The sequence below is a fragment of the Pongo pygmaeus genome, chromosome 14 (genome assembly GCF_028885625.2).
Source record: "Pongo pygmaeus isolate AG05252 chromosome 14, NHGRI_mPonPyg2-v2.0_pri, whole genome shotgun sequence".
Classification (NCBI taxonomy): domain Eukaryota; kingdom Metazoa; phylum Chordata; class Mammalia; order Primates; family Hominidae; genus Pongo; species Pongo pygmaeus.
The window spans coordinates 29,794,723-29,916,618 of NC_072387.2; the positions used below are offsets into that span (position 1 = coordinate 29,794,723).

General features: G+C 40.5%; 1 protein-coding gene across 3 annotated transcripts; it reads left to right on the forward strand.

Moving 5' to 3' along the window:
• The first annotated feature begins 11,690 nt into the window (after window positions 1-11,690).
• TNFRSF19 (TNF receptor superfamily member 19) lies at window positions 11,691-117,531 on the forward strand. 3 transcript variants are annotated; one of them, XM_054446837.2, is made up of 11 exons: window positions 11,691-12,129; window positions 31,615-31,717; window positions 34,819-34,929; window positions 57,464-57,642; window positions 67,817-67,902; window positions 100,486-100,650; window positions 101,825-101,950; window positions 109,400-109,502; window positions 110,113-110,518; window positions 113,431-113,507; window positions 114,852-117,531. In XM_054446837.2, exons 2-11 carry the CDS (start codon window positions 31,649-31,651, stop codon window positions 114,895-114,897), a joined length of 1,368 nt encoding a protein of 455 aa, XP_054302812.2. In that variant the 5' UTR covers window positions 11,691-12,129; window positions 31,615-31,648; the 3' UTR covers window positions 114,898-117,531. The 3 variants fall into 3 exon arrangements, with proteins under 3 accessions (XP_054302812.2, XP_063506686.1, XP_054302814.2); XM_063650616.1 differs by lacking the exon at window positions 11,691-12,129 and adding an exon at window positions 20,866-21,035; XM_054446839.2 differs by lacking the exons at window positions 11,691-12,129; window positions 113,431-113,507 and adding an exon at window positions 20,866-21,035.
• Window positions 117,532-121,896: the final 4,365 nt, after the last annotated feature.

The following is a 121,896-nucleotide window of genomic DNA, read 5'->3' on the forward strand; positions in this document are numbered from 1 at the left end:
GTATATGGTGTATTTGTATGTGTATGTGTGTGAGTAGTGTGTGGTGTGCATTATGTGTGAGGTGTATGTGAGGTGTGCTATGTGTGTGAAATGTGTATATGGTATATTTGTATGTGTATGTGTGCGAGTGGTGTGTGTGGTGTGTGTGAGGTGTGTGTGAGGTGTATGTGAGGTGTGTATGTGTGTGAAATGTGTATATGGTGTGTTTGCATGTGTGGTGTGTGTGAGGTGCGTGTGAGGTGTGGTGTGTGTGGTGTGTGTGAGGTGCGTGTGAGGTGTGGTGTGTGTGGTGTGTGTGAGGTGCGTGTGAGGGGTGTGCACACACCGGCACAGATACACTGAGGAGATGTGCCTCTTGGGTCAGTGGCGTGGACTTGTGCTATGGGATTGGTACAGGCGGGAGGAGGAAGGCACTCGCCTTCTCTGTGCGCATGTCCTTTGACTTTTTATTACAGACTCCTGCTCTGATGTGCTGATGTCTGAGTCATGTTTCTCTTTTCATGCTAGACCTTTAAAGAGGAAATGGTGCAATTTCTATTCTAGTTCCAACACAAGAGACCTTTTTTCTTAGGAACCTCATTTGAGGACAGCGTCTTGTTTTGTAATTTCTCCCCCAGTGTTAGAGACATTCCCAACAAAGGGGGTGATTGTCAGAGGTATTTGTTTCATAAAGCTTTGCACATAGATACAATTGTGAGATAAAGCAGCAGAAACACATTTCGTGTATTAAATATCACACTGAAGTAGCACTTAAGATACCAACGAGAAGGTTAAATAAACAAGAGAGGAAGAACACCCTTGGCAGAAAGCACAGCACGTCGGCTACCTCCCTCTCTCCAGTATTTGCCAGTAAGGAAGAACTGCTGTGGGCAGGAGTTGCTGAGCTATGCTCGTGTTCTCAAATCCAAAGAATATGTGTCTGGAAGTGTGTTCAACAGCTGTTGACAGGGGTTACCTCTGGGCGCAAAATAAGGCTTTTGCTTCTTGCTTTAACTATTTAAATTTACATAATTTTTTTTAAAGAAGAAAATTAGAATTCTGGGTGAGATTGGTAATTTTTTTACTTTGTTTTTCTGTAATCGTTCAATTTTCTATAATAAAATATGCTGTTTTGTAATCACAAAAAAAGAAAAAAATGCTTGAAATTAAACCTTAAACCGTGTTTTTTTTGGTTTGTTTTTTGTTGTTGTTGTTGTTGTTGTTGTTTTTTATATGTCTTGCTCTGTTGCCTGGGCTGGAGTGCAGTGGCACAATCTCAGCTCACTGCAACCTCAACCTCAACCTCTTGGACTCAAGAGATCCTCCTGCCTCAACCTCCCAAGTAGCTGGGACTGCAAACACTCACCACGCACTACAGGCACTCACCACTTTTTTTGGGTAGAGTTCGGGGTCTCAAACTCCTGGCCTCAAGCAATCTTCCTGCCTCAGCCTTCGAAATTAAACATCTTTAAGAGGGAGATTCCATAAGCCTCCTGTAGCAGATTTCTGTGGCCCAAGAAGCCCAGGGCAATTTACAGAGTCCATCAACGCTTCAGTGGCAGAGCTCTGTGCTTGTGAAAACTAAAACACCCTTTTAGAAATATATTTGATTTAATTAACAGAAGATAATAGTGAAATAGTATGATCTAGAGTCATACAGGCCTGAGGTCAATTTCAGCCACATGACCTTGGAAAGTGACATAGCCTGTCTGACCCCTGGTTTCCCGGCCTGTGAACTCCGGGGAGTTAAGAGCCTGTGGAGCACCCGGCGAAGGGCAGCTAGTCAAGCAGAATACCATGTGGAAACTGAGAGTTCCCCAGTATCCTCAGCCTCTTAGAGACCCCAAACGAGCTGTCATATCACCAAGACATTCAAGGGAGAGCTGGACACCTTCCTGCTTCTGCCCACACAGCCTCTCCTGCCGGAGTCCCCTGTATAATCGGCCTTGTGGCTCTTCCCCTTCAATCACTCTCCTAACTTCACCAGCTAGACTTCCGCCATCTTTTGCGGGTTGATATTTACCATTCACCTGTTTCACATCCGGCCCTTCAAGATGACCCCCCTTACACATAGCGCAAGAAGTCCTGTGTCTCCCCAGCTCCTCAGGTCTCTGCCCTGTCTTTAGGAAGGCCGCACCACTCCAGGAGAGCAGAATCACAAAGTGTTGCCCTGCCCAACACTGTCCCGGCCCCACCACACACAGATCACCTCTCCTGTGTTCCCAGGTGCTCCTCCTGTCTCCATGGAGATGCCTGCCTCTGCTACACTCCTGGCTCATGTACTCTTGAAGGACCAAGCACCAAACATCCTCCTGTCTTTTGGGGCTCCCTGCCCCTCCGATAGTGGAAGACTCGCTTACTCTCTAGCTGTACCTGTGTAAGAAGATCCCTGTCAACCACTGAACTTTGTACTCTATATTGAGAGAATCTCATTTGTAATTTCATACCTTCATCTAAAGAATGGTGTATATGTAACAATGAATTTTAACATGAACAACATATTCCCTCCGAAAAACGTCCTAATACACTTTGGATTTCTCATATGTATAGAGAATAAGACTTTTGCTTCTTGCTTTAACTATTTAATTTTACATAATTTTTTTAAAAGTCAAACTTGTGATTTGAAAGTGAAATTCCACTTTCAAATGCTGTGAAACATGTTGTTTGCCAAAATGCAAAATATCTTTTTTGTTTCAACACGAGAAATGCTTAGAAAAAAACAGAATTACAGAGACTTTCTCTTCCAAAGGGAAACAATTTTTTCTCACCTGCTACAATCAAAGATGACAAGGCTATTTTTTTAGAAACACTTTAAATAGCTGAGAGTTAAAGTATGTTCCATCCTTACTGCGTGTCAGTACTATTCTGATGTTCACAAGAACCCTCGGTGTAGGTACTCTTATCATCCCTATTTTAGAAACAAGAAAGCTGAAGTTTCAAGTAACTTACTCATACTCAGAAGTTCACGCGTAAGTACTGGAATTCAAGCCAAGGCCACCCCATGTGAGAGGCCATCTGCCTACCTAACTAGGACACTGGAAGGTAAAAAGTTGACTAAAACAGTCTCCTCTCATAAAATTTCTTATATTTACATCCAATAATATATGTATCTCTTACTTGCTTTTCAATTATCTATAAAGCTGGAAAATAAATACAAACTAAACTCTGAGACTCATACAGCAGATAGGAAGTAACCTTGATAAACTTAAGAATGTTCTATAAGTAGTCAATTTCTGCTGATAAGAATTAGCAACTGTGCCATAGTATATGCTTTATAACAATATGATACCTGAGGAAGAAAGAATACCACATATAACTGGAAGGAATGCAAAATGGTGCAGCTACTTTGGAAAACAGCTCAGAAGATTCGCATAAAACAACCTATATCTTTCACATATATGACTTAGCAATCTGACACAGGGAGACCAAAACAAGAGGCAGAGAAAACAGAGCAGTGGTTGCCAGAGGTTAGAAAGGCAGGGAGGAGGCCAGGCGCGGTGGCTCACGCTTGTAATTCCAGCACTTTGGGAGGCCAAGGTGGGTGGATCACCTGAGGTCAGGAGCTCAAGACCAGCTTGGCCAATACGGTGAGACCCCATCTCTACTAAAAATACAAAAATTAGCCGGGCATTGTGGCAGGCATTTGTAATCCCAGCTACTCAGGAGGCTAAGGCAGGAGAATTGCTTGAACCCGGGAGGCAGAGGTTGCAGTGAGCCAAGATTGTGCCAGTGCACTCCAGCCTGGGCAACAGAGTGAAACTGCATCTCAAAACAAACAAACAAACAAAGGTGGGGAGGAGTTGAATATAAAGAGACAGAATCAGAGATTTGGGGGTGATGGAACCATGGTGATGGACACGTGACTGTGCATTTGTCAAAACCCACAGAATGGTTCACTGTAGAGTAAATCTTCTGAATAAATTCTGTAGTTTAATTGACAGTATTGTACCAAGATTAATATTTTAATTTTGACAATTGTTCTATGATTATGTAAGCTGTTCACATACAAAGAAGTTGGGTGGAGGATATGAGAACTTCCTCTACTACTTTTGCGATTCCTCTTTAATCTAAAATTATCTCAAAACGAGAAGTTTTTACAAAGCAATTTTATGATAAGCTGAGTATGTGGTGCCAAATAGGATTTCTCACACAGTTAAAACTGCCTTTATTTTCTATCATGTGTATTAGAGGAGAAAAAAATCTAATTTGGCCTTAGGAATTTTGTTTTCAAAATATACTATAAGCTGTATTTGTAAACATTCTCTTATTTCTCGTTCTCTGAAATTGAAGAATTCTCCATCTATATTACCTCCTGACACTACAGTTCAATTTTATTTAGCAGGACCACTTTATTTTCCCTTTTTCCTCCAAAATAGATTTTATATGTTCCTGATTTTCACCAGTTATTCTAACTATTCTGTGTATTTGATGTCCCAACTATGTGCTGGGTGCTCCTTCCATTGGATGGGTCATTGCATTATTAAATGTTTTGACTTTATTTAGATAGGCATTTCTTGAATCAATTTTTAAGAGCGTGCCTGTCTTTAACATACTTCCTGATGAACCGCAGATCTTTTTTTGGAAGTGGTAGTATTGTTCTGAAGATGTTTCTTAGTGCCTCCTTTTGCATTTTCCTGCTGTTTCTCCGACAGTTTTTGTTAGCATTGTCAAACTCTACTGAGAACCAAGATTCGTAATTAGCCTGGTATATTAATCAGGATAAATGCTGAGGAGGCAGAAAAGGAAATGGAAAACATTTGATTAATTATAAGACATGAGTTGGATAGCTTCTCTGATAACTAGCCTGGGCTCAGCAAAGTATTTAGAGGGCAATATGGCAGGTAAGAGTGACTTGGAGTCTCTTATGCAAAGTTGGAGAGCAGAAGGCAGCTGGGTGCAGTGGGATGGTCTGCGACAGTTTCCAGCATAAAGCACCCTTTCCATCACTGAGGCAGGGTGTGCATTTGTGTATCTGCTGAATTAACTTGTCCTTGTTGTGGTAGTTGCTGTTGTTGACAGTATCAGAACAGATAATTTTGCCTGATTCACAGACAGTTTGCTTCTTTGGCACCTTCTGGATTTGACAGATTATTTAAATCACGAGCTGCTCTATTGGCTAGTAATTTGGATAAGTATTTCTAATTTCCAATTTTGCCTGAGGGACCTTTAAGAATTGAAGCTAACAGTGCTGAGGGACTAGAAAGACAAGCCACAGACTGGGAGAAAGTATTTATAGAACACATATCTGATATGGAACTTGTATCCAAAATGTACAAAGAACTCTTAAAACTCAATAATAAGAAAACATACTACCCAGTTTTAAAATGTGCAAAAGATACGAATAGGCACCTCACCAAAGGAGATATACGGTGATAAATAAGCATACGAAAATATGCCCAACACCATACATCATTAGGGAATTACAAATTAAAACAGATACCACTGCACACCTATTAGTGTGGCTAAAATTAAAAACAACATCAACAACAACGGATAACCCAAAATGCTGACAAGGCTGCAGGGCAACAGGAACTGCCATTCATTGCTGGTGGAAATACAAAATACTGCTGTCACTCTGGAAGACAGTTGGCAGTTTCTTTAAAAGTTAACTGCAGTCTTACCACATGATCCAGCAATCATGCTCCTAGGGAAAACATAGTCTCACAAAAACCTACACATGAATGTTTATAGAAGCTTTATTCATAATCACAAAAACTGGAAGCAACCAAGATGTCCTTCAATAGGTGAATGATAAACTATATCCAGACAATGGAATATTTAACAATAAAAAGAAATGAGCTATCAAGTCACAGCAAGTCATAGAAGAAAGTTAAATGCATATTGCTAAGAAAGAAGCCAATCAGAAAAGACTGCATACCATATAATTCTACCTATATAACATTAGGGAAAAGGCAAAACTATAGAGACTTTAGAAACATCAGTGGTTGCCAGGGGCTTTAGGGGAAGGAGGGATGAATAGGTAGAGCATAGGGGATTTTTAGAGCAGCGAAACTACTCTGTACAAAACTGTAATGGTGAGCAAATGTTATTATATATTAGGCAAAATCCACAGAAGTCTGGCTAGGTGCGGTGGCTCATATCAGCACTTTGGGAGGCCAAGGCAGGCAAATCACTTGAGGTCAGGAGTTGGGAGGCCAAGGCAGGCAGATCACTTGAGGTCAGGAGTTCAAGACCAGCCTGGCCAACATGGCAAAACCTCATCTCTACTAAAAGTACAAAAATTAGCTGAGAGTGGTGGCTCACACCTGTAATCCCAGCTACTCGGGAGGCTGAGGCAGGAGAATCGCTTGAACCTGAGAGGCAGAGGTTGCAGTGAGCCGAGATCACACCACTGCACTCCAGCCTGGGTGACAGAGCAAGCCTCTGTCTCAAAAAAAAAAAAAAAAAAAAATCCATAGAAGCCTATGCACAAAGAATGAATTTTAGTGTAAACTATGAACTTTAGTTAATAATGGACCTATATTGATTCATTAATTATTACAAATATATCACGGTGATGCAAGATGCAAATAATAGGGGAAGCTGAGTGGGGCACAGGGAATGTATGGGAAATCGCTGTAGTAGCTGCTAAATCTTTCTGTCAATCTAAAACTGTTCTAAAAAGTAAAGTCTCTCTCTATATATAAATTGAGTGCTAGCATCAACAAAATGCAAAGTTAAACTATCATAAGCTACTACTAGACTGCATTTAAATAGCTGAAATGAGAAAAACTGACAATATCAAGTGTTGCTAAGGAAGTAGAGCAAATGGAAATCTCCTATATTGCCAACAGGAATGTAAATTGGAACAAACACTCGAGACAACAATTTGGCAGTTTCTTTTTTCTTTTTTTTTCTGAGACGGAGTCTCGCTCTGTCGCCCAGGCTGGAGTGCAGTGGTGCAATCTCGGCTCACTGCAACCTTTGCCTCGCGGGTTCACGCCATTCTCCTGCCTCAGCCTCCTGAGTAGCTGGGACTACAGGTGCCCGCCACCACCTCCGGCTAATTTTTTGTATTTTTATTAGAGACGGGGTTTCACCGTGCCAGCCAGGAAGGTCTTGATCTCCTGACCTCGTGATCCGCCCACCTCAGCCTCCCAAAGTGCTGGGATTACAGGCATGAGCCACCGCGCCCGGCTGGCAGTTTCTTTTGAAGTTAAACATACACCATATAATCCAGAAATTCTATTCCTACGTATTTACTTAACAAAAATGAAAACATATATCCACACTAAGACTTGTACACAAGTATTATCAACAAGTCCACTGAAAAGGATCTTCCTTAAAAAAGAGAATGATTTCATTCCTGTAAGCAGTTTGCAAACCAGGGAGACCCAGCCTTCAGTACAAAACAAAGATGCTCTCCCTGAGAACAGACAGACAGGTTATCCTTTATAGAAAAAGCCCCCACCCAGATTCCCACTCTGGTCTGATCTGCAAGTGAGGGATGCAAGTGTGTTTGGTTTTGATTGGTCAATGCAGGTCACAAGTCTATTTGTTAGATCCAGGAGTCAAGATGAGACTTCCCAGCACCCATCAAATCAGGGGGCATAAACAGGAGCAGACAGCCACGAAATCCCCAAATCATGCGAGCCTGTGGTTTCTCAGAGAATGCAGAAGACATTCATTACCTAGCTCCATTCTGAATTTAGACCCTGTTAGCCACTCAGGATCCATTTGGAAGGATTGGCTTTTTCATGTTCATGAAGTGTTCATGGCAGCTTTATTTACAGTAGCCAGAAACTGGGTTCTATCCCAGTTACCTTTAGTGATTTTCAGTCATACTCAGCTTCACTGAACAGTACCCCTGAACTGGCCCTTTAGGAAAAGGAAGGAGCCTTCTGCCCATGAGGTAGGACGGAGTCCAGCAGGGCAAGGGGTGTCCACTGGAGCTGGGGGCTCTTTGTAGGAGGCAGATGCTAATGAGGAGAATGTAAGGCTTCAGAACATGTAGGAAAATGGGAGTTGTACCTCTTTGTAGTTTGTTGGATAGTGGCTTTGTATTAGTTTCTTGAGGCTGTGGCAACAAAGTACCATAGACTTCAACAGCAGCAGTGTGTCTTCTCACACTAAATCTCCCTTTTTATAGGGACATCAGTCATTCTCGGTTGGGGCCCACCCTGATGACCACATTTGAACTTGATTACCCCTGTAAAGACCTATCTCCAGATAAGCTCATGTTTTGAGGTGCTGGGAGTGAGGACATCAACATGGGAATTTAGGGAGATACAATCCAACCCAATAACAGGCTTGAGCCTTTTTGTTTCTGTGATTATGTGGACCACAGTCCCAGATAGCAGCTACTGGTCCCAGATCATGTACAAATGGTCCCAGCATCGTGAAGGACCTGAGGATGTCTGGGCTACCTTGGCTTTGAATAACCAGCCCAGGAGCTGTGTGAGAGCCTGTCCTGTCCCTTTAGAATACTGAAGTTTGAGTTGGATCCCCTAGCTAAAATGTTGGCATTTTAATAGTTACAGAGAAAAGAAAGGAACCTTAGCTCTTCTGTTGAGGGTTTATTCTGCCTGATACTCTCTAAATAAGTTTGCTATTTTGGCAACACTAATGAGGTAGGTGGTATCCCCTTTCTGCAGCTTAGGAAAAAAAAAGCTCAGTGGGACTAGGTAGCCTTCATCCACACTGCCTAAGCTGTTATTCAAGTACAGGTAGTAAGAGGGATTTGAACAGAGGCCTTTCTGACTCTAGCATCCATGTTCTTTTCATAACCATGAGCTATTTCATTTTCTAAAAAGTGTTCAGTTGAAACAAATGCAGAAATCATTCCTCTCAATGTATGTAATAGGGCTGTGCTTATCTGATATAATCCAGGATGTATCCTCTGAACAGAAAAGTTAGAAAAGATAGCATTAGAAAAGACATGCAGGCAACTCTAAAAACTATGAAACTTGATGGGGAAAATGTGTTATCACCTGACCTATATCTTAAAATGGTGAGAATTTATGGCATCCACCTGTCAAGATAAAGGAGCAAAGGAACCACACTCCAAGTGTTGGGAAGAAAATAGCACGTGGTGGCAACTGGGGGTGACATGAGACCCCACCCCCCATCAAGAATCTCGGGCAGCCCCTCCCTTCTTGGATATGAACAATTGAAGTTTTCTCAATCATTTATTTTATTTTTAACTGATTAATAATAATTATACATATTCCTGGCCACCTAGTGACATTTCTATACCTATAAGGTATAGTGATCAGATCAGGGTAACTGGCATGCCTGTCATCTCAAACACTGACCACTTCTTTTGAAGTGCAGACTGGAGCTCCCCACTGTGGATCCAATGGCTGCCACAACCACCTTGCAGAACCAGGTCGCTGAAAGGCAGCTTGGCAAAAAGACTAAGATGAGCCAAGTGTACTGCAACATGGCACAGGAATCATTGATCAAATGCTGTAACTTGGTGTCATTACAACGGACAATGATGTCAAGTGGAGTGTTGGATCTCTTATCACCACAGTATCACGCTGATTTAATCACAGTAATCTAAGCTTCTTGGAGGGGAAAGAGAAAAGCTTTGCAGTAGCTCCCCTTTCTGGTGCTGTTCAGAAACAACAATGGTCCAGGCCACACCTCACAACGAAGGGGGCTCTGCTGGCTGGGCACAGTGCTAAATGAGCCGCAGGTCAAGAGGTCACTCCTGCTGCCAGGCCAACCTTTAGCCACACTCTGGTCCAGGCAACAGATGGGGCCCTAGCCTCAGCCCCCTTTCATCTCACACGTGGGGAGTTCTTGGCCACAAGAGGACCAATTCAAAATAATGTCCAGTGACTTGGTGAATAAACTCTTTCACTGGAGATGGTATTGCATTGCTAGATGTATCTTGAACTACAAATCTTGCTTGGGGAGATTTGTATAAATTGAAGGTCATTTGGTTTTCATTCAAGTCCCTGCTTTCAAGTGCCTCCTGTATGTTTTTCAGTGGAACACAAGAATCCGAATTCAGTCCTTCACCTATTTCTACTGGTGTTGAAATCTATAAAGACATAGAATCTACTTGCTTAGCCAATGAGCCTTACAGAGTGTCTAGTTGCTCTGATTTAATATATCAGTGTATCGGGAAACTTTAATCCTGAGTGCAGGCTGTTGGCATATGGATTCCATGCTGGTGGTAGGTTTGGACTACCTCAGAAAAGAAATGGGCACATGCCTTCTTGTAAATATTTTGTCTTTGTAAATATTTTCTTTGTATTCATGGGTTCAAGGTGCCCAGGAAACGTATGTGAAGCCCAGATGTCACAGGAATTTTCCTGGTCTGCTTTAAGGAAGTCCTTAAGCATCACACCTGCCAGTTCAAATACTATTTGAGCCCTGTGCATTTTTGAGAAATGATGTATAAGTAGAAAAATTATACAAGAAACATGGAAAAATCAACAGGACTATTTAAATGTTATACGGAACTTATGAACTGTTCAAACTAAATATTTTGCTATTAAAATTATTCAAGAATCATAGAAATCTGGAAATAAACACTTCATAGACAACATTTTCAAATATCACATCAGGAAAAATTAGACAAAACCAGTTAAGGAGGGAAGTTACATTTAAAAAGACTGAGTTCTACTATCCCCTAAGTTTTGCAAACATATTTTTAACTTAACTTCTAAAAGTTGGTGAGTTTCTATTATAAAATAGAAAAATTGTCCTCATTCCATGAAAGAACTGTCTGAAAATCAGAAAAGCACCATATCCTGGATTTCAAGGAAGATGAAATTTCTTCTTATCTTCTATTTTACTAAATACTCAAAATAAAATAATCATATTGTATTGAATCTGGCATTGTTAAGGAAAATAGCTTAAAAATTTTAAATAATGAGCAATATATTTAATTTTAAAATATGAAGAATTAGGCTAAGGTGGTAATTTTTTAGTGAGTTGTAAGTCCAAACTATGAGTTTGGAAGAAACAGCCCTAAAAGGCAAATAACATGGCTTTGCAATAATCACAGGGCAAATGCTTTGTTCTACATAATTCTTCTTTTGTGAATTTTAAAATGCTCAACAAGTATTAATGAAATATGTCTAAGAAGTAGATATTGCTTTAAAATCTAATTTCCAGAGTCCCAAACTAAGGCAAAGATTGAGATTAAGTCTCTGCCCAAAGTCTTAAGTGAGCCAGTGGAAGATAGCAGTTTATTCATGAATTGTTGGTTATCTGCTGCTTAACTACTTAACACACCCCGGTTTGATTGGTGATCAGATCCTAATAATGTATGTTTCAAAGAAAGGGCAGTTTCCTTAAAATCCTTAAAGACTTGTCACTTTGAAAACTGGAAACAAAATGTGAAAATGTTATCAGTCCATCTGGCAGTGTCCTTGGGTGTTTTTCAGAGTGGTCTCATAGTGCTATTTAACTATGCTGAATATTCCACACCCAGTCTCTGTAGGAAATTGTGATTTTTATCAGCGAAGAGGCAATTAAATGCTGTCATTTGGCACGTCCATCCATCAGGGATCTTATCACCCAAGAAGCATCCAGCAGCAGTTGCTGTCCTTTCCAGCTGGCAGACAGATAACAGAAACTGTCCTGTGTGAGGCACGATAGTCTAACGTGATTAGAAATCAGCCAAACTCTGGCTTCTCTTGAGCTATACTCCCCCACAGGCTGAATTACAGCTCTCCTACCAGTCCCACGGCGCTGAATGATGTCATGGGATCTGCAGTTCAGCGAGATGAAAGGGATAAAGCAGAACCCGCTGGCACTAGGAAAAGCTTCCAACACACAGTCCACAACACAGCTTGGGAACCAAAAAAGCTACAGATCCAGCCACTCAGCCCAAGCATGGGAGAACTACCAGCATTGCCTCATTGCAAAAAAGAGGAGGAAAACAACGTGATCCATGTTTAACAAAAGAATCTGTGGACTAGGAGGCGGGAGGGTAACTACCTGCTGAAAGTGAACTTTCTTGATATCCATGCATATATATAAACTCAGCCCTGCCTTTGATGTTCAGCAACTGATCACTGATCAGATTACAGGCATTTCATCTCCCTGCTCGTCTGCCTTTGATCTGCATGGTTAATTTTATTTTCCTGGATTTGAAGTTTCGTCTGGGCTTGTGCTGACATACATTTTTGGGAAGGTAGAAGCATTTGGCACAGAAGTGCTGCCAGGAGAAACTAAGTTGCCGAACGGGTAAGTACTGCAAAGAGCTCAGCATGTTGCAGGTACTCTGTTTTAAGTTTTGTTATAGCTTTCACTGCATTTTTCGCATGTGTTCTGAGAAAAGAATGGTTTTAATTAATTTTTTAGAAAGCATTTATACAGCTGAATACTACATGATGCTGAATGTGTGTATCAGAGTAACTATGGAACTTGATGCAATTTTTAGTAGTTTGTACAAGAGGGTTTGCAGTCTGTCATGCAAATTTTACTTGGAAATGAGTTGTACAAACAGGACAAAACAGAACAGTGCTAACTTTAGCATGCAACCGGTACTTCAGCCCCTGAGATCTGTGAGCTATAATTGCTCTAAGTATTTACAGGTTACCTTATTTAGTAAACAGTCAGTGCAACTTTGCTTGTTAAAAATGCTTTCTTTGTTTTCTTATATAAAAAAGTAAAATGTATCTCTGGCAATACTGTTTCTTTAGTTTATTTATTCTCTCACTTCCAAGATGTAAATCTATCAAATACATTTCCTTATGTGTTTGTACACTCAAGGGAATCACTGAAAAACCATTCAAGTATGATTAAAGACTTTAATGTGTAAAACTGAAGAATTTAAAAACAGTGAGGATAAAGTTGCACTAAGTTTGGCTAAAAATACTCTAGTGATTTTCTATAACCTTTGGAAATAGCATAAGCCTTATTTACAGAAACATTCACAAGGTTAATATTCCTAAATTAACATTTACTTTACATTTATAGTGACAGCTGTTGTAAGTCAAAATTTGCCAACTGTTTATGAAAACTATCTGAGTAATCAACAGTTATTATGTTACATAAAGTATCTCAGTCACATTTTCACTTTAGCTAATGCCCAACATGACAAAACCAAATTATATTGCTGTACCGAATTTGAAAGTTAACTGTTATTTTTTTGTCAGTTCATGATACACACACACTCACGCTCACACACACAGAGTAAAATCTTTACAGTGAAATATAAAAACTAAATACAATGGAAAAGTAACACTGATACTTTGTTCGCGATGATTTTTTTTTTTTTTAATGTTCTAGTCCTAAATTTATCTGGGCAAAATATTTAATTATTATCACAAGTCTATTTGATGCTAGCTGAACCACAAAGAAACCATAAGTGATAAGACCAGTTATCCTTTAGTCTGAAATTCTGATGAAACAGGAAAGGTCTAATGAGTCTCATTTCATATGTAATTAATTTTTCAGAGCCATTTAATTAAATTACTTTCTACACTTTCCTCTTGATACTAGAAGGGTAATTAGCATTGTTTATTTAATTTTAAAACTTAGCTAGTTGTTAAGTGGAGGTTATTTAAAGCCATGCTAAACTGATTATATTTTTAAAGTGTGTCAGTAATAATTTAATCTTAAAGATTTAACTGCTGTTTTTAGTCATGTCAGGAGAGGCATTTGCTTTTTTTTTTCTAAGAGTACAACAAATCATGTTCACAATATCCTGCAATATCGGTTTAGTTTGTTTTTTTTAAATTTGTTTGCTTAAAATCTTCCTTTTAATCACAAAAGTGGTATTAATGTTCACATTCAGATAAAGAAAATTAACCTTTTAAAACAATGACTGGAGACGGTGCCTAAAGAAATAGTGTGTTTGAAACTTGCTCATTTAGTTCAGATTTGGATTTTAAAATTTTTAAAATGACTATTTATTCTGCTACTAGGATCATTTTAACAAATACAGGCTCTCCTCAGCACAAAACAAAGGGAGAATTAGTAATTATCTGATTAATTTAGGCTTTGTAGAAAACTAGCTTGGGCAAGTCAAGTCCTTGAAAATCCACTTCAGTGTCTGAATTAATTCAGTTAATTGTTTACTTCTAGTGTCATTGCTGAGAAATGAAATAGAGTGTATTTGATTTTAAAAGAAAGATGGTTATATCTGAAGGTACAGGTACAGTCTCAAAAGGCATTTCCTAATTAACTGCCGCAAAATGACTTTGGCAGATACAGTCCCATTACTTCTACTGAACAAAACCCTTATGTGACATTTTTCAAAGCACTTTCCTATCTGTTGCTTCAATGGCAGCTTTGTTACTACAGAAAGTCCAAGTCTTCAAAAGACTTTTATTTTGAGTCCTGATACTGTCACCAATTAGCTATATGACCTCAAGAGAGTTTTCTCATGTGTGAAGCGAGGGAGTTGATCACATCATCTTTATGAAATAAGCAGGATTGGAATTTTTATGGCCATTTTACTGATGAGGGAACTGAGGCTATAGAAAATGAATGTCCCTATCTTAACAAGGTCACATGGCTGATTTTCCCAGTTCTAGTCCAATGTTCTTTCCAGTCTACCATGAGGGGTCTGCTTTCCAACAACTGCTGAAACAAATGCACCCTGAAGCTCATCAAAGAACAATATTAGTTTGAAAAATAAAGAGAGCCACTTCCTATTGTAGTGCTTTTTTTTTTTTGCTTCCGTGATAGATATGTCAGTCAGCTGGATTCGTCTGATTATTTCCCAACTGTTCCTTCTACTTCTGGACTTCTAAGCTGTCTAAATACAGTAGCTGCTAACCATAATTTAACATGTAAAATAATTTTCACAAAAAGTTTAGTGCATCAATGTGATGTGGAATTATATATGTATTTGTGTGTTTGTCTCTGTGTGTATGTGTATATAGGAGTTTGGCATTATATCAACACATATTTGTGAGCTTTGAAGGAATTGATATTTTCTTAGATGATGCCAGTGGCATCCACAAAAAGTTTAATAATTAAAGGTTAATTTTCCTCCAGGGAAATTCCCAGTGGGATTTTGTGAAACTTCAGTTGACAAACTCAATGTGCATTTCAAACATGATATGATATGTGTTTCATATCATGTTTGATTATGTTAAGAATCTTGAGCATGTTTTCATTAGCTCTTTGCTTTTCTTCCTTGAAAAAACATATCTTGGGGCCAGGCGCGGTGGTTCACACCTGTAATCCCAGCACTTTGGGAGGCCAAGGCAGGCGGATCACGAGGTCAGGAGATCGAGACCATCCTGGCTAACATGGTGAAACCCCATCTCTACTAAAAATACAAAAAATTAGCCGGGCAAGGTGGCAGGTGCCTGTAGTCCCAGCTACTCGGGAGGCTGAGGCAGAAGAATGGTGTGAACCCGGGAGGCAGAGCTTTCAGTGAGCCGAGATCACGCCACTGCACTCCAGCCTGGGTGACAGAGTGAGACTCTATCTCAAAAAAAAAATATATATATATATACACATATATATGTATATATTATACATATATTATACAAATAATTAAAATTTTTCACACAAGGTATATTATATATACACATATATATGTGTACTATATATACATATGTGTATATATTATATACCTTGTGTATACGTATATATGTATATATGTACATATATACACACACATATATGTGTGTGTGTATATATATATATATATATACCTTGTGTGAAAAACTTTAATTTAGTTATTGATAAAATTTTAAACAAATACAGGACTCTCATGGCCAAACAGCTGCCCTCATAATAGGGCTTATCACCCTCCTTAGGATTCCTATATATACAAGATTATTACTAACGTGACCTATATTTATTAATTCACTCATTATTAATTAATTCAATATCTATTAAGTACTTGTGCAAGGATAAATAACATGTACAAGATTATAGGAATAATTCAGTGGCAGCATTGTGTTCTACATTTTTTTTGTTCTGGGGCTAGGTGGTTCATTCTTTCTCTTATAAGAATTACACAAAGCTGAACTTGACTGTCAGCAAATATTACAGCCAAAACTTTGGCCAAAAATGTGGGCTCCAGTTTTTTTTTTCCTTTCATATATTTTGTAAGAACTATTAGACATTTTTAATAGTGTTTTCTGTCAAGATGGCCACAAAGGACCTCCCTAAGCCGTGAAGGTATAATGTGTTCTCCCTCTGCTTCAGGAGTGAACTGAACTCAACCGTCTGGCATTGGTTTAGTCGGATTGTCTTTCTGTGTCGGCAAGGCCAGTCCAAGCCACCCTGGAAGAATGAGTGATTTGATCCCTTTAAAGGCTGGTTGTTTAAAACGTTGTCTGCCTGGGTGAGCTCTATGATGGGAGGGCAGAGGGAGGCTCCCTGGTGGCTGTGTTGGTTGTGCTTTAATTTCTCCTCTACTGTCACTAGTCATTCAGCTTTGGCTCCAAAGTTGTTACCTCAAACCCACCCACTTGGCAAAATCAATACTCACTTCTTTAGATTAAGTAGGTAGTTTAACACCCTCCTTTGTGACTTAAATTTTCTCTTTGATGACAAGGGGAAGGAGAAGTCATGTGGGGGTTTCAATTGACTTCATAAACCATTCCTTCCAACATAACCCACTGTCTTTGAGGGGAATTCTGATAAGGATAGTTTTCTCCATCCTGCTAAATGCCCCCCATTCTTTGGTTGCTCTATAGCTTAGCACCATGGACTGCTGCTCAGCCAGCCTGGCCTCAAGCCAGTCCTAGGTCAGGGAGTCCACCATGTTCATCAGGAAGCAGAGAAGGAGAGTCAATGGACTGTCTCTTCTCTCATCAAACTCATGAAAAGGGTCTAGCCAATGAGGTACTCAGGGCCAGACTCACAAAGATCAGTGCAAGTGCTGCAACTTGCAACAACTTTGCTCTGTAAGTGTCTTGAGCTCCACATTATATAAATTATATTAAAAAAGCCTCCTTGGGTTTTTTATATATATTGGTTTATGCACCCATGGTATGGTGAAGATTATGTTGAGATACAGAAAGCCCAGATTCTGATTCCAGCTTTGTTAATTAACTTGATGTGTGACATTCAGGAAGTCACTGGGCATTGGCCTCACAGTGCTCCCTCAGCCCCATGCTGATAGTCTATAATTGGCAGTAGTAGGTACTGGGAATTACTTAAATAGCTAGGTCTTGGGGGTTCCTCCTCCACTTATTTTCTTAACTGTATTTGGAAAACTTTATTACCCTTTGAGATTCTCACTCTCAATTACTAATTCATCCAACAAATTTTTAATGAGAACTTACTATGTGCCAAAAACTGTAAACCAAAGAGACAAAATTTCATATTCTCCTGTAGCTTGCATTCTATTCCATTTTTTTTCCCCAAGGAATAGTGATTTACAAGAGAAATGACTAGAAGTCAGGCAATTTTTCATTAGCTTTGCTACCAGTGAGCTAGTTTATCACTGAAACTATTTTTTCAGGGGTTTTTCAAGTTTTCCTTAGTTCAACTTTTGGGGAAAAATATTTTAAAAAAATGCACTTTGTATCAGCTCTCAGATATTGCTAAAACTATCTTCAGAAAACTAACTTTTAACATAAATCTTAAAAACAAACACCTCTATCAAGATTGTCATAGCAATTTTGCTTTTCCAGTAAAAATTGTAACCCATTAACTATATGCAGTGTTTTAAAGGAAGTAAAATGCTCCCCGTCCTAATTACAAGCATCCATTTTCATTTTGCATGAGCCTAAGGATCACAGAATTCTTTTTTTTTTGAGACGGAGTCTTGCTCTGTCCCCCAGGCTGGAGTGCAGTGGTGTGATCTTGGCTCACTGCAACCTCTGCCTCCCAGGTTCAAGTGATTCTCCTGCCTCAGCCTCCCTAGTATCTGGGATTACAGGCACCTGGCACCATGCCCGGCTAATTTTTGTATTTTTACAGAGACGGGGTTTCGCCATGTTGGCCAGGCTGGTCTCAAACTCCGGACCTCAGGTGATCCGCCTGCCTCGGCCTCCCAAAGTGCCAGGATTACAAGCGTGAGCCACCGCTCCCGGCCCACAGAATTCTTTTTATACTACTATGGTGCTCAATTGTGTGCCTGAGTTTTTGTTCAGACACTGTCTCCAAATCATATAACACTCAAATGAGGGAAAGTGGGAACTATAGAGTTTGTTCCCTCAGCATCTGAGGGGGACTGCTTTCAGGACACCCTCTTGGATACCAAAATCTGCAAATGCTCAAGTCCCTTACAAAACATGGTATAAATTTGCATATGCTTTGAATCATCACTCTATTACTTATAATATCTAATACAACGTCAATGCTGTGTACATAGTTGTTATACCATATTGTTTAGGGAATAATGACAAAATAAAGTGTACATGTTCAGTACAGACACAACTATTCTTTTTTTTTCCAAATATTTTCAATCTGCAGTTGGTTGAATCCATGATGTGAAATCCATGGATGTGGAGGGCCAACTGTGTTTAGCTTAATGAGCCTCTTTAAAGAATTAGATGAATCTAACAGCTGGAGTGCAGAGGTTCAATGTCCTTTTTCTCACCATCAATGATCATTTATTGATTGATGCTAGGCATTGTAAGAGGCTATATTGCTACTAAGAATGGCTATTTAGTGAGTGCCAGGCATTGGCCTAAGCACTTTAAATACCTTATCTATTAATACTTAACAACCATCAATGAAGCAACTCATTTTACATATGGAGAACCAGAAACTTAGAGAGGTTAAGTAACTTTTCCAAAGTCATGCAACTACTGAATGACAGGTTGGCATTGGGACCAGATTGTCAGATGCCCAAGCCCATTCAGGCTAACAATAGGTTCTCTCTCTATTGTAAGCTAACAGGCTAACTGGGAAGACCAGTCAAAACACATAAAATGATTCAAGAACTAATGAACTCAGTAATGTGTTACTGTCTCTAAGGACAAAAGGAGGTCAGAGAGAAGAAGAACATTTGGTTGAAGTCAGAGAAGGTAGTTCCTGAGCTGGCAGATTCAATTCCACTCAGAAAGCTTTGGTTGAACATTTATTTGAATGAGTGATACTGTCAGAGATACAAATCAGAACAAAATATGCCCCTTCTCTGAAAGTGTTTTTAACTCCTTGAAGAAGAAAGTTAGTACACAGAATCTTATGATACAGGACACAATGGGCAAGTGCTAAATTGCTACAAACCTTGGAGCAAGGAAATATATAGGCTCAGAATTGAGAGGGAAAACTCGTGAGAGCCGTGGCTTTTGAGCGAAGTGCTGAAACTGGAGTAAGGCAAGTAGGTAAAGCTCAGAGGTAGGATGGGAGAGCACGAAGAGGAAGTAGAGAGCAAAGGAAGGGCCACGCGGTGCAGTTTATAAAGCCTGCTCCAGAGGCGAGGCAAGGCTGGTAATAGGTGTAGGGCTGCACCTGCACATCTTGGAATGCTAATCTAAGGAGCGCAGAATCCATTCTTTTCAGTGAAGAACTTCCTGTGACTCTTCAGCCTGACAGTAGCAGTGATGAAAGGCGGGAAGCAGGGTTGATGACCGAGGCAGTGCTGTGGTGAGGGGTGGGGAGGGTCTGCATGGTGGTGGAGGAGGTGGTGGGCACCAAGACAAAGAGAGGACGATGCAGGACTGCGTGAGACCTTGCAAAAGAAGATGCAGTAACTCAGCTTAGAAGTGCTGAGTATCCATCGTATGCTAGGCCCCGTGATATCGGGATATCAAGGAATTAGGAGATGCCCTCGGGAGATCCAGGTGTAGTTGGGGAAGGAAACACAGATAAAGAAGTGACTTTTCAGGTTCAGCGGGATGTGGGAATGAATATGGTAGTGATGTGCACTGAGGGCTGGAGTGTGATCAGGTAGCCGCTGGGAGATGTGACAGGGAACCACACACTTGCCTTGAGGTTCAAATTAGATAATGTACATCATTTGGAAATCGTTTACCGATAAGTCGTTATTGTGATCTATATTCTGGATGTGTTAGATTTGAAATATACAACCTCTATCAAGGTGTGACATCGGGAATGATAATATTTTTAACATTGTTCACAAGTACCTAGTATAGTGCTACGCTGTTGGAAGCTTGGGATCACAAGCTGTGCTTTTGGGCAATGAAATACAGCAACCTATTCACTCATTCATTCAACAAATACTGATGGAGGGGCTCCAGTGGGCCTTGGGGTATAGAAAAGAAACAGGGACTTGGATCCATTCAAACAGTGCACTTGAGTCGGGAAGTCAAAACCAACACGTGAGAAACGGTGGATGCCTTGGTACCAAAGTCATGCACCGTATCTTGGGTGAACGAATAGAACAATACTGCTTGCACTTTTACAGCATTCTACTGCTGTAAAAGTATTTTGTTACAGACGCGATTCTCTTAACCCTTTCAGCAAAACTGCCCAGTGAGCCCCTGGCCCTGGCCCCGCCTCGCACGCGCTGGTGCTACAGCTGTGGTGCAGACGTCCTTCCGCCGCGAGGGTGCGGCGGTCTCGGGGCGAGTGCTTCCCGGCCTGCAGGAGGCGAACTCGGGCTTCCCCGGGCTTCCCCGGGAGGCGTCCGTGGGAACGCGCACCGGCGAGTCCCTGCTGGCTGGGGAGCCGAGGTCTGCGACCTCCGCCGACCTGAGCTCAGGCGCAGCAGCGCAGACCTGGCCGCCGTATCCCCTCTGGGTGGGATGGGGGCCCACGCGGGAAAGGCTGAAAGGTGGGGAACACCACGGCGGAAAGGAAGCCTCCCTCTCTGCTCTGAAGGAAAGTTTCCCAACACAGCCATGTTCTTGGTGGTCTCCGGTTCCCCATCTCCAAGCCCCCAGTCAGCCTCACATTCATCCGCTTCAGCAGCCCCGGAGTGGGGGCCTCCAAAGAACCCAACTGCAGAGCAAGTCAGGCTGACGCAGTGTGGGCTGGGGGCGGGGCTCTGGACGGGGGCGGAGCCACGGAGAGGGCGGTGATGAGGGCGGGGCTCGGGTGGGCGGTGCCTTGGGCGGGGCTCCTGGTGGGCGGGGCTCCGGGGTGGCTGCCGTTGCCGGGCTACGGGAGAGAGCGGAGCCCTGCGCTGGGAGGTGCACGGCGTGCACGCTGGACTGGACCCCCATGCAACCCCGCGCCCTGCGCTTTAACCAGGACGGCTCCGGGCGCCCCTGAGCCTCGGGCTCCGGCCTGGACCTGCAGCCTCCCAGGTGGCTGGGAAGGTAGGTGTGTCGCTGTCCCGGGCGCGCGGCGTCCCGCGAGGTCTTCAGCCCTCGCCCTGGTGGATCCCCGCTGGGTGGGAGCCGGGAGAGGAGGCGGCCGCCCGAGGGAGGGAGGAGCGCAGGCGGGGGCTGCTCGCGGGCGGAGTACTGCGAGGCGAAGGGAACCCCCGGAGGGGCTGACCGGGTCCCGGGGCCGTGACAGGCGGCGAGGCGGTGGGAGGGGAGCGTGTGAATTCACGCCGGGTCCCCGCGGGCGGTGCGAGCGACGCGACCTGGACTCCTATCCGGGATATTGTAAATAGATCTGCTTGTGAGGCTCACGACTGGGAGCCTGTCACTCTGCCCAAGCCCGATCCGGCCCCGGCGCCCGCCTGCGTCCTGCGGAGGTCCCCTGAGCCAGCGCGCGGCTGCAGGCGTCTCGGGGCCGCATCCCGGGCCAGCGCCGGCGGCGGGAGAGCGTTGTCTGTGAGCGGCCCAGGGTATATTCCTTCTGTGGGAAAGAGTTCCTTAGAGTTCAGCAGGAATTATTAGTATATTGATGAGTAGAGCCTGTGATAGATTTAGAGCGTGAGAAAGCCAGCTCTTACAATGCGTGTAATGCCATCTCATGGAACAGAAATTTGGCTAATATACTCCTGGAGATCAAGTTTGGCGGATCAAAATTCTGTGATCTGTTTTGATGGTAGTGCAGTAGTCATCCAGTCTCCGTTCACTATTGTAAGAAATCCATGTCATTTTTTTTGCATTTTAATAAAGGACTCAATTTGCATACCACATCACCATTGTTCAGTGTTTCTTTTAACTGAAACAGTTTAACCCAAGATATGTATGAAGACGTATTTTTTACTCCGATGACAGTTTCTTTGACTACAAAACAAAACAATTTCTTTATGTAAACAGGAAACAGTTATTGTTAAACATACCCCATGCAAACGATATTTCTTAGGGTTGTCATTTCATGATCAGATATTAGATGCAAAAGGGAGGATTACATTGCGTTACTTCAGGATTTACTCAGTACCTTTTCTGTGGTGCAGTTTCACCTTAGGCGTTTTTGCCAACACTGCTTTCATGTAGTCTTAAAAATTCCAGGCAGTGCTTATTATCTAATTGGAAGGTATAGAACTGGAGGAGTGAGAATTGAGTCCTAGTGTGGAAGACAATTTTTGACATTCACAGAAATGTGAGTACTTAAAAAGAAAGCTTCTTTGCATAACATTTATCAAATTGTTCTGAAAGTAAAACAAAACATAGAAATGCATTTTCATTTGGAAAATATAGCCTTGGCATCAATGCATGAAGCGTTATCATGAGCTCTGTTCTTTACTTTTTAATCTATGAAAATGTCTTACCATACCTACTTTATTACCAAAGCCACATGGCTTTATTGACTTTAGGAAACTTTTTTCCATAGTAAGTGCTAACTCTGAGAGGTGGTGTTAGTATTTTCAGAACAATCATAAAAGTTATTTGTTTCTTTGGCGGGAGTGTGTCTTGCAACTCTGAGTCCAGGCTGGATCTTGAATATGCAGTTATGGACACATGAAGAGCATTATGCACTGGAAATTGCAATGTCGATGTGCCTTTTCTTTTTTTTCTTTTTTTTTTTTTTTTGAGATGGAGTCTCGCTCTGTCACCCAGGCTGGAGTGCAGTGGCGCTCTGCGCACTGCAAGCTCCACTTCCCGGGTTCACGCCATTCTCCTGCCTCAGCCTCCCGAGTAGCTGGGACTACAGGCGCCCGCCACCACACCCGGCTAATTTTTTGTATTTTTAGTAGAGACGGGGTTTCACCGTGTTAGCCAGGATGGTCTGCATCTCCTGACCGCGTGATCCGCCTGCCTCGACCTCCCAAAGTGCTGGGATTACAGGCGTGAGCCACCGTGCCCAGCCGTCGATGTGCCTTTTCTATCCAGAAGACTGAATAAGGAACATTGCTCACATGTAAAAGTAGCTGTAAAAGAGATTTTTTAAAGGGACAGAACTTTTTTTTTTTAACTTCAGATGATAATAGGCTTTTTACATATATTTTATAATGGAAAATAGATTGCGATATGTAATGTCACATGCTGTCCTTAATATATTAATTTCCTAGTTATAGCTCTGTTACATGAATTTAGGGCATGTTGGGGACTTTTTAAACATAAGTAAGGAATTCTGCTAACATTCATAAAAAGAATTTGAGTCTCTTTTTTCACCTATTGCAATCTCTGAACCTATGCTTAACTCAATCCCCTGTGGCCAGTTCTACCCCTCAAAAATCAACACGATTCAAACAAAAACTCCAGGCATCTTTAGTACGTGAAAAAAGCCAAAGCCCTTTTAAAACTGATGTATCAATATTTAAAGTCAAGCATTAAAAAGTCTGGAAAAGGCCAACATGTTCTGTTTGTGTTGACTACAGATTGAGTATGAATGCCCACTTGAATAAAACACACACCCAATAAATACACTGACAGCTGCCTATGTGATAAGAGAGCCAGGGAATAGTTAAACCGTTAAATATATTTGTCTTGTGGCAGCTGATTATTAAATATTCACAGGCTTGGCCGGGCGCGGTAGCTAACGCCTATAATCCCAGCACTTTGGGAGGCCGAGGTGGGTGGATCAGGAGGTCAGGAGATCAAGACCATCCTGGCTAACATGGTGAAACCCCGTCCCTACTACAAATACAAAAAAAAAAAATTAGCCGGGCGTGGTGGCGGGCGCCTGTAGTCCCAGCTACTCGGGAGGCTGAGGCAGGAGAATGGCGTGAACCCGGGAGGCGGAGCTTGCAGTGAGCCGAGATTGTGCCACTGCACTCCAGCCTGGGCGACAGTGCGAGACTCCATCTCAAAAAAAATAAATAAATAAATGTAAAGATTTAGAGTGATGCATATGTGAATTACCCCGATTTGATCATTACACATTGTATACATATATTAAAACATCACTGTCTCCGATAAATATTACAATTATTACATGTCAACTGAAATTCAACAAAACTAACACCCTTAGTGAGATTGATTCGCATATAGTAAGTGGCATATATTTAAATTTATAATTAGGTAAGTTTTGATTTACTGTGAAACTGCCAACACAATCCTGATGGTGAACACATAAAACACACCCAAAAGTTTCCTTGCAACTTGTTGTAATCCCTTTCTTCCATATTTCTTTGCCCTCTTCAGGCCCCTGACAACCTCTGATCTGCTTTGTCATTATGTATTAGTTCGCAGTTTCTAGAATTTCATATAAATGTAATCGTATAGTATGTCATTCTGGGAGGAGAGGTCTGGCTTTTCACTCACAATAATTATTTTGAGTTTCATTCACATTATTACAGGTATCAAAAGTTAAATCATTTTTATTGCTGACTAGTATTCCATTGCATGCATCTTGACTTGTTTATGGACACATGGTTGCTTTCAGTTTTTAGCTATTATATATAAAACTGCTATGAACATTCATGTGCAACTTTTTGTACGAAAGTTTACTTTCCAAAATATTGGGAGAAGAATATCTAGGTGTTATTAAAGGTGTGTGCTTAACATTTTGAGAAATGTCCAAATTGTTTTCCAAAGTGGTTGTTACACTTTCATTTCTAGTAACAGTGTATGGGAGTTCAAATTCTCCAAATCTTCACCAACAATGGTGTGACCAGATGTTGTATTTTAGACATTCAAATAAGTAGGCCGTAATAGTTCATTGTGGATTTAATTTTCATCACTCCAGTGGCTAAAAATGTTGGGCCAAAAAAAATGATAAAGTAACCCTCTAGGTGAAGAAAAAGAAAATTAAAGTGGGTATGAACATAATTTTTTTTTCATGATTTAGTGATTGAGTTCTTGGTATTTTATGTGTCTAAAATGTTTACATTTAAAAGTAAGATGTTTCAACAGTATTGGGTTATCTTCTAGTCCACATGTCACATAATATGTACCTTTATTTACCTTTTAAACTGAAGTTTTAAAACCTGGGTTTTAAAAAGAGAACAACTACCCATCAGCAATTACAGAAGACAAAGGAACTTGTGTATCTGAAGACTGAATGTTATTTATCAGCTCTTTGGTCAGCTTGGATTGGTCACATGTGTGGAAACTGGGAAATAATAGGGGCTACTTACACTGGAGAAGAACACTACAAATGGGGTAAAGAGTGGTTTTGGAATCTATCCAGACTTCCTTCTAAAATAAAAATTTAAACAGCTGTGTTTGAGAGATGGGCATGCACAATTCTTGTAAGAAAGACTGTGTAGATGTTTGAGGTCCCCTTAGTCCCTGATGCTACCATTGTTCCATTTGCATTTCAGGGTAGAGAAACATTCATGAATTTTGGGAAAAGTGCAAAATTCATGAATTTTGGGAAAAGCACATTAGTTACAATATGCTTGTTGACTGAACATTTTGAGAATTCTGACAGTGATTTTCCTAATGCAAAGATGATAAAATGTACAACTTAGAGAAATAAAAAGAATTAGTCTCAGAAAACCCTGCACGAGGTTATTTTTTGTTGTTGTTGTTTTTATTTATTTTTATTTTATTTTTCTTTATATCCATAGGGTTTTGGGGAACAGGTGGTATTTGGTTGCATGAGTAAGTTCTTTAGTGGTGATTTGTGAGATTTTGGTGCACCCATCCCCTGAGCAGTATACACTGAACCCAATTTGTAGCCTTTTATCCCTCACCCCCTTCCACCATTTCCCCCCAAGTCGCCAAAGTCCATTGTATCATTTTTATGCCTTTGAATCCTCATAGCTTAGCTCCCAGTTATGAGTAAGAACATACGATGTTTGGTTTTCCATTTCTGAGTTACTTCACTTTGAATAATAGTCTCCAATCCCATCCAGGTTGCTGTGAATGCCATTGATTCATTCCTTTTTATGGATGAATAGTATTCCATCATATATATATATACCATAGTTTTTTTAGCCACTCGTTGATTTATGGTCATTTGGGCTAGTTACATATTTTTGCAACTATGAATTGTGCTGCTATAAACATGCGTGTGCAAGTATCTCTTTTGTATAATGACTTCTTTTCTCCTGGGTAGATACCCAGTAGTGGGATTGCTGGATCTAGGTTAAGTTTTATTTAAAAAAAAAAAAAATAGGAGCCTAATAGAGGCCCTTACTGTTTTGAACTTTGGGAGAATTGGAGATACTGTATTTGGCAGCAGAAAATTTTTAAGCTTTTAGGGTTTTTAGTAGAAAATACCTTGTAATTTGAAAAAGGGAAACCATTCTCATTTTCCAGCCAATAACAATACGTATATTCTTATCACAGCACACCTCTGTGAGTTCCTAGTCTACAAAGGGGTCTGCCAACTCTACTATGTAAGAAGAATGATTTTCAGAATATAGTGAGATTGAAGGCTAAGATACAGAATAGCTAGAAGCTGGGGGTTATTGTTTTGTTTGGAAATAGCATTACTCTAAATTTCTAATTAATGTTTTATTCTCTTTGCATGTGGGACTGGCAGTTTTTCTAAGTCATTCATGATTATGTTGTGCCATTAAAATGTCAAAGGCTGTATTTATAGCATTGGCTTTATTTCAGTGCTGATTTATAAATTGTAAAACTGCCAGTTTAATATCAACATTTTAAAAATGTTTCATCTTATTACATATTAGAAAAATGTATGGGTTGAGTATAGTTTCATTACATAGTGTGAATACAGTTTTTTAGATGAAAACTGTTACCAATTGCATGCACTGCATCTGTTGGATAATAAATAGCTTTCAAGAGATAGGAAAAAAAGAAAATTAAATAATTTATTCTGAAAAAAAGAGTATCCAGATTATTAGAATTATTACAAAGCACATATGTTTTCGTCATTTACGCCATCAAAAATATAGATGATTCTCAGAAAGGTTACTGATTATAATATAATTTTCTTTCTAATTATCACCATTCTTCCTCCTTAGTGATTCTTGTCTATATTAGAGCACTACCTTCAAGAAATGGGGTTCTGACCTGGATTTGTTTTACCACAGTGACTTGCATTTCAACTTCAGGTTATATTTGCTCATATTTTTCACATATACTGTTTTATCCCTTAGAACTCTGAGAAGTAAACTGTTACCCCTAGTTAATGAATTTCTCTCTTCATTTAGCATGCTTTGGGCACATATTGTGAGTTGCAGTTCTATAGTGAAATCACAGCTCTTGTCATTAAGCCCTCAAACCTTATTTGATTGGTGGTCAACTCCAGTGGCTGGGTTGGTGATAAAATGAGGGAAGAGAGCCCAGTGTGACAGTGGGGAGTGGTGGAGACTAGTGCACTAAAGATATGTCCTTCCGTGTAAGGGACAACTGATCATTAGCTCTAGCTCATATTGCCTTGATGTGGGGCTCAGGGCTGTCAGATTGTCTTAATTTTTCAAGAACATTTCTCATTTTTAATATTGAAAGCAAATTTTAAAGATTAAGTGCTGCAGTGACTAAAGAAAATAAATGTAGCCGGGCGCGGTGGCTCACGCCTGTAATCCCAGCACTTTGAGAGGCCGAAGCGGGCGGATCACGAGGTCAGGAGATCGAGACCACGGCGAAACCCCATCTCTACTAAAAATACAAAAAATTAGCCGGGCGCAGTCGCGGGCACCTGTAGTCCCAGCTACTCAGGAGGCTGAGGTAGGAGAATGGCGTGAACCCGGGAGGCAGAGCTTGCAGTGAGCCGAGATCGCGCCACTGCACTCCAGCCTGGGTGACAGAGCGAGACTCCATCTCAAAAAGAAAAGAAAAGAAAAGAAATGCTGACCAGACGCAACAAAAAGGCTAGAAAGAGAGAGGAGTAACCAGGTAATTATGCAGTGAGTGGAAGTCCAGGGTGTTGTGGAAGCAGAAAGAAGAGATGCTGATGCAGATTTAAGGGACCTGTGACAGGCTGGGAGCAGGCATTGTAGAGGAAGGGACAATTAAGGGACCTGCTGGTGGAAGCAGTCACTGTGGTTTGAGATCCAGGGGTCCGCCCAGCCAATCAGACATGAAGCCCAGAGCTGCCCTTCCCTGGCAGTGCTCCCCTGTCTCGGCGTGGTGACCCGCTAGCACCGGTGTTCATGATTTTGGGCAAGAAGGCACAAGGGGTGTGCATTATAACACCTATTGGATTTATCTTAGTTAGAGGGAGGCCAATTAGGACACATCCGTGTTAGTTACCATTCACTCAAATGAGCAGGCTGAGCAGCTTTGAGAAGCAGCCACTCTGTGTGCAGCTGAACAGCATGTTCCCTGCTCTGCACTTGGGGTTTGTGTCCCTTCTTCTTTGCATGCTCCTGATACTGCCAAGCTGCGTATTGTTGTTGAATAGCAGATAGTGAGGCTGACATTTCATGCTTGTGGAATACAGTAAACCAGGCATCATTAGTCTTCTCCCTAGTGCTTATGTGGAGGACATGTACAGAGAAACAGTTTCTGTGTACATGTCCTCCAAGAAATGCATACTAGACTGTTACAGATGCTGTGGAGACTGGAGGTTTTGGCAAACTGTAAAAACCCCAGCAGCCAGACCCAGGGTACATAATCTCAGTTATTTGTATGGCTTGTGCTTGCTAAATCATCCCCAAATAAATAGAACACTGAAGCATATAAAAGCATTTTTCTATCTTTGGGCCAGACCTTGAATGTCCAGAATTTAAAAATAATTTTAATAAATAACCTTTTGATTGCCTTATTTTTATTTTAAATATTATTACTTAAACGCTTAAGCTATTTCATTAAATTTTCCTTCTTTTTATGAATGCCAAAGAATTTCATAAGGAATTTCATTCCACTCCAGGAAATTCAAGGTCGCACTTATAGCCCTCCACCAGCTAAATTGTTTATTTCTAAAATACTCCTAGGCCAGGCTATGTCAAAAGGTGTTTTGGAGATCACTGCCTTGGCCAACCTGTGAGCTCCCTTGAAGGAACAAGTTGTAGTGTCTTCTAGCCTAGTCCTGCCTCCTTTCAGGCACCTAATGACCGTTTAACCAACGTTTGTTGAATAAATAAATACATGATTAAATGTATTACTGCATTATGTGTCTCTCATCGTTTTGTTGAGGTAGCCCTGCTGTCCCGAATGGCAGGAGTCATTGGATGCTGGTGATGGGTTAGGACACAACCCTAGGTCAGCATGGCAGGATGCTGAGAAGCCCTGTTGTGGAGTTACCAGGCATGAATTGGATTTGATTTCCACTGGTTCTAGTATTTGTTTCCTTTGACCTTCAGTTTTCTCTTCCATCATATGAGGATAAATGTCTACTTTAGAGTGTGGTAGAAAGGAGAAAAAGCTATCCTTTTTTAAAGCATTAGCACAGTACTCAACATTATAAATGCTTGGTTCAAACTCTTAGTGGATTCTTAGTCTTCAGATGCCTTCTGCAGGCTCCCAGGTCCCGAGCTGCTGCCACTTGACTGCGGCTGCCTAGATGCCTCCTATTTGTCCGATGGATTACAGTCTTCAAGGACTGTCACATCCTAATGGATGATTTGATCCTCAATAATAATGTCATTAACATGAAGGACAATAGTAGTTGCTAACACTTCCATAACACTTACCATGTGCCAGAAACGGTTTACATCAGCTAATTCTCCTGAAAGTGCTTTACAGCTGTTAAACTCATTCCTCACAGCAATTTCAGGAGGTAGGTACTATCATTCTGCCCCATTTAGAGATGAGGAAACTGAGACTCAGGGTTAAGTAACTTATCCCAGGTTGCACAGCTTGTAAGTGGTGGTCTCAATAACAACAGCAGCAGTAACAGCATCAGCAACTGCTCCGGGCGCTGGGCTCAGCACTTTGTGTTAGCCCAGTTAGTCCTCACAATGCACCTGTGAGATGGGTTCTATTTTTGTCTCTTTATGGATGTGTAGCATCAAAGTGACAATGTTAAGAAATGCGTCACAATTTGTCTGCCTTTTTCAGTAGTTAGTGTAGCATCCCACTAGACGATTCTATCCAGACTAATTGCTCGAATATGGTATGTGCTGATTGACTTGTCAATTTCTTTGTCTCATATTTTGTGTAAATGCTTTGGCATTATCCCTGTTTTTTCTTATTAGTTTTAATTCCACCTAAATTACACATTTTTTACTTTTAGAACTTAATACATTTTTTAAAATGTAAGATCGTATCATGAAAGAAATAACCTGAAGCATGTGCTTCAAAGAATGTGATTTTTATCTTCTCACCCTAACCCTGTGTCTACACAAGCAGTAAGTTGCATGGTTGGGTAATTGCTGGATGATTTTGAGATATGCCAGCAGGAAAAAAAGTTATGACCAAGTAGCTGGAAAAGTGAAAAAAGCTGTTTGAATTCACTTCAAATGGGTCATTCACTCAACAAAGGTAAATGATTTTTCATTGCCCTGGCAATGTGACCTGCCCAGGCAGTGGATGTGGTTCATCTGGGTTCAGCCACTTCTGGGGTACTCGTCAGCTCACCCCTGATAGCTGCTCAGCCTGCAGCGGAGGCAGCTCTGCCCCCTCTGCCTCCTTTGTTGTTGTCGTTGTTGTTTTTCTTGAGCTCTTTGCCCATGGTTCTGGTTCTGTGCTCTGGTTTCTTTCTAAGTCAGATGATCCACTTGAGATCTGTTAGTTTTGGAAACTTCAACTTTAAAGGAAACAGAACCGCTGTTTCTCTACCTGATGGAGCAGCCAGATGAGGCTTTGCTTTTTCTTTTTGATCTCTTCTCCGGACATGTGTGGATCTGTACAAAACAGCCAGATTTGGTTCTACATTTTAGATCATTCCTGGTAAAGATAAAGAGGCTTGGTTTATCTTTTATGGAAATGTTAGGTTAGTGCCTGTGATTTCATCACTCGTCAATGACTTCTAGATGTTTTAAGATGAATATATATTTTTCTGCCATACATACTTTGCACTATTCTGGTTTGGGAAAGAATTCATAAATGCAAAATGTTATCTGTCTGCTTCTTAGTGAAGATGTCAAGATACAAGCCTGGTGTCTTCATTTAATAGCACATTGTCTGTCAGGGCATATGTGACACAGTAGCTGTAGAAAGGGATGCTCCACCTGGATTTGCATCCAGCTGTGCCTCTTACTAGCAGTGTGACCTTGGACAGGTTACTTAGCCCTCTCTGAGTCCGTTTCCCCATCGCTAAAATGGGAATAATGATAGAATCTACCTTCTAGAGTAGTTGTGAGGATTAAGTGAGTTAGCATGCTGAAAATAGTACCTGGCACATAGTTATTATTTTATCACTATCATTACCCTGTTGGCATTGTCTAAATCCATATAAATGGGAGGTTTATATAGTCACTATTTGAATAGAATTTCATGCTGAGTGAAGTAGATTGGCTGCTGTAGAGATATGGGTAGAAAATATCAATAAAGGCGGATATAGCCTGGGAACTCAGAGCCTGTAAGAGTTTTGCATATAATATGTAGGTAAACAGAGCTTCAATTCTCATAATATGAGTTATAAAAAATTACATATTATTTGTCTTTTTTCTTTTTTAAAGATGGTTTCTTTTAAAACACAAATAATATTTATTACCTAGTCTATATAGTAAGTGGTAAATATTATATAGTAAACAAAGCACAGTCACTGATGTTTTTAATATTAACTGCATCTTCCTTTCTATCTTTTATTTAGAACTCTCCAACAATAAATACATTTGATAAGAAAGATGGCTTTAAAAGTGCTACTAGAACAAGAGAAAAGGTTTTTCACTCTTTTAGTATTACTAGGCTATTTGGTAAGTAAACTCCTTTTTTCTTTCATAAGAATGTGGTGAAAGAATTCATGTACTAATAAGTAGTAGGAGTACCAAAATCATTTTATTTTTTATTTTTTTTGAGACAGAGTCTTGCTCTTTTGCCTAGGCTGGAGTGCAGTGGTGCAATCTTGGCTCACTGTAACCTCTGCCTCCCAGGTTCAAGCAATTCTCCTGCCTCAGCCTCCCGAGTCACTGGGATTACAGGCACCCACCACCACTCCCAGCTAATTTTTGTATTTTTAGTAGAGATGGGGTTTCACCATGTTGTCCAGGCTGGTCTCGAATACCTGTCCTCAGGTGATCCACCTGCTTCGGCCTCCCAAAGTGCTGGGATTACAGGCAGATTACAGGCGTGAGCCACCATGCCCGGCCCAAAATTATTTTCTATTTCTGATCCAATATTATCTTTTTATCTCTTTCAAATGGCATTTTATTATTTTTGCATGTAATTAATAAGTGAAAGATTGCTGCTCATTCATGATATTTGTAACAATTGTTGAAAGTATCTTATTTAAATGTAGGTGAAGTCATAAAATTGCAGTGTTACTTGTGGCACTATGACGATGATATTATTTTGCCTTTATAGGCATATATCTCTTGTAACATATTCTAGAAGCTAAAAGACCACAAATTCTAATTTGGAGCCCATGACCTACACAGTTTATGAATAATTTAGAATAGATTTTTAAAAGTTTTTATTTTATATAGTTGTTTATATTCTTCTTGGTTCCAAAAAGCATGAAACACGGATGGAAAATTTTAATATTTGAAAGTTTGACAAAAGATTTATGAATGTGTTCAAAAGAACAAAATTTATTTAATCTAGAGATAAAATAATGATCTACAGATACATAAAGAAAGATTTACACTGAAGACAGTATGCCAAGTTTTCTTGAAAGACAAAGTTAGGCTAGATGCTGTGGCTCGTGCTTGTAATCCCAGCACTTTGGGAGGCCGAGGCAGGTGGATCATTTGAGGAGTTCAATACCAGCTTGGCCAACATGGTGAGATTTCATCATTACTAAAAATACACAAATTACCTGGGCATGGTGGTGCGTACCTGTAATCCTAGCTACTCAGGAGGCTGAGGTAGGAGAATCGCTTGAACATGGGAGGCGGAGGTTGCAGTGAGCTGGGATCGCACCACTGCACTCTAGCTTGGGCAACAGAGCGAGACTTTGTCTCAGAAATAAATAAATAGATAAATAAAAATAAAAATAAATAAATAAATAAAGACAAAGTGGGATTCAGGTGAATGTAGGAGAGCTTCCCTGCTGTAATTGGAGGCTGTTAAACATTGAATAATGGTCTAAGAGGAAGGTTGTGTAATTTCTTTGTCTTTACAGTCTCTCTGTGGTGGAAGGGAAGCTCCTATCCCTTATAAATAAGTAAACTCCTCCAAGATTGGGAGTTGAGGAGGAGTTGAGGCAAGAATCTTTATAGCCTTAAAAATTTTCTTTCTTTTTTTTTTTTTTTTTTTTTTGAAACGAAGTCTCGCTTTGTCACCAGGCTGGAGTGCAGTGGTGCGATCTTGGCTCACTGCAACTCCTGTTCCCAGGTTCAAGTGATTCTCCTGCCTCAGCCCTTGCAAGTAGCTGGGACTACAGGTGTGCACCACCACACCTAGCTAATTTTTGTATTTTTAGTAGAGACAAAGTTTCACCATGTTGGCCAGGATGGTCTCAATCTCTTGACCTCGTGATCTGCCCACCTTGGCCTCCCAGGGTGCTAGGATTACAGGCGTGAGCCACCGTGCCTGTCTGCCTCAAACAATTTTCTAGTCTCAAACCTCACCTTGAATTCTTCCTCCTGCTTGCCCTAGATGTTAAACCTTTGACCTTAAAGAGGTTGTTACATAGCTTCACAGATATTCCTGCTTCAAGGTGGAGGAGGTTTGTACAGAATTACATGCATCAAAAACAGTGTCCTGTGCTCAACTGTGTGGTAAGCATTAGACAGAACAGCAGTGTCTATTCCCCCAGTTCCTCCTAAGATTTTCAGCTTCCATTAAGGAAAACAGAACCTCGTCAGTAGCACTATTCAGGGCATTCTTGCTTAGGATAAGAGGTTGGACCAAACGTCTTCACCAATTCTCTGATGCTGCTAATACCAGCATTACTCATGAAATACTGTCCATTAACCAGATAAACATACTTTTCTAGGATGATATCATACAAGGAGAACTTGTTGTTTTCAGAAAAAATAAGAGAGAAAAGCTATATTTTGGAAAATGACAAATAACCTTTGTTTTTGCCTAAGTATAAATTTTCCATTTAAGTCCTCTGCTGTGAACCAAAGCATACTGTTAGGTCCCAGGCAGTGGCTCAGTGGTAATCAGTAAAGGCATAAGCTCAGATTTTGATGGCACTTCTACTTTGAAGAGTCCCGAGAGTTGGGCCACTACTGCCATCTTTATCATCATCACCAAGAATTTTACTGGTGTCCTGATTGTTAGAAATTATTATTTGAAAGACAGCCTCTAAGGAAATATAGTTCAGTTGAAAAGGGTTGAAACTTCCTCATCAAAACCGCATGGCAGATAAGTCTAAACGATAATTGCAAAGTTCTTGTGGCTATACTCTTGTGGCTATACTAATCTATTCAGTTTATTTAATTCATTATACTTGAATATGTTTATATTCCTTAGATTAAAAAATTTTTTAATTCAGATTTTTTTTTGGTAGCAAAAGGACCTTGGGTCATATATCAAAGAAAGTCATAACTGTTTTTTTTTAAATATCTTACTTAGAGAAGAGACCAGGTCCTAAGTCATGTCGTATCTTGAGTCCCAGAAGGGTATCTGAGGAAGATAGCAGTTAATTCCAAGAAAATGGGATACCCTGTTTAGAGAATCAATGAGTATTCTCTGGAATACAGAGAAGAATTTGGCTTATTGATTTAGTTGTTCCACTGACTTATTCAGAAAGTGTGTTTTCTTCCTAAAGTGAACATTGAATTGACTTGAACTGATATTTACATTCAGTGATTGTGTGACTAATATTGAAAATATTGTTCCTTTCTTGCAAAAAAATATGTTTAACATACTTTAAGATAACATTTTGTTAAATTTTTTTTTTCAGTCATGTAAAGTGACTTGTGAAACAGGAGACTGTAGACAACAAGAATTCAGGGATCGGTCTGGAAATTGTGTCCCCTGCAACCAGTGTGGGCCAGGCATGGAGTTGTCTAAGGTATATTGGATACATGGCAAAATTGTATATCGGTGTTTGTAAAATGCATTCTTCTTAACTAAACTCTTTGAGTTAATTATTAATGAAGCTTTGGATACCATGACAGAATTATTGGATCATTATGTCACTTTAGCCAAATATCATACAATTCCCTTTTTAATACTTTTGATTCATGTGTCTTACTGAGATAAATAGGTTCTCAAACCCAGAATTCAACAGACGTCATTGTTTTATATAATTTAAGATTTGTAGTGTTTCACTAAAATAATAAAATCTTTAAGGTTAATTTGCATTAATCAATAACAACTGAAATTCCATTGAAGATTTAAAACTAAAGCATTGTGGGGTGGCTAGCAAGATGGCCGAATAGGAACAACTCTGATCTGCAGCTCCCAGCGAGATCAATGCAGAAGGCAGGTGTTTTCTGCATTTCCAACTGAGGTACCCAGCTCATCTCATTGGGACTGGTTGGACAGTGGGTGCAGCCCATGGAGGGTGAGCCAAAACAGGATGGGGTGTCGCTTCACCTGGGAAGTGCAAGGGGTCCAGGTACTCCTTCACTTCTCCAAGGGAAGCCTTGAGGGACTGTGCCATGAGTAATGGTGCACTTCAACCCGGATACTATGCTTTTCCCATCGTCTGTGCAACCCACAGACCAGGAGATTCCATTAGGTGCCTACACCACTGGGGCCCTGAGTTTTAAGCACAAAGCTGGGCGGCCATTTGGGCAGACACTGAGCTAGCTGCAGGAGTTTTTTTCCATACCCTAGTGGCGTCTGGAATGCCAGCGAGACAGAACCATTCACTCCCCTGGAAAGGGGGATGAAGCCAGGGAGACAAATGGTCTAGCTCAGCAGATCCCACCCACACAGAGCCCAGCAAGCTAAGATCCACTGGCTTGAAATTCTCACTGCCAGCACAGCAGTCTGAAGTCCACCTGGGACACTCAAGCTTGGTAAGGGGAGGGGCATCTGCCATTACTGAGGATTGAGTAGGTGGTTTTCCCCTCACAGTGTAAACAAAGCCACCTGGAAGTTCAAACTGGGTGGAGCCCACCACAGCTCGGCAAAGCCACTGTAGCCAGACTGCCTTTCTAGATTCCTCCTCTCTGGGGAGGGCATCTCTGAAAGAAAGGCAGCAGCCCCAGTGAGGGGCTTATAGATAAAACTCCCATCTCCCTGGAACAGAGCACCTCAGGGAAGGGGTGGCTGTGGGTGCAGCTTCAGCAGAGTTAAACGTTCCTGCCTGCCAGCTCTGAAGAAAGCAGCAGATCTCCCAGCAAGGGGACGAAGCTTCCAGAGGAAGGAACAGACAGCAATCTTTGCTGTTCTGCAGCCTCCACCAATGATACCCAGGCAAACAGGGTCTGGAGTGGACCTCCAACAAACTCCAGCAGACCTGAAGCAAAGGGCCTGACTGTTTGAAGGAAAACTAACAAACAGAAAGGAATAGCATCAACATCAACAAAAAGGACATCCACACAAAAACCCCATCCAAAGGTCACCAGCATCAAAGACCAAAGGTAGATAAATCCACAAAGATGAGGAAAAACCAGTGCAAAAAGGCTGAAAATTCCAAAGACCAGAACGCCTCTTCTCCTCCAAAGGATCACAACTCCTTGCCAGCAAGATAACAAAACTGGCAGAGAATGAGTTTGACAAATTGACAGAAGTAGGCTTCAGAAGGTGGGTAATAACAAACTTCACCAGGCTAAAGGAGCATGTCCTAACCCAATGCAAGGAAGCTAAGAACCTTGAAAAAAGGTTAGAGGAATTGCTAACTAGAATAACCAATTTAGAGAAGAACATAAATGACCTGATGGAGCTGAAAAACACAGCACAAGAACTTCGTGAAGCATACACAAGTATCAATAGCTGAATCGATCAGGCAGAAGAAAGGATATCAGAGATTGAAGATCAACTTAATGAAATAAAGCGTGAAGACAAGATTAGAGAAAAAAGAATGAAAAGGAACAAACAAAGCCTGCAAGAAATATGAGACTATGTGAAAAGACCAAACCTACGTTTTATTGGTGTCCCTGAAAGTGACGGGGAGAATGGAACCAAGTTGGAAAACACTCTTCAGGATATTATCCAGGAGAACTTCCCCAACCTAGCAAGAGAGGCCAACATTCAAATTCAGGAAATAAGAGAACGCCACAAAGATACTCCTCGAGAAGAGCAACCCCAAGACACATAATCTTCAGATTCACAAAGGTTGAAATAAAGGAAAAAATATTAAGGGCAGCCAGAGAGAAAGGTCAGGTTACCCACAAAGGGAAGCCCATCGGACTAACAGTGGATCTCTCTGCAGAAACCCTACAAGCCAGAAGAGAGTGGGGGCTGGTATTCAATGTTCTTAAAGAAAAGAATTTTCAACCCAGAATTTCATATCCAGCCAAACTAAGCTTCATAAGTGAAGGAGAAATAAACTCCTTTACAGACAAACAAATGCTGAGAGATTTTGTCACCACCAGGCCTGCCTTACAAGAGCTCCTGAAGGAAGCACTGAATATGGAAAGGAAAAACTGGTACCAGGCACTACAAAAACATACCAAATTGTAAAGACCATCGACACTATGAAGAAACTGCATCAACTAACAGGCAAAATAACCAGCTAGCATCATAATGACAGGATCAAATTCACATATAACAATATTAACCTTAAATGTAAATGGGCTAAATACACCAATTAGACTGGCAAATTGGATAAAGAGTCAAGACCCATCAGTGTGCAGCATTCAGGAGATCCATCTCACGTGCAAAGACACACATAGGCTCAAAATAAAGGGATGGAGGAATATTTACTAAGCAAATGGAAAGAAAAAAAAAAAAACTAGGTTGCAATCCTAGTCTCTGATAAAAGACTTTAAACCAACAAAGATCGCAAAAGACAAGGGCATTACATAATGGTATAAGGGATCAATGCAGCAAGAAGAAGGGAAGGGCTAACTACCCTAAGTATATATGCACCCAATACAGGAGCACCCAGATTTACAAAGCAAGTTCTTAGAGACCTACACAGAGAGACTTGGACTCCCACACAATAATAGTGGGAGAGACTTTAACACCCCACTGTCAATATTAGACAGATCAACGAGGCAGAAAATTAACAAGGATATTCAGGGCTTGAACTCAGCTCTGGACCAACTGGACCTAATAGACATCTACAGAACTCTCCACCCCTAATCAACAGAATATACATTCTTCTCAGCACCACATCGCACTTACTCTAAAATTGACCACATAATTGAAAGTAAAATGCTCCTCAGCAAATGCAAAAGAACGGAAATCATAACAGTCTCTCAGACCACAGTGCAATCAAATTAGAACTCAGGATTAAGAAACTCACTCAAAGCCGCACAACTACATGGAAACTGAACAACCTGCTCCTGAATGACTACTGGGTAAATAACAAAATTAAGGCAGAAATAAATAAGTTATTTGAAACCAATGAGAACAAAGACACAACGTACCAGAATCTCTGGGATACAGCTAAAGCAGCGTTTAAAAGGAAGTTTATAGCACTAAATGCCCACAGGAGAAAGTGGAAAAGATCTAAAATTTACACCCTAACATCACAATTAAAAGAACTAGAGAAGCAAGAGCAAACACATTCAAAAGCTAGCAGAAGACAGAAAATAACTAAGATCAGAGCAGAACTGAAGGAGATAGAGACACAAAAAAACCCTTTAAAAAATCAATTAATCCAGGAGCTGGTTTTTTGAAAAGATTAACAAAATAGATAGATCGCTAGCTAGACTAATAAAGAAGAAAAAAGAAAAGAATCAAATGGAAACAATAAAAAAATGATAAAGGGGATATCACCACTGATCCCACAGAAATACAAACTACCATCAGAGAATACTATAAACACCTCTATGCAAATAAATTAGAAAAACTAGAAGAAATTGATAAATTCCTAGACACATACACCCTCCCTAGACTAAACCAGGAAGAAGTTAAATCCCTGAATAGACCAATAACAAGTTCTGAAATTGAGGCAATAATTAATAGCCTACCAACCAAAAAAAGCCCAGGACCAGACAGATTCACAGCGGAATTCTACCAGAGGTACAAAGAGGAGCTGGTACCATTCCTTCTGAAACTATTCCAAACAATAGAAAAAGAGGGACTCCTCTCTAACTCATTTTATGAGATCAGCATCATCCTGATATCAAAACCTGGCAGAGACACAACAAAAAAAGAAAATTTCAGTCCAATATCCCTGATGAACATCAATGCGAAAATCCTCAGTAAAATATTGGCAAACCGATCCAGCAGCACATCAAAAAGCTTATCCACCACAATCAAGTCAGCTTCATCCCTAGGATGCAAGGCTGGTTCAATATACTCAAAACAGTAAATGTAATCCATCACATAAACAGAACCAATGACAAAAACCACATGATTATCTCAGCAGATGCAGAAAAGACCTTTGATAAAATTCACCCTGTCATGCTAAAAACTCTCAATAAACTAGGTATTGATTGAATGTATCTGGAAATAATAAGAGCTATTTATGACAAACCCACAGCCAGTATCATAGTGAATGGGCAAAAGCTGGAAGCATTCCCATTCTCATTGAACAATGAGAACACATGGGCACAGGGAAGGGAACATTACACACCAGGCCCAGTCATGGGGTGGGTGACAAGGGAAGGGATAGCATTAGGAGAAATACCTAATGTGGATGATGGATTGATGGGTGCAGCAAACCACCATGGCACATTTATACCTATGTAACAAACCTGCACGTTCTGCACATGTATCCCAGAACTTACAGTTATATATATATATATATTTTTTTTATATATATATATATTTTTATATATATATATATATATATATAGGCCCTAAATCATTGATAACAGAAATCATGAATGCTACTACTTACTGGGACTTCTTAAGTTTTAAGAAAACTTAAAATGAATGTTAGCATTACTAGTCAAGAAGTAGAGCCTGCCAGTGTCTTAAATAAAGATGCTCCAAGATAGCGGGCATTTTCCAAACCATGGTTTTGAACATTCGTTTGACAGTATGTGTCTTATTATTGATCTCACCACAGTGAGTGTATGTTACTCCTAGGAGCACTTTAAATATATTCATTTCAACCACTATATGCTAAGAAACTGTGTGTTAGTGTGTGTTATATCAGGACATATTTCACAGTCTTGGATGTTCTGAAGCCTGCCTTTTCTTGTGAGCATGTTCAGAGCTATACATCCATTTGCTTTATTTGCTGATCTTTTGAAGATGTTACTAGTTGTGGAGAAGTGATGTATTGTTTTGTTTTAAATAAAACATCAAAGCCTTTCTGTTAGAAAAGGAACAATAGATTTTTCTTTTTATTTAAAGGGACTTTTAAAAGAGAAGTCCTTTTCCCCTACAGACTGCCATTATCTACAGTTGAGTCTTGTCATTCATAGATTTTTGATCAATGATCTATAAACAGCAGGAAACAAAGAATTATGCATTCCACAAGTGGCTTCTGGAAGATAGCTTTTCTCTCTGGCTTTTGTGTTAAATGAGTGGTGGCTTTTAGTATCCTGGGCTTTACATTTGGATTGAAACTGACTGACCTTCAAAGTCTGTGTGATATCTCATTAACAGTAGCATCTCAACAGGTATTTTTCAACCCCTGTTGATTACAGTAACATGCACTTTCAGACATAGATTTTTCTGTGTTGCGTGTAAAAAGATTAATTCTTAACAGGTTGACATATCTAAGATCAGTGAACAAAGTATTTAAAAATGCCGTCATGCCCAAGAGGAAAATAGACTGCTGATGAAAAGAGTCAAACTCTGTAAAATATTTGAAGTGATTTATTCTGAGCCAAAAACTGTGTGACCAGTGGCCCATGACACAGCCCTCGAGAGATCCTGACAACATGTGTCCAAGGTGGTAGGGCTACAAGTTGGTTTTATACAATTTAGGGAGACATAACACATCACTCAACATTGGTTCAGTCTGGAAAGGCAGGACAACTGGGAGTGGGGAGCAGGTAGGGGAAGGGGGATTCCAGGTCATAGGCGGATTGCAGGATTTTCTGATTGGCTATTGGTTATTATCTAAAGACCTGGAATCAATAGAAAGGAATGCCTAGAGTCAATAGAAGGGAATGTCAATAGAAAGGGTTAAGATAAGGGGTTTTAGAGACCAAGGTTTTATCATGCAGATGAAGCCCCTAGGTAGCAGACTTCAGAGAGAATAGATTGTAAGTGTTTTCTTATCTGACTTAAAGAGTCTGCTCCATCAGTAATTCCAGAAGGGAGGAGGGTATCATGAGGCATGTCTGGCTCTCCCTTTCCGTCCTGGCCTGAACTAGTTTTTCAGGTTAACTTTGGAATGTCCTTGGCCAAGAGGAGGGGTCCATTCAGAAGGTGGGGGCTTAGAATTTTAATTTTGGTTTAAAGATGATGACATTTGTTTTCCTCAAACATTCTTCTTTTCCCAAATCTCAGTGAGAATCTGAATGAAACTTCACAGATACTGAGACATGAGTGAATAATTTCTAAGAAATTATTGTCTTATCTTCATCCTTTGAATCTGCAGAATATAACCTAAAGGTAATTTTTGGAGAATCAGACCATAAGATGAAAGTCCTATTAGTCTTAATATTTCTGTTGATTAAGAAATCATTTTCCCATTTCTGATTTCATATATATGAGGAATTTAGAGGTTGTCACTCTATCCCAACAGGAGGTAAAAAGCTGAACAAACTGAAAAGTCCGCAGCTCTTAGATGTGCAAGAGAAGTGAGGTCGCAGGCAGCTACAGAGAATCACAATACACTGCTGCAGAAGCCTCCCCGGGGGCCAGCGCCAGGGTGGGAATCCTGCACTGTTATTGACAGCCTGCTGTAGCCTAGGTTTGGAAAAGTCTGAGAGTTAAAACTCCAGGAGGACCCACTCATAGAGCACCCTCCCATGCTTTTGTGAGTTTTACTTCCAGGAACTCAAACCGATTTTCATAGTAAATGTCAAAATCAAAACCAAACCAAACAGAAAAATCCCTTGTTTTTCTGACAGGGGAGGCAGAAAAGGAACATTTTGAAATATGCTAGAGCGCTCTTTTTCTTAACAAGGACTGCCCTCAAGAGAAACGCGTACACCAAAGGCTCACCTGCTGGGGTTTTATCAGAGCCTAACTGACCTGGGGAAGGGAAATACTGACTCAGTCTGCTCCAGCCATTCTCTCCCATTTAAGGGAGAGGCACTGGGGAAGCTTACAGTACAGAGGCACAGGTCTGCACAGGACTATGGAAAGCTGCCCTTTCCTTCACATCTCACCTCCACATTACTAAAGGCCTGTTTATAGCAGCTCCTTCTACCCAGTGTATCATGTATGACATTTAACAAAAATGTACAAAGCATACTAAAAGGCAAAAAATACAATTTGAAGAGACAAAGCAAGCATCAGAACCAGACTTGGCAGGGATCTTGGAGTTATCAGAGAGAATCAAGAACAACTATGATTAATATGCTAATAGCATTAATCATGAATATTCTAATATTAATATGCTAATCAGAGAAAGGAACAGAAGAAATATTTGAAACAATAATGACTTAGAATTTTCCCAAGTTAATGCCAGACACCAAACTGCAGATCCAGGAAACTCAGAGAACACCAAGCAAGATAAATGCCCAAAAACGACACCAAGTATATCATTTGCAAATTGCAGAAAAACAAAGAAAAAACCTTCCAAGAAGCTAGAGGGAAAAAACGCCATATGTACAGAGGGGCAGAGATAAGAATGACATCTGACTTTTACTCAGAAATCATGCAAGGCAGAAGAGAGTACAGTGAAACATTTGAAGTATTGAAAAAACAGCACCTAAAATTCTTTTTTTTTTTTTTTTTTTTTCTTTTATTATTATTATTATTATACTTTAGGTTTTATGGTACATGTGCACAATGTGCAGGTAAGTTACATATGTATACATGACAGCACCTAAAATTCTGTACCCTGAGAAATTTTCCTTCAAAAGTTAAGGACAAATAAAGACTTTCTCAGTCAATTGAGGGAATTTGTTACCAGTAGACCTGCCATGTAAGAGATGTTAAAAGAAGTTCTTTAGACAGAAGGAAAATAATATAGGTCAGAAACATGGATCTACATAAAGAGCATCAAAGAAGTGCTAAGTGAAGGTAAAATAAAAACTTTAATTTTCCTATTCTTAATTGATGTAATAGATGATAGTGTGTTCAAACTAATAATAGCAACAATGTATTTGATTGAGTATGCTTGTGTGTACACACACACACACACACACGTAAGTGAAATTAATTACAGCAATGATACAAAGGGTGGGGAGGAGGAATTATAATTATTTTGTTATAAGGTATTCACACTACCTATGAAGTAGTACAGTGTTAGTTGAAAGGAGGCTTGGGCTGGTTATAAATGTATAGTGCAACGTCTAGGGCAACCATTAAAACAAGTGTAAAAAGAAGTATAATTGATATGCTAAGAAAGGAGATAAAATGAAACCACATAAAATGCTCAATTAAAACTACAAAAGGGAAAATGTGGAAGACAAAAATAAGAACAAATAAGAAGGGCAAGAAATGGGAAACAGTAATATATATGGTAACTGTTAGCCCAACTATATCAATAATCATTTTCAGTGTCAGTGATATGAATGTACCAATTTACAAACAGATTGTCAGAGCAGGTCAAAAAACAAGATCCAACTCTGTGGTCTACAAGAACCCACTTCAAATATAAAGGCACACACAGATGAAAAGTAAGTGGATGGAGAAATATATACCACGCTAACACTAATCAGAAGAGCGGGAGTAGCTATATTAATTTCAGACAGAGAAGACTTCAAAGCAAAGACAGATGTCAGGGATAAAGATGGACATTACATAATCATAAGGGAGCTAATTCTCTAAGAAATTATAATAATCTTTAATGGGTATGCCCCTAGCAACAGAGAATCAAACCATGTGGGACAAAAACTGATAGAACTACAAGGAGATATAGATAAATCCACTGTTGTAGTTGGAGACTTCAACACTATCAGAAATGGACAGATTCAGCAGGCAGAAAGTCAATATGGACGTAGTTGGACTCAACACCATCAATCAACTGCATATAACTGACACCTATAGACAACTTCATGCAGCAACAGCAGAAGACACATTATTCTCAAGCTCTCATGGAAAATTCACCAAGCTAGACCACATTTGGGGTCATAAAACACACCTTAACAAATGTAAAAGCATAGAAATCATATAGTGTCTGCTGTCAGATCACAGTGGCATAAAACTAGAAATCAATAACAGAAAGATAGCTGGAAAATTCTAAAATACTTGGAGATTAAGAACACACTTCTAAATAACACATGGGTCAAAGAGGATATTGCAAGATAAATTTAAAAATATTTTGAACTAAATGAAAATGAAAACAGAACTTATCAAAATTTGTGGGATGCAGTGAACCAGTGCTCAGGGGGTACTGAAGGCACATATTAGAAAAAAGAAAGAACCAAAATTGGTGATCTAAGCTTATACGTTATAAAACTAGAAAAAGAAGAATAAATTAAATTCAGAGTAAGCAGAATAAAATAAATAACTATTAAAGCAGAAATCAATGAAATTAAAAACAGAAACTCAGTAGAGAGTGAAGAATCACCTTTTGGTGATTCTTTGAAAAGTTCAATAAAACTGATGATCCTCTAACTAGGCCAACTTAGAAAATAAGGGAGAGGACACAAAGTGCTAATATCAGTAATGGAAGCATGGACATCACTATAGGAACATTAGAAATGCTGTGAACAACTCAGTGCCCACACATTTGGTAACCTAGATGAAATGAATCAATTCCTTGAAAGACGCAGTCTGACAAAGCTTACACAAGAAGAAATCCACAGTCTGTATAGGCCTATATTGACTGAAGAAATTGAATCAATAATTAATAACCTTCCAAAACAGAGAGCACCAAGTTAAAGTGAATTTACTGGTGAATTCTACCAAAAATTAAGAAGAAATTATACTCATTATCTGTAATTTCTTCCAGAATATAGCAAGAAAATACTTCCTAACTCATTCTGTGAGGCCAGAAATCACCCTAATGCCTAAACCAAAGACTTTACAAGGAAACTATAGACCAATATCTCTCATGAACAAAGATACAAAAATTCTCAACAAAATATTAGCAAATTGAATCCAACAATGTATATAAAAAAAAATCACACACTGTGACAAAATGGGATTTATCCCACATACACAAGGCTGGTTCAGCCTTTGAAATTCAGTTAATGTAATCTGTCACATCAGTGGGCTAAAGAGGAAAAAAATCACATATAGCAGTAAGTGCACAAAAAGCATTTGAAAAATCTGACACCCATTCATGATTAAAAAACAACAGCAACAAAAACCTCTCAGTAAACTAGGAATGGAAAGGAATTTCCTCTACTTGGTAAAGAATTTCTGCAACAACCACAACAAAACCAAAACTCTAGAGTTGACATCATACTTAATGATGGAAACTAGAAGCTTTCCACTAAGATCAGGAACAAGGCAAGGATGTTCCCTTTCACCACTCATTTTCAGCATCATACAAGAAATCCTAACTCATGCACCAAGACAAAAAAAAAAAAAAAAAAAAAAGAAAGAAAGAAAAGGTAAACTGATTTGGAAGGAAGAAGTAAAGTTCTCCTTGTTCACATATAGCATAATCATCTATGTAGAAAATGCAAGAGAATTAACAGAAAAACTCCTGGAATGAATAAGCAATTATAGTAATATTTCAAGATACCTGGTTAATGTACAAAAGTCAGTAACTTTCATATATACTGGCAGTGAACAAGTGGGATTTGAAATTAAAAACACAATATAATTTATATTAGCACCCCCCAAAAATAAAATGCCTAGGTATAAATCTAATAAAATATGTACAAGATTTTTATGAGGAAAATTACAAGAGTCTGATGAAAGAAATAAAAGAACTAAATAAATGGAGAGATATTCCATGTTTATGGATAGGAAGATTCAATATTGTCAAGATGTCAGTGTTTCTCAACTTGATTTATAGATTCAATGCAATCCCAATCAAAGTCCCAGCAAGTTATTTTGTAGATATTGACAAACTGATTCTAAAGTTTATATGTAGAGGCAAAAGACCCAGAATAATCAACACAGTTATTTAGAAGAAAAAGTTGGAGGACTGACACTACCCACATCAAGACTTACTGTAAAGATACAGTAATCAAGACAGTGTGGTATTGATGAGAGACAAACCAATCAATGAAACAGAATAGAAAGCCCAGGAATAGACCCAGGTAAGTGTAGTCATCTGGTCTTTGACAAAGTAGCAAACAACATGATGGAGAAAAGATAGACTCTTCGACAAGTGGATCTAAAACAACTCAACATCCACATGCAAAAAATGAATCTAGACACAGACCTAACTCAAAACAGGTCACAGACCTAACTGTAAAACGCAAAGCTATAAAACTCCTAGAAGATTTTCTCTAGAAGACCTTGGGTTTGGTGATGACTGTTTTATATGACACCAGAGGCACAACCTATGAAAGAAAGAATTAATAAGCTAGATTTAATTAAAATTAAAAATTTCCACTCTGCTTAAGACACTGTTGAGAGAATGGAAATACAAGCCAGAAACTGGTGGAAAATATTTGCAAAAGATACCTGAAAAAGGACTGTTATTCAAAACATACAAAAAATTCTTAAAACTCAACACTGAGAAAACAAGCAAATCCGGTTTAAAAATGGGTAAAAGACCTTAACAAACACCTCACCAAAGAAGATATACAGATGGCAAATAAGCATATGAAAAGATCCTCCATGTAGTATGTCATCAGGGAAATGCAAATTTAAGCAACGCGATACCACCGTACACCTATTAGAAATCCAGAATCCAGAATCCAGAACACTGACAACACCGAAGGCTGTTAAGGATGTGGAGTAACAGGAGTTCTCATTCCTTGCTAGTGGGAATGCAAAATGGTACAGCCATTTGGAAGACAACTTGGCAGTGTCTTACAAAACTAAGCATAATCTTATTATTTGATCCAGCAGTTGTGCTCCTTAGCATTTTATCAAAGGAATGGACACCTAACACTTATACAGATACCTGCACACAGATGCTTATAGCAGGTTTGTTCATAATTATGAAGACTTGAAAGCAACCCAGTGGTACTTTAGTAAGGGGTGGGTAAATAAGCTGTGATCCCTACGATGGAATATTACTCTGCACTAAAAGGAAATGAGCTATCAAGCCATGAAAAGGCATAGAGGACCTTAAATGCACATTACCAAGTGCAAGAAGCCAATTGGAAAAGTCTGCTTACTGTATGATTCCAACTATATGACATTCCAGAAAAGGCAAAACTATGGAAACAGTAAAAAGATCACTGGTTGCCAGGGGTAAGGGTGAGGGAGGGATGAATATGTGGGCATGGAAGATTTTTAGGGCAGGGAATCTACTCTGTATGATACTGTAATGGTGGATGCATATCATTCTGTGTTGTTCAAACACAGAATATAACACCAAGAATAAACCCTAATGTAAACTCTGGAACTTAGGTGACAGTGATGTGTTCATAGATTGTAACAAATGTATCATTCTGGTGCAGGGTGCTGATAAGAATGAGCCTTCGTGTGTGGCGGGGGAGGGCAGGGCATATAAGGACTATCTCTCTACCTTCCTCTCAATTTCGTTATGAACCTAAAAACTGCTCTAAAAAGTTGTGTTTATAAACAGAAATAATCCATCTTCTGAGAACAGTATCTGATAACAGGTGCTGTATTTCATATTCCCATGGCTATCCAGAAGAAATCTTTTTCTCTAGATAGCAGTTTTCCATAAGGATTGAAACAGCCGTCCCCCTGTGAAGGAAGAGCCAAAGGGAAGCAACCAGAACAATTCTGCCTTTATGTACTTATTTCATTTGTTCATCTTCTGTTCCCGTATTTATAATTTTTTTTGAAAAAAGACCAGGATAAATTGAGTGAGGAACATTAAAAGTAAAGGTAATAATGTCAGTGAAAAATGAGATTCTTAGGACCCACTCAGGTGCACAATTGTATACCATGTTACCGCATGCCTGCCCTGAGCATGCCCTGGAAGCCCATGTTGTTCAGCTTTTCTACCCTGTATCTACAGAGCACCCAGCTCCTGATGCAGTACATGAGTGAACAAATCAGTTAATCTCAAATATTTCTTGGAAAAAAAAGTGACACTTAAATCTGGTAATATAAAATGAATGAATTTGTGTATATGTTATAAATCATATATTTTGCCAAGTCTTTTATCTTAGTTTTAGCTCATACTAAATAAAATCAGCAAGTTAACTTTGCTCATGCTCTAACATACAACATAGAGGCAAATGATTCAGATTACACAAATGAAAACATAAATGTATTTTTATTTTCCACTCCATTTAACTCAGAGAGCTTGAGGTTTTTATAAGCAGTTACTTCAAGGTTAGATATTTTTAAATTGTCCATTCATGAATTTGTGATTTCTTCTTTTCATTGTTCCTTTTGCAACAGCATATGTCTTTCAGAGGAAAGAAAAATAAGTTATGAGTATATTAAAGTCAGATAAATCACTGAAATTAAAATTACATTTAACTGGCTAATTTTCACTTCCAAGCTTTACAAATCAAGGGAAAATTTAGTCTTTTGACTAAGACTAAGCTTTAAAAATTTTTTCAGACAACTATGTTTATAAATAATCTTTTTTAAAGCTTGAGATATTAAATATGTAGTTTGGGCCAGGCACAGTGGCTCACACCTATAATCCCAGCACTTTGGGAGGCCGAAGCAGGTGGATTGCCTGAGATCAGGAGTTCAAGACTAGCCTGGCCAACATGGTGAAACCCCATCTCTACTAAAAATACAAAAATTAGCCAGGCATGGTGGTGGGCGCCTTTAATCCCAGCTACTCAAGAGGCTGAGGCAGGAGAATCGCTTGAGTCTGGGAGGTGGAGTTCTGGTGAGCCGAGATTGCACCACTGCACTCAAGTCTGGGTGACAAAGTGAGACCCTGTCTCAAATAAATAAATAGATAAATAGATAGTTTGGAGGGGTACCTTTTAATTTGTAATTAAACAAGTCTGAGGGCCCTTACCTTTTTGACTGAGGCTTAGAATTTTGGTTACCTATGGTATTTGAAATTTTGAAAGCAGAGTAAACATAAAACTTTTTAAAGTTAATTATGAAAAAGAAGAAAAGCTAGACCAAACTATTGATATGTACAACAAAAGATTTTTTTATATTGTGGCTAAAAAGTACATTTTTTAGTAGGCCATTAGTATTTTCAAATAACCTTTAGTGTAACATTGTTATGTTATTTGCTTCTCTGTATTAAAGGTATCTTAAAACTTCTGACGTTTTCTATTCTCCAGTCCATCTGTCTAAAATAGCGCACTCTGGGTCATGAGGTTCTTTCAATTACAAACATGTACCTGTGCCTTAAAACTAAAGCCTGGAAGTGCTTTGGTTAAGCAGGTATAGTTAAACTTTCCATCTGCGGTTTTATTTCTCCTAATTATTATTTTCTTTGGAAGGCATTCAGTTCTATTTTTTCGCAAGGTATCTGAGCGTCCCTTCCCATTGTTAGTTAGGTTTCTACCATAAAAATGTGTAGTCAGGGCTGCCTGGGGCTGCTGGAATCGTATTCCTGGATACAGTCTATGCCTTGACTCACCAGTGGTGTGTGGTCAGTAGGTCCCAGCCTCTTTTCTCTTCCTTTCAATTATTAGGTATTAAGAAGTCTGCACAGCAGCTCCAGGTCCACCGATACTGTTGCTGACTTAGATTGATGATACCCTTGTCTTCTTTGGCCACTTTTAAAAGATTCTTATTTTAACCATTTACCTTGGATATCTTGGGCTATGTTCATGTAAACGACATCTCTTAACATAAATATGAACTATCTCTTGTAATACATATTATGCAACTAAGATAATATTGGCTAATTTTTCATACTGTGAGCCAGGTACTATGTGATCTTTGTATATTAAATAATGGAATCCTTACAACATATGCTTTAGATAGGGAATATAACCATCCCCATCTTATGGACAGGGAAACTGGGACACAGTGGTTCACTGATTTGTCCATTGTCACTGCTAGTAACAGTGCGGGAGGAAGGAGTGGTGGAGTTACGTGGGAGGGGCAATCTCTTGCTCGTTTTGTAAATAGCCTAGTGCAATTCTCTCTGGTAGAACTGTCTGTGATGGTGGAAGTGGTCTCTATCTGCTCTGTCCAGTATACGAGCAGCTAGCCACTGAGGTTACTGAACACTTACAGAATTTAATTTCATTTTAATTGATGAAAATTAAATGAGGCCACATGGGGTCTGGCTATTGTATTGGACAGTACAGCTCTAGAATGATTAACTTTCTTCCAGCAATTCTGGCATAGGACCAGCCTGTAAAACAAGGAGATACCAGAATCATATTGACCTAACGCACATGCACCGTGGGAGCTGCCTTGCTGGTCAGCCTTCTTCCTGTCCTTGCTCTGAGCTACCCTCGACCTTGCCGCAGGTTCCCAACCCATCTGTTTCCGGTCCTCCACGCTCCTCATGCCAGATGCTGCTGCCCTGGGCGTTCTGAGCAGGCGCCTCTCACTAGCTCCTTTGCTTCCTTCCCTGTAAGCCCCAAGCAGCATCTCTTCCCATTCAGTTCTTTTTTTTAGAAATTTTGCTTAATACATAGTTATCTTTCCTGCATTTTTAGGAAAATATATGACAGGTCGCTGAGCCATGTGGAGTCTGAGGATTTTATCCCATTGAGCCATATTTACCCTATCTCTCCTCCACTACAGGATTTCGATTTTGAAAGTGTATGAGAAAGATAATTCAGAATATTTTTCCTATTTCAGAGTCAAAAAATACAAAAGCTTGTTCTGGGCGCCCCATAAGTAGTACCTGCTGGGCATTCTGAACCATAAATATAGTGAGGGTTACTCGGCCATCAGGCATCCTTTCAGCTCCCAAAAATAAACCTAACTTTGGGATATGTGGGAGAGGATGATTTTTGTTTTCCTGAAGTAACCACATTAGACTTTTAATTCTTACTGCCTAGAATTCACCCAGCCCCAGCCCATCCTCCTCACCGGTATTAATGCCAACAATGTGCTTTTAACGTGATCGCCTCGCAGCAGTAAATCAGGAAACTAGTTTTTGCATGAACCACTTGAAACAGGCTTCAAGTCTCTGGCACAGTTTTCAAAGTAAACTTTTCTAACCAATTATTGGGAGGACTTTAGTTAATGTGAAAAAATTAACTCTTGTAAACAACAACATACTTTCCTCCACACGGGGCATACCCAGCTTCATATTTCTGAAGATGCTTACATTTTTGAAAACTGTTTTTGTCTCTATGAGGAAAGTTTTTAAAAAAATTAATTTGCAAGCATAAAAAATGAGATTCATTTCTGCCATTTAATTACAGTGTTGCTCGCTTTATTTATGTTTAATTATAGCTGATGTAGCCTAGGTATGGACGTAAGATATTAACAAGCCCTTGCTTGTTGGTTTTCTCTAAAAAACTCAAGCACAGATTTTTAGAAACTGAAAGTTGAGGGGAAATATCTCTTCAATGTTGTTTTATTAAAGGAAATTAAAAGTTGATTTCTAAGCACCAGCAACATAAATCTAATTTGTCATTTCCATTTACATGCCCTAGATTTTCCCTTCAAATAACTTCTCCATCCACATTTAAAATTTAACATTTAACTTTTAAAGTTCAAAGGACCGCAGTTAATAACGCACTGGCTGTACAAATAAATAGTGCTTTCAACCCAAGGCCCAGAATGTGTTTCCTGGACGACCAGGGTCTGTGAGTTTTCCCCTGTGGTCTGAAGAGCTGCTCCTCCAACCTGTAGGTAGGACCCGCTTATGTTTTTGTTAAAGGCTGGATTTGCAGAAGGAGAAAAGAGAGAAGGGGATTTGGGGACTGTTTACTTTGAGTCATTTTGCTACTGGAAAACCACCAAATGTGGCTTAAAAGTATTGGGCAGAGTGACAGAGCTACAGCTTGGGTGGAAGTAGCCCAGCTGAATCCAGCCCTCTGCTCCCTTGGGACCAAGATAAGGAAAGCTGCTGACCCCACTCCACCCAGACATCCCCAGCCCAGCCCACCCTGCCTGCCACTCTGCAGCCCAGGAGGACTATATGGCCTCACCACATCGGAGCCCTTGCTGGGGCCGTTACAAGCTATTGCTCCCTAGGATTTTTTTTTAAGTATTTAGGAAATATTGCCTTAAACAATATTTGTTCATCCATTTGTTTATCAGCAGGCATTTATTTCTTATTCACCGGCCTGTTAGATACCACGCTTTTGGGAAGGAGAGGTGGAGGGAGGCATTGGATACCATGGGTTGTTCACTTCTCATATGATTTTAAGAAGTAAATAGGGGCCCTATAATAATGCCTTTTTATTGCATTATTATTTTATCTATGCATGATGTATTTTCCCATCTTAAAGTTTATTGATAAAAAATGTCTTCTCAAGGATTTGGGGAAGTACTAGGTACTTCCTTCAAGCTTTTAAGGTACCAGGTCATAATTTCAAGAATACAGACTACAGGGTATTTTAAAACAGAAATGCATTTCTACCATTGATATTAATGGTGGACCATGCTCCATAAACATAATCACATATCCCTTATCCTGAAGCCCAGGCTAAGGATGGACATACTCTGCCTATACCCTCCTTGCCCTCCCCTCACCAGACACACACACACACGCACACATGCACACACACACACAGACACACACGTGCACACACACACACGCATGCACACACACAGACACACAAACGCGCACACACACACACACACTCCTCTTGCCATGATGGGAGGGACAACTCTAGTGCAACTTGGAAAGTGTCAAAGAAAACCCAGAACTGGACAGTGGAAGAGCAGATTTTACTCAGGACTGTTGTAGTAGAGGAAATGAAAGCTCAGTGTAGAACTGGGCTCCACTCCAAATACAGCACAGGCAAGTAGGGATATATAGCCAAGGAGCAGGCTGGGTTTGGCGGATGGAAAATCATGAAGAGGAACCGTCAGGGGTGAGGGAGATTCTGGCTGAAATGACCTCACAGGATTCTTGCTGAAGACAGGCCAGGGTGACCAGGCATCACCTGGGGGATGGTGAGGGTTGAGGAACCTGAGAAGATATTGAGCATGGCCAGATTTAGCCAGGTTTTTGGGAAACTGGGCTCTTGAGGACAGGGCCCAACAGAAAGTGGCTCGTAAGAACCTATCTAGAGTTTGGTCAAGGAGAGAGTCCTTGTCAAAAGGCTAAACTCAAACATAGCTCATTTCATTATTTATTTGCTTACTTGTCTGCCTGCAGCAGAAAATAATATACCTAGGGAAATTACTTCTTTCTATCCCTATGGGGGAAAAAACAAAAAAGATTTGATACTGTTTTCATTTGCTGCATGGTTAGGTCATCTGATCAATACAAATGCAGTGGGCCAAACCTAAATGGATACCCTCTATGTGCCAGGACTTGGGGTGCAGTGGTGCGTAAGAACAGCTCCAGCTCTATCCATGCAAGGGAATACTCTCTATTTGCTGATATGGAGCACTGTCCAAGATGTATGGCATGGGAAAACAAATCTAGTTGCAGAACATTGTTAAATACATGCACTCACGCTAGCAGGATATTTTTGGCAGGTCACCCCAATACCTGTGTTGGGGGAGTAGGAAGTTAAGGAGCAGGGATGGGAAGAAAGGTGTATTGTTTGATTATTTTTGTTAAATCTCATGTGTGTAATAGTTTTTCAGTATACGAATGATAAAAGTAAACGAAATGATCTCGGCCAGGGTGATGACACAAGTTTGTGAAGGCAGTGTCAATCTGTGCTAACCAGTGTCACCATGGGTTGGAGGCTGTCGAGCTTCCCTTTCAGCTGTTTTCCTTCTTTCTTTTGTTCTCGGTAATTATTTATTGAACTTAATGGGGAAGATTTCAAGGCATTTTAACCACCCAGCTTTACTGAATGAAATGAAAACATCAAAGCAGACATTTATATTGGGGGTAGTTTAGTATTTATATGTAGTTTACTTTATAGCCTGGATTATGAGTAATTACAGAGTCTGTGTTTAAGGTGCATTAGAAATATGACAGTCAACTCAAAAAGCAGTTGCTGTCATGGACTCCATACTGTAATTTAATTCTTTGGAATCACCTTCTTTGAATTTCTAGTTATTTCATGGTTTCTAGTTAATTCAATGTGTAGAATGGTCACTTCATCAATTTCTTAGACTTTTATGAACTGCAGGCTATTTTTTAATAGTTTCAAATTAATATTAGGCTTTAAAAATATTACATTTTTGAAAATAGTAAGTACTTTAGAGAAAATCTATTTTAAGTAAAATTTCCCAAATAAACAGTCTTTATGAAAGTTCCCATGAGTATTTGGGATATGATCAATGAATTTTATTATTTTTTCAAAAAATAACCACAAAGACCTCCACCACATGAAGTTGTATGTTCATTTTCAAAAGAGTTGTGACACTCAAAACTTTTAGTCCATTGGATTACTTACACAGTTTCTCAATGGAGGGAGGAGATGACTTGGAGACAGTCAGCAGGACAGGGAGCCACAGTTGAAAGACTGGCAGGAACGCAGGGCTCTTATGGCATGGTGCAGCAGTTGACTCAGATAGGGTTGAATTAAGAATTTGTGTTCCATTAAACTTGTTTTAATTAAGAAAATTATGATTTCTTTTTGAAAGATTCTTAGTCAATAAAAATGTCTTAGATGGAATTGGGGTCTGATGATCCCCTTATTTCCAGTGAAGCTTTATGATTCTTGAATCAGCAAAGTTGGTTTATTTATTGGATTGTAGAAAATCCAAAATCCTAACACTTATAGGTATAATTTGTTTAGGAAATGTGCACTCCGTGCTTGATTTAGAGTTTAGCACTTTATATGCATTCCCATTTATTCCTGACACAACCTTTAGGGCGGGTATTCTTATCCCCATCTCACAGATGAAGAGACTGAGGATCGGAGAATTCCCAAAATAACTTGGCCAACAAGTGGCAGAGCTGGCATTCAAACCCATATCTCTTTAGATCCAATGTAGGAAAACACATACTTTTCTCCTATGTTGACCTGGCTTGAAACAGAATTTCCGAGGACATTTATTCCCAGTTAACGCACTTCTTTCTCTGCATTCTCCTTTCTCTTTCCCTTTGTTTTCTCTTATACTTCTCCTCCTTCTTCCTTTCCTTTGTTGTGTTTTAAGTCGCACATGAGACTCTTACAACCTCAAGCTGCCTGGATCAAAGTGTGATTTTGAAACACTCTGCTCTTTCCTGAACCTTTGCTGTGGAGAACCCTAGCATGGAAACAAGGTAGAGACCACCCCCAGAAGGTCATGTGCACCTGTGCTTTGATCCCAAGGGACTTTGGGAGTGGGAGGCTCTCTCCTGTACTTCAGAAAGCCTGTGCCTGCACACAAGCTCTCCCAGCAACCAAAGTGCTCAGCAAAAACACAGCTGTCCCAGCCCAGAGCCAGAGTCACAATGATCACCCCACAAAGACCCAGCACAAGTCCAGAGAAATTCTTCTTGAATATGCATCTTTATTGTTTTCCTATTACAGAGTAATGGATGCTTTTTGCAAAAATTACGTTTTGCAGAATTATAAAACTTGAGAGCACCCCGTAATTCTAATCTTCCCCTCCCCGAAAGAGATAGTCCCTGTTAACAATTTTAAAGAAATTCTAACTTGTTAATCAGTTCTTTAAATCAAGTGTTGTTTTTCTCCCCCTCTCCTCTCTGTGCCTCCAATGTAACATTGTGTGGCTGGAGCTCTCAGGAGTGAGGAAGAGGCTGACCTTCCACCTTTTTCTCCTCAGTTCTTTGTTGTGCGCCCTCCTGATGTATGTTTGAAAGACAGGCAGAGTAATTGAAAGGAGGAAAGAAAGTATCACTCACCCAAAATGTGAATGAGTTAATTAGTAAAAATCCAGATGGAAGTGATTCCTCTGAATCCTTTGTTGAGTAGTTTATTAAGTACAGGCAGCACTATCCTTCAAGTTGGTTTTCATTTAATTTTTGGCCAATAAGTACTGCTTAGTTGATTTCGTATATAAATATGGATGAAGAAATTAAAATTTGTAAATTTTACAGAAAAAATGGGAATGTTTAACTAGGTGGGACTTGCATTTTAGCATCCAGGGTTTACAAATGAGAAAACTGAGATTTCTTGCAAACCCTTCTTCCTCTGTGGCATCTAGTCTGCATTTGTGGGCTTGCCCAGCCTGCTGCCTGCATGGGTGCCCTTCTTGCTCCTCTTAAGCCACTGTCTGTTTTTTGTTAATGATGAGTGTTCTATAGAAACCATCACAAAGACCGACAACAGGTGTTACCAACAGTGCGTAGTCCTTCAGCCGCTTCCTGTGGATAAGTAATGCGTATATATATATAGTACCTGGCAGGCCCTGTAGTGTAGTGGTTATGAAGCCTGACTCTGGAATTAGACGACGTAGGTTGAAATCCTGGTTCTAACACTACTTCTGTCACCTAGCCCAAGGTACATAACTTCTCTGATGCTCTATCCCCCAGTCTATGAAATGGGAAAAATGGCAGTGCTGCCCTGATTGGGAAGGAGTATGGATTATTGAGATAATGGTGTAAAGTTCTTGGCCTAGAGTAAGCATAAATGTTGGTACTTACATGAATGTTTTTGTAAACAATGGAATCATACTTCTAATTCTGTATTAAAACTTATTTTTAAAATTGTCGTGAACACAGATCACATCTACATTCTTCTTTTTATAGTTGCGTTATAACTATGTTATATGATATGCCATGGTTTACTGAGTTCTTGAACTTGTGGAAATGATTGTATGTGGGTCAAAGAGCCATTTGTTTTGCCCACTCTTGGAAAACAGTGTGTTCTGATGTTCAAATCTAGAGAAGCTTGAGACCTTTAGTACCACAGAGTTTGTCTCAGCAGGAAGTTAACATCCTTTTAACAAATATGTAAGACTCTTTCTACTCTCAGGAAATACTAAATTGCTAACTATTTCAAGGAGCTCCCCATTTGGATTGATTTCTAGGCTTGTCTGCTAATGAAATTTCTTATGCACTTATCCTCATTTTTGAAAATAACACCCCTGATATCAAAGTACTGATTTTCTGCCTTAGAAGTGAGTGTGTGAATGTTTCCCTGGCTTTAGCTTCTGAGCATGCACATGACTGGCTTAATTAGAGGAGAAGAAGTGCCATAATTCTGCCATCCACTGGTAGTAACACAGCGGTGGGAGCCTGAGAGACCCTTGATTATTCTCATGCTCACGGCTTCTTGAATAAAGTGGATGACTAAGTGGACTTACCGTAGTAAGAGAGACCATTAGCAGTGGAAGACACATTTGAACTTGCTGAAAGAGCTGCCTTTGTGTCTAGGAAGACCGACACTTGGTAATTATTAGGCCAGGTCTTCATTTCATCCTAGCGGTCTTTCCTTTTCACGCTTGCAAATTCTGAATAGCTTTCTATTGCCCGTTAATCCCCACAGGAATGTGGCTTCGGCTATGGGGAGGATGCACAGTGTGTGACGTGCCGGCTGCACAGGTTCAAGGAGGACTGGGGCTTCCAGAAATGCAAGCCCTGTGTGGACTGCGCAGTGGTGAACCGCTTTCAGAAGGCAAATTGTTCAGCCACCAGTGATGCCATCTGCGGGGACTGCTTGCCAGGGTGAGTTGGCCAGTTTCTTTCCCTTGTAATTATTTAATTAAGTAACGTTTAAAAAGGCAATTCCCTTGTTCCATTCTAAACTGGAATGCATGCTGATATTAACCTGAAGATGCTGGTGGAGTATTTGTGACTTCTTTCAGTATTAACCACTGGATTATCCGTGGTACCGTGTGCCATGCATGCAGCAGACACTGGCTATGAAGAAAATGAATAGGCATGCTAACAAAAGATTTCTGTTATGAAAATCTAAGGAGTTCCTACAAATCAATAAAAAAGAAAACTTGGACAAATGGACACAAAAATGAACAAGCAACCCACAAAAGAGGCGACCCATGTGACCGGCAATCCTCTGACAATGTTCACCCTCATTAGCATCAGAGGAGGGCAGGTTACACCATTCAGCCATTCAGCAGAGATGTGCCCAACCACCTTAGGCATTGCTTTACATACTTGGGCTATGTCAGAAAATAAAGTGGCAAAGATCCCTGCCCATGGGGAGCTTATTTCTTACAGGTTTTTTTGTTTGTTTGTTTTGTTCTGTTTTGTTTTGTTTTGAGATGGAGTTTCGCTCTTGTCACCCAGGCTGGAGTGCAATGGCACGATCTCAGCTCACTGCAACCAGTGCCTCCCAGGTTCAAGTGATTCTTCTGCCTCAGCCTCCCGAGTAGCTGGGATTACAGGCATGCACCACCATGCCTGGCTAATTTTTTGTATTTTTAGTAGAGACGGGGTTTCTCCATGTTGGTTGGTCTCAAACTCCTGACCTCAGGTGATCTGCCTGCCTCAGCCGCCCAAAGTGCTGGGATTACAGGCGTGAGCCACCATGCCCGGCTTCTTATAGGGTTTTAAAAAATATTTAAATAGTAAATAATAAAGAAGCAAAGTATGCAGAAAGATAGAAGATGATAACTGCTATGGAAGAAACCCTAAGGCAGACAAGGGCGATTGGGCATGGCCACAGTGAGGGGCAGGACAGTGACAGTGTAAATTGGGTCGTCAGGATAGGCTTTATTGCAAAGGTGAGATCTGAGCAAAGGCTTGAAGGAGACGAGGCACTGAGCCAAGCAGAGAGGTGGGGAAGAGCACCTCAGACAGAAGGAACCTCTAGCAAGAGGTTCTCAGGTGGGCATCCACCTGATGTGGGTAAAAAATTGCCAGGAGGCCAAGGGAGTGGCAGAGAGAGGGAGGCGTGCAGTACACCGAGTTACAGAGAGCAGGGGAAGGGGTGGGTAGGTGCGAACGCAGAAGACTTAAATAGACTTGTCAATAAGGCAGCCAGGTCCAGGGAAAGGAGAGGGACCACACCTGGGCCAGGGGGAGCACCAGGGAGGAGGAAGTTAAATTCCTGACTGCTTCTAAGTAACTGTGGGATGGATTAATACAGACAGCTGGAGGAGAGAGTCTGGATGAAGAGCTGGACTCAGAGTGACAAGGTGGGTGATCTGTAAGGCAGGGAGAAGCCATTGCTACACCAAGTATGCAGAGAACGGGATGAAGCAGAATATCCTTAGAGCTTAATGGAGATAGAGTGGAGCCAGAGTTACTGACCAAAGACAGAAGAGAGAGGAAGCAGAAACCCTAGAGCATCAGAAACCAGTCTGTATTGCAAAAGTAAGAAACAACCAGAAATTGCATTGCAGGAGCAGCAAACATTTATTACTTGCAATGTACCAGGCACCCAGCCAAGTACTTTTCATGAATTATTTTCTATACTTTTCACAATGTTTTAAGAAGGAAGACACTGAGACTTATTAAGGATTAAGATTATTCAGGCAAGATCACCTAACCTGTGTGTGGTGAGTCTGGGAGTCACATCATGGGAGTCTAACATCAGAATTCGTGCTCCAAGGCACTACAGACAAAAGACTCTAACTGGATCGACCACAAGATCAGAGTGGTTTTGACCAGATGTCCCGGGGGTGGGGTCTTGTTGAGGCCAGAGGGAAGATAAAGCTCTGGGCCTGAAGGGTGGAAACAGAGTAGAAAATAGGCTGGTGGGTCCCACGTGGTCATATACAGAGACACAGCACCTAGGGAGCTGTAAGATGTAGTGGGCTAACACCAAAAGTGCAAGCAGCAAAAGAAAAAATAGCTCTGTTGGACTTTATCAAAAAACCCTTTGAAGTACAAAACACAACCACACAACCCACAAAATAGGAGAAAATACTGGCAAATCATATGTCTGGTAAGGAACTGTCTTAAGTAGAATATGTCCTCACATATTCTTACAACTCAATAATAAAAAGACAAATAATTCAATTAAAATAACAATGAAGGATTTGAATAGACATCTCTCCAAATAAATATACAAATGGCCAATAAGCACATGAAAAGTTGCCCAACATCATTAACAATCAGGGAAATGCAAATCAAACCCACATTCTTCAACCCCACTAAGATAGCTATAGCAAACAAAAACCAGACAGTAACTGGTGATGACGTGGAGAGATTGAAACCCTCATACACTGTTGGTGGGAACGGCAAAGGGTACAGCCAGGTTGGAAAACCGTCTGGAGTTCCTTCAGAAAGTTAGACATAGAGTTACCATGTGACCTGACAGTTTGACTCTTAGGTATATAACTAAGAGAACTGAAAACACATCCACACAAAAACTTGTACACTAGTGTTCATAGAGTACTAGTGTACAAGAGTACTAGTGCTAGTACTAGTGTACTAGCAGTTTACATAATAGCCAAAAAACTGAAACAACCAAGCTCTGGTTTGAATGTGTCCCCTCCAAAATTCAGGTCTTGCCAATGCGATTGTATTAAGAGGTGGGGCCTTTACGAGGTAATTAGGTCATGATGGGCCCTCCCCTCACAAAGATGCCCTGATAAAGGGGCTTGACAGAGGGAATTTTTTCCTTTTATTTCCCTTCCACCTTCTACCGCGTAAGGACACAGCATTTCTTCCCTCTGCAGGGTGCAGCAGAAAGGCCCTCACCAGACACCAGATACTGGCATCTTGATCTTGGACTTCCCAGCCTTCAGAACTATGAGAAATAAATTTCTGTTATTTATAAATTACCCAGTCTGTGATATTCTATTGCAGCAGCACAAAACTGACTAAGACAAACCCAAGTGTCTATCAACTGATAAATGGAAAAACCAAATGGGATATATTCAAACAATGAAATATTATTCATCAGTAAAAAGGAAGGAAATGCTGACATATGCTATGAGATGGATGAACCTAGAAAACATTAATGCTAAGTGAAATAAGCCAGTCACCAATGATGGCATATTACATGATTCTATTGAAATGTCCAGAATGGGCAAATCTATAGGGACAGAAAGGAAATTAGTGTTGCCTAAGGGCTGGGGTTGGGGAGAGTTGGGAATGGGAGGTGACTAATAAGGTTATGAGGCTTCTTTGGGGGATGATGAAAATGTCCTAAAATTGATTGTGGTGATGGTTGTACAACTCTGTGAATATATGGAAAACCATCCAATTGTACACTTTAAATGGGTGAATTGTGTGGTATATAAAGTATAAGTCAATAAATCTGTGCCTTCAAAAAAAAAGGAATGGTCTATAATCTCAGACCTGTGATGATATCTATGGATAGCATTACCCAGAGTTTTGATCTTGTGCAAATCTAATTGAGGACATGAACTGAACACCTCACACACCTCTCTTGTTTGTGTTCTCCAGTTCTCTCATAAAAGCCTGTCTGTGCGTGTGTACTCTCTACATCTGGGGGTAGGGAAATGAGGAGGTCTTCAGGGGATGTACAGGCTGAGATAGGCAGTGCCCGGGGATGGTGGGGAAAGGCCTGACCTAGGACTGGGATTTTATAGAGCCCACACAGGGCTGTGCTGCCAGAGTAGGGGAGCAGGTCTGCCCGGGACACCACCTGCCTGGTTTCTCCTGCTTCCCCGTGGTCGTTGTCATTTGAGCCCGCTGCTCTAGTTTCTACAGTGTTTGTTTATTCTTTAAGTAAATACTTAGCTATAGGAAAGTTATAAGTGAATAGACAGTTGAGTGATGTTTCACAATTTATTTATATGATTACTTTAAAATCCCATTTTTTTCTAAGTCAGCATTAGTATATGAGGCAGGTGTAATTACATAGTGACTTTTACCCAGGTCTTTTCAAAGTGTTTTCAAAGTATTCTTCCAGTTTAACTGTACTTCTGTGAAGAAACCAAATAGTTGAAACCCATTTTATAAACAGAAAAACTGAGGCAGAAAGACGTGAGCAAAATACATATTGCTCCCCAAAAAGCAATGCAGAAGTCAGGCAGAAGGCGGGCATTGCTCTTTTTGGTGCCACTCTGCCTCCTGCGGCCTCATTCTCTAGCAAGAACCTACTGCTGTCCATAGGCCCAGGCCCCCCAGGACACCAGCTGCTTCCCTCTCAGTAGCAGGTAGGGTGTGGAAATCATCTGTCCTCTGTGCCCACAATTTGAGTCATTCGAGAGAGCCAGTCCCCTTATTCCCACATCTGCTCTGTGACTTTAGACCGGTCATTTAACTTCTCTGACATGCACTCTTCTCACCGGTAAAATGACCACGCTGTAAGAATCCACCCTGCAGAATTGTTAGAAGGATTAGAAATAGAACGCATGTAAAGTGCCTAGCAGAGTGCCTAAGCCATAGGAAGCCCTAATGGAATATTGGACATTACTGCCAATTGATGATTTTGGGGGCCAGTGAAAACTTGGCATGACTTTTTCAGAGGGTGGCCAACAGGCCTCCAAGTTCCTCTGCCAGCACCCGTTTCCTGATTCCTTCCTGTCTCAGGGGAACTGGAACCCGCCCTGAAGAGTCGGCTGGCCCCTGCCAGCTCTTTGCTTCTTCTGGTGACAATGACAACTAACATTGAGCACTTACTATCATCCAAACCACTCTGTAAAGTAGGGATTCCTACCACCCCCCTCTTAACAAAGAGGGAAACTGGTTCTCGGAGTGGATAAATGACTTCCCAGAATCACCCAGTTTGTAAATGAAAGGACTGGAATTCACCTCGCAGCTCCTCTGCCCCATGCTTAGGTGCGTGTCTGATATCACTAGGAGGTCACCGCTGGGGCTTCCGTGATTGATTGATGGGAATCACAGGGACTGCCTCCGCCCGTCTGTGCTGTGTGCCCACTTCACCCTCACCCTACCCTCAGCAGACCCCTTGCTCCTGGAAGCTGCCTGAGTTGCCTGGGTTTTCGCATCCTCTTGCCTCAGCTCTCTGGTCTGTGCTCAGGGTGTTCCCTGGTAACCATGACACTGTTTAGGAGACCTAGACTCTTACTCTAATGATTAATCGTGTCATTAGCATTTGTTCACCTTCAAATAAGGGGCCATTGCTGTGGATTGCTGAGGAACACAAATAGCAGGTTGACTAACCACCAAGGTGCTAGCAAGAGCCCAGGACAGAGCAACGCTGTCATCCAGTGTCTCACAGACACTTCAGAAAATCCCGCCCTGACTTGACTGTGATTCACAGGGCATAGTAACTGCCTTCAACCTTGTGTTAAGTGAGGTCATTGTAAAACCAGAGCTGTTCTATGGCATGTCATCTCCTTGCAGAAATGCACTCATTGAGTGAAGAATAAACGGTCTACAGCCAGATTTTCTTAAAATAGCAGTTTTCAAACACTGGCTAACCAGTGCTATTTGGATTCAGTTCAGTTAAAAATTCCTCTTCACTGGGAGGCTGAGGCAGGTGAATTACTTGAGCTCAAGAGTGTGACATCAGCCTGGGCAACATGGCGAAACCCCATCTCTAAAAAAAAAATACAAAAATTAGCAGGGCATGGTGGCTGGTGCCTGTAATCCCAGCTACTTGGGAGGCTGAGGGAGGAGAATTGCTTGAACCTGGGAGGCAGATGTTGCAGTGAGCTGAGATCATGCCACTGCACTCCAGCCTGGGCGACAGAGCGAGACTCCCTCTCAAGAAATAAATGAACGTTAATTAATTAATTAAAAAATAAAAATGGTCATTCAAAACATGACAACCTTCTAGCCTCATTTGTCTCATGGTCCTCAAACTTTAAAAAAAAATTGTGGCAAATATATTTTCTTTGATTGTCAGGGAAAGCTCAGACCTCTAGACTGTTTTGTCACAATTAGAATTATTTTTAAAATGTTAAGTAGTGTCTATGCTTGATCCTCAATACCTTCCATTTTCCTAACTTTTTAAGTGTTAAAAGATGAATTTCTGTATCCCCAATATTTGTTCTTGTGAATGTTGGATATTAGATTTTTAAACTTTTTTTGCTTTTTACATGAAATGAGTTTTTATGTATAAAACACTATTTTGTGCTTTCTTGATATTTAATTCAATGAACTTCTATTGGGCAAGTTTTCTGGCTGAAAAGATAAAAAGTATTAGTCTGGATGTGTTACAATGTTTGGCAAGACTTCTTAAAGAAGAAAGCTCCTTTATATTGTCTTGTGATTTTTTAAAAAATTGTATATGCATTTTTTATTGTGGTAAAAAACACATAACATAAAATTTACCATCTTAACCATTTTTAGGTGTGCAGTTCAGTAGAGTTAAGTATATTCACATTGTTGTGAAACAGATCTCCAGAACTTTTTCATCTTCTCAAGCTGAAACTCTATACCCGTTAAACAACTCCCCTTTGCTTCTTCCCCCAGCCCCTGGAAACCACCTTTTTTCTGTTTCCGTGAATTTGACTACTCTTAAGTGCCTCATATAATTGGAGTCATTCAGTATCTGTCTTTTTATGACAGGCTTTTGTCACTTAGCATCATGTCCTCAAGGTTTATCCATGTTGTAGCATGTGATAGGAACCCCTCCTACTTGTTAAGACTAATACTATTTCATTCTGTGAAATATTTTGTTTATCCATATTCATCAGTGGACATTTGGGTTTCTTCTGCCTTTTGGCTACTGTGAATAGTGCTGCAATGAATACAGGCATGGAAGTGTCTCTTCAAGACCCTGATTTGAGTTCTTTTAGATATAGACACAGTAGTGGGATTGCTGGATTATATGGTAGTTCTGTTTTTAATGTTTTGAGGAACCTACGTGCTGTTTTCCATAGCGGCTGCACCATTTTATAGTCCCATCAGCAGTATACAAGGGTTCCAGTTTCTTCACATCCTTGTCAACACTTGTTATTATCTGTTTGTTTGTTGTTATTGTTTTGATAGTAGCCATCCTTATGGGTGTGAGGTGATATCTCATGTGGTTTTGACTTTTCAGTTCAGGGATGATTAGTGATGTTGAACATGTTTTTATATACCTGTCAGCCATGTGAGATATTTCTCCAAAGACATCTCTCTGGAGAAATGTCTATTCAAGTCCCTTGCCCATTTTTAAATTAGGTTGATTTTTTAATTGATGAGTTTATAGGAATTCTTTATATATTATAAATATTAACCCTTTATCAGACATATGATTTGCAGATATTTTCTTCCATTCCATAGGAATGTTTATGTCCTCTGATTTTAAGTTTAATGTCCCATTTGTCAATTTTTTTCTCTTGTTTCCTATGGTTTTGGTGTCATATCTAAGAAATCATTGCCATATCTAATGTCATGAAGCTTTTCCTCTATATTTTCTTCTAGGAGTTTTGTAGTTTTAGGTCTTACTTTTAGGTCTTTAATCTGTTGCATGTGGATGTCCAGTTTCTCCAACATTCCTTAAAGAGACTGTTCTTTCCTTACTGAGTGGTCTTGGCACCTTGTTGAAAGTCATTGACCATATACACAAGGGTTTACTTCTGGGCTGTCTTGTCTATTCCACTGGTCTAGTTGTCTGTCTTTATGCCAATACCACATTATTTTGATTATTGTTGCATTGTATTAAGTTTTGAAATCAGGAAGTATGAGTCCTCGAACTTTGTTTTTTTTTTTTTTAATTTTTACTTCCTAAATTCCAAAATGAGTAATTTTATTAATATCAGTGGGAAGTCACTGTATTATATATCCTTTGGAAAGATTGTCATAATCAAGTGAAAATAGAATGTTGAGCAATTTCTGAATGTATCTGGGCATTTGAGATAACTTACCTAGTTTCAAATGCAAATTTTGCTTCTATCATAAATTATACAGATTTGCTACTACATTATGCAGTTTCACAAAATAATTGCATCTATCTGTCCTTTGTAGACTTGTTCTCTATATTACTATTTTTGTCATAGAAAATGTTATATATATGAAAAAAAGGAAATCACTTGAATTCCCACAATCTAGAAATAGTCATTGTTCATATACAGTATATAATATATACACATAACTTTTTTTTTTTTTTTTGAGATGGAATTTCACTCTTGTTGCCCAGGCTGGAGTGCAATCTTGGCTCACTGCAACCTCTGCCTCCCAGGTTCATGTGATTCTCCTGCCTCAGCCTCCTGAATAGCTGGGATTATAGGTGCCCACCACCATGCCCAGCTAATTTTTTGTATTTTTAGTAGAGACGGGGTTTCACCATATTGGCCAGGCTGGTCTTGGACTCCCGACCTCAGGTGATCCACCTGCCTCAGCCTCCCAAAGTGCTGGGATTACAGGCGTGAGTCACTGCGTGTGGCCACACACAACTATTTTTATATGTATTGGTAAAGAATCTGAGAAAATTGATAACAAAAGTGTGTGCCTGCACAAAATGGAATTATATGCATTCCTTTGTTTTCACTTAATGATATTTCATGACTTTTTAAAAATATGTATGGTAAGTCTTCATCATCATTTTTAAAGGACACCTGGCATTCCATTGCCTTGAGTCTACCCTGATTGGTTATTGGTGGACATTGGGATTGTGCCTAATTAGCTTTTTTCCTTTTATAAACAATGGTGTGATTGTATTCTTTTTTTTTTTTTTTTTTTTTTTTTTTGAGACAGAGTCTTGCTCTTTTGCCCAGGCTGGAGTGCAGTGGCGCTATCTCAGCTCACTACAAGCTCCACCTCCCGGGTTCACGTCATTCTCCTGCCTCAGCCTCACGAGTAGCTGGGACTACAGGCGCCCACCACCACGCCCGGCTAATTTTTTGTATTTTTAGTAGAGATGGGGTTTCACCATGTTAGCCAGGATGGTCTCGATCTCCTGACCTCGTGGTCTGCCCACCTCGGCCTCCCAAAGTGCTGGGATTACAGGTGTGAGCCACCACGCCTGGCCTGTATTCTTACACATACATCTTCACCCAGTTGATTATTTCTTTAGGATGAGTTTCTAAATATGAAATTACTAGATAAGAAGTGTAAACTATTTTATTGAGTTCTAGTGACAGATTGCTAAATTGCCCTCCTAAAAGTGGCAATTTATGTTCCCACAGGCAATATATACATATACCTATTGGCCTACACTCACACCAGCACTTTACTAATTTTCTAAGTAAAAATGATATATTTTCATTTTAATTTGAATGTACTTGATTAATAATGAAGTTAAACATTTTCATCTTAATTTTTTAAAAAAATTTAATTGCATCATGCTTTTCAGCTTAATTATGAAATTTTTAAATTATGAAACATTCTTCTTTTGGGAATGAAAGCTCTTTACTTATTTTTCAATTATAGTGTTCATTTCCACCATCATGATTTTTAAGTTTTACCTTATAGACTGAAGGTATAGACAGTACTATAATTAGGACAATTTTTCAGTCTTTGTTTGCCCATTACCTATTATTGATGATGCTATATTTATTTATTTTTGCCCTTCAGATGTCTTTAAAATCTCTCTCTCTGTGTGTGTGTGTGTGTGTGTGTGTGTGTGTGTGTGTGTGTGTGTGGTTGCTGTTCATCTCTTCCACTCTGACTCCTGGTTTCTTGTTATGCTTAGAAGGACATTCCCGTATCAAGATTGTATGAGTATTTCCCTACATTTTTCCATTGCTTTTATGGTTGCTTGGTTTTTTGGTGTCTGAATTCCAATGCTAAAACCTAGTTCTTTATTCATTTATAAGGTGTTTTGTAGTTTAAGTTTCAATAGAAATGCCGAAGACCACTGACTTTATATTCCCCCACCTGCACCCCCACCCAAATATAGAAGAAGTGCACTGAGAAGCATCTGCAAAGTTACGTTTAGGAGAATTGATATTTCTTAAGTGTCCACTGCTTCCTCTTCAAAAATGTGTCTACCTAAGATACTATTATTTAAGCCTCTGTGTACTTTTAACCATAGAACTGGTAATGGAGACTGCTGGTAATTTATGACCACAACTGTAAGCTTAGATGAAAGAGCTAACAAGGAGTATTTTCCTTTCTCTTCTAGATTTTATAGGAAGACGAAACTTGTCGGCTTTCAAGACATGGAGTGTGTGCCTTGTGGAGACCCTCCTCCTCCTTACGAACCGCACTGTGAGTGAACACAACACAGGCAGAGCCAAGGGGACACCTGGCCTTTTGAAAAAGTTTAAATTTGTAAACGTTTCTTCTCTGGCAAATGGAGCCAAATCTGTCTCTCCTGTGGGGTGTACAGTGTGTCCTCTTTTATCAGGCCTCTAAGCAGGACAGAAAGCCCCTTTGTTGTGTGCCTCAGTCAGCAAACTGGGCCCAGGGATTTGAATCTGAGTGGAGTGCAGACATTTTGCCACTGCTCAGCTCCATCTGAAGCCTTCCCTGGCACCCTGGGTCTGTAATTCAGGCGACTTTGAATAACCAGGCAGCTCACATCCTCACTCTTAGGTCTTCGTGCCCTGGCCCCGTGAATTCCTGGATTTTCCTTTCCTAGTCCCCAGACAGGATCATATGGTGGCATCTCTGCCTTCCCAGAAAAGTTCCTCTCTGTGAGTCACCTGCCCTCACTGTGTGTCACTAAATGGAACTTAGTTCACTTCATCCATTCCTTCTTTTCTCTCATTTAACAAATAAATGAGAAAAGAGAACTCCATTGCATGCTGGGGATACAACTGTACATGAGAAAATTGTGCCTTTTCCTCTTTATGTTAACATTAGTTACTCCTTTTGGCTATGTATTTTGTGTAGATATAAAAGGTATTTGTTTCAAGTTATCAACCAGCATCAATTTTGAATAGGAAGAAGAGTGGCCTCTCACTCTTTTTAATCCTAAATACAAACCTGGTCAATAAAAACCCACAGGAAGGGAACCGGTGAGTGGCCCCTATGTGGCAGAGCACGCTTGTCTGTGCCACAGCAGGGCTCAGGAGAGCCACACTTCACGGCTCAGGGGAGAGCAAAGGGCAGGAGGGAGGTTGGAGGAGGCTGCTTTATCCCACACACAGGTCGCTCATGCCTTTCTGGGGAGCATTGTTTTGATGTCATTTTCAATGCATGGGCTCTGTCCTCTTGCTTTTTGCTACGGTAAAAGTCCCCTCTGAACTAATTGAAAGTTAGTGCATCATTTGATAAGGTCACATAGTACTTCTCTTTCCAAGAGTGTCATGGAATTTTGCAGTCCATATTAGTGTGTCCTTTACCAAAATGCATTATTTTCTATTCTTCATTTGAAGTGATAGAAAAGCAAAAGAAGTTGGAATATTTTCTTTTATGGAAAATATATATTGATCCTCATTTTTATAATAGGTAAACATTCACCAAATAATTCATCGTAAATAACAAATGCAATATTGAATGCCTGTTATCAGTCACAATGCATACGCTTTACTTATTTTGTTTTACTTACTTTTCTCAATAATCCTATCATCAGTCCAAATTTGTCAATGAGAACACTAGTCCAGAGAGGTGAATCCTGTTCCGTTGTTGGCTGCTAAGTGCCAGAGACAATATTCAAATTCCAGTCCAATTCTTTCTACCACAATCTACTGTCTCCCTAAGCTCCCTAAGGAAAACTAAGCTATCTCATCTCTCCTACACATTGACTCTTTCTTGTGTTGTTTGCTTTAATATTCATCACTTAAAGAAAACGCTAAAAATCTAACATGTCAGAGACACTGGAGGAGTGTCTTTATGCCACGACACAACCCATCAAAGGACAAGCCTCTTGCCAGTTTAACATGCAGTGACCTGGGCCTGCCTGTGGGTCAGCCCAGCCACTATTCTGTCAGGAAGGTGAGTTAAAATCATGCACTGCAGCCCAGACTGCTGCACAGAGATTCCGTGAAGTCGGTGTTGCCACTTTAGAGTCAGAAAGTCTTAGGGTTTTTTTCCCGTTAGTTTATTGGATTTTTATTTAATACAGTCAAGTCAAAACTCTGAGGCTTTGGGATTTTCTGCCTTCTGGGTTCTGGCTAAACTCAGATAGCACAAATTTGCCTTTGAAGGTAGATCTCACCTGTAACTTTTAGTGTCTTGTGAAGTCCTTAGTAATTTAGTGTTGTGTGAAGTCCTTAGTATTTTAAAAAGAAAATTAATCAGTATATATATATATATACATATATGTGTGTGTGTGTATGTTTCTTCCTATATGAAACTTTTTAGAAAGCAAGGAAGAATAAGCTATTTGTCAAAGTAAAACTTGCAGTGTGCACAGCTGATAGCTTTTCAAATCACAAAGCAAGACAGGCTGGTAGTCTTCAGTGAGCATGAGTCCTTATCTCTGTAAAAGAAAGTTTGCTGCCTTTGGCACAGTTCTTGGCAGTAATTCCAGAACACAACTAATCTCCTCAAAAGAGATTTTGGAGTCTTTCGGGAAAATTTTGTAAGGCGCCTTATGTTTTCGTTTCTTCCACTTTGGGCTTTTTTTTTTTTTAGCTCATCCACAAAGAGCTACTGCTTCAGTGATTTTTTTTCCCCCCTGAGGAGTTCCTGTGCTACTTAGATTCTCAGCTAGAAGAAAGTGACACCTCTCAAGCTAACGTAAGGAATGGGGTTTGTTTCAAGGACATGCCTGGTAGTGGGAGAGGCAAGAACTCTCTGGAACCAGGAGTAGCTCTCCCTGGGGGTCCCGGGTGGCTCGGAGTCTGGTGGCACACCGCGCCTTTGCAGAAGGAGACCCTGTATGCTGCATGCTCTGCAGCAGCTCTCTGGGTCTGCAGGGCTGTCTGTCCTAACCTAATGGGTCTCTTTGCTCTGGATTTCCCATTTCTGTCAGCTCCCCCAGGGACCACCCCATTACCACGCCTGTCTGTGGCTAGTGACCTGAGCCAGCACTCACCTCCTGGAGGGCTAGGTCTTCCCTTGTGAAATGGAGTGGTACCTGCCTGCTAAGGAACAGACCCACCTGCCTGCTGTGGTTATGTTGCCAGAAGTGTTGGATTCACATGTTGGCTGCACTTTGTACTGATGGTGTAACCTTGGGCAAATAGTCTCCCCTCTTTGAACCTCTGTTTACTCTGGAAAATGCCCAAGTCTGCAGATTTTGGATAGAACTAAATGAACTAGTAGTCCAGCAGCACGATACCTGCCCTGGGGCAAGCTCGGTAATGACTACCTGCTGGCCTGCCTTCTTTCAAACCATGACCCCGCCTGTCCTCGACCATGCCCTGACCCAGATGTGTTCTTTGGAGGGTCTGCTGCTTTGGAGTTGTCCTGGGCGGGGAGGATCTCATGGTGCATCTGGCTCTGATGTTTGTCTTCTGGGACTTCACCTCCCCTGGTGGGTGAGCACTGAAGGGTACCGGAAAGTGGGTGCCATAGAGTTTTGTGCCTGAGCAGCTCAGATGGGGGCCAGGTGCTGTGGCTCACGCCTGTAATCTTACTACTTTGGGAGGCTGAGGTGGGAGGATCACCTGAGCCCAGGAGTTCAAGACCAGCCTGGGCAACATAGTGAGACACCATATTCACAAAAAATAAAAAATTAGCTAGGGATGGTGGTGTGTGCCTTTGGTTCTAGCTACTTGGGAGGCTGGGGTGGGAGGATTGCTTGAGCCCAGGAGGTTGAGGCAGCAGTGAGCTGGGATTGTGCCACTGCACTCCAGCCTGAACAACAGAGTGAGACCCTGTCTCAAAAAAACAAAAAAAAAAAAAAAAAAGAAAAGGTAAAAAAGAAGAAGCTCAGATGGCTAAACTAAACTAGGAGGCTGAAGGCTGAAGAGACCCGAGTTAGGCCAGTCTCTCCCCTCTCTATCTGGATCTGAGGCCTCTGGCCCCACCCCCACCAGATGAGCTCTACGCCCCGCCTCCCCAATAACAATGGATTTGTGATGATAATCCTCCCATAGCCCCTCTGTCTGGGCACTAATAGCATTAATGTGTGATACTGACTGGCTGGGCATGGAGCTCAGGGTTGATGAGTGACACTCCTGTAAACTGCAGATAAATAAAAGATGCCCATTACATAGAAATGCCTGCTGCAGGCGTTGTTCTCCCAAGTAACTTCAGTTCCTAATCACCTGTGCCCACTTAGAGCTTCAAGAAGAAATAGAGAAAAATACACAAGAAAGTTTAGAACCATATCCTGCCTTCAGTCTGATAAGAAATGCAGATTTAGTATGATTTCTTTTAGCAATGTTTACTTAATTTGGAACAAATCCTGTGGTTGGAACAAATGGTTTTGAAAAAATTCAAAGGGGTTTTCACCAGAGTAAAACTTTATTTAAGTATGTTTAACCTAGATGTTTGCTTTGTTCTCGGGGGCTTTGTAAGACAAGCCACGTGATTCTGGAGAGATAAGGGATCAGATAAATCACTGTGTGGGAGAAAGGAAAGCCTGAGCTGGGCTGACCTGCAACTCCTAGGAATTGTATGTGGCTTCATAGTCTTAGAAGACAGCAAGCAGTTGTTTGCACCAATAAGTAATAAATCACATTATTAAAAGTTTATTTTCCAAAGGAAGTTTAAAATATATTTTAAATAACAAATAAAGGCAGTTTCAAAATAAACTTTGAGACGTATTTGCTCATTAAAGATAATTTTTAACGTTTAGTAGAAAAAAGCAAGTGGTGGAAGGGAACCCCAGTAGTCCCCTAAACACAGCATTTGCAGCATTGATCATTACAAAAACGAAGACAGCATTGTAAGGGTTTTTTTTTTCAGCGTTTTTTCTATCTATGCCACTGATTTTGAAAAGATGAGCATAATTACACTGTACATACTATTTTGGATTCTTTTGCCACTTAGGATATACTTTTTTCATATAATGACTTGTCTGGGTAAAGTGTCACACAGGTATGTGGCCTACAGTTGGACTTCTGAGGCTGTTCCTTTTCCACGTGACACTGCTGTCCCCTTCTGTGCGAACTGTCATGCCTTATTCATGCACTAATGATGGATGTCCATGAGTGTATTTCTGTGTCCAGAGGTACTCATATCTTTGTCTCTTGACATTCAGTGTTAAATTATTTTAAAGTAAGAGTGCCTGGTAAGTAAGAGTACCTCTTTTAAACCAAACAAAAACAAATTTAAAAGGAAATAAATTGGGAGCATTCTGAAATCAATACAGGTTTTCTTTAAAGGAGAAGGGAGAGGAGGGAATCTGGGAGGGAGGGGGAGAAACAGCAAGTTCCTCGTGTTGAATTCCAAGTTAACTTCAGCTCTTTGCTGAGTATTTCAGCCAGCCAAACCATGGAGTTAAGAAGCCAGCTCTTGGTAGCCTCTTCATCCTGGGCACTGAAACATTTACTGAATCTGATCAGAGTAAATGACTGCATACTGAGACGCAGATGAGATATAGATAATCCAAAAGCATTTTCCATTTGCTGGGGAACATTATGTGATTTTTACTCTGTGTGTGGATGGTTTTTTGTTTTTGCAGTGGAGTTGTTTCTGATGAGTTTGCTAATACTTAACAGCCCCCTTTTCCAAGAGGACTTCCTGGGGCCTCTGCATGACGGGCCCACAAAGCCAGTGCGTAGAGGACTAATTAAGGGCTCCATTTACTGAGGGTTTTCAAGTCGGCTGTGGTCCTCAGACCAAGACTCCTGAGTGTCCAGCCAGGGGATCACTGGCACAGCTGCTCTTAAGGGGCCTTGCTTTGGTTATTGTTTCAGGAACACGTAACTGCTACTATGCATTTTAAACGAGTATCTGAGGCAGCAGAGAAGGGGCGCTTCTTATAGGCAAGTCTTAAATATTTAGCTCTTTACTGCCAAACAGAACTTTCAGGGCAGGGAATAGGAAGACAATGAGATCAAAGGAAAGCCCATGGTTTGTGGAAGACAGATTACCCAGCCAGGCCTCCCTGGGAGGTTCAAAGCCAGGGATTCCCTCCATTGTTCACTCATTTATGGTTGGTTTAAGTTACTGTTGCTCCTTCTCCCCTTCCTCCCATTGTCTAGAGTTCCTTGGTTTTCTTTACTGTATCTCTTTCTTTTTGTCAGTAACATGTGATTTCATTATTTTACTGGAAAATAATCTAAAATAGTAGTAGTCAAAGGTTGCATATGTGGAAACCAAATAAACACAGCTGAAAACTTAAACCAGGTCTCCCCACAAAGTCCCAGCTCTATATCTCTATCAAGAGGACACTTTTTAATCTCTCCCTTGGAACTCATTTATTTTTTGTTGCATTACTGTACCCAGCCAAACCAGCCATGGTGGAGAGGATTAGAAGAGAGAGGAGAAGCTAATCGAGGCAGAGACGGAGGCAGCCAGAAATGAAAGCGCAGCCTGCAGGGAGGAGTCAGAAACTCACAAAAAGCAGCATGAAGAACCCCAAACACATTGTCATTTGATGCCTTTTAGTGTAGAGCAAACAGACCTTTTCATCCTAATGACTGACTCCTGAGGTTTTCTCTCTAATACCCCTTAGTATGATAATTACAGTTCTTATTATTATTCTGAACCCCCAAAAGGGGTGCAGGGGTGATCAAATTACATTTGTTGACGTCTTTTTTTTTTTTTTTTTTTGAGACAGTCTCACTCTGTTAGCCCAGGCTAGAGTGCAGTGGTGCAATCACCACAGATCACTGTAGCCTCAACTTCACAGGCTCAAGCGATCCTCCCACCTCAGCCTCCTGAGTAGCTGGGCTCACAGGTGCATGCCAGCATGCCTGGCTAGTTTTTGTGTTTTTGGTAGAGCTGAGGTTGAATTGCTGAGCTCAAGTGATCCACCTGCCTCGGCCTCCCAAAGTTCTGGGATTATAGGCATGAGCCACCACACCTGACCATGAAGTCTTTTTCAAGAAAGCAGAAAACTGTTGTAATTCATTTAAAAATGATTTACATCAGAAATGACCCTCTCAAGGTTATTTGCTTATTGAGGTAAACAATTGTTTTCTGAAAATATGTTGAAAATTTGTTACAGCAAACTCCTCATTTTCTGAGGATGTTCAAAACAATAGCTGGGGCTGGGCATGGTGGCTCACGCCTGTAATCCCAGTGCTTTGGGTGGCCAAGGTGGGTGGATCACCTGAGGTCAAAGTTTGAGACCAGCCTGGCCGACATGAAGAAACCCTGTCTCTATTAAAAATACAAAAATTAGCTGCGCGTGGTGGCAGGCACCCGTAATCCCAGCTACTCGGGAGGCTGAGGCAGGAGAATCACTTGAACCTGGGAGGCGGAGGTTGCAGTGAGCTGAGATCATACCATTGCACTCCAGCCTGAGTGACAAGAGCGAAACTCCATCTCAAAAAATAAAATAAAATAAAATAAAACAAAAAAAATAGCTGAGCAGTTTAAATGTCTTGGCCTGTTTAGAGAAAAAATGCACCATAAATGTAATTGGTTTATATGATTATTTAACTATTTCAGACATTTATTCTCCAGATATGTTTCCATAGCCTTAATTTCATTAAAGTTACAGAAATCAGAAAATTCTTTAAAAAGTTTCTTAAACACATGTGCCCTACATTCATTCTTGTCTCCCAAGAAATGTCCTTTTTCTCAAATTGAAATCTTTCAAATTTAGCGATTTTCTCCCATAAAGTTGCTAAATATTTGTAAGTCATTGACTTTGTCTGTTATCGTAAAAATGGAAGAGTTGAATGCCTTGACTGAATGAGTTAGCACCCCTTGAATCGGGAGCTCCTCTTAAAAATCGCTGTGTGCCTAAGCCTTTGGTGGGGCCTTCTGAGAACAGTAGCAGTTGATTATTACCCAGTCACCAATAAATCTAATTTCTCTGGCTTTTATCTTCAGTCTCTGTTAGACATTTAAAACCATTGAGCTGGTTTAAATATTTACTCACAATCAACAGGTTGTGATTTGTTAAAGGGCATCACTAAATTAAATGTTTTTCAGATTAAGTACAGTTTATTTTTAAAAATATAAAATCCAGCAGGACTGTTTCACTAAGTTGTGGACTTAGTGAAATAAGTGAAATAAGGACTTAAATCATGGATCAGTGATTTGTGTGTGTCCCCATCAAATGCTTAAAATAAATGTGAGCTTACGGAGGAAAGCAGACTCACATTTGATGCCAAACCTGTAGTGGATATACTCAAAGTTCAGGCTCTATCACTCCTTTTTTTATAGGGAGCGTACTCTTGAGGTGGCATGTGAGGGCCTGCACCGTGTGGGGAAACAGCTCTTGGGTTCACGTTCTAAGGAAGACCAGGGGATGTGACCTTAACCAATGGATTGGGATCGTTTTGTCTTTAGACTTGGGTGTCTAGCCACTTCCTAGGGGGTTTACTTGAGTACTATCGTTTTTGAGAAGGGAAAAAAGAAGTTCCAGAATAGTGTGAAATAGCAAGTATTTCTTGAATTCTGAAAGGTACCAGGCATTTCATCTGCATTTCTCAGCCTGCCCTTCGCATAATGGTCCATGGTGTGTGTTTCCTTAAAGCCCTCATTCCACAGGACATGGTCACGTGGAAGGGAGACGAGTCCCACCCCAGGCCTTCCTGGCAGCACAGACAGGCCAAGCTCAATCCTGCCTCTCCAGGTGAACTCCGAGGGACAGGATTAAGAGAGTTTTAAAATAATTTATAAATTAAGAAAAATTCTGAACCTATAAATAAAATGTAATTGAGTCATTCTACTTGAAAAAATGGGTAAAGTATCTCAAAGCTTGAAAAGGGCATTAGAAAGTTAAAAATGGAAGCTTGAAGTCAAATTTCAAACAGGAATTCATTAGTTTAGAAGATAATATCCCACTTAGGGTTTTTAAAACATTATTGTTTTTTGAGACAGAGTCTCACTCTGTCGTCCAGGCTGGAGTGCAGTGGCGTGATCTCGGCTCACTACAACCTCTGCCTCCCAGGTTCAAGCGATCCTTCTGCCTCAGCCTCCCAGGTAGCTGGGATTACAGGTGCGCGCCACCATGCCCGGCTAATTTTTGTATTTTTAGCAGAGATGGGGTTTCACCATGTTGGCCAGGCTGGTCTTGAAATCCTGATCTCAAGTGATCTGCCCGCCTTGGCCTCCCAAAGTGCTGGGATTACAGGTGTGAGCCACAGAGCCTGGTCTAAAACATTATTTTAATTGCTTCATTTGTTATTTCAATTATCTCAGAGAAAATATTTTAAGTATTCATGAGAGTTTTATCTATTGTAAGTCATGCAGCAGTTTTCTTAATTAAATATTTAAGAAACATTTTTCTTGATAATTATAATTTTAAAAGGAAGTTTTAACTTTCAAAATAATTTTTGAACTTTACTGAAATATAATGTATATACAAGAAGATGCATCCATTTTAAATGTAAAATTCCGTGAGTTTTGATGGATGTATAACTTGTGTAATCATATCCTCCATCATGATACAGAACATTTCTGTCACCCTCCCATAAGGAAAGTGACTATTTTTAAGCATTGGTCTTCTTGGAGTGGCCTCAGAGGGGTCCATTAGTGAGATGTCTAGGGCATATGGTTTAGGCATCTTTTTGCCCTGTTGCTGTTGTAAAATGTGTGCATGTGTATGTTAATGTTTCCCGTCCTTGCTTCATTCTCTGTCAAAAGACCAACGGGTTATGTTATGAAATTTTCTCTTTAAATGATTTTCTGAAAAATCTTCACTATTGACCTTTCTAAAATGCCATTGAAAATAATTCCTGAAAATATTGCCAGGGGTCGTAGGAGGCATGGTTTTCTTCAAAATGAGAAAAATTGCTTTTTAAAATTCTTGGTATTGGACTGTTTAACACAGGAAACATGTCAGGGAGTCTGTTTTGGGTGCAGAATGCTAGTCTAGACATTAATGAAGTGCTGCAGAAAGACATCTCTCCCACGTTGTAAATGATCTGCTCGTCATCTCCTTTAGGGACAGCTGTCTTGAATGCTAAGATGTCCGTATCACTGATGAGGACACTGGGGCTGCCCTGGTGAAAACCACAGGCCAACTTCCCAGTTTTCAGCGAGTGAAGATTCTGATGCTGCAGGGCAGAGGTATTATTTACAATAAGGTGCTGAGGGAAGGTTTATTAAGGTGACCCTAGGACAGGGCCCTGAAAGAGGGGAGGAGGCAGAGACACTCACAGCAGAGGCCACAGCTGGTGACTGAGTCGATGGGTGTATCAGGTAGGGCTCCTGGGCCGTTGTGAAGATGCATTTAACTTCCCTCAGACTCCTGTTGGAAATAGAGTTGAGGGGAGCAAGGGAGGAAGCAGGAACTCACTCTCCTAGTTTCAGCAGAGCATTTTTAGCTGGCACAGTAAACGTATGTGCTTTGAGAAATAGTGTGGCTTTTCACCCCTTTCTCAAGAGTTGGTTATTAGTTTATTTAATTCAATTTATTTAATTTAAATAAATCATGTATTTACTAGTTATGTGTTAATAATATTATAATATTTGCTATGTTTTGTTTGCCTCTTCAGATAGTCAATGAAAATTAGAGGCTTTTTTTTTTCTAAACCCAAGTGAAACACATATTTGGAAGAGGTTAACTTAAGCTTTTATATTCTGCTGTAAACTTTTACATTATCATGAGTGTTTTCTATGATTTTAGGCCTGGGGGACACAGATAAAGGCCTGAAAAATAAAATCAGGGGAAGCTCTCTCTGATTACTAATTTTCTCATAACTATCTTAGTTGATATCCCAAGACTAATGCAAACCCATCTACTTAATGTTTTTCATGGAAGCTCATTTAGGCTTTGCTGTGAAGAAGGCTTGATTTTGAGTCCTAACACTTAATTTTCAGACAAATTATTTAACTTTTCTTCATCCCTGTTTCTTAAAATGAAGATCCTAGTGATTGTAAAAGAGGCAGTAACGCCAGGGCTGAGTCCTGAATCGCCTTCCTGTTCCAAGTCTCAAGAAAAACATTCTCTTTCTAACCTAACCTGGAGTTTTGTGCTTTGCCCTAAGTCCTGTCAAATGTAAAATTATAAGTGAATTAATACCCGTATCAATTCTGCTGGCATAGAAGATAGCAGGAAGCACTGTCTAAATCCAGATTTTCTTTTCAGTCTAGACTCAAACAACCATACCAAACTGTGCACAGATACACATTTTTTTCTTAGTTGGAAGTTAATGGGTGGAAATAATTTGAGTGTCATCATCTGAGAATAATTTCACAGATAACTTCTTCAAATAGTGCAGTGAGGTAAATAAGAGTTATCCACTGATGACAGGGAAGGCAGCCTCACAGAATCGGGGTCCGCAGGCTAACACCTGCCTGTCTCCATGTGGCCTTCTCCAAATGCGAGGGAAAATGGGCACTCCCTGCTTTCTTTCACAGGGGCTGGAGGCCGGAGCCCAAAATGGAGCCTGGCACTCAAAGGGTTAAGGAGAGTCCGTGGTGGAACTGGGAGGGCCGAGGCCCAAGTTTCTGGTCTCTGTTGGATTCCCAGATGGCAGCCCCAGTTGAAGCACACTATTTTTGAGCTTGCTCTCCCTCAGCACAGATGTTCAAGGCCATAATAATGTGTTTCTTTTATGGTGTCTTTTCTGTTTCTTGGTGCAGAAGTTTAAAAGCTTCGCTGTTTCATCAGTCAGATAAACACAGCAAGACGTTATGGGTCCGTAGAATATTCAAAAGAAAAACATCCTTGCCGGTAGGGAAGGTTCCTTTACTCTCTCATGTTTGTGAGAAACACTGTAGGTAATCTGCTGCCATTGTGCAGCTTTTAATTGTTTTCAATGTTAATGATGGTATTTATGGTAATTAACGTACAAAACAGCTGTACTTACAATCCAGCAAGTGCCAAAGAGGATCCCGAAGCAGTGAGTTGGTCTGGCATAATGCGGTGCCTTCAGTCAGCCCTGCAGTTAGGGCCAGGAGCTGAGGTCTGGGGTGCACCTGCCTGCCTTGCCACCCCTCCCCATGGTCATTGCTTTCTCGGTCTTCGTTTCTTTTACTCAAAGACAGGCGTGATCTTATTTGGCCTAATCCATCCTGGTGGGCAGCAGGTTTCTAGGCCAAGTGATCTGGAAGCAAGATGGAAAGAGCAGAAACCAAGTTTGGTTGAGGAAACTGACCAGATCTCAGCTGCGGTGGCCGTCAGCCCCTGTAGCAGCTCCCTCCCCGACTTCCTCCCTTCTGCTGATGTCCCTGGGTCCCCGGTTTGCTTCAGGATCCCTCTTACTGCCTTAGTTTCTCTCCTTCACCCTGTGCCTCTGAACCATCCTCTTGACTCCTTTGCTCCCTCAGCCTCCCATCACGCTGCAGGTTCCTGTCCCTGGGCTGCTGGGTGCCCTTCAGTCCTGCTTTCCTTGAGTTTCATTACCGCATCATGCCAATATTTCTGCTGGTCTGTTGGGTAATTAATACACATGCACATCATAGAGTGGAAAACTCTTCATGTCTTTATCTTGTCCATCTGTAATTTGCTTTTGTCCTGTTGAGAAGAAATAAGAGCTGTTTAGTTAAACTCAACAGTTAATTTTTATTTTCTTGATAGAAACATTCACATTTTATACTAATAAATAAAAACCAAAGTCAAACTTAAGGAGATTTTAAGGCCAGGTGTGGTGGCTTACATCGGTAATCCCAGCACTTTGGGAGGCTAGAAGGGTGGGTCACTTGAGGTCAGGAGTTTGAGACCAGCCTTGCCAACATGGTGAAACTCTATCTCTACTAAAAATACAAAAATTAGCCAGACATGGTGGTGTTGGCCTGTAATCCCAGCTCCTCAGGAGCTTAAGACAGGAGAATCACTTGAACCCAGGAGGCAGAGGTTGCAGTGAGCCAAGGTCATGCCACTGCATTCCAGCCTAGGCAACAGAGCAAGGCTCCATCTCAAAAGATAATTTTTAAAAAATTTAAATTCATATAGCCCCCATAGCAGGTGTCCTTGGGGACACCAATTCATGACATAGCTCCTTTCCTTTGCCTCCCCTCAGGAGTCCTGCTGTGCACAGTTATAGCCATATGCCAGGAGGATTTGTCCTCCCCTTTCCCTGGAGTCTCCCACCAGTGTTAGGAGCAGACTATGAAAGATTACAGCTCTTGGAGTTCATGCTTGGTGCTTCTTCCCTAGGTAGCTCCCCAGCCAATACCACCTGGCACAAACCAGACAGGCCCCCTGGAAGATTTGGCCAGCAGGGCAGTGGTCTGCGTGCCCTGGCCCGGCACTGGAGGGAGCGGGCGACAGTGAGAATTGAGGCAGTGGTGGGAGGGAGGGGGAAGAGGAGAGAGCCCAGAGGATTTGGAAAGACCATTTCCAAGCACTGCACATGGCTGGATTTGAAAGGATATGCTAAAATTGTTCTTTATTTTTCTAGCAATTGAAATACAAAGGACTTATTGTTGCAGTCAGAATGAATGATGATACTGTGGGGTTTTGGCTTAGGAACAAAACAAAACTCTGCTGACATGAGTACAATACTCTGTACTCAGGTTAGTAAGGACTATCAACTCACTTTATAGTTTTAGACAGCCTTGACACCTGACTAAGACACTGTAGTGCTGCTGTCAAGCCAAGCAGCGGAGACGTTCTGGGTGGTGCTGACCTGCAAGAGAAAGGGGTTTGGCTGCCCGAGAGGCTCTGTTATAAAACAGGCTGTGGGAGGCCATTTGTGTAGTTGGAGGAGGTTTGCAATGGAAAATAATGGTCTTGATTGGACAGGGAACCAGTCCCTTATCTACACACACCAAGTGGAGGCTTGGTGACTTCTAGCTTACTTTTAAAAATCAATTTTAGTAACCAAACAGGATGCTAATACAGGTCAGAAAATGTAGCTAGCTGTGTTGATGAGAATCATTAGAAACTGCCAGATTTCTATGTAACTTCATGCTGCCAGCTTATCGCCAAGTAAGTGCTACTACAGCCTTCCTCGACTACTAACCTGTACCCAGCTTTGAGTGAGAGTGTGACTCTCTCTAGTTAAAACTAAAACAAACAGTCAAAGAGAGAGGGGAGGCACCAGATGAGTTGATCTTTCTGGTTATAAATGCTAGGCTGGGCCAGGTGGCCTCCTGTCTTCTTTCTCCTAACCACCTTTCTCCTGCACACCTTCTCCTCTCAAGTAGGTCTTTGTCTTTCCATGTGGGCAAACTGCATGCCAAGATGTCCGTCTGAGAATGTTCACCAATCCATTCTTTGAATGAATTAAATCCAATTGGCTTGTCTACAAAGAGAATTCTCATATGCTCCTCTCACCAGCCTTTTTTTCGTGCCATAACTTTGCAGTAAGTGAGGGAGACCATTTGAATGTTGATAGTAGAACTAAAAACATAGGTCCAAGGAAATATATGGTTTCTTCTCTGCCTTTTTTCTTCAGGTTCATTTCTATCAAACTCCTTTCCTTCGGTGCCTCTTTTCTTGCATGTATTTTAAATATGTGATGTTATTGTTTCTTAATGTTCATTAATTTTGCTATTTTCTTGTTGCTACATAGTTAATAAGTCCAAACCCAGGTCTTAGTGCCCAAGCAGCTAGGGAGGAAATAGTCATACTGTTTTAGTTCGTTTAATAAAAGCCTCCATGAAAGATTTTTGAATCTTTGTACAAAAATTACACTCAATTATGGTACTATCAGCTGTGTCTCGCCTGTGCAGAATTCTCTAATGATGTATTTAAGGAAAATCTTCTAAATACAGATCTTGGTCTTGTTTTCCATATCCCTTGAGTGAGAACATTTACCATGATGACTTCTTTAAAAATTTGGCAGGAGGCACCTCAGCTATGTATTCTGAGAGCTGTCTATGTAATTGACAAATAATTAAATGTTTTCTTATTTGCGGATCAAGGATTTTCTTTTTTGGTGAGGGACGGAGTCTTGCTGTGTCACCCAGGCTAAACTGCAGTGGCACAATCTCAGCTCACTATAACCTCTGCCTCTCAGGTTCAAGTGTTTCTCCTGCAGCCTCCCAAGTAGCTGGGATTACAGGCATGTGCCACCACATCCAGCTAATTTTTTCTATTTTTATTGGAGATGGGATTTCACCATGTTGGCCAGGCTGGTCTTGAACTCCTGACCTCAAGTGATCCACCTGCCTCAGCCTCCCAAAGTGCTGGCATTACAGGCATTAGCCACCGTGCCTGGCCAGGATTTTCCTAGTAATGGCTTTACCATTTCATTCACAATATTCCTTGAGTTTAATTATTTTGGTAATTGTTGCTTATTGTTATATAACATTGCTTGATGTTACCAATGAAGAAATCATTTTGATGAAGTCCTTTGAGATACTTAGATAAATGTACAGATGCTGCTTGACCTACGATAGGGCAACATCCAGATAAATTTGTTGCAGATTGAAGATATAAGTAAAAAATGTTAGTACGCCTAATCTAACGAACAGCATCGCTTACCCTAGCCTGCTTTAAACGTGCTCAGAACACTTATATTAGCCTACACTTGGGCAAAATCATCTAACATAAAGCCTATTTTATTAAAACGTTGAATATCCCATGTCACTTACTGAATACTGTATCATACACTATGTCATAATTGCAATGGTTTCACGCCATTGCAAAGTCAGCAAATCTTAGATTGTACCATCATAAGTTGAGAATTATCTGTAATAGTGTCTATGTCTTTTATAAGAAAGAAGTCTATGTTCATGTCCTTTGTAGAGACATGGATGAAATTGGAAATCATCATTCTCAGTAAACTATCGCAAGAACAAAAAACCAAACACCGCATATTCTCACTCATAGGTGGGAATTGAACAATGAGAACACATGGACACAGGAAGGGGAACATCACACTCTGGGGACTGTTGTGGGGTGGGGGGAGGGGGGAGGGATAGCTTTAGGAGATATACCTAATGCTAAACGACGAGTTAATGGGTGCAGCACACCAGCATGGCACATGTATGCATATGTAACTAACCTGCACATTGTGCACATGTACCCTAAAACTTAAAGTATAATAATAAAAAAAAAAAACTTACTTAACCAACAACAACAAATAAAGAAAGAAGTCTAAACTTCTGGAAAATATTATTTTGGTTTGTTTTTAGTCATTAATTCTCCTTCTTAACTTTAGTACTTGAGGGCTGTGGGGACACATGCATCAACAATTAGTTGCAAGTCACTCATTCCATCACGTTTTCAAAGGCCTATCCACTATATAGGTGGTTTCAGTTAAGAGACACTCCAGATTCTGACATAATCATGATAATGTCTTGATTCTGAATAATAATTGGAGAAAGGATGACTAACACTTATGGCAGTTTACTGTGTGCCAGGTTCCATGCTAACCCTTTATGTGCAGTACTTCATTCAGCTCTCACAAAAATCCTGTGAAATACATATTGTTATTTCTTGGTTTTACCAATAAGGAAACTGAGGCAAGAGGCTGTCATTTGCTGGTGGTTACACAGCTAGTGCATGCAAAGCCAGGAGGTGAACCCAGACTGTTGGCTGCAAAGCTGTTAACCATTAATATGCAGCATCTTCCAATAAGTTTTCAAGCCAGGAAAGAGGGAAGGAAAGAGGGATGATAGCCTGTTGATGTGCTTGTTATCACACATGGACCAGTGGAGGGAGGCTCTATCTAAATTCTTTTAAAAATTTAAACTATGATCCCTCAGAAGCAGAGTGCTTAAATTTATCAATAAACAATGCTTTCAATTTTAGCAGTATATACCTACCCCAGAGCTCCAGCAAAAAAATCAGGTCAGGTCTTTGGAGTAGATGTGTTTCCAGTTTATTCCTCATTGAGTAAAATCAGGTTCATGTAAGCCAACTTTAATGTGTGTTCACAGGCACATGAAAATTTACCACATCAATTCTGCAAATGCAGTTTTTTCATACATATATTAATTTATCTAGACAGTCAGTGCTGCCATTTTCTGCTTCATCAGTAGGTGTAATTAAAAGCAACTATTCTTTGTAATTAATATGTTGATATTGCATTCTTACCTTTAACCCTTTGATCCAGAGTAATGTTCTGTCAGTACCAAACTAATAACAATAAACTTATTTCTCTCTCTGAGAGGAGATTTAAAGCCACCGGCTATTACCTAAGATTTTCCAAGAGCAGAGATAAAGTAGCATCTAAGAACTGATAGAGTAAGAAGTTGTTATTTAAAGAAGTTTCTACTTTTCTAATAGCATACCTCTTCTGTTTTATAAATTCAGCAACATGTTTTGATGAAAGCTCTTGTGAATGCAGTAGAGAGCTTTGATTCATGTAATTGCAAGATTTGGACCTTTCTGCCTATAATTCAGAAGATAAAAATGGGATAATAGAAACCATTTGGGAACATTAGCTGTAATTCTATCTCTTTGAATGCCTTGTAAAAGAAAGTAATGTTTATTAATAATCTAAAGGAAACTGTTTTTTAAGTGACTCTCGTAAGAACTTGAGAATTAAATGTGAGAGGAACCAAGTGCTTTAAATTTCAGAACAGATACAAACATCGTCCCCAGTTTCACGAAGGACATTTCACATTTTCTTCTGGTTTTCTTCCAACACACAGTAACAGGCTGAGGATGGCAATAAAACAATGATGGGCAGGCAGCCAGAGGAAAACAGAAATAGTTAAATCAGAATTGCCGGATGGCTGAGAAGGTGCGAAGATCCTCCATGGGATATCTCCAAGGCGAGTCCTGCTCTGTGTGGTTCTAAATAACTAAATAACCTCCACCCCACAATGCCCCAGTTGAGATCCCATCAGTGCCATTGCAATGTGCATTTCTTTTGTTCCAGGGATAGTCTTTCATCTTTTACGTTTCACTTTACTCACCCTGGCTCATAGCCCTTAGACACAAGTTCATACAACAATCTAAGTGGGAAAAAAAGATATAAAAGTGTACCTCTTAGGGGTGAGTTCTGCTCACAATGAAAGCATAGTTACGAATCATCAGTATTAAAACAGAGACAGCTTGGGGCCACCACAGGGTTCTGCCTTGATTCACTTACATTTAAATCACAAAAGGGCTGATAATTAGGGCAGTGCCTACCAAGGGAACTTAAAAGAAGAGTCAAGCTCAGAAGTTCTGTATTTCTAAACCAATGTTACAACATTGCTCACCATAGGGGAAAAGCTTGCATAGCTGTACTGGTTTTGATGTGCCCTCAGTTTGATATGGTTTGGCTATGTCCTCACCCAAATCTCATCTTGTAGTTCCCATAATCTCCACATGTTGTGGGAGGGACCCAGTGGGAGATAACTGAATCATGGGAGCAGTTTCCTTCATCCTGTTCTCGTGATGTAGTAAGTTAGTTCTCACAAGATCTGATGGTTTTATAAGGAGCTTTCCCCCCTTTGCTTGGCACCTCCTTGCTGCCGCCCTGTGAAGAAGGATGTGTTTGCTTCCCCTTCCAGCATGATTGTAAGTTTCCTGAGGCCTCCTCAGCCCTGCTGAACTGTGAGTCAATTAAACCTCTTTCCTTTATAAATTACCCAGTCTCAGATTTGTCTTTATTAGCATAATGAGAACAGACTAATACACAGTTCAAAAAAGAAAAGTAGTGAAAACGATATCAGGCACTAGCTTGGAAACTCAGCCCTCAGAGCGTATTTGAGGACTGTGGTCTGACATGATGAACTTTTGCTTCTGCTTTGTGCAGTAGAACTGCGGTGAGCTGTCCTAAACACCGATGGTAGGAAATAGGCTGGCCTGTATGTCTGCCAGTCTCAGATGCTGGTGAGCAGAGATATCAAGCTCCTGTGTATCTATATATATTTGGGTGAAGTTTCAAAAGTAACATCAGACTGATTCCTTAGGAAAAGGATGCAAATCCTAGTGTAATCCTTCTGTGATCCTCTATTAGAAAAACGATACTTTCTTGCTCTAAACAACCCACTTCAGTAATAGATCACCAGTACTCTTAACTCCACTGAGCTCTGCTCCTCTTTGTGACATCACATTTTCAAATCACATTTTGGTTTCATTTTAGTTCAGAATCATTCAGTAATAAATTTGTAAGGGGCTACAATGGGCAGGGTCACTAATTTTTTAAAAATCACCAGTCTTTTTCTTCAGAATGTACAAATTTGCTTTCTGTAACTCATCTCTAAAATGAAATATCCTGATGTAGCCTACCTTTATTTTTTTGAGCCAGAGTCTCACTCTGTTGCTCAGGCGGGAATGCAGTCGTGTGATCTCAGCTCACCACAACCTCCGCTTCCTGGGTTCAAGGGATTCTTGCACCTCAGCCTCTCAAGTAGCTGAGATTACAGTTGTGCGCCACCATGCCGGCTAATTTTTGTATTTTTAGTAGAGACGGGTTTTCGCCATGTTGACCAGGCTGGTCTCAAACTCCTGGCTTCAAGTGATCTGCCCGCCTTGGCCTCCCAAAGTGCTAGGATTACAGGTGTGAGCCACTGTGCCTGGCCTGTTGTAGCCTACTTATTTAAGAATCAGAAGAATTCATCCCGCAAAGCCTTGGTTTATTTATGTCTTTCTTGAAATATGTTCTTTATACCTGCTTGTTTTCCCCTTATCTCAGAGGCTGACTTCTCCTCTATCTGACTTCCTGATTTCAAAGGCTACCTGCATTCTGCCCTAGGTCCTCTTCTTTACACTGTGCACACGTAGGTGATCTGATCAGTCCCTGGCTTTGGACATTACCTATGCACTGATGCTTTTTGAATTTATACCTCCAGCTACAATCTCTTTTCTGCCTCAGTTGTGTATGTCCAGCTGCTGGCTTAACAGATCCACATGGATAAATAGCCATCTTAAACTTAACAATTAAAATGTTTTATACCTCCTTCCTCCCTCCACCAAACCCATGGTCCCTCAAAACTTCACCATCTCCATAAATTAATAGACAGCACCTAATTCACCCAGTAGTTTACTCTAAAACCTAGGTGTATTCTTGATTCTGCCTTTCCTGCACCTGACTCACAATCCATCAGTGTATCCAATTACTCTCAGAACAAACAATTCTCAAATCAAGCCAACTGACAATACCTCCATGACTGTAATCTTAACCCAAGCCATCACCACCATCATCTGGACCAGTGCGGCACCCCTAGGCCTGCACTTTCTCTCTTTCCCTCCCCGGTCAGCGGGCAGTGATCTTTCTGAAGTGGCAGGCAGAACCTGGCACCCTCCACCCTGAAGCCCCCCCACCCAATCACTTCCTATTAGCTTTCTTTTTAATTGTGGGAAAACATATATAACATAAAATTTGCCACTTCAGCCTTTTTTAAGTGTACAAGTCAGTGATATTAACAACATTCATGATATTGTGCAGCCATCAGCACTAAGCTACTTCCATATCTCTTTCATCACCCCAGATAGAAGCTCTAAACCCATTAAACAAAAGCTCACTGTGCCTCCCTTGCCCCATCCCTGGTAATTTATAATCTACTTTCTGTCTCTATGAATTTGCCAATTCTAGGTACCTCTTGTAAGTGGAATTATGTTAGTATTTGTCCTTCTGTGTCTGGCTTATTTCATTTAGCATAATGTTTTCAAGATTCATTCATGTTGTGGTATGTATCAACTTTTCTTTCCTTTTAAAGGCTGAATAGTATTCCACTGTATATCTATATGCCACATTTTGTTATCCAGTCATCTGCTGATGGATGACTGGGTTGTTTCCACCTTTTGGCTATTGTGAATAATGCTGCTATGAAGATATACAAGTATCTGATTCCTTATTTTCCATTCCTTGGGTATATACCCAGGAGTGAAATTGCTGGACTGTATGGTAACTCTGTGTTTAACGTTTAGAGGACTACCAAACGTGTCCCACAGCAGCTGCACCATTTTACATTCTTACCAGTAATAGTCATACATTCACACGGGTCCCAATTTCTCCACATCTCCACCAAAACTTGTTATTTTCTATTTTTTAAGTTGTAGCCATCCTAATAGGTATGAAGTGGTATCTCATCAGGTCTGGATTTATATTTCCCTAATTATTAATGGTGAGCATCTTTTCATGTGCTAATTGGCCATTAGTATGTCTTTAGGTAAACATCTATTCAAATCCTTTGTCCACTTTTGAATTTGTTTGTCTGTTTTTTGTTGTTGAGTTATAGGAGCTCTTTATATATTCTCGGTATTAAATCCTTACCAAATGTATGAAATGCTAATATTTTCTTTTGCTCTGTGGGCTGTCATTTCATGTCCTTGATGGTGTCCTTTAAAGCACAAAAGTTTCTAATTTTTATAAAGTCCAATGTATCTGTTGTTCTCTTCTGTTTTCTGTGCTTTTGGTGTATATTTAAGAAACCCTTCCAAGCCCAAGGTCGTGAAGATTTTCCTCTATGTCTTTTTCTAAGATTATTTATTTATTTATTTATTTAGAGGTGGAGTCTCGCTCTGTCACCCAGGCTAGAGTGCAGTGGGGTGATCTTGGCTCACTATAACCGTGAACTCCTAAGCTCAAATGATCCTCCTGTCTCAGCCTCTTGAGTAGCTGGGACTACAGGTGACACCACCATGCCCAGCTACATTTTTTTTTTAATAGAGATGGGTTCTCGCAACGTTGCCCAGGCTAGTCTCTAACTCAAGCAATCCTTCCACTTCAGCCTCCCAAAGTGTTTCGATTATAGGCATGAACCACTGTGCCCAGCCTCTTCTAAGAATTTTAGTTTCAGCTCTTGAATTTAGGTCTCTGATCTATTTTTAGTCAACTTTTAAATATGGTGTGAGGTAGTCTTCAACTTCATTCTTTTGCAGGTGGACATCTAGGTTTCCTAACACCATTTTTTGAAGAGGCTTCCCTTTCCCCATTGAATGGTATTGGCATTCATATAAAAAAATCAGTTGACCATAAATGTATCGGTTTACTTCAGGACTGTCAATTCTGTTCCATTGGTCTATATGTCTGTCATTATTCTAGTACCACACCACCCCCTTTTTTATTTAACTGTAGCTTTTGTAGTAAGGTTTGAAACTGGGAAATGTGAGTGCTCCATCTTTGTTCTTTTGTAAGATTATTTTGACTATTTTAGGGTTCCTTGAAATTCCGTATGAATTTTAGGGTAGGCTTTTTCACTTCTGTAAAAAATGCCATTGAATTTTGACAGGAATTGCATTGAATTTGCATATCACTTTGGGTAGTATTGTCATCTTAACAATAGTAAGTTTTCCAGTCTATGGACATGGAAGGTGCGTCCATATATTTTGGTATTCTTTAATTTCTTTCAACAATGTTTGGTAGTTTTGAGTGTACAAGTCTTGTACCTCCTTTGTTAAGTTTATTCTTAAATATTTTAGTCTTTTTGATATTTTGTAAATGGAATTATTTTCTTAATCTCCTTCTTAAATTGTTCATGCCTAGTGTATAAAAACACAGCTGATTTTTGCATGTTGATTTTGTATCCTGCAATGTTGCTGAATTCATTAGTTAGTTCTAACAGTTTTTTTTGGAATCCTTATCGTTTTTAACATGTAAGGTAATGTCATCTACACATAGAGGTAGTTTTGCTTCTTCCTTCCCAATTTGGACGCTTTTATGTCTTTTTCTTGAGTAATTTCTCTGGCTAGGACTTCCAGTACTATATTAAGTAGAATTGGTAAAAGTGGGTATCCTTGTCTTCTTGATCTTGGGGGAAAGTAAGTGTTCACTTCAGTCTTTCATCACTGAATATGATGTTAGCTGTGAATTTTTCATATATGACCTTTGTCATGTTAAGGAAGTTTCCTAGTTCATTGAGTGTTTTTATCATGAAAGAGTGTTGGATTTTGTCAAAGGCTTTATCAGCGTAAATAATTTTGTCGTGTATTTTTCCCCTTCATGTTATTATTGCTTATTGTATTGATTGACTTTTGTATGATTAACTACCATTGCCTTCCTGGGATAAATCCCACTTGGTCGTGGTGTATAATCTCTTAATATGCTGCTGAATTCAATTTGCTACTATTTTGTTGTTAATGTTTGTCTCTATATTTATAAGGGATCTTGATCTGTAGTTTTTTTTCCTCATAGCACCTTTATCTGGCTTTGGCATGCAGTAATGCTAGCCTTGTAGAATGAGTTAAAAGTGTTCTCCCCTCTTCATTTTTTGCGATGAGTTTGAGAAGTATTGGAGTTAATTCTTCTTTAAGTATTTGGTTGAATTCACCAGTAAAGCTGTCTGGTTGTGGGCTTTTCTTTTTCAGGAAGTATTAGATTACTGATTCAATCTCTTCGGTTATATAGATCAATTCAGATTTTCTGTTTCTTCTTGTGTCCATTTTGTTAGTTTATGTGTTTCTAGGAATTTTTCCGTTTTATCTAATTTGTCCTATTTGTTGGCATATGACTGTTTATAGTATTCTCTTATAATCCTTTTTATTTCTGTAAAGACTTTAGTAATATTCTCTTTTATTTCTGAATTTAGTAATTTGACTATTCTCTCTTATTTTCTTAGTCAGTCTAAGTTGATTTTATTGGTCTTTATTGGTCTTTTCAAAAAGTCAACTTTTGGTTTTATTTTTTCCATTATTTTCCTATTCTCTATTTCATTGATCTCTGCCCTAGTCCTTACTTCCTTTCATTTGCTACCTTTTAGCTTAGTTTGTTTTTTTTCCATAATGTTTTAAAGTGGAAGGTAAAGTTACTGACTTTAGATCTTGCTTCTTTTTTAATGTAGGAATTTATTGATACAAATTTCCCTCTGAGCACTGCTTTTGTTGTATTCCATAAGTTTTGGTATATTGTGTTTTTACTTTTGTTCACCTCAAAGTATTTCCTAATTGTCTTTGTGATTTCTTCTTTGACCCATTGATTATTTAAGAGTATATTGTTGCATTTTCATATATTTGTGAATTTTCCAGTTTGCATTCTCTCGTTGATTTCTAATTTTATTCCTTTATGATTGGAAAAGCTACTTTGTATGATTTCTGTCTTTTCAAACTTATGGACACTTGTTTTGTGACCTAACAGGTGGTCTGTCCTGGAGAAGGTTCCATGTACACATGAGGAGAATGTGTATTCTGATGTTGAGTACCTCCTGTCATTCTTAGAATAGAATCCAAACTTCTCACTGTAGCTGTAAATCCCTACAGGAATTGACCCCAAACAGCTCTTCTGGCATAAAATCCTTCCATTCTTCCCCTAGCTTTTGCTTAGGAAGTATTTTTGACTGACTTATTAACATAATCTTTAGTGTAATGGCAATAATGTATCTTTTGATAGCAGGTGAAACAAGTACAATGTATCTTTGCGGAATGTTTTTAAATATGTGGAATAATCTTGTACATGAGTATGCGTAGCAGCACTATTCACAAGAGCCAAAGCTGGGAAAACCAAGATGCCTATCATCTGAGAAATGGCTAAACAAAATGTGGTGTATCTATACAATGGAATATTATTCAGTCATTAAAAAATGAAGCTCTGATACAAGCTACACCATGGATGAACCTTTGAAACATTACACTAAGTGAAAGAAGCCAGACATAAAAGGCTGTATAATACTGTATATCCATTTATATGACATATGCAGAATAGGCAAATCCATAGAGACAGAAAACAGATTAGGGCTTGCCAGGGGCTGGAGGGATGGGGGAAAGGGAGTGACCACTTAATGAGTATGGGGTTTCCTTTTGGGGAGATAAGAATGTTCTGGAATTAGTGGTGATGGTGGCATAACATTGTGAATGTATTCAGCTTCTTAGTAGTAAATCTTATGTCTATTTTACTGTAATTTAAAAAATCAGTTCAATTTAAAAGATGTAGATATGGATATAAATGGAAGAGCAAACAGAACAAGCTTTTTTTGGAAATAATATTTCTTTTGGTTATTGAAAAAGAAACATAGTCCTAAGACTAAAGTCTAAAATTTAAAAAACATTAATGATGAAGGCTTCTTCTTTCACATGTATCCAGTGTCAGAGTGCTTGGTATAAAGTGTATTTTACAAATTCAACTATTTTGTTTATTGGCAGACTCTATAGTGGTACATCTGGAATTCATATGTTGAGTGTTACATAGATATTTTTGCTTAACCAGTTTAGATTAACAAGATAAAGCTTACACTTCAGAACTGTATGCTTGTCTCAGTTAAGATTGAAGAGAGCTCTTTGTTAATAATTTTTTAAAGAACATGACTAGAAATAGATTCATCATCAGGTTTTAATTTTGTTAAACTTTGATTTGGGCTTTTTGGTGGTGCTGGTGCCAGTAGAAGAGCACAGAAAGCAATGGATTGAATTGTAGTTTACTTGAAGCAAATATGAAAGTCAAAGATAAAATATTTCAGTGAAAAATATTTTTAAATGTCTCATTTTTGTGCTTATATTCCAGTACTTATTGCTAATTGAATTGCATGTGTCAAAACATAGTCACCAATAAGTAAAAATGCTTGCATTTCCAATTATGTTGGAGTTGCCAGAGTGATATGTTATACAGCAGGAAACCAGATGTGTTATTTTCATGTGCTAAACTCTCTAATGAAAACATAAGGCATTAATGAAATCTCAAAGGTGGAAGCCCAGACGGAAAGCATAATTAGTTCATTTACAACTTGATCTTCCCTACTAAATTTATTTAATGCTCACTTTATGATACTACATAGACCTTTAAAATAACACTTAAAAATGAAGTTTATAAGCCATATGTTGTTTTTTACTGTAATAAAATTCAATAGCCTCCTTAATCTAGGGTTTAGATAAAATAGGTTGAATTTGTAAAGTCATGCTTGTGTTTTAAATTAGGTCAAGCTATATTGTATGTGTTAGCTAATTAACTAGAATATACTTGTCTATACAGAATCTGAACCGGTAATCCTTCACACTATAGTCTATTTTTTTTTTTTACTCTAAATGGTTGGAAAGAACATAGTATGCTAAAAAAAAAAAAAAAAAAAGCATAAGTTTTAAGAGTCAAACTAACCTGAGCTCAGATCTAGATCCAACCACCTAATGGTTGTTTGGCATGAAAAAGTATGTACAGATACATATCAACTTCTCCATCTATGAGATCTTTCTGCACAGGGTTATTACAGCGCCCAGAAAGTGGGTATGTAGGGGCTGGCCCCTGCACATGTGGTTATATGGTAGCTGTGATGGTGTTGATGATAATTCAGCTAACTTTCTACAAAAGACAAATATAGGCTCCTGTGGTTAACTGCTCTCTAGGCACTCACTGTTTTCTCCATACCTCTGTCTACTGTTGGAGGGGAGTAAGTAAAAATGTCAGATTAATACGACTAATTTGGTAAAATGATATGAATGCTTAACTGTCCCCATTATCCAGCTCACCTGATAGTTCCTGAAATTGGTGCCAAAGCACTTATGTTGGAAGAAGCGGTTCACCTCCTGAAGGTCTTCCCCTTTTCTTCTTTGGGCATTCACTATAAATCAGTCATCATTTTATATAGATTGTTAACTAAGATTACATTTGGCATATAATAAGATCCTTCTGTGATGACTCCATGAAGCGCTACTTAAAATGGACTAGAGAAGGCTAAGTTTTTGTTTGATATTTGTTCCAAGGATGTGGTCAGTGGTCTACATGGATTATCTATTGATATATATGTGAGCACCCTTGCTCTCTCACGCATGGCTTGATTAACTGCAAAAACTAAGTGCATGCAAACAAAACTGTTCTTTGCTCCAGCTGTTCCCATCTGCATTGTCATTAGTGACATAGCCCAAGATGGAAGGTTATTAGACAACCAATGAACACATCATTGGCATAATCTCATCTTATTGATTGGACAAGTCCCCATTAAGTCACCTTTCTGGAATACTTGAGATTTTTCGTTTTATTTCATAGACGTTCATTCATTCTGTCATTTAACACATATTTATCAGGCACCAGCTATGTGCCGGGAACCCTTATAGATGTTAAAAATACAAGCAAAAACTCCCTGTCCTTTCTGTGGGAGATGTCATTGGCTAGGATAAATACTAAGCTGCTGTAACAAAGAGACCCAGAAATATCGTGGCCTAAGTAAGATAGAAGTTTCTCTCTCTTGTGTTTAGCAGTTCAGCCTGGGAAAGCACCTCTGGGTCAGGATGTCTCAGAGCCCAGCTTCCTGCCCCCTGTGCTAAGCCAGCCTTAGACATCTACTTCCCACAGAGGATCAAGGCTTGGCTGCTGCATTCACCTCCCAGCTTACAGTGAGGGGCACGTCTAGGTCAAGCAATGGCTCCCTAAGTGAAGCTGACCCACACATAACCCACACCCCTTCTACCCACTTTCCTCCCCGTTGACTCTAACCTGGATATGGTCAGGCTCAGCTGCAGTGTGGCTTCTTGCTGGACCTAGCTTAACCATGAGCCTGGTGGGTGTGTTTGAGAAGCAGGGTGGGATCTCCAACTCCTACCTTGGGAGAGAATGACAGTGAACCAAACAGAGTATACAAAATGTCAGATGATCGTCAGTGCTGTGAAGGAAGAGAAAGCAGGGCAGTGGGTAGGAAGTGCTGGGGAGAAACTGCAATTGTAAATAGATTGGTGGGAAGCCTCACTGAGGTGGTGACATTTGCGGAAGGACTCCGGCAGCTGAGGTGCAGTCCTTGCGGCAGTCTAGGGGAGCATTGCGGACAGAGGCACTGACAGGTGAGGAAGATCTGTGGAAGGGGCAGGGAGTGTGTTGCGGGATTTGCTTGTAGTTGGGGGCACGTGCTTTGGACATGGTGAGTTGAGATGCATCTTTATCCACGTGGAGGTGCCAAGTAGGCTGTGGGATGTATGACTCTGGAGTTCAGGAGAGCAGATCAGACTGGAAAGAAAATTTCAGAGTAGTGAAATCTAGTATCCTACTTCATCTTTCATGTAAATGCCATGTTCATTTCTGCAGGGAGAGCACAGCCAGGCCACAGTGGCCACGGGACTTTCTGGGCAGCAGATCTGTTGGAGTGTGCCTGGCAGCCGGTTCTGCAGGAGCTCACCTGCCCTAATAGAATGTTCAGGCCCTTCTGCCTCAGTGGGTCTTGGTGTCTGCATGAGGAGCTTGCCCAGGGAGGAAACTGAGATTAAGAGCTGTGAAAAAAAGTCTTGTTTGTGGCCAGGGTGGAAAGTGGCAAGAGCCAGGTTTTGAACAACAGTTCCCTTCCTCCGAAGCAGCCCCGCCTGAATGGGGCCCTTTGTTAGGAAAATTCTCCAGGAAGAAGGATGTTTTGTTGAGCAGGTTTTTAAACATTGCATAGTAGGATGTTGGAGAGGTTAAGCAAGTAGGGAGTAGCAGTAGAAGGCAGAGGAGGGAGCCTGACAAGCCCAGGTGGAGTCCAGCTGTGACTGCCTGTGCGCATCCTTCCCCATTTCCCTCCCTACTCGGGCCCTTTCCAGATGCAGTCACCTCCACAGAATGCCCCCCACCCCTGCCCCAAGACACCCAGTCGTTGCTCAGCATGCTCACTGCCCCCACGTCTGATCACAGTGGCCTGTCATGCAGATACCAAGACCTACGGGAAGGCGGAGGACCCCGAACATCTCTGTGGGCAGGTGAACTCCTGCGGAACCAGCTGCCATGCACACTGGGGCAGCTCTGCTGTCTGGAAAGCCCTGTGACTGCTCTGTGGCCTGGCTGAGTTCTCCCCACAGAAATGAGCAGGGCCCTTACATAAACAAACACGAGCTGTACTTTGGTTATCATTACCCGACAGAATGTTTTGATCTCAGAAGCTACCTGCATCTGTGGAGCAGTGCGGTCTACTAGAGGGGCTCAGAAAGCCTGAATCCAGTTTTCAAGCTGCCTCTGCTTTGCTGTGTAACCTTGAGCGTGTGACTCAAGGTCTTGATTTTCTTGGGTATCAAATGAAGCTCATCAATGAACGCTCACCACTTTACCTAGTGAGGAGGGTGAGGCACTGAAGGTGTGTTAGAAGCTGTGTCTACAGAAGCTAGTGTGCACGTTTTAGCCACCTCTGTGGCTTGCAAATAGGTTCCTCATTTGCAGCATCTGAGAAGTTGCTCTTGCCTTTGTCCAGTGTGACAAGTCTCTCCAATAGATGTGTTTCAAGACTTTCCAGCTATGCTTGAAGCTCTTCAGGGGATGGAATGTGGGGAGAGGATATGAATTTCTGCACCTTGGTCTACTCCAAAGAAGTTCAGATGGGACTTTATAAAAACACTTGGCAGATTTTGCTGGAGACCTCCATTTCCTTTTCTTCTATTCAGATTTTCCTCCAACTTTTTTAATGCCTTGTAGGATGTCGTACTCGTAATAGACACTCAGGACATAATTGTTCAGTTGAGTTGAACTCCTAAGGAGATGCATAATATAAAAGTGAACCCATGTCATGTAGGTAAAATTTAAGCTGAAAGAAAACAGTTCTTGCTCTGAAGTAAATTGCTAAAGGGTAGTGCTAACATTATGGTGGAATTTAATAACTTAATTGGTTAGAGTAAGAAATATTTTGTATTCCAGAAAAGTTAAAAACTTTCCAAGGCATGTGGACCTTCCTATTTCCACTTCCTCAGAAGTACTTTCGGAATCCTAATAAGATACGGGCAGAATTCCTGGCTGGCGTTCAGTCTGCTTAGTGAACTAGAACGGGGCATTTAGTCAAGGCATATGAGTGGAAAGAATCTTTCATCTCAGTATCATTGCCACAGGTTAGCAAAACAATACCTTTTCCTTTAGCGTAGATAAGTTCTTTTCTTAGGAATTATCAGCAATATCTCAATTAACAAAAACTTTATAGAGTGGAAGCCACTTTATATAGCTAGTATAATCTGCCCCCCCAGCCCCTTATTTTTGGTTTTGTTTTGTTTTTGTTTTTTTTGCTGCTCAAGTCAAAAAGAATTATAAGAAAATAGTTTTTTTACTAGAAACTAAAAAGAATTAGTTTCTAGAGCTGTTCTAAAATCAAATGATATGCAGTCCAATCTCCTATTTATGTCTGCATTGCTATATGTGACAAAGCTAAAAATGATGAACCAAAAATGACGAACCCATTTCCTAGAAAAAAAGAATGTTTGCTCGAAGTGTTACCATAAACTCGTACATATAAACAAGAATCAAGAAGGCAGTTTCCAGAGCCCTGCTTCCCATGAGGATTCTCTGAGGGCGTTTGAATCAATAAGATGCCTGTTGTTATATAGGTGTCAAAAATCAAGAAGTAAAACTTGTGTATTTTTGTTGTTCATCTTTAGATGTCACTGCCTGGGGAAATGTGTGGAGAAGGGGCACATTGGATGTACTTTTCCTTTAAAATTGATATTACTGTGGCAACTATATATCATTGACATTATTACAGTATTGTGCCCTATAGTATTAGATATGTGTTAACAAGACACGTTTAGAGAACATAAATCCTGAGTTACAAACCACCAAATTAAGAAGAAAATCTCCACTTTGGGGACATTTTAACCTATCTGTAAGTTAGAGACAGTTCCTTTTATATTAAGGAAAATAAGTTGACGAACGTATCATAGAAGGATTTTAAACAATAAGAACTTAAAGGACTCTAATTATGATACTACTTTAACCCAAAATCCCTATTCTTCCAGGATTTTTCTGAATATCCAGTTTTGTGTCAGTTGATGAGCTTAATGGTTACAACAGTTGGGAACTTTGAAGTCCTCCACTCAAATCATGTATTAAGCTTCATTTTTACGACAGCTGTTGCTAAAACCCCGTATTGTGTAGGGCTGGGTTATTTGACCAAAAATTTAAGCTAAGGAGAATCTTCTCCCTCTGAAGTGAACGCCTTCCTCACCAATGTAAATGACAGCTTCCCACAGCTTCACCATTTGGTCCAGATGGATAACGCTTTCATTTCCAAGTCACTTCCCCTTCTCTGCGGCTGCTATTTCAACTTGCGTGGGATGCAAGTTCCTCTCCAGTTATGCATTTCCAGTGTTTGCACAGCTGTGCTTGTGCTCATATGGCCTTTTGTGACTCTGTCCACTGATAGAGGCTGTTTCAGATTAGATTTAATCTCTATCAGGTCAGGGGTGTAATTTTTTTTAGCTTGCTGTATAATGAACATTTAGTGTGTGCTGTTTGCTTATTATAGTGTTCTATAGAGTTAGAAGTGATGAAATATATTTTGTGAATATTAAACATGTTTACAAATAAAAGTCCTTTAAAATGTATGATTGGATTATGAGCCTTATTCATCTAAGCCCAAAACATGTGTGTGTGTGCCTTCCCAGATGGCAATAGGAGACTTTTATATGTGTGGCCTAGAATCACTGAGACTGGAAATACTAAGACTCGTGCTCCAAGATGATAGTTCCTGCTATCCTGTTTTTATGATTCAGTAATATTAACCCAAGTGTTCCTCTCTGGCTGTAGCCTCAAGTGTCATACAATCCTATTGGGAGTGAGGGGTGTGTAGCCAGGGAGAAGGAGAAAGGCACCAGATGACAAACTGGCTTGTGTTTAGGTGCCATCTTGTACAAATATAGACACAGACCTTCAATCTCTAGAGTTGCGGTGTCCATTATGATAGCCATTAGCCACGTGTGGCTACTGAGCATTGGAAGTGTGGCTAGTCTGAATTGAGATGAGCTGTGTCTTTAAAACCACACCGGATTTTAAAATTTTATACAAAATAGAGAATGCAAAATATGTCATTAATAACTTTTATATTGAATACATATCGAAATGCAATATTTAAGATATATGGGCTAAGTAAAATAGACTAAAGTTAATTTTACCTGTTTCTTCTTCTTCTTCTTTTTTTTTTTTTTTTTTCTTGAGACAGAGTCTCGCTCTGTCATCCAGGCTGGAGCGCAGTGGTGCAATCACAGCTCACTGCAGCTTCGTGGGCTCAAGGGATTCTCTCAACTCAGCCTCCCAAAGTGCTGGGATTACAGGCGTGAGCCACCACACCTTGCCTTTCTTTTACATTTTAAATTTGGTTCCTAGACAGCCTGAAATGACATGTGAAGCACACGTTATACCTCTACCTGGAGTAATCTTCAGTCGAGGGGAGGCTCCTGTGGTGAGCGGCACCTGCTGAGGAAGCAGGGTGAGGGCCCCTCAGCTCACTCAGGGCATCTGCGTGGGAAAGAGAAAATGTAACTGCCCCTCTATGTAGATTTCATTCCCCTTTTAAATCCATTTCTCTCAGATTATTTTGGGGTTAGTTAAGTAGGATATGCTGTTTAACTGCACTGGATATAGATCTCTGATTTAAGTGAGTTTGTTTATCCTGGTACCCTCAGGATAGTTTTAAAATGCTAATTACTATCATCATCATTACAGTGGCTAATGATTCTACAGCACAGCTAGTCCCACACACTTTACATAACGCATGAGCCAGTCACTATTATTACCTCCATTTGAACAGATGGCAACTTGAAACTCGAGTCAGTGTCTCAAGGTCACACAGGTAGAGGCTGACTCAGGCCATGGGGTTCAGAATCTGCCCTGAACCACAAAGCAGTACTGCCCTCTAAAATAACATCTGTTTCTTGACTTTCTTAGCACATGACTATCCCGGCCTTTCCATAGTGTAATAACAGTATTAGTCTTTTCTCCAAAACTTAGATGTTTTCCAGTAGTTTAACAGCTAAGGCATTCAGAGATGTTTACTGTCTCAAAAACTGGGGTCTATTGTAAGGTTCTGGATGATCCAACTCCTTGTTTTCCCCTAAAGTTGCCCCAAAAAGCATACATGCATTCAGTCTGCTTAAAAATGTGGTGTAATTCCAATTAAATAAAAAACATTAGTTCCCTGCCACATGCCAAGTACTGGGCAACCAGAGATAAAGATGACAGACCCCCAGCTCACAAAGAATTCTGAAGGCAGATTCTAGTAACACAATGTGTTGAGGATTGTGTGTCCGTAGTGCTGTGGGAACAGAGGAGAGGGACACCCAGCACATTGTGGGGTGCCGGGTAAAGGTGTCCCATTAAAGACATCTTCTGGGTGGAGGGGGTGCTTGAGCCATCTTTAAATATCTCGTGCTGGTTTTCTCACAGCATGGGAAGGCCACTGGTAAGGGTGCCTGCCAGCTTTGCCATAAACACTGCATCTGCGGTTGTTCAGAGCATGCTGACCCCATTCCTGTGGTTTCAGGTGCCAGCAAGGTCAACCTCGTGAAGATCGCGTCCACGGCCTCCAGCCCACGGGACACGGCGCTGGCTGCCGTCATCTGCAGCGCTCTGGCCACCGTCCTGCTGGCCCTGCTCATCCTCTGCGTCATCTATTGTAAGAGACAGTTTATGGAGAAGAAACCCAGCTGTAAGTTTTGAGCTCATTACATTTCTTAGCATTTAGGGGAAGGGCATTTATTACTATTGTCGTGCAAGTGTTCCACAAGAGACTTAGCTGAGACAAGCACCAGTGAGTTGTGAAAGAAGAAACACAGGTGATCCCTGAACAGCAGAGGGCTAGGGGAACAGTTAAGAATCCACACGTCAGTGTTGACTCCCCAAAAACTTAACTACTAATAGCCTATTGTTGATGGGAAGCCTTACTGATAAACAGTCAGTTAATACATCTTGTTTATTATATGTTTCTTTGTTTTTTTGTTTTTTTGGAGACAGAGTCTGGCTCTGTCATCCAGGCTGGAGGGCAGTGGCGTGACCTCAGCTCATGGCAACCTCCGCCTCCCGGATTCAAGTGATTCTCCTGCCTCAGCCTGCGGAGTAGCTGGGACTACAGGCGCCCACCACCACGCCTGGATAATTTTTGTATTTTTAGTAGAAACGGGGTTTCACTATGTTGGCCAGGCTGGTCTGGAACTCCTGACCTTGTGATCCACCTGCCTCGGCCTCCCAAAGTGCTGGGATTACAGGTGTGAGCCACTGCACCGGCCTATTATATGTATTATGCCCTGTATTCTTACATTAAAGTAAGCTAGAGAAAAGAAAATGTTACTAAGAGAATCAGTAACAGAGACAGCATAGATTTACTCTTCATTAAGTGGAAGCGGATCATTCTAAAGGCCTTCTTCCTCATCATCTTCATGTTGAGTGGGCTGAGGAGGAGGAGGAGGAGGGTTGGCCTTGGTGTCTCAGCGTGGCAGAGGCTGAAGAAAATCTGTGTATAAGTGACCTGCACAGTTCAAACCCGCATTGCTCAAGGGTCATCTGTAGAACTCACTGAGGTTGCACAGCTTTGTAAGGAGACTTACCAGGCTGTGATGTCCCTGCGCCACTAGGCAAAAATAAAAATCACTCTCAGTAATGGCAACATTAGTACCCTACATTTTGAACTTTCTTAACAAATTATTTCATGTTTGTGCTTCCATGTAAGAAGAAGTCATCAAACATTGGAAGGATAGCAGACTTGTTCTTTAAAAATACAAAAGCTAGAATGGCACAGGTCTGCATTGAAATACAGAAGCTAGAATGGCACAGGTCCGCTAGAGAGGAGACTGTGTTCCCTGACAGAGTTCTCACCCCTCATTTAGGGTCTCTGCGGTCGCAGGACATTCAGTACAACGGCTCTGAGCTGTCGTGTTTTGACAGACCTCAGCTCCACGAATATGCCCACAGAGCCTGCTGCCAGTGCCACCGTGACTCAGTGCAGACCTGCGGTAAGTTCAGCAGGGAAGTGCCCTTAGGAGGACTGGAGGTGCACAGAAGCTGAAGCAGCAAGAATTGGTCCTGGTTTATTCATCTCACAGCGAGGTGGCTGTGTTGAGTCTTCTGGTTAAAACTAATCTTGTTAAATTATTCTCCACCATCTCCTGTTGGTTTGGGTGTTTCGAGTCTCTTAAGTATTAAGAAGGAAATAAGCATCTCGTTAAAATTCTAGAATTTTTCAGCAACTTTTGGGTCATGTTTGTCTTTCTTGTTTTGAGTCAGTTTATTTAAAATCATGGTAACCTTTGGTAGAGTAGGATTTTATATCCTTTGCTGTCTGGTTGATTCAAACCAAACACTAATATGCCTATTTTAAAAATATGTCAATTATAAAAATATATCTATTTTTAGAATTTCTTAAAGAAGAGAGAGCTGAGAAGTCCATTTCAAGGTTTTACACAAACTATAATTGCCCCTTGGACTATTGACAGATTGAAAGTTTAGGAAAGTAATTCAAAGGGAAACTGGTCTCTAACTTGGGCAAATAGGGGCAAATACCAACTTTTTAAAAACTTTTATTTTAGGTTTGGGGGTACATGTGCAGGTTTGTTATATAGGTAAACTCGTGTTACACGTTTATTTTACAGATTAATTATTAAGCCTAGTACCTAATAGTTATTTTTCTGCTCCTCTCCCTCCTCCCACACTCCACCCTCAAGTAGACCCCATTGTGTGTGTTCCCTTCTTTGTGTTCATGTGTTCTCATCATTTAGCTCCTGCTTATAAGTGAGAACATGTGGTATTTGGTTTTCTGTTCCCACCTTAGTTTACTGAGGTAATGGCCTCCAGCTCCATCCATGTTCCCACAAAAGACACGATCTCGTCCCTTTTTATGGCTGCATATTATTCCATGGTGTATATATACCACATTTTCTTTATCCAGTCTGTAATTGATAGGCATTTAGGTTGATTGCATGTCTGTGCTATTGTGAATAGTGTGGTAGTGAACATTCATATGCATGTGTCTTTATGGTAGAGTGATTTATATTCCTCTGGGTATATAATGGGATTGCTGGGTCAGGTGGTAGTTCTGTTTTTAGCTCTTTGAGGAATTGCCACACTGCTTTCTACAATGGTTGAACTAATTTACACTTCCACCAACAGTGTGTAAGCATTCCCTTTACTCTGCAACCTTGCCAACATATGTTATTTTTTGACTTTTTAATAATAGTCATTCTGACTGGTGTGAGATGGTATCTCATTGTGGTTTTCATTTGCATTTCTCTAATGATCAGTGCTGTTGAGCTTTTTTTCATATGCTTATTGGCCAAATGTATGTCTTCTTTTGAGAAGTGTCTGTTCATGTCCTTTGCCCAGTTTTTGATGGGGTTGTTTTTCTCTTGTAAATTTAAGTTCCTTATAGATGCTGTATATTAGACCTTTATCGGATGCATAGTTTGCAAACATTTTCTCCCATTCTGTAGGTTGTCTGTTTACTCTGATGATAGTTTCTTTTGCTGTGCAGAAGGTCTTAAGTTTAATTAGATCTCATTTGTCAATTTTTGCTTTTGTTGTGATTGCTTTTGATGTCATTGTCATGAAATCTTTGCCCATTCCTATGTCCAGGATGGTATTGCCTAGGTTTTCTTCCAGGGTTTTATAGTTTTGGTTTTTACATGTAAGTCTTTAATCCATCTTGAGTTGATTTTTGTATATGGTGTAAAGAAGGGGTCCAGTTTTAATCTTTGGCATATGGCTAGACAGCTATCCGAGGATTTATTGAACAGGGAGTCTTTCTCCATTGCTTTTGTCAATTTTGTTGAAGATCAGATAGTTGTATGTGTGTGGTCTTATTTCTAGGCTCTCTATTCTATTCCATTGGTCTGTGTGCCTGTTTTTGTACTAGTACCATGCTGTTTTGGTTACTGTGGCCTTGTAGTGTAGTTTGAAATCAGCTAGCATGATGCCTCCAGCTTTGTTCTTTTTGACTAGGATTGCCTTGGCTAATTCAGGCTCTATTTTGGTTCCATATGAATTTTAAAATAGGTTTTTCCTAGTTCTGTGAAGAATGTCTTTGGCAGTTTGATAGTAATAGCTCTGAATCTGTACATTGGTTTGGGCAGTATGGCCACTTTAATGAAACTGATTATTCCTATCCATGAGCATGTGATGTTTTTTCATTTGTTTGTGTCTTCTCTGATTTGTTTGAGCAGTGTTTTGTAATTCTCTTTTACCTCCCTGGTTAGCTGTATTCTTAAGTATTTTATTCTTTTTGTGGCAATTGTAAATGGGATTGTCTTGCTGATTTGGCTCTTTGCTTGGCTGTTGTTGGTGTAGAGGAATGCTAATGATTTTTGTACATTGATTTTGTATCCTGGAACTTTGCTGGGGTTGTTTATCAGCTGAAGAAGCTTTTGGGCAGAGACTGTGGGGTTTTCTAGATACAGAATCATGTCATCTGCAAACAGGGATAGTTTGACTCCCTCTCTTCCTACTTAGATGCCCTTTGTTTCTTTCTCTTGCCTGATTGCCCTGGCTAGGATTTCATACTATGTTAAATAGGAGTGGTGAGAGAGAGCATCCTTGCCCCTTGTGCCAGTTTTCAAGGGGAATGCTTCCAGCTTTTCCCCAGTCAGTATGATGTTGGCTGTGGGTTTGTCATAGATTGCTCTTATTATTCTGAGGTATGTTCCTTCAATACCTAGTTTATTGAGAGTTTTTAACATGAAGGGATGTTGAATTTTATTGAAAGCCTTTTCTGCATCTATTGAAATAATCACGTGGTTTTGTCTTTGGTTCTGTTTATGTGATGAATCGCATTTATTGATGTGCGTATGTTGAACCAACCTTGCATCCCAGGAATGAAGCCTACTTGATCGTGGTGGATTAGCTTTTTTGATGTGCTGCTGGATTCAGTTTGCAAGTAGTTTGTTGAGGATTTTTACATTGGTGTTCATCAGGGGTATTGGCCTGAAGTTTTGTTTTTTTGTTGTATCTCTGCCAGATTTGGGTATCAGGCTGATGCTTGCCTCATAGAATGAGTTAGGAAGGAGTCCCTCATTTTTTTGGAATAGTTTCAGTGGGAATGGTACAATTTGGCTGTGAATCCATCCGGTCCTTGGCTTTTTTTGGTTGGTAGGCTATTTACTACTGATTCAATTTTGGAGCTTGTTTTTGTTCTGTTTAGGGAATCGATTTCTTCCTGGTTCAGTCTTGGGAGGGTGTGTATGTCCAGGAATTTATCCGTCTCTTCTAGGTTTTCTAGTTTATGTGTATAAAGATGTTCATAGTAGTTTCTGATGGTTATTTTTATTTCTGTGGGGTCAGTGGTAACATCCCTTTTGTAATTTTTAATTGTGTTTATTTGGATATTCTCTCTTTTCTTATTAGTCTAGTTAGCGGCCTATATTATTTATTTCTTCAAAAAAACAACTCCCGGATTTTTTAATATTTTGGGTGGTTTTTCATGTCTCAGTTCCTTCATTTCAGCTCTGATTTTGGTTATTTCTTGTCTTCTGCTGGCTTTAGGGGTGAGGTGATTTGTTCTTGCTTCTCGAATTCTTTCTGTTGTAATGTTAGGTTGTTAATTTGAGATCTTTCTAACTTTTTTATTTGGGTGTTTAGTGCTATGAATTCCCTCTTACATTCCCTTAGTTGTGTCCCAGAGATTCTGGAATGTTGTATCTTTGTTCTCATTAGTTTCAAAGAACTTGATTTCTACCTTAATTTTAGTATTAACCCAAAAGTCATTCGGGAGTATGTTGTTTAATTTCTATGTAATTGCATGGTTTTGAGTGATTTTCTTAGTCTTGACTTCTATCTTTATTGCACTGTGGTCTGAGAGTGTGTTTAGTACCAACTTTCTTTGCTATGTATTTATATTCCTCAGCACGTGTTTTTACACTTACACATCCCACTCCCCCCCATCCTCCCACCTCGCTTCCTCTGCAAATTAAAACCCTCTATGGCCAACCACCCTCTCTACAAGTCTGCCCCAGTTCCCCTGTCCTCATTACTTTACAGTTATATTAGTACCCATGGAAGCAATACTAATAGCATCATTTTATCTAATAACCCATCTGTATTTGTTTTAACCATAATTCCATTAGATTGACTTGTCCTCTTGGAACTGTCTAATCAGTCTTCTCAAGAAATTGTCAGTTAAGTGTTCCAGTCTCATGTTGTATATACAGCCATGCATTGCTTCTATGCAGACCTTGTAGAGTGCACACAAACCTAGATGGGATAGCCTACTACAGAGCTAGGCTATGTGGCGTAGCCCATTGCCCTAGGCTACAAACCTGTACAGCATGTGACTGCACTGAATACTGTAGGCAGTTGCAACACAATAAGTACTTGTGGATCTAAACATAGAAAAGGTACAGTAAAAATACGGTATTTTAAACTTCCAGGACCACTACGGTATAGATGGGCCATCATTGAACAAAACATTGCTATGCAGCATATGGCTATATGGAGTAAGAAGCTTTCATTTTAATTCTTTTTCTGCTAATTATTACTATCTCCTGTGGTAGGAATGGGTGAAGAATAAAATACAACACTTTCTGTAGTGTGTGGATCTAGTTTTGCCTTTGCCTACACAGACAAGACCCTTAGACACTATTAATGGTAACTGTGTGATCCTTAAACGCCCCCAAGCATTACATTTTCCTAGATACGATACCGTGGACACTGTTACTAGAGTCAGAGTAAGTAGGAATATCGTCTGGAGAGATGAACTCTAATTTTAAATTTTAAATGTAATAAAAGGCAGTCTGTATAAACTCTGCCTCACCTTACTTCAGTCTGAAAAGAAAGATTAAATATACAGATGGCCTTGTTGCGTGACCTCCTAACAGAACACTGGGGCCAGAAATGATCCCCATGCCAATGCACTGGTTCAGTGCAGCTTATTTCAAACGCTTCCTCCTTAATGGCAGATACTTTTTTCCCTTTAACTTTTTATTTTGACGTAATTTCAGAAATCTGACGTAATTACAGAAATATCGAAAGCGTAGAACAAAGAATTCCCACATGTCCTTTACCGAGATTCCCCAAATATTAACATGTTACCCATGTTCACATTTGCTTTATCCCTTCTCTCTCTCATGTGTGTGTGTATACTTGTTTTTCATTTTCTGTTTTAAATTCAGTTGCAAATATGATGTCCCTCTCCCCCTTAGTACATCAATGCTTGCTTCCTAAGAACAAGAACATTTGTTCTCAGATAACAACAGCACAATTATTAAAACAGGAAATTTGTGTTAATTCAGTGCCATTATATAATCTGCAGAGCGTATTCGTATTTTCTTAATTGTCCCAGTATTGTCTTTTGTAGCAAAAGATATTCTGAAAACTTCTGTTGCATTGAGTTGTCAAATCTGTTTGGTCTCTTTTAATCTGGAATTGTCTCCTAATGTTTCTGTTTCATGATACTGATTTTTTTTGAAAAGTACAGGCCAGCACTTTTCAAAATTCTGCAGTTTTGTAGAATGACACTCAATTTGGGTTTGTCTGGTGCTTCCTCAGGATTAGATTAAGAAATACTGCTGAGGGGATGCTGGGTCCTCAGCGCACTGTATCAGGAGGCAGAGTTGTCTCTCTGGCCTGTGCCTGGTCAGGCTAACCTTGGTCACTTCGTTAAGGGGGTGTCTGCCAGCTTTCTCCAGCGTAAGATGTCTGCTGTTCTCTTTGTAATGAGTAAATATCCTGTAGGGGATACTTGGAGACTGTGTAAATATCCTGTCACACCCCAGATTTTCACCCTGTAGCCTAGCGTGCTCTGATGATTTGTACTGGAATCAGTTGTTACTATGATGGTTAACAAATGCTGGCTTTCTAATTCCGTTATTCTTTCCACATTTATTAGTTGGCTTCCTATGGTAAGAAGGAAATTTCCTTCTCCTTTTATGTATTTATATACCTTAGTTAGTTTAGACTCGTGGACTGTATTCAGTGGGTCGCAGCCCTTTGGTGTCACTGTTTATTCTGATGCTCATGTTGCCCTGCGTTTGGAACTCCCTTCAGGCTGGCTCATGTGCCATTTTGACATGTCCGCCTTATTCTTTTAGCACTTTCTTACTTTCTGCCACCAAAAGAAGTCCCAGGTTTATTGTGTACTTTCCCTAGAATCAGCCTTTCTACAAGGAATGGCAGTGCCTTTTGCTTTAAAACAATTTTGAAATGTCTCATGGTGAGCATGACACATGTTTAAGTGGCAGTAAACCCTGGCGAGTTCAGCGGGGTCAGAGCACTGTATCTTTAGATGGTCCAGACGGAGGCCTTGCTTTGAGGGAGACTTAGATGCAGGCAGGCCAGTCATCTTGTTTCACACGGGCTTGCAATTGCATCTCAATATTTGGCATTCATTTTTGTAAAGAGAGACTGTAGTTTCATAATTTTTTTCCTGTTTATAAAAGTAAAGAGATATTCCTCATGGAAAATTTGGATACACACAAACATATAGCTATATATGTAAATGTATAATTTCTCCAATAGCTATATATGTAAATGTATAATTTCTCCAAGTCTTCCTCTGTGTGTGTGAGTCTTTGTGTGTGTGTGTGTGTGTGCGCTTTAGTGTGTTTGTGGTTCTATAAATCAGAATGATATATATATATATGTGTGTATAGACAGAGTGAGAAATCAAGAAGGCTGTTCAAAAAGCTGAGTGTTTATTTTCAGCTTATAGGATGGAGAAGATTTATTTTTAAATTTCTTATCTAATCTCTGTATTTTAGATTTTTAAGCTTATATTATCTTTGTAGCACAAAATATATCCAGCTTCAGTGATATATTCAGCTTGTAAAGCTGTGTGCACATATTTACTTATTCCTTAAGTGACATTCCTAGCAATAAAAAGAAATGGTGTGTCTGTGTATATGGAGTTAGAGGGTTCGAACGTTCACGCTCTTGTCTGTGTTAGGAGGCCACTCAGCGGGAAAGTTGTCCTGCTCCTCCTGTCCTCAGTGGGGCCAAGAAGTCTCACTTCGTGGTCTCCCATGGACTGCTTTATTCCTTTTCCCCACTTATTATTGTAGTGAAATACACATAACATAAAATTCACCATCTTAACCATTTTCAAGTGTGCAGTTCAGTGGCGTTAAGTACATTCTCACTGTGGTGCAACCATCACCATCATTCACCTTCCAGAACATTTTTCATCCTCCCAAACTGAAACTCTGTCTCCATTAAACAGCAGCTCCTGGTCTCCCCATTGCTCCAGCCCCCTAGCATCCCCCCTTCTTATCTGTCTATATGAGTCTGTCTACTCTTGGTACCTTATATAAGTGGCTTATCATTTGTTTAAGATAAGAAAAAAAGAGAACCTTGTATTCCTTTTCCCCCAAAAGTCACCCAAAGGGGAACATCTAAATTTCCAAGAGCAGTGTTGAAGTGTTATTGAAGTGAAAGCTGCCAGAGGGAGGCACTGTGCTTCACACCTGTGCTGTCTTCCCTAGGGCCGGTGCACTTGCTCCCATCCATGTGCTGTGATGAGGCCTGCAGCCCCGACCGGGCAATTCTTGGTTGTGGGGTGCATTCTGCAGCCAGTCTTCAGGCGAGGTAACTAGGTGCTTTCAATCAATGATTTCATAACCCCCTGTGCAAATATGCATTCTACTAATTTACCGATTTTCATCTGAAACGATGGAAACATCACCTCTTAAATATTAATGACATTCTGGATATTGGTGGGGTGCAATTCTCAGTCAAGAATTAGGTAGGTCTCTCAAGGTCACTCATATCCAGTGCAACATTGTTTATACTTTACTCTTCATTAATTTTATTTTTGTCTTATATCCGTGATTTTTGACACCTCTGTCATCTGTAAGTAATTAACATGTAAGTAATTTTTACCCATGGAATATTATTTTAGAATTTTAGAACAGCACTCAAGGAAACTCAGATGAGACCCAGGAAACTGCATGTTTTAGACATTGGATTAAGTATAACTATATTAATTAGAAGGAGGTGTCAAAACCCAGTTTTCAAATAAATGGAGTAATTTGACTTACTGTATTGAGACGAGTTTATAACAATAGGAAACACTAGAATTCTGACGCAGTAAATTGCTATTTCATCTAGAAGACCTAAAATTACGGCTGACATGCTTCTTTGTAGTAGTGTTTTTCTCTCCATCGAAGACTTTACGCTCTTTTGAACGTGTGTGCAGAAACGCAGGCCCAGCCGGGGAGATGGTGCCGACTTTCTTCGGATCCCTCACGCAGTCCATCTGTGGCGAGTTTTCAGACGCCTGGCCTCTGATGCAGAATCCCATGGGTGGTGACAACATCTCTTTTTGTGACTCTTATCCTGAACTCACTGGAGAAGACATTCATTCTCTCAATCCAGAATTTGAAAGCTCAACGTCTTTGGATTCAAATAGCAGTCAAGATTTGGTTGGTGGGGCTGTTTCAGTCCAATCTCATTCTGAAAACTTTACAGCAGCTACTGATTTATCTAGATATAACAACACACTGGCAGAACCAGCATCAACTCAGGATGCACTAACTATGAGAAGCCAGCTAGATCAGGAGAGTGGCGCTGTCATCCACCCAACCACTCAGACGTCCCTCCAGGTAAGGCAGCGACTGGGTTCCCTGTGAACATAGCACTGACTTACAGTAGACCAGAACTCTGTTCCCAGCATGAGATTTGGGGGAATCTGATGAGATTTTTTTTTTGTATCTTTCATAATTTCTTGTATGTTGTAGAGTATGTTTTAAAATAAATTTCAAGTCTTTTTTTAAAAACTAACACAGCTAATATATAAGAGCAAAGTGGACAGCTGCATTCTTTTATTCCTCTTTGTAAGTACAACCACTTAGCACAGCACCTGCTGCCTCCTTCTCTGGTTGAGAGAGATTAGTTGGGTATGGGAGCATCTTGCAGACAATTCCTGACCTTCATTTCTTCCTGTTATATATAATTATTATTACATATATATTACTTATGCCCAATACTTAAATGTACTTCATTCACTGCCAAGTTTATGTGAATTTCGGTCTCCTAAAGCTGCTCTTTTCCCTGCTCTCTCCTTGGCTATTGTTTTCTGGATCACTCTGCTTTACCAGATTGATTGATTTGGCTGGAAATTGATTGTTGGTTGTGACCTGAGACCAGGTCATAAGACCCTCTCAGGTGGAATGGTTTAAAATCAGGTTTGCATGGAGCGAGGGTGGCACCTGCAGAGAGATGGGGGCTTTCTGCATGCTGCAAAGCTGGAGGCAGCAAAGGATTCAGGGATAACTGGGCACGTCTCTGCTTTCTTCAGGTGAGGATGTGGCCTTTGCTGAATTTGACCTAATGTTTGTAAACATTTCCTTAAATGAGAGCGCAGGTATTGTTAGTGTAAGTTCTAGAAGAAAAGTGTCAAGCGTTGAGTGTAAAAGGGCAGAGTCACAGCAACAGTCCAGCTCCTGGGCCCACAAGACCCTGCCCTACAAAGAGGTTGCTGCTCTCACTGCCTGTCCCTCCCTGCCCCGTATCAGGGTTGTGGGTGCTGAGGAGGCAGCTGAGCCTGCTCCAGAGGGGCCTCGCTTCCATGTGATTCTGTATCCTGGCCTGATTATATCAGAGACTTAGTGTGAATGCTGAGTGCAGAGTCAAAGTGTGAACGCTGATGTGTTCCTTTTAAGATCATTTCGTAAGTTACATACTGATCTAATTCTGCAGTACTTGTTTTTGTTTTTGTTTTTTGGGTTTTGAAACGGGGTCTCTCTCTGTCGCCCAGGCCGGAGCTCAGTGGAGCGATCACAGCTCACTGCAGCCTCGTCCTCCTGGGCTCAAGCCATCTTCCCATCTTGTTTGCTTTTTTTAAAGTATAAAAAAAAAAAAATTCTCTGGAGAACTTTTAGGGGATTCTATAGAGAAAACATTTTTTAGCTTTGGAGGGAAAAAATTGGTTTCGTTCTCAAAATGCGGGAATGGAGAAGTGAGAGAAGGGAGTCGAGTGAATGAAGGAAAAACAAATTAGGCAGTTAACACACACAAAGTATCTACCTCTGAGCTTTGCCTGGAGTTAGGAAAGGCTGTTCACTGATCTTCTTCTTTTGAGCCATCCATAATTTGTAAAATTTTTATAACAATAAATAAGAAAAGACTTAAGAATTAACCTAGCTGAGTGGAAGTCTCAAGAATGGACTGTGCCCCACACAACGTAGGAACTGAGAGGGCCCAGCAGCCAAGAGCAGGTAACAAGTCCTTCACAGCAGAGAGTGTCCACTGACGGATCAGAGGATGCTAGAAACGGGGAACCCCCCTGCTCAGCAACAGAGGGCTCAGCTGCCTCCCAGCAGCACTAAATGAGGGGCCCTCACCATGTCTAGTGCATCATCTAGATGCACTAGATGATGATCTCCTAGAGATCATCTAGAGAGATGATCTCCTCTCTTTTTGGGAGATCATCTGAAGAACTAGGGTTGCGGTGCTGCTAGCTGACTAATGACTGTTTTTCAGAGTTTTGTCAGGAAAAAGAATTACCACTCACCTAAATTTTGTAGCTTGTCCCCAAGTTGTGATGTCAATTGCCGAGACTAAGGAATGAAACATCTTCATACGAGGTAATCCCGGAGCCAACTCATTGCCTGCTTTTTTCTGTGTATGTTGGTGGTGCAGTGGGGACAGGATTGACAAGCACTATCATCACAGCTGTACGAACATGATATTTGAGAAACATGTTTTAGTTGATGAGATTGGCATATCATGACTTATTAACTCTTTTTCAAAGACATGCAAGGTGGTTCTCATGATTTATATATACTTTCAACTCAAATCATTATGAAAAGAAAGTTATTACATCTAAACTGAACCTGATGAGAAAATATTACATTCAAGTTGCACAGCATAATAATTTCTTAATGAAAGGTTTTCACTAACTTTTCAAGATGTGTAGTCCTATAATTGTTAGATTAATTTAGGTAAATCTAAGTATGACATTGAATTTAAAAAAGGAATTGTTAAAATATAAACCATTTTGATTTTTTCCCTATAATAGTGAATAATATTTTGAGCCCATTTTATGAGATAATCACTTCCAGATGCTGGAAAAAAAAAAAACACTTTAGTTGTACTCACTAATCTGTGAAATGTAGCAAATGAACCTTAAGCTACTTCAGGCCTTTGGGGCCCTGGTCCTCCTCTTTATTTCAAGGTCCAACCAGGTGTTTAACTCAAGTAGTTTTGCTTTTGTTTTTTTTTTTTCCCAATCTAAATTCTAAAAACCAACCCACATTTCCCCCAACAGGCTAACTTTCCAACTAGAGGACACATTCACATCTCATAAAGAATTTGATTTTAGGCTGAGGCAGGAAGATGACTTGAGCCTAGGAGTTCGAGGCTGCAGTGAGCTAGGATCACACCACTGCCCTCCAGCCTGGGCAACAAAGCAAGACCCTGTCTCTTAAAAAATAAAGTAAAATAATTTGATTTCAGCAGCTCACTATTATGAACCAAAGCACAGGGCTTCTCGTTAATTTTATCCATTCCACAGGTTCGTGTTCAATTAGCTTGGCTCCATGATGTGGGCTCGTTCGTAGCTCAGGAAAACAACATGTGTCCATCTGGGAGGTGGGTAAGGAGCAGCTGTGGCCAAACAGCACTTCTGTCTTTACATGGTGTGAGGCCATGATTTCAGCGCATGATGCATTTGTTTACAAAACCTGCATTTCCACACACTAGTTTTCTTGTGGGTGATTTAAGATGACCCATAATCTGATGATAGTTATGGTTCCAGATAAAGTAAATCGGTGTGAGAGCCTTCTTTAGTTTGTATGACTCAATTTTAATCAAGTTTTTCCTATACACATCTCTCCAGAAGGGAACAAAACTGAGATATTTGGAACATTTTTTGCTGAGATATTTGAGAGAACAAAGCCAGCCTGTTTACTTACAGGAAAAGCATATCTTGAAGTTGTTTTTAATGCAACATTTAAAATGTCAACAGGAACAGACTGAAAGAAGGTTAGAAAACATATGAGAGGACCCTGGGTTCTCGTGTTTCAATCTATTGAAATGTCTACTTTTTCTTTATTGGCAGAATGAGGATAATTTGCCTCCCACAGAAGGGTTCATGTAGTTATTATAATCATGTCAGTTAACATATTTGATAAAACTATCTCCTGTTATTGGAAGTGTTTCACAAGATTTTACTTCTGAATAATCTCCTTAGACCTAGGAGTAATTTTTTTGCATACACTTACCTGGTATGTCACCAATGCCAAATTAGTGGTAAGTTAGTGAAGGGTTAATACATGAAATGAATGTTCAGTGGTTTCAGTTGTCCCCTTCCCCGGCATTGACGTCAGTGCCCTTTGTGATGAGGACATGTCTAATGGCTACACTTTGCTGAGGATATTCTCCTGATAAGGACTGTGAGTATGCTAGGGAGATTGTTATAAGAGAAATCTTATTCCCAACTATTTCTGAACATTCTCTGATAGTTTAATGGAAGTACATTCAAAGACTAAGTTGGCAGATAAGGAATGGCACTATTCATTCATCATCTTTGTTCTTTGAAAGAAAGGAAATACAGAATCGTAAAATATTTACCTACAAATGCTTTAAAGGAACACAATATAGAAGAAAGAAGCTTTAAATGTTTGAATAAGGTTGAAAGCCCACAAAAGAATTGTTTGTTAATACATTATGATTGCTGTGGGTTACAGTATCATCTTTTAAGTACTCTGCAGTTATTGGGTGACTATGAATTGTTATGAAAATCTTTATTTTATCCTGAGATTACATGGGTAGCTGGATATTTGGATACTATTGAATGAGTTTCTTGTCCATATGCTATTAAATCCATGTATATTACTAATAAAAGTTATGCATAATAATTCTTTACCATTGAAATTTAGCAGATTTAATCTGTAAGACATTATTTCTAAAGCTTCCTTTCTGTTGCTATTTTAGGAAGCTTAAAGAACCTGCTTCTTTCTGCAGTAGAAGTGTGTGCTGAACCCAAAGAGTACTCCTTTGTTAGGCTTATGGACTGAGCAGTCTGGACCTTGCATGGCTTCTGGGGCAAAAATAAATCTGAACTAAACTGACGGCATTTGAAGCCTTTCAGCCAGTTGCTTCTGAGCCAGACCAGCTGTAAGCTGAAACCTCAATGAATAACAAGAAAAGACTCCAGGCGGACTCATGATACTCTGCATCTTTCCTACATGAGAAGCTTCTCTGCCACAAAAGTGACTTCAAAGACAGATGGGTTGAGTTGGCAGCCTATGAGATTGTGGACATATAACAAGAAACAGAAATGCCTTCATGCTTATTTTCATGGTGATTGTGGTTTTACAAGACTGAAGACCCAGAGTATACTTTTTCTTTCCAGAAATAATTTCATACCGCCTATGAAATGTCAGATAAATTACCTTAGCTTTTATGTAGAATGGGTTCAAAAGTGAGTGTTTCTGTTTGAGAAGGACACTTTTTCATCATCTAAACCGATTCACATAGGTGGTTAGAATGGCCCTCATATTTCCTGCCTAAATCTTGGGTTTATTAGATGAAGTTAACTGAATCAGAGGAATCAGACAGAGGAGGATAGCTCTTTCCAGAATCCACACTTCTGACCTCAGCCTCGGTCTCATGAACACCCGCTGATGCTGATCTCAGGAGAACGCCTGGGCTAGGGAATGTGATCGAGAAAGGGCAGCCCATTGCCCGGAATTAACGCATATTGTAGAGACTTGTATGCAAAGGTTGGCATATTTATATGAAAATTAGTTGCTATAGAAACATTTGTTGCATCTGTCCCTCTGCCTGAGCTTAGGTTATAGAAAAAGGGTATTTATAAACATAAATGACCTTTTACTTGCATTGTATCTTATACTAAAGGCTTTAGAAATTACAACATATCAGGTTCCCCTACTACTGAAGTAGTCTTCCATGAGAACACACCACATGTTAGGACTAGAAGAAAATGCACAATTTGTAGGGGTTTAGATGAAGCAGCTGTAACTGCCCTAGTGTAGTTTGACCAGGACGTTGTCGTGCTCCTTCCAATTGTGTAAGATTAGTTAGCACATCATCTCCTACTTCAGCCATCTGGTGTTGGATTTAAGAAGACGGTGCTTCTTGCTATTAAAGTACTCCATCCTCTACCATCTACACACTAGCATTGTCTCTAGAACTAAGACAGAAATTAACTCTGTTCAGTCACAAAGCAGGGAATGGTTCATTTACTCTTAATCTTTATGCCCTGGAGAGAACCTACTTGAATAGGGCATATTTTTTAGACTTCTGAACATCAGTATGTTCGAGGGCACTATGATATTTTGGTTTGGAATTGCCCTGCCCAAGTCACTGTCTTTTAACATTTAAACTGAATATTAAAATGTATCTGTCTTTCCTAGTACGTTTTTATCTTCTCATGTATTACCCATGGTTTTCTCTGTTTGTGAGAGATTAGTAAAATTTAATGAGCCCCCTTTCTTGTGGCCGTTTCTCCATAGTTGCAGGTTTTGATGTGTTTACTAGCTTGCCTGTGTCTGCTACATCTCATGACCTCAATTCCCTCACCTGAAATAGGAAATGAGAAGGTTTCATTGTAGCCCCCAAGCTGTCATGTCAACCTAGTGCCTAGTCATAATTAATTGACTTTTCCTGTATTACTTTTTTTTTTTAAGTATAAACCAGTGATCCTTTGGTAGTCAAGAACTCTTAGGAAAACTGCCTTTTGGACATGTGAAATATTTAGGATTTGACCACACAATGGCTCTGAAAATGCAAGTAGTTTCCTCGCGTGACCTCACCGTGATCACATACGTGCCACTGTGTGCAATCTGGTCCTTTCTATTATGACAGAGAGATGATGAAAGTAGGCAGGGCTGTGTTCCTTTGTGTAGCCTGTATATATTTTCCATATGTAGAGCCCTGATTAACTTCAAGAACACACACTGGCTGGAGAAAGCCAGACTAATGGGAATGAGACTTTGGCCAAAAATCCCAAAACATCATTTTCAATCAGTAGAGAAATGCTTAGGGTTGAAAACTGATTTCATTTGCTACTGAATTTGGTAAATCCTGGGTAACTTTTATCAAGATGAAGACATTTTACCCTACCTACTCTAGAAATATACAACAATGTTATATTTTACACTCCTTGTAAACATTTGAGGAAAAAAATCCAATTTGCACTTCACTTTGTTGGAATATCCCATAGCACTCAATAAACTCAGCTGCTAGAGTGCCGATGTCAGGAAGACTGCATCGGGTAACGCGCGTGGCTGAATGGGCATAACCACTGTGGCTTCTTGTGCTGCAGAAGCTCGTTGACAAGAATGAGGAGGATTTCAAGAGCAACCAAGTAAAGTCATGCATTTTCTAATTTTGTGTATATGGAATATATTTTTAAATAGAGATTTTTCTACTTTAGATAATGTGTTAATACTGCTATTACCTAGGTTAAGCACTATTGTCTGTTAGTAAAAAAAAAAAAAAGGAAAGGAAAACCATCATTGCTTTAAAATAGCTTAAATCAATTTAGATTTCATCATTACTATTGCATACTGGAATTTATAAATGTGTAAATTATCATTTTCTTAGTTTTGTAATACCTTTTTTATCTGTGAATAAAATTATCACCTGGTATTCTTATTTGTGTGTTCAGTGAGAGAATGATTGATTTTGTGGATGCAGACATGCTTTTTTCTTTCCAGAAGTCTGTGTGAGGGTTTTGCAGAGTTCTGCTCCCTGGGCACAGGCAGCGGCTCCTGCCTGTGGTCCCAGATACTAGGAGGCTGAGGCAGAAGGATCATGAGCCTAGGAGTTTGAGGCGAGCCTAGGAATTTGAGGCGAGCCTAGGAGTTTGAGGCCAGCCTGGACAACATAATGAGGCTGTGTCACTAAAAAATGTGCTCCAGAGAGGGATGGAACCCTGTCTGGCTCCTCAGGCTTTTGGAGGGCGATTTGTAATCCTCACTGGTGACCTGTGAGGGAGAGCCTGGGAACATAACCAGGCGCATCTGGCTATGCGCATGAGCATCGGGCTCAGGTGCTCTGCGGCCCCTGAGAAGCTTTGGCATCAAGGTCTTGTCATGATCTCTTCCTTTTTTCCTTCGTCTTATGGCACAAAGAGGGAAGGAACTAAATAGAAAGTTACGTATCCTTAGTGATGGAGCTCAGCCAGGTGTCCTCCTGCAGAGGAGGACTAAAGAGAGGAAGGCGGAGGCTTCCACAGATCAGGAATCCTTTTCTTCCCGCTGCTCAGTAAAGCTTTTAAGGCTATTATTAGATTTTGAGAGAGGACTTTAAACTTCCTGGAAAAAAAAAACTTTAAAAAATGTTACAGTCACATCCTGCTCTCTCAGCAGGTGAGTTTCTGCTGTTGACACGGGATTCTCTGAGGGAAGGACTCTGAGCGAAGGACATTGACTTCTTCCCCTCTCTGACACCCCCACTCACACCCCAACCCCCCAGAGCATGTGGACTTTCCTGGTGTCCTGGTTTAGCTTATGGGTACCATAAATCCATCAACTCTCTGAGAAAAATAACTCAAAGCTAATAAGGTTCTCCCAGGAGGTCTGGACTATTTTATAGTAATGTGTCCGGAATTGGCGGGTTCTTGGTCTCACTGACTTCAAGAATGAAGCCACGGACCCTTGCGGGTTACAGTTCTTAAGGATGGTGTGTCCGGAGTTTGTTCCTTCTGATGTTCAGACGTGTTCAGAGTTTCTTCCTTCTGGTGGGTTTGCAGTCTCGCTGGCTTCAGGAGTGAAGCTGCTGACCTTCACAGTGAGTGTTACAGCTCATAAAGGCAGTGCAGACCCAAAGAGAAAGCAACAGCAAGATTTATTGTAAAAAGCTAAAGAACAAAGCTTCCACATCCTGGAAGGGGACACCAGCAGGGTGCCACTGCTGGCTGGGGCAGCCTGCTTTTATTCCCTTATCTTGCCCCATCCACATCCTGCTGATTGGTCCATTTTACAGAGAGCTGATTGGTCCGTTTTGACAGGGTGCTGATTGGTATATTTACAGTTCCCTAGCTAGACATAAAGATTCTCCAAGTCCCCACCAGATCAGCTAGACACAGGGTGCTGATTGGTGTGTTTACAAACCTTGAGCTAGACACAGAGTGCTGACTGGTGTATTTACAATCCCTTAGCTAGACATAAAGATTCTCCAAGTCCCCACTAGACTCAGGAGCCCAGCTGGCTTCACCTAGTGGCTCCCCCACTGGGTGGCAGGTGCCAGTCCTGTGCCTGCACTCCTCAGCTCTTGGGTGGTGGATGGGACCAGGCGCCCTGGAGCAGGGGGCAGCGCTCGTGGGGGAGGCTCCCACCGCACAGGAGTCCGCATGGTGGGGAGGCTCAGGCATGGCGGGCTGCAGGTCCAGAGCCCTGCCCTGTGGGGAGGCAGCTGAGGCCTGGCAAGAATTCGAGCGCAGCACCGGCTGGGGTACCCGGCACACCCTCTGCTGCTGCTGGCCCCAGTGCTAAGCCCCTCACTGCCCGGGCCGAGTGTGCACCCCCAGAGCCCACGCCCACCTGGAACTCACGCTGGCACACAAGTGCCACACACAGCCCCGGTTCCCACCCGCCCCTCTACCTTGACACCTCCCTGCAAGCAGAGGGAGCCAGCTCCGACCTCTGCCAGCCCAGAGAGGGGCTCCCATTGTGCAGCAGTGGACTGAAGGGCTCCTCAAGCATGGCCAGAGTCCCTGCTGAGGCCGAGGAGGCTCCCAGAGTGAGCGAAGGCTGCCAGCACACTGTTACCTCTCAGTAATAACAATGACATATTTTCATTATTACCACTATTATTAAGGTCTCTGCAACTGGGTACTTATTCTGAATGTGTCCCATTTTAAACTAAGAAGGTATTGTCTGATTTCTGTTTTTTTTTTATTTAATTTTATTATTTTTTGAGACAGTCTTGCTCTGTCACCCAGGCTGGAGTGCACCTCCCAGGTTCACGCAATTCTCCTGCCTCAGCTTCCTGCCTAGCTGGGATTACAGGCACATGCCACCACACCCGGCTAATTTTTGTGGGGTTTGTTTTTTTTTTTTTCGTATAAACAGGGTTTCACCATGTTGGCCAGGCTAGTCTCAAACTCCTGACCTCAAATGACCCACCCACTTCGGATTGCTGGAATCCCAAATTGCTGGAATTACAGGCGTGAGCCACCGCACCTGGCCTACTCTCATTTTTTAAAAACAAATTTGGCACCAACTAAGGTCTGTAAATAGAGCTTAAGTTTATCATTCAGTCTTGAAAGTGAACAGTGGTCTGAGAGGTTTCAAAATCGTCTATAATATCAAACAAGTTTCAATAAGTCCTGGTATGCAATTATAGGGATATAATTATGCTGAGTCAAGGCAGCAGTTCACACTAGCATTGGTTATGTCACACTTCAGCCAATGGAAGGTTGAAAGGTTTCTACTCCAGAGAGTCAGCTGGCCAAGGTTAGGTCATCTCATGAATGGCGAGTGGCGTTTGAATCAGTGTGATTTATGGCTGCTTGAAATTCACCTCTCCAGAAGACTTGAATTTTTAAAAGTTATCAGCAAAACCACTTTCTCTAGAACCATGGGTGGTCTTCTGAAGCAGGTTTCATTTTTTGTTCTATAAAGAGAGAGGATTCTTTTTTCCATAATTTCTAATGGCATTAGCTATTCCTACTTAAGACTGAAATAGCTGCGTTCTGGTAGCTTTGTTTGGGGTGGAATTTAACTAGCAGAACTATGTAGAGGGATTTTCCTTACCTGGGTTGATTATTTACAGTAAATAGAAGATCTGCAGACCATTCTGCCAGCAATCTTTTAATAGCAGGTTAGGGAGGCAGGCTCCACAGATCAGAGATTAATTGTTCCCCTTGATGTTCTAAACACAGGTCCAATTCCTCTCAGAAGACTCACTCTAGTAAGAGGCGTTTCCTGTGGCAGTCCTTAATTTATGCACTCAACATATATTTATATAGCATAGAGCATGTGCTTGGTTCTAACTGCAGTGCCAGGGCCAGAGAAGATACGAAGAAATACAAGGAAAGCAAGCCTTTTAAGTGTTTATAAAGTAAACCTGGGCCAACGTGGTGGCTCACGCCTGTACTCCCAGCACTTTGCAAGGCTGATGCAAGAGGATTACTTGAGGCGAAGAGTTTGAGACCAGCCTGGACAACAATCTGGGACTCCATCTCTACAAAAAAAGAAAAGAAAAAATTAGCCAGTGTGGTGGTGCTTGCCTATAGTCCTAGCTACTCAGGAGGACCAGGCAGGAGGATCCTTGAGCCCAGGAGTTTGAGGCTGCAGTGAGCTGTGTTAGAGCCATTGTACTCCAGCCTGGGCAGCAGAGCAAGAACTTGTCTCTAATAAAATAGCTCTGAATTGTAAAAACACAAGTGCAAATCCTTCTGGGGACAGTGAGGAGGGGGCAGAGAAGCTGGGAGGGAAGTCCTCTGCACTGGGCCATGAAGACTCATGTGGCATTCACCAGGCAAGTGGAGGGGTGGAAAATGCTAGAACTGCAGGTGGAAAGGCTCAGCCTGTGCTGGGAGTGGGAGAAATGCAGGGAGGCTGGAGCATGAAGACACGGGTGAGGTGGTTCAGGGCGGATTTCTAGCCCAACAGGCATCCAGTGGGCCCTGCCCTGGGGCTCGAGCTTCCCTCATGGGGGACCGACTTGCCTCTATGTGAAGGGGTGACAGACATAAAAACCAAAATAGTCTTCCAGAAGTTTCGGAGTTCCAGAGGAAGGTGAGTGGACCTCTCTCCAGCAGCAGAAAATCCCCAATCACTGGGAGGGACCAGCCCCCTGCCAGAAGTGAAGATGGATAGTCTCTCTCCTGTTTGGAAATACTAAGCCTGAGCTCATTCCGCAACATCTGGGTCATGTTGGTCTGGTCCTGATTTCCAGCAGGGCAGTACTGAGCCTCAGGTGCAAGTTTAGGACTCAGCAGAACCACCTGCTGACATCAAACCAACGCTCCGCTGGAGTCCTGAGAATACAAGGCTGAAAAGGC

Excerpts from the sequence above, each read along its gene's own strand:
- TNFRSF19 (XM_054446837.2), top strand. The coding sequence starts at position 31,649 with ATGGCTTTAAAAGTGCTACTAGAACAAGAGAAAAGGTTTTTCACTCTT. Across the intron at positions 57,643-67,816 it reads TGCGGGGACTGCTTGCCAGG|ATTTTATAGGAAGACGAAAC; the intron begins GTGAGTTGGCCA and ends TTTCTCTTCTAG. Across the intron at positions 100,651-101,824 it reads TATGGAGAAGAAACCCAGCT|GGTCTCTGCGGTCGCAGGAC; the intron begins GTAAGTTTTGAG and ends CCCCTCATTTAG.